Below are 139862 nucleotides of genomic sequence, written 5' to 3'. Positions count from 1 at the left end.
AACCTTGCCTGATCTTGTCTGTAGCCAACTCTCACTGCACAGAGTTGGTAGCTATCATTGTTTTGAGTTTCATTTTAAACTCTTTCCTTTTACTGCAGCCGCAGGGGTGGCTTTGCACCCTCTGCTGGTGTTCTGTATAACTACATTTGATACATTCTTTGGGGATTTTCTTGACGCATTATTTCACGTTAGACTGCAGAAATACTAAGGCAAAGATGCTACTCCGTGCCCCCATCCGCACTTCGCCATGACCGCATATATTTGGATAACATTTTGCAGGAAAATTTCCCATCTGGCAAGGAAAGATGTGAAACCCAATATGGATTCAATTTCTTTTCAATTCAAACACAGCCTTATAAAGATACATAAACACATTTTTTTTTTTTTATGTCTTCATTGGTTTTTCTAGGTTGAGTCGACAGCAGGGAGGAGAACAGGAGGAAATGGCTGGGTTTTCCATTGAATCTGCAGTGTAGTAATTAGGCCCTGTCAGTAATGATTTGAGTAGGGCCCCTTACTTTGTCCCACCTCCTTTTAGCTGCAGATTAGAAACACAGAGGCACGACCTGTCAGTTACACACATGTCTATACAATGGTCGGCTCGGTGTGAAGTAACATGACAGGATTCTCAGGTTGTCACTCAAGATCTTTATGGGTATCTTTAGAGTAACGATATTCTGGAATCAGCAATCATTTTTTCCATTTTGGTCAAATTTGGGTTAAAAATAATGTGGCTTCGGACCATTTTTTATGGATTTGAGAATTCACAAAAGGTTCTGGTCTACAGCCTCAGTGTATTTAATAGGTCCTGAAGTCACTCTATAATTTTTATTTTATTTATTGGCCAAACATTTCACGTCTCATGTCAGTAAGCTATTAGACGTTTGGAATGCAGCTTTACTTCCATCACTGTTATTACCTCTGCACAAAATAGTACAGTGCAGTGTTGTGACATTAACTGTTGTAAATCTGAAATGTAAATGGCACCTGTTAGAACTAAGGCACCTGCCAAAAGCCTGTCATTGTCTAATGGCAACGTTGGGTAAAGTCAAAATGTAGTCCTACCAGTTGATAAATAATTTGAAACTATGTTGAACTGTTAACTTGAGTTACAAGAAAACAAAACAACAAAAACAATCTATTTTTAATCATCATATTTCTCTCATCTTTGTTCCAGAGTCTCCTCAGCTGTCCGCGCCGCTCCCCCACACTGAGCAGGAGCAGCCCCGCGCGGACTCCGGCCCGGACTGCTACACCCGAATATGCATGGACCCCCTGGACGGAGAGAGCGAGCGGCCCGTGAGCCTGGTGTCCACCCTGTCCTCCGGCTCGTCCCGGGACAGCCAGAGCCTTTTCGGGAGCACGGCGGCCCTTCCGTCCTCCTCCACACCCCCCATACCCAGCGAGGACGACATCGACCTGGAGCTGAGTCCTGCCCAGTGCAACGGAGCCGCGGAGCCCGAGAGCAGGGGACACTGGAAAGATGTGATTAGTAACCAGAGGAATAACAATAACTGCAAAAGGAAAACCAACGGCAGCATCATGCGGCATCTCCAGCCTCCGCCGGTCATTACGGACGCCATGGCTCCAAACCCCAATTTGACGTACGTGGACAGGGTTGTGATGGAGATCATCGAGACGGAGCGCATGTATGTCAAAGACCTACGGAGTATTGTGGAGGTGAGAGAGAGAGAAAGCCAAGAATTTACAAGAGGCCAACTGTTGGAAATAAACGAGCGTGAATCAACAGTTTCCTGTATGCCTTAAAAGCTATGGTCCTCTTGAATTAATTCTCCTTCAAAGTATGACTTAATGTCTGTAGCGTGTTTTGCAGTTAATGTGCTGACGAAATGGTTGCCAAAGTAAGGGACTGGTTGTAACAGCAGCTCACAGCAAAGAATGGCTGCTCTGTTAGGCACCATAGTTGTGCATTGTGCTTCTCGTACTACTAACCCTTTATTGCAACACATAGTTTTGTCTCTGATCTAGACTTAACACTTGTAAACAAACCAGTTCCCCAATGTGCCTGCACCGTTTTGGAAAAAATATTGAATCAAGATTTTTCTGACGGTTTATGTTTTAAAATCAGGGGTGCAAGTTATGTTCTGCTTAATGTGTTGTGCATAAATCATCTTGCATATTTATAGCGCAAAGAAAACTTTCTGCCTGTACCATATCTGGAGCTCAAACATCCAAGTTGCTACAGACATTTTTTTCTCTTTCATCTTGGCCAGTTGACTCGCATTTATTCATAAAATTAGATAAGGAAGGCAGAAAGGTCCCTGGATGGTTGTGCTTTCTCCTGAAGCTCATCTGTTATCACACACTGCAGACTGCTTCCAGACGGCTATCCATTGTGACCTACACCATTCTTATTCTTTACAGCTGTCAAACATTTCCCTTCGGTGCTGACGGTAATGTCTTAAACACATGATGTGATGGAGTGACGGGCCAGTAAGCCCACTCGCACCTCTGCTGGATTTGACAGTGCTGGAATCTGGCTTGTGGGATGGAGAGAATATGGAGCCATTCAGTGTTTTTGACTGAAGAAGTTGGGGTCTGTGCAAGCAGCTTTTCAATCCAACACCAACATGTATGAAATCATAGTCGGTAGATTTTCTTTCAATGCCCAATTACTGCAAATATATCCGCCATCTTTTTTCCATTTAAAAGAATGCACTGATCAAATTGACGCGGCGCTGCATTATGTAGACTTTGCACCAAGGTCAGAATGCGGCGTGAATGTGTGAACACCTTCAATAGTCTGGCACTGTTTCCTCAGCAAACTAATCCACAGTTCCTACTTAATCCCAAGACGGCAAAGCAACTGCTGGTGTGTCAATATTTCCCTTCTGATGTGGTAGAGATTACTGAACAGCTGTTAAGCCCAGATAACCAAACGCTTCCCAGCACCTGGCCTGCACACACCCAAGGTTTGCATAGTCTGCATTGTTGTCACTAGAGTTGCTTCAGGTCTGGGATGGAGTTGTTCCAACAGATCACTCTCAAGACTCTTACACAGACATAGAGACGGCCTACTTGGTCCATGAACTTAACCTGGAACCGTCTTGCTTTGAGGAGAGAGTGCTCACTGTGCTGCCTGTGCGGCCACTGATTCCATCTTTGAAAATATAGTGACTACGGACTATAGGCGGGCATACATTTAATTTTTTTGATGAAACTGTGAACTATGAAAGGGGAAGCCACTAGATTAAAATGTTTGTTGTATCCAAACTCATTCCTAACATTCCTAACATATTTGATGCCTCTAAATTCTTCAAAGGGACAAGTTCAAAGGCACATTTAATATTTTTCAGGGTCACTGTCACAGAAATGCTAGAAAACTAGCCTGTAAGTTTATGAGATTGACACAAATACGTTATATTTAGATGCGCAGGTTTTTTTTTTAGAAAAAAAGTATAGTCCCTTAAGTAATTATTTGGGTCATCACTTTTTACTTCTTTTGCTTGAATCAATATATTGTCAAACTCCTCAACCACTGGCACTGACCAGAGATGCAATTGTTCTCGAACAAAATTCTCTCTTCATGAAAAAAACATATCCAGTAAAGTAACAATTACATTTGCTAAATGGTTCAGATGTCCTTACTTCCAGATATCTACATCAAAATAAATATTTTCCATGACTGACCTCATCTGACATTGTATGGCAGTAACACTAATTGGATAGTTTAATCAAAGCAGTCATGTGTTCCTCTTGACACATGACTGAATAATTGTCCAGATGAGCGGGCAGACATCCAGATGTTGGCATGCCTAGTTCATCCATTCGTTATTTTTATCAGCGTCGAATACCCCTGAGTTGTAGGGAGTAGACGGTTGCTGAGAGGAGGGGGCTCAGGCGCTGACGTTACAGTCTGGATCAGCATGCAGACAGTCTGACTACAGAACCGATCCTTAAAAGGAACCACTCAAAAAACTCTTTGTATGAACGATGAAATGTTTAAGGTACACCCAAAGCTATTCTGTCTTGATGTTGGCCAGAGCTGTAGATCACATGTCCAGGTTTGCTGCAGAAAAACTATGTCATGTGAAAACAGGCTGCACATCATAACTGGTTTAAGAGACGCACAATGAGCGAACTGTTTCTCTGCAAACCAGCACTCTAAATGCGAACTTCTCAAACATTAGCTTACATACACACAGTAATGAGATGAGATGAAATGTGCGTTTTCTCTTCCAGGATTATCTGGCTCACATTATCGATACAAACAACCTTCCTATTCGACCAGACCAGGTGTGTGCTCTGTTTGGAAACATTGAAGACATCTATGAATTTAACAGGTAAAGCCTTTTGTCAGAATACATTACACACAAAGACGAGAGCTGGTCAGGGTGATTTTTATGGTGAAAGGTACATGGTCAAAAACCCTGATTGTGACAGAAGTTAACACGGTATACTGCACTAGAGGGGTTATTGGGCGCTCTGACTTTAGTGTCAGACATTACTCTTTGTTGACCACTTGCCAAAACACACATTTCTTTTTTATTGAAGCCAAACCATTGAGATTCTCGCTGTGAAAGCAGAAATGGTAGAGAAAATGGGGTTGTAGTTTTTTTGCTCAGTTGAACTGTAGTGTATAGCGTGATAATTTACTGTTCCCTATATAGCGTTTCTATTCTCTCAGGACCTATAAAAGTCACCTTTGATTTATCTGACCTTACCACAGATGACTATTGTGTTACCCCGACCCCTCAATCTGAACTATTGTATTGGGCAGTCATGTGGTATGATCAAATATTGACATGGTCAAGATAAACCTTGAAGCAACTATACAGTACAGTATGTGTCTACAGTGTGTCTGAGTAGCTCTGGCCCGAGACCATACCAATATTCTCTGTAATCTGTGCATTGGAATGAGGACTCAGCAACATGGGTTTAAACTCATTTAGTTTACTCCCAATACTGAGTATTGCACCGGTCAAGTTTACTTAAAAACTAGTAGTTCTACTCTAAAGTGAAAAATAACCACTAAAACAATGTTAGAGATATACAATTTTAAACATAAAGGATGAACAAATATTTTGCTCAGTTTGGCTTACAAGCCAGTGCTAAGAAGTGTCTTTTTGCCAGTGAATTAAACTCTCCACAGATGAGGCAGCTCTGATTTTCAGAGGAAGTTCCAAAGTTCTGCGAGCTACAGGATTGTGGTTGTAATAATATTGATAGTAATTCCAAATCCAAATTTTAAAAGGCAATATGGAAAATTTGTAGCTCTATTATACTCGAGTTATTGCTTTTTCTGTCAATTTCAAATCAATAATGTATGTCAAACAAACACTGTCCTCTAGTGATGGTTGTAGGCTACTACAGACAGATCACTAAAAAATTCTGCATTGTAACCACTGTTTGGATTTAGGATACAACAAAATACCAACATATGGTGGTTCTTTTTCAGTGAACTTCTACAGTCATTGGACATGTGTCAGAGAGACCCTGTGGCCATTGCCCAGTGCTTCGTAGATAAGGTAAGTGGTCTGTTTGTTCCTAATTACTATTAGTAAAACATGATTGAACACGTAACTAACTCTTTTTTGTTCTTTTTAGAGTGAATCTTTTGAAATATACACTCAATATTGCAACAACTACCCCAAGTAAGTACTTTCACTTCAGACATTTGGCTGAATTATATTATTTAGTTGTACGTTTGTTGACATTAGTTTGTATGTTGTGGTTCAGCTCCGTGGCAGCACTTACAGATTGTATGAGATGCAAAAATTTGGCCAAGTTCTTCAGGGATCGACAAGCCACTCTGAAACGCTCTTTGCCGCTGGGCTCATACCTGCTCAAGCCAGTCCAGAGGATCCTCAAATATCACCTGCTCCTGCAGGTACACAAGGAATATATCTAATAGACAGAGCCATTTGTGACTGATACAGAACGGTGCAACCTCTGTATTAGGAACAAATTAGATAACTTGTATAATAAACATATACTTATATAATAACAGGAATGAATAGCGGTGTATGACTACCTTCTGAACCCACTGTAATATAAATGATGTTTTGATGCTTATTGTATTTATGTCTCTTTTTCTTATGTATTTCAGGAAATTGTAAAGCACTTTGACTCTGATGAGGAGGGTTATGAGGTGATTCAAGAGGCCATAGAAACCATGACCGGAGTGGCTTGGTACATTAATGATATGAAGAGGAAGCATGAGCATGCGGTTAGAGTGCAGGTTAGTTGTCAATAAAGACATACAGTTCAGAGTGCAAATATAACAGTATAGGCTCCATCTTTTGTCACTTGTCTTTTCAAAATGTGTGTCCTATAAACCCTTGCTCCACCGGGGGCCAGCTGACCTTCTTGCATTGATCATGTCCAGACAATTTCTTTAAATGGAAAGAATGGAGTGCTTCGATCTGAAACCTTTACAGCCCCTTACTGTCTCTGGTTTAATAACCAGTGGTACAACGATGAACCTGACACAAGCAGCTGCCAGAAAAGAGAGTGTCCCAGCATAAGAGCAGTAGTAATTTAGACTTCAGTTAGGATATATATGACAAAAGATTGCTTTCATATAAAGTATTAGCAATTTTATACCAAAGTACATTTTTGGTTGTGTCATTCGTGCATCTCACCCATGTAAACTTGAAATAATGATTTGCTGTGACTGACACTAGAAGAACCAGCAGCGCTTTAGTCGCTTTGATTGTAGAACTGCAACATTTTATTTATAATATATTTATGAATTATGATTCAAGTATCTACCACTGCTTTACATATGGTTCATAATGTGTAAGTATCGTCAAGCAATACAAAAAATACAAAAACGTTTTGAACAGATACTTCTGCAACATTGAGCAAGACTTCAGTGAGAGACTGTTAACAAAGATGAGCAAACATCCAAAGACTCTCCACAAGTCTCCACAAGAGCAGAATTCAAAGACTAAGCCATGGGCTTAGCCCATATCATCCATTTTCCTTCCAATTTATTTTATAGTTTGTACGTTTATGCTGAAGTTGTTGTGCTCTCCTGTCTGCAGGAGATCCAGTCTCTTCTGATCAACTGGAAGGGTGCTGATCTGACCACCTTTGGAGAGCTGGTGCTGGAGGGCACTTTTCATGTGCTCCGGGCCAAGAACACGCGGACACTGTTCTTGTTTGAAAAGATGCTCCTCATCACCAAGAGAAGAGGAGAAAATTATGTCTACAAGACCCACATCTCTGTACGCTTTAAAATATTTTCTATGAACAATGCCATGGTGTAATACAATGGGGACTGAACTACAGACGTACAGTACAACTTGCCTGACCGTAATGTAATCTTAGTTGTTTTTGCTTTTCTCTCCCCATTCCAGTGCTCCACGCTAATGCTACTTGATAGTGCCAAGGATCCCTTACTCTTCAGTGTCATCCATTTCAAGCATCCTAAGCAACCCCACACAGTGCAAGTAAGTGCCACTGTGCATCATGTGTTGGATTACAATATGTACCCTATGTAATGATGATTGGTTCTTACCTGTAGAAGGAACAGAGATGTGGTCTAGTTGCATTGAAATGGGGTTGCTGGATTTTTGGAAAAAATAAATGCCATGTTGCTATTTTTCTGACTAGTTTTTCAATTGGGATTTGATGTGTGATTTATGTTTATATTTGAGAGAAGACTGAAACTTAACAGTCTACAAAACTGCTGCAATTTTACCTTGTGATTGATGCTGCCTGACTGCCTGACGATTTTATACATCTGGTGTTTAGTTGGGTCAGTGCATATTTTTCATTTCTTGAACTGTTCTAATTCACAGGCTCGGTCTATTGAAGAAAAGTGTCTTTGGTCGCATAACATTAAGAGGCTCATACTGGAAAATCACAGCACCATTGTTCCACCAAAGGTAAACAACAAATCCATACAAGCAGTTAAGTTAATGTATAACTTTCTATACTGGAATCCTAATTAATCACGTGTTGTCTTTTGCTCTAGGCCAAAGAAGCCATGTTGGATAATAACTGTAAGTTTCCACAATGAGAAAGTACGGGGCAGGGGAAAGTATTGGTGTCAAAGAGAGGATGTTCAATTAACTGAGAGAGTGTCATTTTTCCTGTAATTGTAATGACCACTCATGTTACTGTCTAGATTCAGGCAAGTTCCACTACAGTCCTGAGAGAACTAAGAAATCAAGCAATCAGACTGAAGAACTCCACAGTTCCATAAGAAATGGACGGCGAAGATCTGGTAAATCACGGCAAAAAGCACCTGTTCAGTGTTGTAAAGAATTTAAAAATCTATAAAATTATAGATTGTTACATGTTGTTTCTTTTTTTTTTGTAGAACCAGTCAAACAGATCTTTCGGAGTGCAAAATGTGAGTGACAAAAGACAAGGATGTGAATTGTTTTAACTATACATTGTGCTTGTACCTCCAGTGTTATTTTCTTGGTTGAATGTTGCATGTCCTCATTTGAATTTAAGGCTTTGTTCTTCCTCAAAGACACCTGGAAAAACAGATCAAAAGACACACTCAATCCCACTCCCACTCAACAGCCTCTGTCATAATGAAGTAATATAACACTGGTTGGTCAGAGGCTCTTTTTTTTAATGAGATGGGTGCTCTGCCCCTCTTGTAATTTTATCAGAGCAAAATTGTGTTCTTCAGTCTGCTGTGCTCCCATACAAACCAATTGTTTGACCAATGCAATGAAGAAGCAATTATCATGTCGGCCTTCGCATCTCGGTGAGGGGAGCTCATCATATCCCAGCAAATTGCATCCTGGCCTGTTTGTGCCAGTGAGAGGGAGATATTTCTAGTATTTATCTAATCACGGCATCCCGTAAGTCTGGCCCAGACTAACTCCTCCTCTTCCTGTGTGGGGGGGGGCACAGAGGTTGTTCTCGCTATAATTGTACAGGATGATAATGTTTTCATATCAGATATAATGATCTAATTGTTTCTTCTTTTTTCTATGTCTGCCTTGCTATGCAGCTGTACTGAAGGTAAGAACTAAATTTAGTTCTCCTGTTAACTCTAGGCTGTTCTGTTGTGCCACAACGGTGTTTTAGCTCTGTGCAGAAGTGAGATATGCTTTACACAAACTAAAACATTTGCACTTTGCCAAAAGACTTCATCTCTAAATGAAAATGGCTAATCCTTAAAGTTATTGAGCTGTTGTGTTTTTTGAATTTCAAAATCATATCTCACTGGGCTAAAGCCGTTTTATGTGTCTATTCCATTTGCACTTTTGCTATTTTCATGTTGCTCCAACTCTGGCCTTGCAATAATTCGCCACATGTCTGTGATTTCCTGCTGCAGCACGCAGACAGTGAGGGTGCCCTGCTGGGAGACAGGCGTTCTCTTCAGCCAGCCTCCAGTGTTAGCACGCTGGCCTCCACTGTAGATGAGCCTCTTGCTCAAAGGCTGAGTGTGGACGATTATATTACCTCAAGAGACCTGCTCTGTGCTCCTGAATGTGAGGAGAGACTTGGCTCTCACACAGATGCCGTAAAGGAATCAGACAATGCCAAGGAGGCTGAGGAAGATGAGGATGAGGGAGAGGAGAATCTGATGGGGGATGACCAGGTAGCCGACTTTGCCAGCTCAGTGCTGGCGGCCATCTCCTGCTGGCAATCTAGAAGCAGGGCTTTGCTTTCCACTCACTTCACAACGGTGAGGGTTTCTCACATCTTTGGGTTTCTATTGGAGCTCTGCTGTGCTGTTCAGTCTCTGTCCTCTGCTCTGTGCTCTCAAACAGTGGGCCTCATCCCAATCCCTCTTCACTTTACAACATTACTAACACTTGACTTGCTTTCATTTGTGTTATTGTCTGATCTTTAGCAATGCTTTTTACTTTTGCATGCTGTTCCATTCCTGTCTTTTATTATGGTTTTTAGAATTGCATGTTTTGCATATATGAGATATAACGTTGTTTTGTTGTCAAATAAAGTATTATGTCAAATAAAGCTTTCTGTCTTTTTGTTTGTTTTTGCTAATATGCATTTATTATTTGCATTTGAGCTTTTTTTATTATCAGTTGGTGATGTTGATCATCTAATATCAGCTGGCAACAATAATATTCTGTTTTTCCTTATCAGGGTGCTGATAACACAGAAGTCCCCACGGTACAGGATACACCTTTGATGGAGACTCACAGCCCAGGGGGCAAACATGAAGATGTGGCTGGGACAGGCCCACACACGACACAGGTGATTAATGAAGCATTTACATAGAACCCTTGCCACAGACTGGAATCAAACATCCCACAGATTACAGGCTGGTCCTGCCTGATATTCTTGCTAATTTTAACTTTTGAGGCTTATCTCCAGTTTACAGCTTGTAGCTGGTCTCTTTTAAGCAGATGTTCTGAAAAGTAAGCTAGAGCCGTAAACAAATTCTGATAAACAACCAATCTATTGGTGACATAATTGCAGTGAGCAACAGTGATGGTGTGAAATTATCAAGTGTTAGGAGACGAAGTTACACACCTTTTTTTCTCTCTTTGACCTTCAAATGTACACTGCAAACTTAGTTCATTTTGTACCGTTTCAGGTGACTGTGGAGGACCTGTGCTCTTTCGACTGTGTCTCTCCCACAAACGTCAGCCATCATCCTGAGGTGCCATATTGCCACACACCTGAGTCCGTACCCACCAGCACACCAGAACCTCACAACACGTCCCAGGAGACTGCAGAGGAAGAGGAAGCAGGAAGTGACTCTTCTAGTTTTCAGGTGGAGGAGACAAGAGAGCTGACCAATGGAGAGATGTCGGAAGAGGAGCCGGAGATGGTAGCGCACAGTCAGCATCTGTTGGACCAGGCTAGTGTGGTGTCAGAGCGCTACATTCACAGCATTTCCAGACAGAGCAGTCTCATCTCGGAGGACTTAGGTTCAGTTGCATGTTCCTCACCTTTGACTGATAATGAGCCTCTTACATACTCCTCAGCCTGCTTAGATCTGGAAAAGGACATGCAAATGTTTAGTAGCTCTCCAGAGCCACTGTCGTCTTCCCATGAACCGGAGCTGACTGATTTTATTCCAGAAGAGCGTCGGTCCACTCTTTCTAAGCAGGACATACTCCTCATCCACAAAATCAGAAGATACTATGAACACGCTGAGCACCAAGATGTCAACTTCAGCATAAAGCGCAGGGAGAGTCTCTCCTATATTCCAGCTGGGCTGGTCAGACAGCTGAGTAAGCAGATCAATAGTACTCCACTGGAGCAGGCTACTCCACTTCACAAAAAAGAACTCTCCCGAAACCGACCCACTTCCTGGTCTGTGTTTGATCTTCCTGGTTTGGACAGTAGTGAAAATACTGAAACGCATCTGGAGACTGAACCAATGTCAACCAGTTACAATAATGAAGTGTTCAAACCTTCATCAGAGATGCTTAAGCTCTGGGAAGAAATGGACTTTAAAGAAGAACGTGATGAATCTCCACACACAACAGAGCAGCCTGACCATCGGTTACTGCAAGCACCACATACTGACTGTTTAGAGAGTTCAGAACAAAACAACACTGAGTGTCAAACTACAGAAGACCAAGTTAACCTATCTTCTCCAGCAGTTACTGTAGAAGAGACTGAACCTGACTCTACACCGGACAAGGGCCATTTCAGTCCAGAGTATTTACCTAGTACCATCAGTTTCCAGACAAGTATGGAAGAAGACCAAATCCTCCAAGATATGGGGAAGATGAAAAGCAAAGTTTTTCAGCTGGCACGTCAGTACAGTCAACGCATTAAAAATAACAGACCCACAAAGTGGCAAAAAGTCCAAGAAGCAGGAGCTCAGCCTGGCCTGAGGAGCATGCTAGCTGTCCAAGAAGAAAGGACACCGTTTAGAAAAAATGGTAAATAGTGTACCATTAATGTCAAAGAATAATTATAGTTGAAAATAGTATGAGCACGCTATTATGTTCTTATAGCCAGACCTCTGTTATTTTGAACCTGACAGTTTCGGCTACAACTGTGGCCTTCCTCAGAGGTGTCACGTGGTGTTGCTGCTGTGTCTGGTCAGCTGATTTAAACAGTTTTTGCCTCCGGGTTCCTGCTTGTAGTAGCAGGCTGAGAAAGTTGGTATGCCCCCTCGTCCTGGTTCACAGTCCGAGGGGCGCTCTTCCGGATCTCGGTGGCGAACAAATACCGCCGTTGGATCAGACACCATGTGACAACCTCTGAGGAAGGCCACAGTTGTAGCCGAAACTGTCATTTACAAAATAACATACAGGTGTGGCTATAAGAACATAATAGCATCATTAGTAGAAGACCTAATGAACCTAGTTGGACTATATGATGAGCATATTTATAATCTTTCTTTTTTTTGCAGGGAAACCTAACCTGAGGTTGGCTTTGAACATTACCACTCAAGCAGTGATCCCTGAAGTGAGTTCACCGAGCCCAGTGCAAACTCCCAGCTCAGGTGTAAGCTCTCACAGCACGCTCATCTCCCCACACACCCCACAGTCAGAGATCTTCCACTGGCCTGATGTACAGGAACTGCGCTCCAAGTATACACAAGATGCTGAGGCCAACTCTTCAAATGTGTCCCAGAACAGCACAGTGGTGCATACACCTGTGAGCAGCCCCCTGAGCAGTGGCACAGACAATTCACAGCAGTACAGCAGCTCCTCTGACCTCCACAAAGCTATTGCAGACTGTCCCAGGTCAAAGTCTGTGCCAGTACACCACGAAGGCAGGTGTGGGCTGGAGGACTGGGCCCCACCGAAGGGCCGCTCTGTGCTGTGTAGGTGGAGCTCTCTGGAACATATGCTCAGCTCTCATCCCCTGCACGAGGTTCAAAACCTTCAGCATCCTGTGAGAAGCCTTCACACAACCAGCCAGCTGTGTCTGGCCTCCAGGGACATGGACAGCTCTGAGAGCCACCTCTATGACCACCTGGAGTCTGACACAAAAGCTGCCATTGGTTCTGGAAAATTCCACGAAAGTAATATTGTGAAAAGTTTGCGGGAAAAGTTTCAGAGTTTAAGCTCAAGCTCCTAAAAACCTCAAATTGATGGACTCTTTGAAGAGCCGTTGAGTTGTTCATTTGGACTCTCAATAATGTAATGGCCTGGAGGGAAATTGTATATTTAAAGTATGTTTTGTACATATGGATATCTAACTGTGCTGTATAAAGTAATTATAAATCTGTAAATACTTGCTACAAGCTACAATGGCAGGATAAGATCCTGTTGGTTCCAAACCATTTTCAGCAGTGAGCTATAACCACTATAACAGCCTGACTCTAACCGTATGAAGTGTAAGACTTTCAGGGGGACACAAAGGGCCACATCAGATGGAAGGTTAGCTGTGAACTATGTCTGATGCCAAAGAGACTTTCTTTTAATGTCTGTGAACTAACAATAGGCTGCTTCCACACGCACTCTTAGCATCACTGGAGCTGTGTTTCCTTGATGTTGCCATTTTACTCTGTACTGCTTATTTATGACACTGTATCTGTGGAGCATGAGGTTCCATTTACTTATCTGTCACCTTTTTACTTTTCAGAAAATATATGATTTTTAAATAAAACATGTATGTTATTTATGTCCCTGCAATAAGTAACTTTAAGTGTTCACAAATGTATTTTCTTATGATTTAAGCTGTGTCTTGTATGTTTAGTATGAAATGATCACGTCAGAAACTCTTTCTTGAATAGTTTTATCTAAAAGTGTTTGATGCCCAATGTATTTATGTGCGCGAAGGGGGTTATAAGTAAAGCCAAACTCGATGATTCAGTCACAGCGTTTCCCTTCAGCAAAGCTACAGTGTGGCACAGTCTGCTCTTCAGCGGAAGCTCTGTATCGTCTGTGACGGTGGCGCTTTACCACAGGCTCAGTCACCAGGAGATCCAGACCGAGATGCGTCTGAGGAGCTGCGCGCTTCCACCAGATGCCACTCTGCGAATCTTCTACGTTATTACTTAAACTTGCACTTTGTTCCTCATCCAGACACGCCATCGTTTATAGTTTTCCATGAAGAATGGGTTGCGCTATATCAGGTCTGGCTGCGAAATCTGACTTTGGAGAGGGGGGTGAGGAAGATGCTCCTGCGCACCTCAGCGACGCACAGATCCAGATGATCAAGGACTCCTGGAAAGTTATCCGAGACGACATCGCCAAAGTTGGGATTATTATGTTTGTGAGGTAGGGGCATTTCAGGGTATTTGCAAGCTTTCTGTTATCTGAAAACAAACCTGCTTTTATCAACAGTACAACAGAAGACTTAAGGGGAGTGTTGACGTTGCCAGTAATGTGAGAAGGGATGATAATTGTTTAATGGCAAGACTTGTCAATAGCCACCAATCAACTGTGTTAGACTTTGCTCCACATGACGGCGCCCATCAGTCACGGCACGGCTATTTCGTCCACATGTCGTTATGGGATGGCTGATTCCCTGTAATCATGTTTATAAGACTATTAATTAGTTATAAACTGTGGAGAGCCAAAGGGGGAGGGGGCGCTCTGATGCCAGGTCATGCCATGCACACTTCATTTATCTTTTAAAGAGACCAATTAGTCTTCTCTTTGAACGGACAACCTGGGCAGAAAAAAAATCATTATTATCATAATTGCACACAGCTTGTTTGTGCGAACGATTCAGCCTATAAATAGCCTATGGGCGTTTAGATCTGCAAATTAGAGCAATTCTTCAGGCAATGTCAGTCATTTTTCTTTTCTAAACAGAAATGTTGTTTAAAATCGCTTCTTAGATAGCATAAGCCCTAATAACTGTAATTGTTTTCATTCCTTCTCAAAGCTCGGGGTGCGTCACTTCGGCCTAAGTGCCCATGGTTATAATTACCCAGGATGTGCGCAATGGGCAGCTCAACATCTTGCCATGAACCAAAAGCGCAAGCTGGCCTTAAAAGCTCTTTGTTTATGCGCATATTGTGTGGCACTGTACTGAGGGTCAGGCCTCAGGTCCGTGGAGCTGCCGTGACGGTAACGCATTCTGTGACCTTTTCAGGCAGCAAGTGCGCATCCAGCCCCCTCCCACCCTCCACACTGCCCCTCGCGCCTTTGAACCCGTGTGTTAGCTGGAAGGAGACACCCGCCTCCTCCCCCAAGATCACTTCATATCTCATCTCCACTATTTACATCATTATGGCTGCAGGTTAAAGGTCATGAGATGCACTTTAAATATCCACGCACTAATTTCCTCCTACTACTGGTCGGTTACTGGTGGTCATTTGCCATTTTACTTTTTGATTTTTTTTCTTTTTTTAAATTTAGATACAACTGTGTTGATATTTTAGAAGTACGTGTAGATATCATTTAGTAAAATTTAGATTTATACCCATGTTTTAATCATTTGATCTTTATAAAGGCTTGGTGCTTGTGGTATAATGACATTATTTTTAGATGGGCCTAGGTCATATTCAGGTGACTATATTCAGGCCAATTATTCAACCCCTAAATGATGGTTTTACAAATCTATGCCTATAGGTATACTGGTCACATATTCCAACCATTTTTTTATGGAGTTTGACCTTAGCGTGTTGGTTGGGAAACAAGCAAGCCTGTAGTAGGTCAGGGCCACCCATGGGTCCCCAGGCTCAAAGAACTGCCCCCTGTGTGATTGAATAATTACATCACTAACACCAGACCGGATTCACATGTTTGTGTATGCAGCAGTGAGTTGCTACCCATTAAACATAAATAAGAACTGGTGTGGGTCTGTGGAGAACTTATATAATTGAACGGAACAGAAACAAGTATGCTAAGAACACATATCTTAACATTAAAGACATGAATGTGTACAAAAATGTTGAAATGTGTAGTCGTACATACTTAAAATGAACACCCGTTATGTGCCCACTGTTCTTTTTAAAAAAAAGTTTTTTTTACACAATTTCCCACCACTTTCCGATGCATTACGTGGACATCAATGATTGACCAAAGTGTGAAAAGGCAGTAAAAGTGCACAGCTTTTAGGCAGATTTGAGGACAGAGGAAAAAAAAGAACATTCCTCAGCTGAGGCACTGGCACCTTAATGGTACCTGAACTCAAAGTGGAGACATTTCTTTGGTCTAATCTTCAAATGGCATCGTTAAATATAGTTACAGCTCCAGAGTGGAGAGTACATTATATCTGGACATTTCTTTTGATGTTTATTTTTGTCTGTGTAGCTTTACCTACTATAGTTTACTTGGTTAAAGTAAACTATAGTAGGTTAAAGCACTTAGGCCAACTGTGTGTTTTAATGTGTTTTTACCTGAGATGAGAACTCACACATATCTAAGATTTTGGGGCGACAGTGGCCTAGATGGTAGAGCGGGTCAGTTTATATTCTGAAGGTTGGCTGTTCAAATCCTTGCTTGTGGAGACTGTTGCTATATCTTTAAGCATTTCAGCCACTTTTCCAGTGTGAATGTGTTGTGTGAGTGGTCGATCGGTTGTGATAACACAAGGGCTGCAGTGGCTACAATAGTAGTTTCCACAACCAAGTATGAAGTGCATTTTTTTTTAGTACAGTGTATAAGATTATTATTTATTTGTTTGGGAACTTGTCAGTGAAAAGTAATGGAACTGTGAATGATGGGACAATTCTAAGGATACTTCTGTCAAACAGGTTATTTGAGACCCATCCTGAGTGCAAGGATGTCTTTTTCCTCTTTCGTGATGTGGAGGACCTAGAGAGACTCAGGACTAGCCGGGAACTCCGAGCACACGGGCTAAGGTAAGGCTCAACTCGCAAAGAATGTGGAAAAAATGAGATGAGGGGTGTCTTTTTTGTTTTGCTCAGCAAGACCCTCATCTCTCAGGTCTCGCTTTTTCAGAACATCCAGTGTGTTTTGTTTATTTGAGTCCCCATTAGCTGTTGCTGTGGAAACAATCTTCCCATCCCGGAGTCTGGTATGTTCAAGGAAAAGCGGTATTCAGCAGTTGAACGCTCTAGGGATCATCATGACTGTCACTTAAGAAATTAATAAAGCTAGAAAAATGACACACAAAATACATCCAATGACTCAAAGAAACTGCACAGTGCACAAGGCAGCAGCGCATTTGTTTTGATTATGGAGAATTAAAGCATATTGCGTTGTACATCATCGGCCGCTATCTAAGTGCGGGAGCACAATAACCCAGGATGTCAGTGTTATCCCATGCAGTGCATTATCCTCAAGCACACTCCAGTCTGCTGTTCTGCTGCACCCAGTGATCACAACATACCGTCAAAACATCCAATTACTGCCTCAGGACCTAAAGGTGCAACGGGCTAGACCGGCACAGCAGACACCAAAATGTGTCACTGAAGCCACCGTGAGCCTGCAGTGATAAGGCCAAATGTCTCTTCAGTGCCACCCCTGAGGACATGAGGACAAATGTCCACACAGAGCTGGTACAGGGAGGTCAGACGCACTCAGGCAACTCTGACGCCGTTTACTCCGGATGTATTTTCAAAAACAGTCACGATTCCATGCAAGAGTGATGACAGCAGCAGGGATATCACCTACTGCCACAGGAGAGGTTTAATATTGCATGAACAATAATCTGCATTGACATGACATTTAAGATAAGATAGCCTTTATTGATTTCGAATGGAGAAGTTCTCTTCATTTCTCATCCTGTTCGAAATATCTTTTACAAATTCAATTAACTTGAATAAATAAGCCCCGGCTGCTCATCCTCTATCATTTTTTCATACATTTTCATACAGAGTCATGTCTTTTATTGAGAAGAGTGTGGCTAGACTGGACCACCTGGAGCGGCTGGAGGCCCTGGCAATGGAACTGGGGAAAAGCCATTATCATTACAACGCGCCACCCAAATATTTCAATGTAAGTGTCCCACCAATACCAATGTCTTTTTTATGCTGCTCTCCATCAGATTAAACAGTATTACAGACACAGCAAGACCTCAATATTCAGTTATCAAATCGGAGAGCAGAAGTGTCAAAGAAGGACACCTACTCAGTGTCCTCATAACAAAGACTCATTATAAAAAGATCATGTTGTTTCCCTAGTACGTGGGAGCTGAATTCATCTGTGCAGTGCAGCCTATTCTCAAAGATAGGTGGACGTCAGAGTTGGAGGAAGCCTGGAAGGTTTGTAATTTGTAATAATAATTAATATTCTTGTGTAACATGTCAAAACGGCATCCAGGTTGGCTTGGGTTTGATAGATGTGAAAATGCACGTCACTGAACCATACATGAACATACCACAGCTTGTCACATCACATTATGTCACGACCAAGAGTCCAATATGAGATGACAAATGTGGGGAAGACCAGTGTCGCTGTAGTGCTAGTGGGGAGGGCAGAGGCTCTGTGACTAAAGTGAAGGTAGGGGGAGTTCGTCGTATACAGCACTTTCACAGTCACAAAGCTCATCTCAAGTCGATTAGAGAATGGCTTAGCTCCGGATACTAACCCTACAGTTGTTGTGTCCTTGGGCAAGGTACTTCACCAATACTGAAAACGTATAATGTTAGTGATTGGTGATGGTTTAAGAGGCTGCTGGTGCAGATTGGCAATACTACCGAGAAAGTAGAGGGAATGAAAAATGTACAAAACTATTCAAAATTGAGTGAATGAAAAAATGTTATAGAAGATTTAGGATATAATGGTCCGAATATCACAATCTATCTATATCCTATAAGTCATGATTATGTTTTTTTGAAGGTGTATTTACAATAGTGATTTTGTATGATTCAGACCATGTTCCAGTATGTCACGGGGCTCATGAAGCAAGGATATCAGGAAGAAAGTGACAGACAGCGCCAGCTTGCTGTCTCTCCAAAAGACAGGCCGGAAAAAAGGAGTACAGCACTATGAGATGTAATAGTGCTGTTCCTGTAATGTACAGGAATGTGTTCATATTGTACTTATTGTTTTATACATTACTGTTTATTGTATACTTATTGCCAAAATGGAGATAGAAACTGAAGACCTTTAACAGAGCACTTTATTTATGAACATGAATCTAGCTTCAGACTTTCCGTGTAATGATCAAACTCTGCCTTGTGCGGTCAAAAATGTACAATTTATTTACAATCTGTACTCATAAAGATGCCTTTTGGTAATCCAAAAATATTTTGTTTAAACATTTAAACTGAAAGAATTTACTAAAAGGTTAACGCAAATGTTTTATATTTTACTTTTTCAAACCTTCAAGAAGCATCTAAAAATACAAAATAAGAAATGTCTTTTGATGTATCTGTAATCGACCAAATAAAAATGTTCAGTAAAAATGTTTTGTGCCCTCATTCCTTCTTACACCATTGTTTCCATAAAAAAAAAAAAAAAAAAACTTTAGACATGTTTTTCAAGACAAATCATCTGTAAAGTTACATAAATAGAGGGTCACTATAGGCTATTAAATACCAAAGAAGGCATTTCATCTTCTGGAACTTTTGTTCAAAGCTGACTTGGTTGTGTCTGTCAGTTCTGTAAGACGAAAAATGCTTGAAGACAACTTGCTTCCTCAGACCTGCTCCAAAAACTGATGGCACTGTAGAGTTCATGACGACACATGAAACATGCAGCCATAGGGTGAAAAGAGTATTTCCAGTCCCGAACATCGGACCACTCCTCAGACAGAACAATCACACCAGCTCAGGAACCCCGAAAGGTTATCAAGAGTTCATTGCTCATTGAGTAGCTTTTGTCTTCTTGCTTTTACTTTTCTTATCTTTCTTCTTAAGTCCATCCATGTGAGCTCTAAGCAGGTTAGAATAGGCCTGGAAGGAGACAGTTATCACTTGGTCACAAATGACAAATCAAATAAAAAGAGACAACAACTTTTAGACAATCAGGAATCAGAGCTTATCTAGAGTAGACCAATGACTCCGTGCAGTGAAACCTACCATCTGAAACTTGATTACTTCTTTGGTGCTGACCTGAAAGCAGAGGTCAATCAGTATCACACAGCACACAGAAAGCTACAGTTTAGAGGAGGATGAAACTCACCACTGTGCTTATTTTCTTCTTTCCATCTGACGCTCTGAGGAGACATTTGTTATCCGCAGGTTCAAATGATTCTGAATGGCCTTTCCTGGGAAGAGGTTTTGTCCTACCATCATCTGGAACAAATAAATCACATTTAGTTCCAGGATACATGTTAGAATATTTTGAAGTTTGGTGAAATTACATCAAAAATGCTTGCAATGCTCAGCAACAGGGCTTTAACCGACTTGGCTGAAAGAGAGGGCCTGGTCATTGAATACTTACATTTCTTAAGTGTGATTACGACACTACCAGATGATCTACATTTCTGGAACAGGCGTGTGAGCTCTGTAAGAAACTGTACAAAACAGCAACTTTATTACCATTGTCGAAACTTTATGACAAACACAAAATGCGATCTGTGGAAAGATCTTGGGACGGTAACGATGACAATATGACAGGACACCATATGTGACACATAACTATCAATATCGGTTAATTTATACGACAGCCTTATTCAGAAACAGCTACTTCGATCTCTTTAGAAACAATATCAACAAATACTGTTATTAACAAAAAGAGAGTAATCTTCCCAGAATGATTTGAGCAATCATAAGTTAGCTTGCTAGTAACTAGCCCATGAAGAGCTCACACTAAAAAATACATCTAGTCTCAGCAAAATGTGTATTTTGGAATATATGTCGACAAATAATACAGTAAAAGTACAAATGTTCTTACCGAGTCATTTTCTAGTAGCACCATGATTTAAAGAGTGATGAAGCGTTAGCCCAAACGCCGCAAGCTAACACATATGAGCATGAAGCACACGTACTACAACTGGAGCTCCGCCCTGAGACCTGCGTGACTAAATACTGTTACAGCGCCACCTACTGTCGAGGAGGAGGCAGCGACCGATGAGATAAAGGTAATTATATCAGAAGAAACAGTTTGCTTTTCAAATATTCTTTAATTATTAGAGAATATGAGACGACACTAATGCATTTGGTTTACAACATTTATGTTCCGTTACCCTAAAATCAAGAAATTGCATTCAAACAATGAAATATTCACAAAAACTGCTAAACTGATTATTAACATCAATAAACAAAGTATATTGTTTAAAAAATAGAAACAACAAAACTACAGTTTTAAGTTGCTAGTGCACAGTTAGGATGATGACCAAGTTTATCGAGGGAAACTGCAAAATCTGAGTTCCAGTCTCTGTCAAATACAGCCTTAAGCTGGCTCTGAAGGGCCGTCTCCCACATCATGTGAGGTGCATGCTGGGAAATCACTAAACCCACTCCACCTGTGGTTGTAAAGTAATCACCAGACCAATTGGACGTGCCTACAGAAAAAAAACACAAGAGATTCCTTTAATTATTGACTTCTACACATGCAACATCTTTGAAAGACTCACCAATATAGGCCACTTTATCAGTCACCATGTATTTGTTGTGGTTGACTCTTGTATATGGTATGTCAGTCTGATTTCCAACAGGCACAATGAACAACTTCTGCAAATTAAGTTATGGATTTTAACCTGTATTGCTATTTTGCTTTATGATGTTTGCTTGACTATGGTTATATCTTACTATTTTAATGCTAATATGCACTGCCTGACTGTCGAGTGCAGCAAGAGACTGAAGGTACGGCAGCATTTCTGGAGGAGAGTCCCTCCCACAACTGATCAGCATCCGGACTTTGACCTTTCTTTCAAAAGCTGCAGCTTTAATCGCATCATCAAGGACTGGCCAGTATCTATTGGATTGTACAAACGTACACATGAGCAGCAAATTCAGTGGCAAACAATGTAATTAGAAAACAAGCAAAACAAACAATGAGTCTTACTTTCGGGGCCTTTGAAATCGAATCAATGGGATGTACTCCATTACGGCCACATCAACATAATGCTGAGCTTGAGAGATAATAGACACAATTGCATCTAGATCTCGAGTCCTGGATGGGGGACAGAATGCAGGCGGAGAACCCTTCACAAAAAGAGAACAGAAACTTAGGAACTGGTCACTTTCAATTCTGAGGAAATTGGAACTTGAGGGTCTACTTACTGCTATGTATATCTGACTGGACACATTATCTTCCTTCACCAGCAGAGGGCGTAATTTGGTAATATTTGTGTCATACTCTGAGGGCCACGGGTCAGGCAGGGTGCTGTTTGGTAGCCCCATTTCCCAGTAAGAGGTGAAAATCTTCTCTAAGTCTATAGCTAGAGTTGAGCAGTTGTAGATAGCCACCCCTAATTCTTTTACCTAAAGAAAGCAAATAATAAAAGGGTTCAGAAGTTTCTAAAAATTCAGATGGAGGAGCAGAGACCTATATACTCTATGGGTATGGGTATTTACTCACTGTGTTGGAGTAAAACAACCAAAAAGAAAACCCACGAACTATTGACAACGAACGATCTTCACTGCAATTCTTACTGTACCTTTGACAAATCTCAACCCTCCACGTGAACCAATTCAAACCCCATGAAGGGACACATTTTACCTTAAGGCCTCACTTTGGGCACCTCTGTTGTTAACTCAATACAAAAGAAAAGCACAATAACACATTGCCTATTTCACCTGTGTCAGAGCCCTCCAGTCCATGTTGGCACTCCCAATAAAGAAGTGTTTTCTGTCAACAATCCAGAACTTGGTGTGGAGGACACCATCTGTAAGACGTCCAAAGTCCACCTCCCTCACTTGGACCCCTGCAAAAAAAAGGAGAAACATTTAATTAGGACAAGAGAAAGACAACACAATATAAATAAGTTACAAGTCACACACAGACCTTTATGTTGGAGGTCCTTAAAATCGGAGGAGCTTGTTTGCACAGATGGTTTACTTGTCAATAACCGGACTGAAACGTTTCTTGCAGGTAAAGCTCCAAGTGCAGTCAGGATGTCTCTTCCCTACCAAGGCCAGACATCACATGATCAATATCATTAACTTGAAGTAATTACAGTGGGTTCGAGAGGTATTCTTGCTCCTCCATTCATTCTGTCAATTTCTGTTTTGTATTCATTATGTTTTAAACTTCTATTTCAAAAGTATTACAGCATGGAAATCAGTGTCTGTTTTGTTTTTCTTTTCTTTTTTTTTTACAGGCTAATGCTCAGTAAGAGGTAAGAAAGGTCTATTCTTTATTTTAATTTGATGAGGAGACTCACAGGGTTTGCTGAAGAAGAGTTCACACCGATATCCTCGCCAGTCAGAGTCCAGTAAAAGGACACCACATCCAGCTGCTGTGTTGCCATGGCGATGAGACCTTCCCACGTCTTCACCAATGGGACCCCGAAAGTGGCATTCCCATCATAGCCCATGTACAGAGGGATGCTCTCCACAAGGGCCATGCTAGTTAGAATTCAAAATAGTGACATTAAGTCTTTTTTTTGCATAAAGGGAAGATAGAACATCTCTTTACACTTGAAGAGGAAGTTCTTTCCGAATACATCGCCTACATGTAGGAGAAACTTTACATGAGCGTGACTTCTGATCCGAGGTTTGTGAGTTATCAATCACCTGCAGCTGTCAAAAGTTGAATTGTTTGCATCGGAGTCATTGTCTTTCGGAGGGATTGGTCTCTCCAAAACAGCAATGGCGAGTATGGTGCCCAGAATAGTAAGGCAAGCCAGGACTACAGCCAGAACCACATAGCTGGTCGGTTTCTTAACAAAACAAAACAAACTTAGTGATAAATCAGTAAATATCCTATACTACTACTTATTTCACCAACCTTTTCAGAGTCATTTTCATTCAGGCGTTCATGCTTTGAAACAGACATTTTCTCTTTATAATCTACAGCTAAAGAAAAAAAATACAGCTAAAGGTATTTAAACTTCAGATATTCAGAGTGATACAGCCAAAAGCAACTCACATACAGTAGAGAAGCAGCAGCAGCCGGACTCTTTGCTGATCACTGTCCCATCTGGGGGTGAGCTGTGTTGTGGCTTGCCAGTGCTCTGGAGTGGAGTTCCTGTTTTTACTTTCATTTCTGGTTTACACCGATATAAAAGTACTTTTGATTGTAAAGAACGAAAGTAACTGTGTGGACAATACATTTTATTATGAAAGGAAATACATTTAATGACAAATTACAGATAATTAAACATGAACACAAGCGATTTCTACATACAAAAAAAAAAAGAAAAAGGAAAAAAAAAGAGACATGTATTTGACACTTGATGGTGGAAAACAGAGGGCTGACACAAACCCATTGGAGATAAATAGCAGCAAATTATTTAAAAAAAAATGTCAAAAAGACTAACATTCAGTGTTTTGTCTGTAAACAGCTACTGGACCTGGCTGGTGAAGGAACAGTTCTCCCACAGCAGCTTTGGAGCACTTGCAGAAACTTCCCATTTCTAATAAACTTACATTCAGAAGTGGGAAGGGGAAAAAAACAAACATACTGATATACACAACTTGGCCACTAAGTGATGCTGAGGTGGTCCTGTGGTACACGAATAGTGCAAAAGAATAAATCAAGAGGTAACACATAAACAAGTAAAACAGTTGATGACAAACTAACTGAATAATTATACAGACTAATAAATTATTACATGTAGAATAAAGTCACTGGTAATGTCAGTGGAGATTCCTGTCATAGAATCCCCATAACCCTAGTGTCTTACAAAAGAGTTGACCAGTCAGTCATCAAGTTCTGATTGTCCTGGGCAAAACTAAATACAGCTGGTTGTGCTTTGTAAAAGACACGCGAGCGAGAATCTTTAGAATAATGTTGTAAATAAACCCTGTGAGACTAGTTTATAAATACATAAATTAAAAAAACTTAGGTCCGTTCACTGTCATTGGAGTTGCAAAGTGACTAAACTAAGCCCCGCCTTCTATGCAGCCCACACATTCCTGAGAGACTTTCAGCAAATTACTTGGTATTCATCGTCAGAACACTACCACTACACGGTTAATGCAGAGGAGAAAACAAAGTTGGAAAAAGCTAAAGTGTTTTGTCTGGCACTTATGTCTCCCAATGCTCCTCCCAAGTTACATTTGACTCTGCAGTTTTGTTGAAACTTCTCTGTCAGCTACAATCATAATAATGACTAACATATTGAATACATCTGTCCCACAAGACAATTTACATGAAACTGTTCTGGGTAAACAATCTGAAAAGTTAGCTTTGAATTACAGCAATGTGATTGTCATTGTCGGCCAAACTCAGCAGCTGATTAAGACCGTTGGGGGGGAGGGGGGCAGTGGAACAGATTTACTGTCCTGTCCCACTTAACCCTTCAAACTGGTGGTGACTGACTGGTGCACCACTGAGCACTCTGTAGTGTTTAAATGTGTAACCAGGTAAAAAGGAAGGCCGGCTGCACTTCTGTATCCTCTCACTTCCTCCCTAACAACAAAACGTACCATTGTTGAGTGTCTATGTTTGGCTTGTGTGTTTAGAGTCATATCTCAGACTAAGTAGCCCTCCCTGCTATCGTGAGGGGCCACGGCAGCTTTTCTGTCCCCTGGTCTGGGGCCCCCTCCTCGTCGGGACACAGGGGCCGCTGTTCTCCACTCCTGTGATGACACAATTCTGGACGGACGAACTCCAGAAGACGACAGGCTGGCTGTTCGGACCTCGAGCTGGTCACTGGGCTTGACCACCGTGTTCATGACTGGGACAAGAGAGTATTGGAAGGGAAATGACAGTAAATAATACTTTTACAGGAAAATAGTGGCTTACCTTCAAGTTGCCGTTGTACTCGTCTGAGCTCTAATAAAATTGATGCCATTTCCTGCAAACAGATGTGTAACATTAAGCAAACTGGCTGTAAATTAAGTTAAAAAAAAATAATGTCCCCAACCTTATTTGAGGTTTTGAAAGCTGGCGCATCATCATCAACATGAATCCTGGCTTCAATTTCCTCCCATATTTCCATTTTGTCTTGAAACAGAACCCTGTAAGAACATTCAATATTTGAACGACTTTCCTTGACACGTTATAAAAAGCTTATATAATTCAAAGTACTGACTTAATTTTTTCACTAAGTTCTTCTGTGTTTTCTCTGATGGAAACAATGATCTGAGACACGGGATCCAACTGGCTGTCTGTTTGGACCTAAGTGTGGAAAAAACAATTACTCAACATGTGTCTTTCTGAAAAACAATTACAAAAGGGAAGTCATGTCCTCACCTGATCTTTGTTCTGATGTCTGACGCTTTGTTGGTGGCCTAATTTATGGACTGGTTCAGTTACACCTGCAGACGCTGAGAGACCGCTTTGGTAGTTTAATTCACTCGCAGGAACCGACTGATTGAGCTATGACACAAAAAGCTGATTAATCGAATGCTCCAATAGTGACTAATAACAACAATGAGCATGACATGGTACAATAGTAACCTGTTCATGAGTGTTCAGAGTTGAAACTGCTGCACCGCTCGCTGCTCCGGGAGTATGGTCATCTCCATCCCCCGCCACGTCATGAATCTCTCGGGCCAGAATGGCAAGGTCTTTAGCCAAGTCTTCACTTAACCTGCCGGCATGGGAGGTAACAAATCAGACAGTTGTTGTAAAAGTAAAATGCTGCAATAATTGGCTTTGTTCTGTGTTTCTTTTTACCGGGCAATCTCTGCGCTGTGAGATGACCAGTTGTGGAAGGCCTCTCCCTCGTGGTTCTCGTCCTCCGAGTCTTTGCTCCGGGACACATGACGCAGTGCGACCACAGGCTGGGGTCGGGGCTGCCTGCGCGGGCTGTGGGAAGCTGAGGAAGGTTGGGAGCGTTTGGGTTTAGGAGTGCTCTGGTTGGAGTCATACTCCTCATCTGAGGTAGAAGTATAGTCTGAACCTTTCTGTCGCCTCCTGGAACCTTAGCATTGTGTTGAAGGAGAAGGAAGAGGAGAGAAAAAGCACCATGAAAGAATAAAGCCTTGAAGACCAGGCAATAGTTACAGCAATACTTTCAGCATTAATAGAGCACCTGCTGTGGAAGGCCACATTCTTATGCAAATACATATCTGAATATTTATTATATACACAAATGAGAATAGAATAAATGATCGTCTTCCACAGCACTGTGTAATCTCGAACCACATCCATATTTCCCATGAAAAATCATTTAAGCCACTTACAGCATAAGAACAGATACTGATGTAATGTTAGTGTGATTGTTAGGGAAAGTTAGCAAGGGGGTCCAGCAGCATTTCTTTGTGTACACTGTACACCACAGTGTACTGTATACAAGGGGTGAAATTCTCGCTTTTAGCTTTCCCTTTCCCCGTTAGTTTAGAAAACAGGCAGGCATCTAAAAGCATTTTGACTCATTTTATTTTGAATGAACTGAAAAATGGTGCGTAATTATCAAAGTAGTGATAGTAGTTCCAGTACTTACTTGCTGTACTGCTTGTATACTTGGCACTGCTGGCACGCACTCGAGTGACGGGTGCCTTGTTCAGGGGTGCTTTCTGAGGCCTCTCTACCGGCTTGTTTCCCGGGATAGACGATCTGCGACCAGCGCTGGCCCCTGTATCTGCATTACGGTTAGAACCTGTGCTCCGTCCTGTCCACTGAGGGCCAGATGATGCTTCATTGTCACTTGGAGTGTTAAAAGAACCGGTGCGCTTCCGGGGCATTGCCAGCATGTCCCATCTGGAAAGCTTTTTAGGTTCCTGTGGTTGCTTTACGGTGTCCTGGGACAACTTCTCAGTCTCCGCACTCTCATTATCAGACTCTCCCAGGCGAGCCCGTCTGAGCATGGATGCTCTGGTGGGTCTAGGAGCGCACAGGCTGTTTGCACGACTCAGAGCCTGGGACACTTTGGTGAGCTTGCTCTCCTCCTTCTGCAGGGGCACAGTGTATTTCCTGCTTGACTCCTGGTCAGAGTAGGTTCGACTAGAGCTCTGATGGTCATCACTAAACTCTGTGGAGCCATGTTTTCCAACACTGCGCCTCAGTCCAGCTGGCTTCCTGAAGGTGTCATTCTTCAGGTTTCTGTGCTTCCCTGACACAGAGGACTGGGCAGTAGAGTCCTGGCTGGTGATACTGGCAGAGGACCTCTCCCTGTGAAAAGGAGTGGAGGCTTTTTTATCAACCTGGTTTGGTTTAGTCTTGTTGCTTTGCTGGCTCACAGTACTGGACGTGTCCACATCGGACTCTGCGGAGTCCATCACTGGAGATGGTGCCGTTTGTGCCGCCTGGAGCTTGGCCTCTAGAGCTGCCAGAACGTCCTCAGTCTGTTTCAGATAAGAGTGAGTGTCTTGTGAGCCAGAGCCTAAGACTGACTCTGGACTGGAGATGTTGGGCAGCCTGGCGATGCTCGGCCTGTCCTTAGTGAAGCTCTCCTGTCTAACCAGAGTGGCCCCTGCACCGTCTGTGAGCTCATCCTGGGCATTAAGTCCTAAGACAGGTGCTGAAACACTGGGACGAACTTTCCCGGACTCTTGTCCAGCTCTTTGCTTTGTCAAAGTGGCGGTAGAGAAGGGTTTGCCACTGTGTTTCTTGTCCGTTGTGCTTTCTGGCTGCATCCCATTCTCCTCTGAGTCAATGTAAAATGACGTTGACTTGGGCTGAACTGTGGACGGATCTCTTTTCTTCTCCTCTGAGCCCAGCTGTGGTTTCCTCCTCTTCTCTATAATAGAACCCTCTCCTGAATTACTGGCATCACTTAAACTGTCAGGCTCGACATCATCGTGCACCGTTAATCTCAGAGGGCTGTCCTGAGATCTCGGAGGAACAAGGCCACTCTTCTCTATATCAAATGTTGCTTGCATTTCATAATGAACATGAATGCTCGGGGTTTGAATGTCAGTCTTATTTCCTGCTGAAGCCTGATATGTGGACGTCCTGGACACACTGGTGTCTGCACTCTCTAGGCTTTGGCTCAGTGTGGCTTTGTGTCTATTTGATCCGCGAGCTGAAGGGAGCAGATATTTTTATATCAATTCAAAATGGTCATAACATAACAATTTATAATTATATTTCGTAATATTGCTTACCCGAACCAGATAGCTCTCTTTGGGAAGAAATGTCCAAAATGTTGGACGAGGGATCACATTCTGCATAGCTGTCGGCCAAACTGGCCCAACGAGACATCCACTTTGGGGGCTGAATCTGGAGGAGAAAAGGACAATGAGACCAGGATACACAGAAAACCCATCATTGTTGTTAGATTTATTAGATGAATACCAAAATGACCAGTGTTATGCTTAAGGTTAGTGGGAGGGATGGCAATGAAATGTACATTGGGTTCAGAAAGTTTTCAGACCTTTGTTTAATTCGCTGATAATGTGGCAGTGCTACGTTCAGTATCAGACTATAAAATAATGAACATAGTAATACACAGAGGGGCATGAATGCTTTCTGAACACACTGTAGTAATTTAGTAAGTTAATCTAAAAAAACAACACAAGAAAATCCCAGTTTCATTAACCATACTTCCAGCCAGAACACTCCACTCATGTTAACCCCACTCATAATTGTATGCGTTGACCTTGCCCTGTGATTTGGTTAGTTTCCCTTCACCGCCCTAGGCCCCTGCGCCTCACCTGCCCACTGCTACTTTCCCTATGCTGCTCACTGTCATGAACAATAACCGGCCTATCTGTGGTTGACGACTCTACTTCGCTCTGGTTGGTTCGCACCCCAAACACCTGTCAGGAACAGAGCATCGTGAGTGAGCATGTGAGGGACCACCGGAGAAACTGGCACTGCAAAGATCTGTGCTGTGGGTTATGAGGAGGCTGATGAACACGGGGCACAAGTGCGTGGGCGACTCATGCACTTGCCTGGTCGATGTTGCTGCGGGCCTCTTCCAGCTCCTTGTCCTGGACGTCAGCCTCTATGGTATAAGTACCTGCGTCGCTCAGACTATCCTCCTCCTCGTGCCTGCTGCAGTGAGGGGTTTTGACTTCAGAGCCGTCGTGTTGCACTGATGCCACTGTGCTGTTGAGGGGCACAGGGTGGCGGATGGGAGAGGAAGTCTGTGGCTGGTTAGGAGCGCTGTGTGTGTTCTGAACGTGTAATGCGGCGTGAACAGTCGGGGGGCTGTGTGCTTGCGTCGTCCTCTCTGCTGAAACACTCGATGCTTTCAGAAACTCGGCGGTGAAGTCGCGGGCCAGTTTGGATTTGCGCCCCACGCTGCTGAAAGGCCGCGAGGACACAGAGGAGGTGGAGCGAGAGGAGAAGCTGGTGCTGATGCGCTCCACTGTCTTCTCCCTCCTCAGTGAGCCCGCCCTCTGAGGACCAGGAGACTCAGAGCCCTTCAAAGGCACAGTGTAGCGCTGAGTGGGAGGCGTCCTCTCCCTTGCAGGGCTGGGGCTTCTCCTGGACGTTTCCACTTCAGGCCTGAGTCCAGGGTCCTGAGGTGGCGTGGTGTTATTGGTAAAGGACTGGGAACGCTTCTTTCTCTGACCATCATCAAAAAATTCTATTACAAAGGCCTGTTTAGTCTCAGCTTTGATAGGACCGTGAAAAGAGTGCGGCTCAGGTGAAGTAGGCTCTTCTGCTTCAGGAGAGGCGTAGCGTTCAGGAGGCGAGTGGCTCTGACGAGAGACGTGCGATATAGAATGTACTTCCGATGTCAGAAAATCACTTCCATTGGTCCCAGGGACACCAGAATCACTTTGAGTGTCGTCTTCCCAGTTTGCTGATGAGAGAGAAAAGCGAAAAAGTTAAACAGATTTTCACATTTTAAGAGTCTTAACTGAATGGTGACTTACAGTTCCGAGTTTTCTGCGTTAAGGGATCACTGGTCGTGCTGTACAAGTCTTCTGCTTGCGACCTCCGTCTCACCATGCTGGCGTTGCTTTGAACCAGCCAGTCCGCTACCTTACTCTGCGCTGACATCACCTCAACCGGTGTGGAAGCGGCCTCTGCATGGGGCTGCTTTTTCTGCTGGCGGCACGAGAACTTGGTGACATGGTCCTTGATCTTCATTTTACCCGGTGTGCAGTCGTCAAATTCAATGGTGAAGGAAGCGTGGCTCTGCACCACAGGAGGGGTAGGAGTGGACAGGACGCCCTCGGGCAGATCGGGGACGTCCTTTGTGGGGATTTCGTGCACCTGAGACTCGGGTTTCTTGGCAGAACGCTGCAGGAGCTCTTTCGTTGGGATTTCAAAGTAGCTGGGCTCTCGGCGATAGGAGAAAATGGACGTGGCCTGACTGTCAGACAGGGAGCCATTGACCTCGTATCTGGAAGGATCTTTGACTGAGTCTGTGGAAACAACAATAACACTGCATCAGTTTTCATTCAATGCTCTTTTTTTAGCAATCATTTATTTGACAAAGATGATAAATACAGTTTGATTAATGACTTATGCGTAAGATTATTTTCGACACAAGCAAACAGCCTTGTAACGAGATTTACACTGCCAATTAAATGTTGCCAAATGTGAGTTAAGGATCAGCGTCCGAGGGAAGGTAGTTGATCAGGAGTAATCTGTTTCAGTCTGGGCAACATGAGGCCTCATGCCCTCCCCCGTCCTGCAGATTAACGGGTGCTAATCCATCACAAGGCACACATGCACTGCCCAATAGCCTGGCACGGTGTATTGGCGGACTGTCCTCGCCTGGCGGCCAGAGACCTGCCTCTGGATTAACACCGTCCAGCTTTTAGAGAGACAGACTGAATTCCCATGCCGTACAAATAACAAGTATTCCATTCATTTAAAAGAACTGAATCCAAAACCAAATAACAGAGTAAAGAATAACAAATAGGCGTGCATATACAGTACCTGGCGAGTCCACTCCCGGCTGTTTCCCCCCTCGGTTTGACTTTTTGTTCCCGGGGTCATCATCCTCCCCCCACCAGGACGGCTGACCGTACAGCGGCGTAGGCTTGGATATTGGCGATTCAGTGGCAGCTAATAAGAAAGCACACAAGCATAAACACAAAGTAATAAACACGGTTAAGTACGCTAAATACTGTACGCAGAGGAAATGCATAACCAAAGAGAAAGTGAAGTGAAGTGACAAAACCTTGTGTATTTATGAGGCATTCCATTTATGTAAGTAGATTGTGTGACTCCAAAGTAGTTGCAGTAACCGAATATTGCACAATGTCGTGATATAATGTTACAACAAAAGCTGCCGTCTAAATTCCCACATTCCCTTGAGAAAGACGGAAACGGGGTCAGACTGATACCAGAGAGACCATGAAAGCCACCCAAACATAATCTGTCTAGTGAGAGACAAGATGAAGCTAATCCTAATCTTTAAAGAAAAAGACTAAAGGATAATCACGATCTTTACCAAAATTCCACTCTACAATATACTGTACGCTAATCTATCAAATGCCATTGCTTAAGAGGTATTTTACGCCAAACTGAGCGCATAATCTGGATGCTAGATACCGTCTTATATCCCAAACATCTGCAGGACTTCTGTTGCCCTGGTCACGAATAAATAACCGCAACACTGACAGCATCCAAGTGCCATGTTACACTTCCTGTCGCATTGCCCAACCCTCCACTGAGAGCTGCATCCAAGCCACAGTCAGTACAAGTCTAGTGGCCTAAAGCTGGTTTTCTCTAACATTGCACAAGTTCAAGTGTCCTTCACAGTAGAGCAGACAGCTGTGAGAATGGACACGATCACATCCTGCTCGGTTTCATGGGAAAATAACCAGCAGCGGCGGCGCAAACAGAGGGAAAACTAAATCAATACGGACCAGAAAATACGCCAAGGCTAACAGCAAAACAATCCGCCATGCAAACACGATGTCAGATGTTTGGATTTCTATTCTCATTTCACTCATTTTGCGTGTTATGAGGGCGGTTATAATTAGCATGTGAAAAAACTCTCTTCCCCCTGAATTCAACCACCACAGTTTTACGCATGGTTTGGTGAAATACCGCTCTTATCAGTGAGTTGTGGCGGAGACGTTGTGAGACAGACATTTATTTATCACTTTGGCGCACTGCACGCTACACGAACTCAAGGCAAGTCTACCTCACGTGGCCTCTTTCAGCCCGAGTGAGCAAACAACAAAGAGGTTACAGTGACCAGTTGTGTCGCTGCAGGGAACGGGCTAAAGGTTTTAACGCTCTACACTAAAAGCTGTACGGGGAACACCATCCTCATTAGTTTAGGAGCATTTAGAAGTTTTCCACAGAAAAATTATGACATAGAAGGGGCATTCCTAAAACAACAACAGCTGGGATGCATTTTGCCAGCATGAATGACCTTCATTCACAAAATCCTTTCTCGAGTTTACAACTTCTATAGGCCAAACCTTACCATATATTGTACAGCAAACATAAACATGGGGAAATGGTAAACATGCAATGAACCAACTTCCCTCCCTCTCCTCAATACAGTGGTAAACAAACACACGCAATAAAACAGATTATCAAATGTACATGAAAAAGAGCCCAGTGACTTATTGCTTTGTTTGAAAGTAGCTCAACGGTCATCGATTGGACTGAGAGCACTCCGCCTTCCATGTCACCAGGCGTGGCCTTCGCAGATAAGACTCCATGACCTCGACTTCTATAGCCGCCCTGGGAAACCCTGACTCATGGAGGCACGCTCAAACTGCTGCTGCCAACCACATGGGCATGTCAAGATCAACTTCATTAGCTCTTTAACTCACATGTGCGGTCTAATCGCACACCAGGGGAGCTCCTAATAAAAGAAGAAGAGCAGTCTTGTCCAGGGATTGAAAAGAAAGTCAAGGTGCACACGTGGACACGAAACTTCCACTTCCTTGTCTAGCGGGGCACAGTATTCAAATCTATTCCAAGACACCGGTTTAACTCGCGCCTGTGCAAACAATGACTTCATCTGCTATCATAGAGACAACATAACACACCATATGGCTTCTGTACAGTCAGGCTAGCCCGGACAAGACATTTACCTGTGAGCGAGTGGGCCTTTCTCTCAGCCCTGTCCAGGTGCTTGGCTTTGGAGACAAAATCCTTGCCCTTTTCTGGGCTGTGCAGCTGTTTTTCCTTCGCCTTGGCCTCCAGAGCTTTGATACTCATCTGCAATTGGCTGGAGTATTTCTCGTGCTAAAGAAAGAAAGACAGACAGGAAGCAGGATGTGAGCGAACTCTGTGCTAACATGGAAACTTTGAGGATGCAGCTCCGAGTTGGCAGTTCAAAAATGGCATCCAATCACTAAAAGAGTGCATTCGACTTACTTTAAGAGCTTCCTCCGGCACCCTGTGTTGACTTCTCTCCAAGATGTATACATGAGCATGTGCAGGCTGAGTCAAAGAAGTTTAATATTTATGAATGTCTGTGACTTAATAAACAAGATAACTTATATTAGGTCATGAAAACCTTGCGCTGATGAGGAAGATGTGGTCAATACCTACTGTTGTTCGCTTTCAAAATATTAGCAACCTTTCCCCTGTTATGTCAACACAGAATCGACATAGACTGCTACGCTGGGGTCAAAGGGTGCAACAGCTTTTCAGTTTCAGTACATAATCTAAAACCCCTGACTGAAAACCCCACAGGGATTAACATACCAGAGCAGCCAAACACCACTCACTAAATGGGGAAAAAGGTGGAACTACTGTACCAATCAATTCCGAGTCTGACTGACCACACACATGCCTCTATGCAAAGGACAACCAACCACAGAAGAAAAGGATATCGTAACCAAAGCGTATCACGTCAGAGAGCTTGAGAGTGATGTAGGTTTGATCGGGAATCCTCAGGTCATTCACAAATGTCTGAAAGTAGAAGAAGTGTGAGACACAGAACACAGAAAGGAGAGTCTTTGTTGTCATTAGACATTACTGCACAGCTATTCCAGGTGACGGATTCAGTAATGCCTATTGGCAGTCACCCAAGCGGACCATTGAAAGTGGGAGGGGCTTTGCAGTGTGCTTTTTTCTAGTCTATAGTTAATCCATTTAATCCATTCAACAAGATTACGATGTTATGTAATATATAAATTCTAACCATTTGTTGAGTGATCATTTTTCCCAGTACATTTCTGTATTTTAGCGCCTAAAGAAGATAAAGTTGTTGCCACATGACTATAGGTAAACAGAAATACTTGCTGATTATTGCAGACTAAACAAAAGTCAGACTTCAGCGGAAAATCCATACTGTGCACTGATTAGACTGGCGGCAGTAACTACAGCACATGCAACCCAGTCGTTTCTGAAAACAAAGAGCAACTTCTCCTACTTCACAAGGTGCACTGAAGTGGTAACTACAGCTAAAAGGCAATGAATGGAAAACATAATACTCCGGAGTCTGGGGGTAAAATCTACTCATGTTTCTGACAGAGCGAGCTTTGAGAAATGCGGATCTCACAATTACAGGCTGCTTTGTCTCTTGCTTTGTTAGTTATGCCACCATGAAGGGAATGGACTAACCCCATTCAAGCTGCCAAGGTCCTTAACCATGTGTTCATCCGTGTTGGAGTCGTAGTTGATCACAGCATGCTGTTTGTCCACACTGCGAGACTGCAAAGAGACAGAAAAATCACAGCGTCAACACAGAAGATGCTGTATATTGTCTTCTCCTGCGAAGGCCACTTTGCAGTTGACCACTAACAAGGCATGTGATTCACTAGGAGCTTGCCCCGCTCCCAATTTCCTGCTCATTAGTTGCTCTGGGGCCTCTTCATCAGAAAGCATAACAAAGATTAAAGCGGACGGTCAACAGTGCGCACAACCGTTGCCTGGTCAGGACAGAGATGAAACTGGTCAGGGAGGGGGACAAAACAATGTGCAACAATTTGCGCTGCAGCACTACAAGAATTGTTCAGTATCGGCTCAACACTGTAGCCATAGAGAAAAACAAACAAAAAAAGTCTATGTAAGCCAAGTCTGCATCTATGATCATCCACACACCATTTTATCTTTACATAAATCATGACTCTTTTCTCACTAAAATGTTTGTGTTGTGTTAAAATGTATCTCAGAGAACTTACATAGGAACAAACTGCATAATTTGCGAGTGAGTCGAAGTCTGAGGTCTCTTGGAAAGCTATATTTGGATATGGGAAGCTCTCCAACTTACCCGCAGTGGTCGGGAGCATTTTTTTCTGCTCATAACTTCCTAAGACGTACAAACAACATCAGTCCCCTTCTTTTATTAAAGAGGATTTGCAAAAAAATGCTTTGGAATCTACAGCATGGAAGATTTCGCAGACAGAGGAATGCTTTAGTCGTGTTGAAGTCATTGTTTGAAAGAGTGTCCGGGCAACAGTGAATGGAGGAGCGTCGGACTGGTTACACAATTGCACACACAGAAAGCATGCCTGGCTCTGCTCCGCGTATTCACAATGTAACGAAGAGAGGTTAGGATTCACGTGTGGCACACTGCTGCTGTTTGCTGAGTAAACGCTACAGCGAGTTCCCTACCTGCAGCATCAGCTCACAGTCATCCCGGCCCACAAAGATCATCTCTCGGGGCAGCCGGTGGCGTGTGCCCGCGCTGCTCTTTAGGAACCATGAGGTCACACTCATCTTGGAGCCTCGGGTCAGGACCTTTTCATCGTTCTGCCAAAAGATAACAATAAATGCTTCAGTAACAATCAACCAGTCGTGTTCAAAAGTGCAAACTTTTGAACACGACTGAACACAGGGCAAGACCCAGACATGCTGTACATGAGGGGTAGGCAGTCAGGCCCGGGGGCCAAAACTGGCCCTCGATTACAGAAGCACTGGCCCTAAAGATAATTTTGAGGAATATTACCATACAAATCAGATCAAATGCCTGTTATCCCTAGACATGTGGAAAATACTGTCAATTCCTTTAACATTTCTTAACAGAACACCCACTTAGGCCATATCATGTACAACACTGGCATTTATGAAAAGTGATGATTAACTTCGGCCTACAATTGGCTCCTTGGTCTTTTGAAGATGAAGAAAACCGGGCCTCCACTAAGCAAACTTGCCTCCCCCTGAGGTACATGCAGAGCCAAAGCCAAAATGGCATTGAAGACAACACAGAAATTGTTAAGACATTTTAATTTTATGAAAGAAACAGTGTACAAAGTTTATATTATTTGTTTTCTAAAGCTGGTGTCCTCATACTCTGGGATTTGACAGGTACAAAACGTGGGAATAACACAAAGTATAAAATGAATTTCCCTATTATCAGAAGGAGACAGCAAAGATGTGCATAGGAATAAGTAACAACCAGTTGTTTTCAAAAGTGCAAACTGTCTTTTTAAGATTACTGATCAGGCAATGTTTGCTCTTTGTAAGCAGTGCAATCAAAGCACACCTTTGGGGCATTAGTAGTAATGAGTCATTCAACATTGAGACACAAAGATGAATACTGATGTAGTGCGTTCACAGGTGACAATGACAGGATTAGGTTTTTAGAAAGGGCCGGGGAAGAATACAAAGGGGAAATAATAATGAACATTCAGTGTAGGTTAGTGGAGCATGCTGGGAAACCTGCTGCACTGAGCTACACACCTTTACAACTCACGAACCTTGATACCAGGTCCACCTCGACCAAGGATTATTATTATTATTATTCTATGCCACACGAGCCGCGATATTCTAATGGATCAACGCTATGATATGTGACATAGTACAGAGAGAGGGGGCAGCTGACACCGCGGTGACAGGGGACGAGGCTGTTTGGCTAACAACTGTGCGCCTCTGTAGCAGCAGCACCAGCGGAACAAGCCTTTCCCTCGCGCAGGCTCCTGCCACCGGCACCGACAGCGACGTACCTTGAATGTCTCCTCCGTTTTGCTCCCGAGTAAAGCCAGCGTTGCCGTCCCGTAACAAGTGCAATTCGACGACCGACACGTAAGAGCAGCAGGTAGCAGCGCGCAGGTAAACGCTCATCACACCCTCTTCTTCTTCTTCCTGTGGGAATGTCAATCGGGCGAAACTCTCCTGCCCACGGCTGACGTACGCGGCCTGACGAGTCCCGTACACTCAGCGCGTGCACCGCAGTACGGGTTTGAGCAGAGAGGGGGAAGTGCGAAGAGGTCCCACTCTGTCTGGAGAACACGACGCCAAGGTACTGGCCTGACCTCTTCGACACGCCCCAATGTTTACCTATAAAATACATTTCAATAATGATGTGTTTGTGTATGTGGAGATTTTATTTCATGCTGTATTTTGCAGTGTCTACAAAGCAACACCGCCAACAATCATAACTTTTTTCTAAGCATTCTCCAGGAGATGGCGCTATTGGACTACTTTTAGCAAAAAATACCCTATGATAGATCCATGAAAATACCCATATTATAATGCTCCATGAAAATACTCCCATTTTGCACATAAAATAATATTAGCCAAATAATAGTACTTTGAATAATCTTATAATACACTTTTATATTGTGCTCCACAAACGCATCAAGTGCACCGTGTGCTGTAGGATATGTCTAAATAACTTTTGATTCTAGTTGACTTTGTAGGGTAGGCTATTTCATTTTTATCCCAGATTTTTTCAGCTGACAACGTAGGCCTGTATGGCAATGGCAAAGAACCTCGAGCGAGGGGCTTATGCATAACAGGTCAAACCGGTTTACTTACTGCAGGCCTTACTTCTGTCACAGAAAATCATTTCAAGAATGTTCATTTCATTTTTGGCTGATTTTACGTAGTCACAAATTAAAACAAAACAGCACAATTCCCTACTGTATATGAGTTTCATCCTAATGATTTAAGAACTGCTTTGTTTGAAAAAGTTGAATGTAATAATCCTGATTTATTTTGGTTGGCAGAAGGTGATATGTTGAGTTGGTTATTTAGAAATGACATTTTTTGCTTGGCCAGATATGTGGAGAAAGCATGGACAATGAGACTGAAAGCTTTGTATCCAGATTCCTGATTTTACAGGGAAATGTATATTGTATATCGAAGATATTGTTAAGACGGTCATCTTCTAAATTATGTTTATAGAGTCTTATAAGCCCATGTGGGCTGGGCACATACGTGCAGGACACTTTGATAAAAATATTCATTCATACAGGTGGAACTCGGAAAATTAGAATATCGTGAAAAAGTTCATTTATTTCTGTAATTCAACTTAAAATGTGAAACTAATATAATATATGATATAGCCTAGAAGAAGAAGAAGATTAGAACATTGTGGAAAGGGTCTATATTGTAGGTCAAAGTGTCACCCTTTCATCAGCTAATGAATCCAAAACACCTGCAAAGGGTCCCTGAGACTTTAAATGGTCTCAGTCTGGTTCAGTAGAATTCACCATCATGGGGAAGACTGCTGACCTGACAGTTGTGCAGAAAACCATCATTGACAAAAGCCTCAAAAGGTAACAGCAAAATAAGTTGGATGTTCTTAAAGTGCTGCATCAAAGCAGAAAGCTAAATGGAAGGGAAAAGTGTGGAAGAAAAAGGTGCACAAGCCGCAGTCTGGGAGGATTGTCAGGATAAGGCCATTGAAAAAGCCACCACACACAGGCGGATCCTGGACATGGGCTTCAAATGTCTTATTCCTCTTGTTAAGCCTCTCCTGTACTACAAATAACGTCAGAAGCGTCTTACGTAGGCTAAAGAAAGAAAGAACTGGTCTGTTGCTCAGTGGTCCAAAGATCTCTTTGTGATGAGAGCAAATTTTGCATCTCATTTGGATACCAAGGTCCCAGAGTCTGGAGGAAGAATGGAGAAGCACACAATTCAAGATGCTTGAAGGTCAGTGTGAAGTTTCCACAGTCTGTGATGATTTGGGGAGCCATGTCTACCGTCTACCGTCTACCAGGAGATTTCAGAGTACTTCAGTTCATGTTTCCTTCAGCAGACAAGCTTTATGGAGATGCTTTATTGAGATTTTCCAGCAGGACTTGGCACCTGCCCGCACTGCCTAAAGTACCAAAACCCGGTTAAAAGACCATCGGATTACTGTGCTTGATTGGCCAGCAAACTAGCCTGACCTGAACCCCCCAAAAAAGATGAGAGACATGAGACCGAACAATGCAGAAGAGCTGAAGGTCGCTATTGAAGCATCCTGGTCTTCCATAACAGCTCAGCAGTGCCACAGGCTGGCAACATCCATGCCACACTGCATTAAGGCAGTAATATATGCATGATTATAGTTTTCAGAGGGCCGACATTTCTTTGTTTAAAATAATGTTTTTATTGATTTCATGTGTGGAGTTTTTACAAGCTGAAGGCCAAACAATATCAAAATTATAACAATTAAAGGCATGACATATCTCATTTTGCATGCAATGTGTCTATATTTGCATCTGTTTCTGTGTGCGGCACTTTGGCCAACTGTACAGTTTTTAAATTGCTTTATAAATAAAGTTGGTATGGTATGGTATATCATATATTAGTTTCACATTTTAAGTTGTATTACAGAAATAAATACACTTTTCCACAATATTCTAATTTTCCAAGTTTCATCTGTGATCACTGATCAGTCATGTTTGTGATTCTACTTATGCTACAGCAGAACACTGCAGACCAGCGCGGGCCCAGGGCGGGCCGGTGACAGCCCAAAGCACTGTGCGTCAGGTGAGGGATAGTTGTTAGGTGAGTGTCACACAGGGCAAGGCTCGGTCTCACTGCAGGCCTGTGTGCTGCAGCTGGTCACAGACAGACTGAGCTCTGGCTGTCAACATCTGCTCCAGAGTGTACCATCTGCCCCCAGGCCCGAGGGAGCATCACCACGGTCTCCACCAGCTGTACGCCACACATAGACCTGATAAGCGCGACTGAACACAGGGCAAGACCCAGACATGCTGTACATGAGGGGTAGGCAGTCAGGCCCGGGGGCCAAAACCGGCCCTCGATTACAGAAGCACTGGCCCTAAAGATAATTTTGAGGAATATTACCATACAAATCAGAGATCAAATGCCTGTTATCCCTAGACATGTGGAAAATACTGTCAATTCCTTTAACATTTCTTAACAGAACACCCACTTAGGCCATATCATGTACAACACTGGCATTTATGAAAAGTGATGATTAACTTCGGCCTACAATTGGCTCCTTGGTCTTTTGAAGATGAAGAAAACCGGTCCTCCACCAAGCAAACTTGCCTCCCCCTGAGGTACATGCAGAGCCAAAGCCAAAATGGCATTGAAGACAACACAGAAATTGTTAAGACATTTTATTTTTATGAAAGAAACAGTGTACAAAGTTTATATTATTTGTTTTCTAAAGCTGGTGTCCTCATACTCTGGGATTTGACAGGTACAAAACGTGGGAATAACAAAAAGTATAAAATGAATTTCCCTATTATCAGAAGGAGACAGCAAAGATGTGCATAGGAATAAGTAACAACCAGAAATAAACAGCTCGCAACAAAAGTAAAACATCATAAAACCATTACATTCAATAATATGATGATGCACAATTTTGATTATCTTTCATCTTTAAAACACTGAGGGGTTTTGAACCTCTTAGAATGATACATAAAAATATCAGTTTTAGTTCCCAAGAGCCTTGGTATAGCCTTAGCTAGCCTAAAAAGGGGAATCATTTAAAAAAACAAACATTTTTTCTTCCTTTAATTAGATCCACAACATAAAATTTACACAAGAAAACAAACTAATTTAGTCTTTACCAACCGTGACGTAAAAAAAAAGTCCAAATACAATCATGGGGCAGTAAAGTGCATATCATTGGCACAGTAAACGTCATTTAGTTGATGCTGGTCTCATAAATAACACAAAAGCTGACAAGGGGACATGAAGTCCTTACAGAGCAAATCAAAGATGCGTCTTTGTTTCTCGTCGTGCTCAAAGACAGTTTGCAATGTGTTCCTCCAAGTGTGTTTAAAGTGACCTCACTGAGGCTGCAGTAAATGCACTGGGTGAAAACCCCCAATACTGTAGATGGAAGAACATCCCAGAGGACACAGAGGTTTGTGATACAGAAAACACTCAGCTGGGTTCTGTTCACAGGCAGCACTGAGGGGAGAAGGCATCAAGAAAGTAAGCACTTACTAAAGAAATATAGAACCATTTTTAGGGACCTTTCAGCCATGTAGGTAAAACAGCGGCCTTTATTGATAATTAATGACTAAGCATTCGCTGTTTGCTCTCATCGTCTCTGACTTTATTACACACCAGTTGGTTAGAAGTGTGCAAGAGACTGGTGGGAACTTCAAAACTTCTATAGAATAGTTTCTGTTTTTGGAGAATCAGCCATGTCTACAGCAGGGAAAGTATGCAGAATCAATTACTTTATTTTTGATATGGTACATTCACTTTAGACGTCATGAAGACTGAACGGAAATTGGTATCCACTTAACAAACACTTCTCATATTTTTATTTCACAATTAGCCCAATGTAGTCCTTCAATTTGAAATGCATGACTTTAGCAATTCCAGACTAGACTCCTTCCTCTTAAATTTCTATTGGACAATTTCCCATTTCGTAGACTGTAGGGTACCTGCTCAGTATACAGCATAACAAGCGGGAATGGAAGCTAGTGTTAAGCCTCTGTGCTCAGTCGTCAGAGCCATTTATCTTTGTTATGTCTCACATTTCCTCCTTCCTGTGAAATGCAACATGCACACTGGAACGTTCACATCCAGCGACGGGTTCTGCAGACAATGATGGCAGGACAGGCCCGTGGTCCCAATCTTTTGAGAGTGCAGTCAGATGGGAGAGGGGAGGCGGGACCAAAGGAATGTGAGCGGTGGTTCAGGCCGTCCCACTGGCGGAGTAGGAGAAATGAGGGAAATGTGGTCTTCGGTCGCTATCAAAGGGTTCCATACAGTCATCTGGAAACAAATTAATCTATTAATACTATGTTTTCTTTGCATAATCAAAAACATTCTATTAGCACAGGATTTATATTTTAAAATTTCCAATACTGCTACTGCTATCAACACAGTATGTTTTAGTGGCACTGGTTTTCCAGAAGAGGGCAGACTCTTCCAAAGAGAGCCTAAGTTTTGGTTCTTGTTTCAAGCATGTGGGTGAAAATAAGGTTATATGCTCAACAACATTTTAAATATCAAAGAATAAAACTTTAATCAATAGGTCCATTATATGTGCCTCTAAGAATAAGAATATTTTATTATCAATCTGCATTGTTAGAAAATACCTTGTCCTGGTGGGGTAATTGTGATGGTCTGCGCAGTAAACTCCTCGTCGAAATATCGCGTGTCTGTCTCCGAGGTAACTTGGGGCTTGAATGGTGGGACCAGCTGTTGGGGAGACACAAACTTATCAGCACATCAGGGCCATCACTCAGGATGAGAGCAGTTTGTCTGAAAAGTCTGTACATTCACAGTAACCTTAAGATTTTATCGTGATATACGCCTTGTGGTCTTTGGAAGGTCAAATATTTGATAAGATGGTACTTGGTGAGAAAAGTTTGATAATCAGAACTCTGTTATCAGGGCACATTTGCGGTGCTTTGGCCGCATCTGAAGCTGATCATAAACAATGAAGAAACTGACCTTTTTTTCATATACATCTTGCCATTCAATTCCAGCAAAGAATTTATGTTGCATAATTTCTTTCGCATCTTCAGGTCCCCCGCCTAACCTGGATAAACCACAAGAAGGACTAGCATTAGGAAACTGGTGGGCTTCATCACTTCACTGAAATATGATTATATTGACATGAAATAGTGTGTTAGAAGGTGGCGGACCTCTGCATGGGGTCTTTCTTGAGAAGCCCGGAAAGCAGGGATCGTGCCTCGGGGCCCAGAGTTCGAGGGAAGCGGATGTCCTCCATGAGAATGAGCTCAAACAGCTTCTCATGATCTTGGTTGTAGAAAGGCAGTCTTCCACACATCATCTCATACATTACAACTCCCAGGCCCCACCAGTCGACAGCCCGGCCATAATCATTGTCTTCCAGCACCTAGAGGAGATATTACAACAAGTTTGGAGGTTAGACTCAGACAGACAGATTTAATAACAAATATATTGCACAGGTTTGTCAAAGCTCACACTGACACAATTCATACCGGCACAGTGGGCAACTACATTGTCCTGCTCACAGGCACAATGGCAGCATATGACGCTATACATGTCTGTGAAAACAGCAGCTTCAACATCATTTACCACAGTCCTGCACCTGCACTTTCCTTTCCTAGTCTCAGCTTTGGAGGCAGCATTAGCCAACACTGACTCACAACTCACATTAGGAGCATGGATAGAGTTTCTCTTGGAGCCCTGCATATTTAATCATCTCACAGCCAAACAAACAAATGTATATGCACAAATCAACCATGGCTTGACAAGACAAATGTTTGGCCACACATTCTTGGATATTACCAACTATTGAACCACAAGTACAGAATCCTGAAAATCCATTTGCCTGTGTCGCCTCAGTTCCAAATTAGACTAACTCTGGATGTTGTGCTTGCTGAACAGTAGAACCTGTTGCATGACTAATGTGCTGCTGAGCAGAGTTGTTCTAGGCTCTCCCGGGACATGTACTGGATTCTACATTGCCAGGCGGATGTTGAAGGTGAAATCCAGACAAGAAGTACAGTTTGTTCTCTTAAACCTCACACAGAATCATAACAGGTAAATCAGAGCTCAGAATAAAGAACGAGTGGATTAATAACATTAGATATGGACAAAAGTTTACAGGCCAAGAGAGTGGGTCTTGTGTCCGTAAAAGGAACAAAACCTTTAGCGTGCGTAAGCGTGCACACGAGTTTGTGGGTACGCTGCCTGCTGTGGCGGTGAGTGGTAAGCATCAAGGAGGACTCAGAGGGCAGGGGGAGTAACGTGAAGCCCGTTTGGGGCTAGGATTACTGGGCCGTCTCTATTTCCAGCACTGCTGTCGTGTGATTCACACCGTGCGACAGCTGGGCCTGCAGCTGCCCCATATAAGTAGAAGAGCAGCACAGCTGTGAAGCTGCCAGGAGCACAGGAGCCAAGCTCATCCCTCATATACGTAACCAGGACTGCCTACTCGGGCCCCAGCCTCAAACTAATACTGTTACACTGCCCCTAAGGAGTGCACACAAGGGGAGGAGAGAGCACGAAGAGGCACAGGCACTTTCTGCAGCTCTATAGCTATCATCTATGCAGCTTGCAAACTTGATAAACATCCATTTATCACATGCAGTAAGGATCTCAGATCAGTTTCAAAAACCTATATATAACCTATATCCACCTGTGTCTCTAAAGGTATTTCCCAACAGCCAATTCCTCTTCCAATTTTTATTCTTGCAAATACTTAAGGTGACAACATGAGTCTGCCCCATTGCTCCACAGGGTAAATGGTGGGGTTTTACAAGTTCTGCCTCCCTCCCTCTCCTATTCCTGCACTGGGTGGAATATTCCCAGACGTTACAGCATTCCTGTGCAGCACACACAACAAGGTCATTGTTTACTGCAGAACAACCTGTAACACTGCCTGGGCTGCACTCCATAGAGGCACTTGCCAGCGACCCTGTTGCCATGGAAATGCCCCCTGATGTCTCCCTGCTCTCTGCTGCTGAGGCCAGGGCTGTCAGACTGAGCTGCTTTGAGGAGGAGAGAGGAACAGACAGGTAGACTCTCAAGAATTCTAAACATTGTTTAGAAAAACATAGTAAGTTTTAGTGATGTGTTCACAACAAATTAGCATTCCTGATGTTACAGAGATTTAAGATTTATGAAGGTTTAGGTTAAGCTTTATTACCCTCCTCTCCAAGGTTTGTGATTTTTACACCTGTTTCAGGGCACAAGGCGCGCACAGCCCCAGTAACGCACAGCTGCAACAAACATTTCTTTCCAGTGCCGGAAGCTCACGTTTCATAAAGTGTTATAAAGTAGTCACCCCCCCTTCTTCACTAAACAGAAAATTCCAAATGGAGGCTAAAAAAAACTGAACAACAACTGTGTCAACACGGACCCCATCTTCCGGAAAACATTTTTATGGTGACAGGCAAGGGGCAACAGCAAACACTCGTATCCACTCACACACTCTGGCCCACAATACAATCTCATGTTACACGGCTCCCCTCTGACACTTGTCATACCTGCACGCAACAGAGTCACCACACCCCTCCCTGAACAGCAAATATGAGCGCAGGCCGCCCTGCCCTGGTCAAACAGCAACCATTAAATCAGACTTCAGCTGGAGATTAGAAAAGCATCCTGAAACAGCTGCATTCTCCCTCACATACTTCTCATTCACAGAAGTCCAACAACCCACATGGAGCTTTTTATTTAGCTTGTCACACTCAAACACAAGTGAGATATGAACCTTTTCTGAGACATATTAGACAATGGAAAGTAAATAGGATCAAAATGGAAAAAAATAGCAACTTTTCATCAACATATATCTATTGTTAGACAGAGATGTTTACCTCAGGGGCTAGATATTCTGGCGTCCCACAGAACGTTTTCATCGTGGCACCATCCTTGATTCCCTCCTTGCACAAGCCGAAATCTGTGATCTTTATGTGGCCATCTTTGTCCAGCATAAGGTTTTCCAGCTGAGAGACCATGCAGAGAAAAACCTCAAGTCAAGCAAAACTGTCTGTTAAATAAACATAAATAAATAATGTCCTATTGTTGAGCAGTATAGTGTTGTCAAAGGACATGTTCAGGCCTCTCACTGACTCCTAACTTAAAGTCACCTGGCAGCTGTAGCTCACACGTGGCTAGCATTGCCTGGTCAGAGTCAGCACATCCTCCAATCCTGCTACCCTGGCATTTTCTGGAGAACCCTAGCAGGCAGAGAGCCTGCCTCATAAACCCAAGGGAAAGCAAGGTGAGGGGGGGTGGGGAAAATAAGGGAGCAAGCTGCGCTGACCTGGCTGCTATAGTTGTATAAAGTGAAAGTTACAGGACGACAGATGTGCACTGCAAAACTCCATATATAAAGATTATATAATGATGATATAAACATGCTCACAGCACCGGTCTTCAACATCACTGTTTTAAATATCAGACTAAAGCTTATATCATTAGGTTGTGTTCATTTGTGTCCAGCTGAGTCAGAGTCTTGTTTGCAGGGAGGTTTGAGGTGTGATCTGGGGAAACAGATCAATACGTCCTGGACACTGGCATGGCTCTGGATGGAGGATGACCTATTTATATCCACCCTAGTGAAGTTTGAAGAGGGGACTCTGAACAAAGCCCTTTACCTTGAGATCCCGATAGACAACGTTTCTTTCAGAATGGAGGTAGTCCAACGCCGACACTATTTCTGCACCATAGAACCGTGCTCGCTCCTCTGAGAATACTCTGTCCCTCGACAGATGAAAGAAAAGCTAAAAGCAATAGGGGAGATAGCTGCTTAAATCATAGGGTATGACATAATGGAAACTCATCACTGTAGGTATGATTTAGGGGTTCAAATAAGCTTACCTCACCACCATTTGCATACTCCATCACAAAGCACAACCGGTCATGTGTCTGAAACGAGTATTTCAACCCCTAGGGAACAAGAACAAGATATTCATGTAGGTTGTGACTGTTGCAGATATTTGAACTTTACCCAGTCCTTTAAATGTCCTTAAACTAGCAAAAGACAGTGGATTTACTGTATGCCCATTCACATTCAACTTGTCTTCTTTATTCAGTATGTGGCTTAAATAAGGTGTACAAGGAATCCTTACTGTCAAGAACGGATGTTTTGAATTCTGGAGGACTCTGTTCTCAGTGAGTGTATGTGCCACTTCATCCTTAAAAACACAGACACAATGAATCATTGTGCATTCTCACTGTGGCCAATCATTTAGGTGCTCACTGTCCCAAAGTATTTAGAGCTTGGCAAGTTGGCAACCACTCACTTTAGCTACGATCACCTCCTTTTTTAGGATCTTCATGGCGTAGTAGCGTCCTGTGGCCTTCTCCTTTACTAAGATAACTTTGCCAAAAGTGCCTTTTCCCAGGAGTTTGAGGTATTCAAAATCATGCATAGTCTGCCAAAAGAAAGAAAGTTGTATCTGGTTACAAACAAGAAACATTGGCAAATTAGTGCCCTAACTAAAAAGGAAACGCTATCCCACCGACAACAACACAAAAGAATTTCACCCACGGTGCAATTTCCACTCCTGTAATGGTTTGGCCTATATGTGGTTGTGTCTGGGTTAACCTTTGAACCCACTTCCAAACAGAACGTTGGAAATGGTTATGTGGAAGACATCCAATCCAGTGACCTCGGATCTTTAAGTCATGACACATGTGGGGGCTGTGAAATCTGAAAGACATGCTATCTGGTGCTAAGCCACCCACAGATGACTGTAAAAACTAAAAAGGCGGCTTTAAGGAAGTCCTGCCTTTAAAAAAAACCTCCACTTCCCAACATAAAAGCTAGTATGAAACATACAGTACACCACCAAAAATGTATATCGCAAAGGAGAAATGTTCAGGATAAAGCCATACCACTTTGAGTCTAGGTTTGGTGAGGTAGACCTCCATGTCCATGGGGTCTGGAGAAGAGTCCATCATCTCCTCCTCTTGCTTCTGCAGGCCAACAGCCACTGCCTGGATGGCTTTAGTCCATTCTTCCCTAAAAAGGGGGCACAGGCAGTAAAATGATTACATCAGCCATTTGCCACCATGCAAGCCCAGCAGTCCCATCACGTAATTGTCTGCTTATCAACAGGAAGGCAATTTCAAGTGTGCGTTCTGCCAATGGTCTGGACACGTTTGCAGCAGGTGCATAATGATGAGTAAATGTGTGTTTGTTACAGTGCTCAACAGCACTGAAAGAGCAGAGGCAGGGCCTGTGCAGGTAAATGCCCTGTGTTTTACTGCTCTCTGAGCTGTGATGGGTGTGTGTCTTGCCTCTCCTCCGGGGTCTCCACATGGAAGGTGCGTTCGATGACAGTGGTCCACTGCAGGCAGCGGATGATAAATGTGTTGGGCTTGGGTCGTTCCGTCTTCATCAGCTGGCATTCTGACCACAGCCAGGGAGACGGGGAGGAGCAGAGAAGGGCCAGCGTGTGGGGAAGCAGAGGAAAAAACAGACACAGTTATAGCCATTTATCTTTATCGCCAACCCAACACAGAATGTTGGCCAATTTAGGAAAGAACAGGTGCACGACTAAAAGTAAAGAGCTCTGAACTTCAACTTGTCAAGTTAATACAACAAAAAAACACGCACACATTCCAGTCATCTCAATCAGAGTGCTAGATCAAAAATGACAAAATAGTGAAAACAAAAGACAAATCTGCACAGGCTGTAAATGCTCACAGTATGTATTAGCATCACCAGTGTTTTGGGCCGAAACGCTTGCCTGGCCTGCCAAACTACTTGCTTTTTCATAGATATTTCAAAGACATAGTCTGGGAGCAAGCATGATCTCAACGATTTCCCGGTGGGCGTGATTGACAGACGACATCAACCAATTAGAGCAACGCTAGATACATCGCAGTAACAAGCGGCAAGGAATGCTTCGAACGCTGCTTATTTCTATGGTTTTAGGGATTTTATATTTTACAAATGATTTAAAACAGACAAAAGAGCAGAAGAAAACAGTGTATCGGTCGCGACGCAGCCATCTTTAATGTTTTGGAAGAGTGCGTGGTGGTGACAGGTGACGGCCTCTGTCTCGAGGTGCATGATTGGACCGATGTGGGTAAAATCGTGAAATGCCCAGACGGTTCCTCTTTTGAACAGAAAGGAGGAGTGTCTGGCAGGCCAAGCAACCGAAACGCCTGAAACGTTGCTGTGCTGCTAATAAACATTAAAAAGAATACCATACTGTATGACATTAGTTAATTCACAAGTGTCCATCAGACTCACGCTCGGTCCTCGAGTTCATCCTTTGGCACTTGTACAGACAATAATCGTCTTGTAAGCACTTTGATAACAATCACTCACATTAGCCTCGTAGAACTATAGAAAGCCTTGATTTCCATCTGCACTTTCTTCGTATTAACATCTGTTCGCAAATGAAACATGTCAGCAAATATGTCAAAAAGTGGCACAAAGTGCCCTCTGTCTGATAGATGGACGACAGGGGTGTAGACCACCACTGAGATCCAACATGGCTCCATCAGGGCGAGTGTGTAATCCAGCTGCAGTCGCCCCGTCAGCAGCGTGGCACCATGTGTCCCCTGAAGAGGGGTCACAATAACCATAGCCACCAGTGGGAAGATGGAGCCTCGGAGCAGAGCCCAGATAAATACTTGAAATCAGGCGACTAATAGCTTCAATAACTCAAGAGTGTCGGGGAGGAAACATTTTGTTAAACAAACAGTATGCTCTCTAATTGCTGTGTTCAGTCATCTGCACAGCTTATCACAGCAGCTTTCTCTGATGTGGAGATGAAGCGGGCAGGCTGCTCTGGGCATTTGTGTTATTTTGTCATCGTAGAGTTTAGGAAGCCAAATGCTGCGGGTTAGTGATGGCCAAACACATTTAGATTTATATACTATTATGTAGCCACAAGTTTGTGTTACTTCGATACTTATTCTGTATAACAATTTCTACATAATAAGCAAGAAAATGAAATATCATCAGAAAGAGGGCAGGACAATAGGCCAATAAATAAAATATTTGCTTTTACAGGGGAACCTAAAACATAAAATACCATTTATGACAGGTCTACTCAGGAGTGGAAAAAGAATATTGGGAGAGATGCTTATTTAACATTTTAGCCGTTTATCATTAATTAAAAATGAATTTGAATTAATTAAAAATGCTGATCCAATGTCAAAACTTGACATTGAGGTTTTTTTTGTTTTAGTTTTTTAACGGGTGAGTTTTAGTACTCCCCTCCTGGAACCGCCACCTTAACGTGGTGGAGGGGTTTGAGCACCCGAATGATCCTGGGAGCTCTGTTGTCGGGGGTTTCGTGCCCCTGGTAGGGTCTCCCATGGCAAACAGGTCTAAAGCGGCGGGTCAGACAAAGTGAGGCCGTCCTTCTGTGGAACCATCACCTGCAGGAGGAGCCATAGGGGCTCGTGGAAACAGAAAAGTGGAAGAAAATGGATGGATGGAGTTTTAATACTGACTCGGTTTTCAGAGAGTATTTTGTGCACACTCTTTATTGAAGTATAAGCTCGCAACATAAGACTGCAACATTTGATATAAAAGTGGTGAATGTGTTCCCAGAGGCAGATACTCACGTGCTACAGAGAAGTTATTTAAGGGGGTTTCCAGCTGGTCTACATCTTGTGGACGCTCTTTGTAGCCAATGAATGTACCATCGCTCTTTAGGAGAAAATATCTCGGCCTCCAAGTCTTGATATATTCCCCTGAAATGACAGATTGTTTGATTAAAAAAAAACAAGATGAACACAGTTTGATGGTTAAAATCTCTTTGTTATAATACAGCGTGTTCTGCCTAAAATGGGCATATTAGAAGTGCCTTTATTTTAATGGAAGTGAAGAGCAGGACAAATGGTAAAGTCAACACCTTCTTCAGTCCTGCTGTCTTAGAAAATGACTCCAGTAATTTAGTATAACTCTGGAATTGTTAAATCAAACACCAGTCAGTCAGTTCCCATCATCAATCTTAAAGGTTTCCCTTTTATTAACTTTTTGACACCAATAACTCAAACTCGAATCCCGTCACCTAAACATCACATGCTTCAAACAAAGGTTTCCGCCTTACTGTGGCTCACGTCAGCCGTGACCCCAAGCCATGCATGTCCATTCCATTCACTTGCATCACACACATTTATATCTCGTAGCGGAGAGCAAACTCAATTTATTCTGGAGATGCTTCAGGAAACGCAGCACCAGATGTAGTGCAGTTGGCGAGGAGGGTGGGGGGAAGAGTACAAACCATAACAAGACAGTGGCACACAATAGAGTGGCACTTGCATGTTTATACAGGGGGAAAGTGCAATTTATTTTTAATTACGGTGCCGCATATTAACCCCATGCGGAGCCGGAGCAAGCTGTCCTTAATTGCCCCATTTCCTCAAACACAGAAGTGCGGTGTGTGCGAGAGGCACGTGTGAAAAATGAAAGAACAAGTGTGTAGCAAAAAAAAAAAAAACCAACAAATGCCCTTTTTTCAGAATTTGTCACTTTACCAAGACGCGTGAGGAAGTTGATATTTCTGAGCAATGACATTGGCTGCTAATAGGAGACGTTCCATATGGGTTAAAGTTTTCGACAAGGCGGACGACATGAGGCGATGTGAATCCAGCCTCTTTCTCCGGTTTCTACTGAACTTGTAAAAACCTAGAGCAGTCAACGGTTTGAAACACCTGATTTGCGGCAACTGGCAAAGAGGTGGCACCAATTACCCCGCCGGAGCAAACATCTGCAGCCAATGGTATATGCTTCAGTCTTAATAAACAGCAGATGTCCAATCCGGTAATGCATTTGTCATTGTGGCATAGGAGACTTCCCATCTAACGTGCGCAGAGTAAGTGTTTCATGCATTGAATTTAGATCTACTTTCATATCAAACACATTACTCTTGTAGATGTGTAATTGAAATATATTCCCCTCACCCTTAATTACCCGAATGAGTCGTTTGTCTGTTTTAGGCACCAACTTTCAAATATTTTCCTTTTCACACTTCTCTCGTGGGTGGCAACATGTGCACAGCCATTTATCACAAGGACCACTCCTCTTTTGTTTCCTGCACTGGTGCTTAATCTCACTAAAGGTGCCACATAGTGTAGTTATCAAGCGGGAATCAAGTGCCGGAGTCAAAAAACCTCCACCAAGGTGTCTGTTATTGTCAGCTGTGCCACAGGTGGAGGCTCGCCCTGGTCAAGTTCTGTCTGACCCACGTATTCCAGTAATAAAGGCAGCCACAGGCGGTCCACACTGCAGGCAGTATGAGACCAGCGCAGGCACGAGATGATGAGCCTCCTACCCAGCAATGTCAAACTAGGGCTGTGCAATTAATCGAAATTCGATTACGATTTCGATTATTACACTAAACGATTACAAAATTAGCATAATCGGGAGGGAAAAATTCAAATTTTCAATTTTTCTTTTTTCTTGCATTATTTCATGGCACTGGGATTATTTTCCCTTCGCATTTCACATGCCATGGCTCATGTTTTTGCCTGACACAAAAACAAACAGCGCTGTGTGATGATGTCATCAGGCTGCGCTGCTCAGTTTACTTGTGCAGGTGTGAGGGCTGGCCAGCAGGGGGCAGGTGTGAAACAGAGACCTCTCCTTAATCGAGGCAAACTTGAAATCATTTGTACTTTTATGACTGTTCAGAAAACAGAAAATATTCAGCATAGTTTTTGTTTTTAATTAATAAATATATAAATAAAATACAGTCTTTTTTTAAAGGCAACAAATAATCGTTTGAATAATCGTGATTTCAATTATGACAAAAATAATCGTGATTATTGTTTTTTCAATAATCGAGCAGCCCTATGTCAAACCCAACCAAAGAAATCTGTTCTCAAGAACATGCTGTAAAAAAAGGAAGTAGTGAACAACACAAACACCATAACCAACAATGCACATTTATTGTTGCCAACCAGCAGAGGAAATGTTTCATTGTGTGTACCTTACTCTTGAATGAAACCATATAAATGAGCCTTTGTGACATTTTCTGCTTGATGACTCAGATTTAGCAAATTCTGTATCTTAATTTAGTATTAGTCAAGATTGAGTCCAATAATTTAGGCAACTTTTCCCCCCCAAAGCAGTCGACTAAATCTAAAATCCATGTAGTCAATTTTACATTCACATTCACATTATGATCATATTTCAAGTACAAAGCACAAACCTTTTTCATGGGCATTTAATTTAAACGATATGAGGCTCTTTCAAATGACGTTTTCTTTCTATGTTTTCGAGTTTTGTTGTTTATAAAAACACACACACACATACACACAACACAGAAACACACATTTTTGTAATAGTTTTAGTCATGATGAACTTGTCTTCTCATTTAGTTTTAGTCAAATTTTAGTTTATGTGAGCATGCCATTCTTCATTTGAAAGCGAAGAACCTCCACTGAGCTTCAGCTGCTGGAAGATATACTATATTAAATTTCTAACTAGCTTTAATTAGAACTTAATTGGAGACAGCTCCCTAAATGTTCATTTCCAAACTGGTTTTAACCATGCGATCTGGGGCACGTTCTGCTTTCTGCTTGGATAAGTGCAAGAACCAAAGCCTCATATCTGCTCAGACATCTGTAATATTTACACACAAAGTTACACAACCGACCTGTAATGAAACTAATCAACTCTCCGATCACTGGTACAAACTTAGGTGTAGGACTCTTGAGAGCAGGATCCTACAACTTCCTCCCCTGTGACCACAGGCAGGTCATGTGACTGCAGTGGAAGCAGCATATCCGCTTGTCTGTTACCCTCACAAACTGTCTGCTGAGGACGTAAACAACAATGATGACCCTTGTCAGCTTCCTATTTACACCCATTTCCTCATCTTTGGCTTTTATTCAGTTCTACTTTTTGCACAGGCCTTTACAGTGCAGCTAGAAAGTGAAATGGCACGCTTAAAGACCAGTATTGGGCAAGTTACTTTAAAATTGTAATATATTGTATATTACTAGTTACAGTTTAAAACATGTAATGTGTTTGTATTACATATTACGGTTTCAAAACTGTAGCTAAGTTACACTACTTTGAGTTACTTCTGAGGCAAAATATAACCCCCCAAAAAAATACTAATAATGTCACTGAGCAAAAGTGCAGTCAAAGATTTCTCTTTCTTGACTTTCCCCATTCTTGTGTTTTGTTTTGGTGAGGTCAGGTATTCGCAGCTGCAGATCTTATACACCAACTTTCAATTTGATTTGGCATGCTGCATTTTATTTGGGGTTACTTTGGCATTTTTTCATTCATACATTTAAATGCACTTGTAACTCATGTTACTTGAATTGCAATGCCTTATATTTCCGATATTTTGTGTAAGTAATATGATATATTCCTTAGTTACTGAAAAAAGTAATACATTTTAGTACTCACAAGCATACTGACCAAAAATATCTGATAAAGTAATTTCTCACGTACAATAGTAGTTCACACGTACAATAGTAATAAAAAAAACATTGTGATCCTGAGACTGCTGACAGAAGATGATTGTTCAAAGACAAACATTAGTCTTTTTTGATGTCAAGAAATTCACCAAAACAGGAAATTGGTCAACAGACAGACTGGCCGCAACCCAGATAACAAAAGATGCTTACAGTAAATGCTACTAGTACTACATATGGCGTCAAATGATGGTTCAAATCAGGCTGCTGAGGCCCAACTCACAGAACGGATCTGACGCCTCATGAGAAATGGACGAACCAGGGGGTGAGAAAGATACACAGTATGCAAAGAGTAGTGCTGAGTGGAGCGCGAGTGAGACAGATCACTACATATGTTGCTCACATATGTAGGAGTGCGACTCACGGGGAGTGGAGTGGAGTGTGCCTGAGCCATGCGTACAGTCTATGTGCATGGGAGGAGCTGTCAGGCCCTGATAGAGTGTCTTTACATGACAAGCAGCTGCTGAAGTCTGGGATGTGCGCTGGGCAAAGTGGAAAATAATGAACGGAGGACCGGAGCCAAACACAACAGAATTCATCTTTATTTGCCAACTGCTGCGTGGCCTCATATGTGGACAGCGCCGCCACACTGCTGCTACTCCCTTTCAACAGTTAACACACATATCAAGGTGCAAGGCAGAAAACTGGACCAGCCACAGATGTGCACTACTTCAATTCGAAGACTTCCCTGAAACTGAACTTTATATATAATATAATCTCATTCTAGGTTTACATTTGTGTGGGTCTAATGGAGAAACATAAAAAAGTAGATCCAATAGAAGTGGACTGATTAATATTGGAGTCAGTTTCCGATGGGTGTCCTGTTATTACGTGACAATAAAAAGAATGCTGAGGTCCCAGCTGTTGACGTGTGTTAGCCTTTAATAAGATGCTTTATGTAGCATTCATCCCAGAGCCCCCAAAATTACAAGCCACACTATACAAACAATATGTGAACACTAACAGCTATGTGCCGTTTTAGCTGAATGACACTTTCAGTATTTCTTAAGTTAGAGAGAATGCACTGAATGTAGTGCAGGGGATCTAAGAGACACACAGACTGAGCTTGTGCCCACACCCAGGGGCTGGACTTCCTGATGGGGCTGCTGTTGGGGTTGTCCATTCATAGCTTGGGAAGAGAGGAAAGCAGCCAGTGGTGAGTGCATGAACTGTGCGAGTGCGAGAATCGGATGAGGATGGAGGGGGGCTCGGCGGAGGTTGAGGATTAGGGAATTAGAACTCCAAAGCGAGGGAGAGGGTGGTGGGGGGCACTTCTTTTGTTAGTTTTTCCTCAGCCGCCCCCGCTATCCCCTCAGCTCTTTTTCTGCCTGCTTCTGCCTGTAGGCTGCAGCTGCGGCTGCCACCCTGTGCCCTGCATCCCGATGAGCTGTGGTGCTCCCTGCTTTAGAGGAAGTGAAGCTCCCTAATATTGGAACCCCAAAAGTGCAAAGATCATTCCTCAGTAATTCTGTGCTATTTCCAGCACTTTTAGGATTCATGGGATCAAGTGGATTCTTAATCATCTAGATATTGGAGAAGAAAACTTCAATAACCAAACCTTTATTAAGCGTTCCTCATTCCCTGCTCTATCAAACCTCTATACAGCTGGACTCAGGCTTCAGCTGCCAGCTCAGCAGCGGCACCAACAAAACTGTGGGGAACCCTGGCCTTCATCACTTCCCGTCATCCCTCTTTCTGTGTGCTGCTGTTGCCGTCCCAGCAGGAAGAAAAGCAGGAGAGCAGGGGGGCACGATAGAGTCTGCCCCCTTTCTCACGCTAGTAAGAAAGCCCTCACTTCTTCTCTGGGGTGAGTGACACCTGCTGATTACCATAGAGACACTGTGGGAAGTTCCCCCTGCCACAGGGGCAGAGATTTGCCCCTCTCTCTGGGCAAACAGGCAGCCTGTGGATTAGTTAACTGCATTAGTGTGTGGCAAACAAACAAACACACATTGTTTAGAGCACATTAGCCTTTTAATGAACAGGGTCAAACAATCACAAACCTCTGGAAAAAGAAAGTGCCAGAAACTAGCACAGTGCAGATGTTTTGAAACTCTTTTAAAAGTATGACAGACGTCTTCTGAAAACTATTTGAAATATGCCCATCACTGTCAGCAGCAGAGGATGTAATGCATCTGAGCATAGAGTCAGCTCTGAGAGCGGACAGCTGAGCATCCCTTTCATCTGTTTGTGTTCCCTAAACGGGACAGCGGTACCACTGTGATTGATGTCAGAGACTGGGAGCTTTTCGCCAGGCCACAGCCGCTTCCGCCACGGCCTGATTTGTCAGCAGTACCTTTATCCTAGCAACGGCCTGTTGGGTTTAAAGCAGGGAATAATTTCTAGAGTATGTTCTTTGACAAAAGCAAATGATAGGCAGAGAGACGCAAGACACATTGAAACAGAGAAAGGGATGAAGCAATCAGAGAGATGGAAGCGACCAGAGCCTCACAGTTGCAGTGAGCAGGCGGACTCTGCACAGCAAAGTAAGCACACAGCAGGCTAATGCTGGAGGTGCCACCTCCCGCAGCCTCCTGGTCCTGCCACCACACCAGCCGGCCCCGCTGCCGACAGCTGCGCTGCTCTCATTTACTTCTCTCCAGCACATTTAGCACGAGGATGGCCTCCTATTACTCAGAGCAGGGGGTCCTGGTTGAGGGCCAGACACCCAGCCGAACACAGCTATCCTGGGGAGACACCCTCTGCTGCTGGACCCTGCCTCCAGGGGCAAGACCACTATCAGAAGCTTTTCCACTTTCATTGGCAGGGTTCAGCTATTCAGTACTTAATCACAAAGCCTCTGGTTTACAGAACTTGATTTCATCAGAAATATTTACTCTCACAGTTGCATAGTGTGATGCCCTTTGTAGAGGCCGACCAATACGGGTTTTTCTAAGGCCGATGCCGATAATTTGGGATGTTAATTGGCTGATGCTGACATGCTAGGCTGATATTTTAGGATGCAGTGAATGAATACAGAGATGTAAAGTGTCTTCGAGTGTCCAGAAAGCGCTATATAAAAGCTAACCAATTTTCATTGTGATGTTTCTCACCTCCCCTGTGGCCTGGGGAGTTTTGGGAGGACTCGTTTTAAAGCCTACTCTTTCCAATGCAAAAACGTGTATCATTTTCGGTCCCGAAAATATCGGCTTTTTTCGGCGATAGAGCGGCCGATAGCTAATATTGTAAAATCCCCAAATATCGGCCGGCCACTAGCCCTTTGTACTTACTTTAGACTTGTGACAGACAATATGTTCCAGTATAGCAATAAGCGTACAACATCAAGCCAGAGAGCTCCAATTAATGCAGATTTATTTTGTTGAGTAAACGAATAAAGGCCATAAAAAGAAGGCATGGTTTATCCAACTTCTAATCAAATTAGACAGAAAACTGTCAAAAAAAAGTGAGGACAGTCAATATTGCATAATATTACACCAAAATGCGTAACAAATGAGAGGTTGGGTTTCTAAAAATAAGCTTTTTTTTCCATGGCGCAGTTTGAACAGCTGCATGTTACATCAGCTTACAAGCACTGTATTTGCAAATACCTGAATCAATGTCACTTTATCAATCACCTGCACTATGACTGTAAACTTAGCACTGTCAACATTCTTTATCATTTATGTTCTGTTTATTTGATTTCAATTTGATGTTTTAACTTGATTATCTGTATTTTTTGTATTCATTGTACATAAGATACCTTTATTTACTAGAGCTGGGACAATCCAATACGTATCACGATACTCAGGGGCTGATCCGATACGTATTGCGATACAGTAATTATGATTTATAGCATTTACCTTAAAATGTCTTAAAAGATGCAGTCAGTGTCCAAAGTTTATAAACCCAATGCCATTTGACAGTTTTTGAAGTATTAAGATCAAAAAGTGCATTAACATAACATGTAACAAAGAGCTGCTGTTACTGGAAAACAAAGGAGTGCAGGATAAAAATACCTCCAAACACAAGTATTGCGATACTTGAAAAAGTATTGATACTTGGTATTGCAGCGCAAAGTATTGCGATCCAAATCCGATCCGATATTTTGTCCCAGCCCTATTATTTACTACTTGTTTGTACATTATATTGTTCTTCTTTGATTGCACTTTTCCCTGACTCCCTTAAGTGTTCTTGAGAACTGTTGTAACAAGTGACTTTTTTCCATTGTGAGCTCAATAATGTCCTATCTGGTCTTAACACCACAGTATTAAAGAGAACGGGCACTGTGCAGATATCTTAGATCAAGACACTACATCTAAATCTGCAGTGTATTATGAATCAGAAACTAATGTGTGAATTTGTGGGACATACCCACTCTTGCTATGAATCTTTCTGTGAGTTAACAAATTAACAAAAAGTGGCCATATTACAATAACAAACTCCTCTTAGACCTTTATACTCTCACATGCACTTTCATGGACCACCAACACACTGGCTGCGGGTGTCCACATGATCGCTACAGGAGCCAATCAGCTGATGAGCAGCAAAGCCGACCACGAGAGGCTCTGTGGTGTGGCTGTGCTGAGGCCGACAAGGTCACTGAGCAATGTTCTGGGAACATCACAAAGACACTGCACACTTCTGTGTGTCTCTTTTCTCTTTCTTTGCCTGTCCCTCCGCATTTCCCTAGCTATCTGTACTGGTGTTCAGTCCATTCACCCTCCTCTCACGCGTTGGAGCCAGCTGAGCGTGCTTCCCAAACTCAACAGTTGTTGTGGCCTTCGTTAGCCTAACGAGAGGGCCAGCTCTTTATACTTGTCAGGGAGCAAATGAGTCAAACAAACAGGGGCTAGAGATGAGGGGGAGGACAAGCGAGCGCTGTTCTGTTGAGCTTCACTGAGTTCTTGGCTGCAGTGCTTCCCTAGAAACTAGGAACCCACAATCTGCCTCTTTGATGTCAGATGATGCGCTGACTTTGAAGGAAACTTTGGAAAAACACACTTGCGAAAGGCAATAACATGTTACATGGTCTGTGAGGCTACTAGAAGCCGAAGGTATATTCAGAATTGTATGGGTTTACAATGTCAAGAAGGTGCCATTTGGGGACACATAACAACTGGTTATGAGAGAAACAACAAAGCTACAGTGTTCTTGCAAGCTTGTACTGTGATGTAGTCTGCACATAAGGCACTGGGCAGTGTCCTGTTGACAGTCTTAGGTCTGCTCATTACACTTTTGCATATGCATGTCCAGCCGTACAAAGTAGACATGCATAATCCTACTTGACTGTGTTGAAGTGGATGTTTAAACGTTCCTTCCTAAACAGATAACATGTCACCCCAGGCAGTGATCACAATCCAGACACATCACGGCATGAGGCGTAAGTAGAAAGTATGAAGGTGTGTCCTTCAGAATGAGATCATCAAGTGCACACAGGCTGTCTGGGACACACGTACAGAGCACTTCAAGGATGAGAATCTGCAACTGTAATGACAGGGTACTACACAACTGTACTCTGTGCACTCTCACTTTCTTACTGACAGAAGATTAAAAACAAGTACATCATTATCACAGAGAGGATAAATAAATAGATACAAATGAATAGAAAAGTTGATGGACTAAAAAAGTAAATTCAACAGTGCACAAGAAAGAACATAGCAGTCTCCAAAGTCCTTTACAGTGCAAACAAATAATATTTAAAGAACTAAATCCATTCCAAATAAATTTTAAGATAATCTGTACAAATCTACATCTGAAACGTGTTGCAATCACAAATACATTGAGGCATATAAAAAAGGATGCTCCTCTTCACACAAAGAGATTCTAGTGGGTCTGGGGCACAGTGCAGAGTCTCGGTTTGATCTTATGAAGAAGAAGTGAGGGCATTGATGGATATTTTACGAAACAATTAAATTAGTATTTTGAGAGCACGCATGGGAGTAATGAGGATGCTGCACACTTGAAGCTGGTCATTACTATGCCCACTAAGTGATGTGAGTCACTTGGGTGGCGCCACCACATAAAACCCGAGTCAAGGTGCTCCCACAAGTCTGCTCTGTGGATGGACAGGACAGTCCGCTGTGGATGGAAAGGACCGTCCTCTGTGCTGGTCTGCTCAATGGATGGACAGGATGTTCTCTGTGCTGGTCTGTTATGTGGATGGACAGGACAGTTCTCTGTGCTGGACTACTCTGTGGATGGACAGGACAATCCTCCATGCTGGGCTGCTCTGTGGATGGACAGGACAATCTTCCATGCTGGGCTGCTCTGTGGATGGACAGGACAGTCCTCCATGCTGGGCTGCTCTGTGGATGGACAGGACAGTCCTCCATGCTGGGCTGCTCTGTGGATGGACAGGGACAGTCCTCTGTGGATGGACAGGGACAGTCCTCTGTGGATGGACAAGGACAGTCCTCTGTGGATGGACAGGGACAGTCCTCTGTGGATGGACAGGGACAGTCCTCTGTGGATGGACAGGGACAGTCCTCTGTGGATGGACAGGGACAGTCCTCTGTGGATGAACAAGGACAGTCTTCTGTGCAGGTCTGTTCGGTGGATGGACAGGACAGTCCTCTGTGCTGGTCTACTCTGCGGATGGACAGCACAGTCCTCTGTGCTGGTCTACTCTGCGGATGGACAGGACAGTCCTCTGTGCTGGTCTGCTCTGCGGATGGACAGGGACAGTTCTCTGTGCTGGTCTACTCTGTGGATGGACAGGACAGTCCTCTGTGCTGGTCTACTCTGTGGATGGACAGGACAGTCCTCTGTGCTGGTCTACTCTGTGGATGGACAGGACAGTCCTCTGTGCTGGTCTACTCTGTGGATGGACAGGACAGTCCTCTGTGCTGGTCTACTCTGTGGATGGACAGGACAGTCCTCTGTGCTGGTCTACTCTGTGGATGGACAGGACAGTCCTCTGTGCTGGTCTACTCTGTGGATGGACAGGACAGTCCTCTGTGCTGGTCTACTCTGTGGATGGACAGGACAGTCCTCTGTGCTGGTCTACTCTGTGGATGGACAGGGACAGTTCTCTGTGCTAGTCTACTCTGTGGATGGACAGGACAGTCCTCTGTGCTGGTCTGTTCTGTGGATGGACAGGACAGTCCTCTGTGCTGGTCTGCTCTGTGGATGGACAGGACAGTCCTCTGTGCTGGTCTGCTCTGTGGATGGACAGGATGTTCTCTGTGTTAGTCTGTTCTGTTGATGGACAGGATGTTCTCTGTGTTAGTCTGTTCTGTGGATGAACAGGACAGTTCTCTGTGCTGGTCTACTCTGTGGATGGACAGGACAGTCCTCTGTGCTGGTCTGTTCTGTGGATGGACAGGACAGTCCTCCGTGCTGGGCTGCTCTGTGGATGGACAGGGACAGTCCTCTGTGGATGGACAGGGACAGTCCTCTGTGGATGGACAAGGACAGTCTTCTGTGCAGGTCTGTTCGGTGGATGGACAAGGACAGTTCTCTGTGCAGGTCTGCTCTGTGGATGTACAGGGACAGTCTTCTGTGCTGGTCTGTTCTGTGGGTGGACAGGGACAGTCTTCTGTGCTGGTCTGTTCTGTGGATGGACAGGACAGTCCTCTGTGCTGGTCTGCACTGCGGATGGACAGGACAGTCCTTGGTGCTAGTCTACTCTGCGGATGGACACGGACAGTTCTCTGTGCTGGTCTGCTCTGTGGATGGACAGCAAGACAGAGCCCTTGCAGGGCTCCCTTCTGTGCAGTGGCGATAGGGCGCCATCTTAGTGACAGTGACGAGACACTAAACGCCTTCCTGTAAAGAGGCCGGCACATGCCCTCCCATCAAAGCACACACTCTGACACTTCAGAGGGCACAGCTGCTGGTTTCCAAGGCCTGCTTGTTTGATAAGATGTGTACAAAACTTGAAGGAAGTCAAGGATACAGAAATTGTGCGGGCACACGCGCACATACGCACACATTATTTTAGGCCATTTAACATTAGAAATGCATGTTCAAGAGTCGTACATTCTTCTGAATAAAAACTGTGCCTGTCTGAGATCCCTTTATCCCAAAGAGGCGGAACCTTCCCATTTTAGTATGGGAAGGTTATTTTTTTTGTGTGCTAATTAATGTGTTATTTTGCATGTTAATGAACATACAGTACATGGACACATGCATGTAAACACGACACGCTAGATTGTAACCATGGGCTGATTTGTATCCGTTTTGCCCCACATTTGCTCTCTTAAACACACTTTCATTCGTCCTGGTGTGTTGTTTTTAGTGGTAGGGGAAACCGGAATACCTGGAGGAAACCTACGCAGAAAGGCCCAGTCCAGGTGGGAAGCGAACCCGGTACCTTCCTGCTGTGAAGCACAAGCACTAACCACTGTGCTACCGTGTCTACAGATGCCATGCAGGAGCAACAAGCTCCCAGCACTCCCGAGTCAGAGGCTCCGTTTCAACTCTTTCAGAAAGGCCTGCTTCCCTGGCACATAGCCCAACAACAGTTTTGGCACCTGGTGGTACAACTGGAGGTGGCGAGCTTGTATGCGATGGGGGGGCTGCAGCAGTTTGAAGGCACATATATAAGCTGCTCAAAGCCAGCAGGTATGCAAGGAATGTCTTTTCGTCCAAACAACAGGCTCACGCCCGGCAGTCACACCGAGCCATATAACAGTAGAATCAGATGCAATGAGAACTCTGCATCTGGAGCCTTTGAGAGTATTTCATATGCTTACTGTATCGCTTTCATTAATGTTGCTGATTTTTACAGCATGGATTTATGGAATTTATGGAATATTTTCAAAATAATATAAGAGTGTGTTCAAAATGGTCGTTTTAATGGTCAGAGAGAAAGTAAAGCTTTTAATTAAAAGAAAAACCAAAAGCATACCCTTTTTCTTAACTGATCCTCGGCATTATTTATCAAAAATAAATATTCACCTCTTTTATGGAGCCACCCCTCTTTGACGATCACCACATTGGTCATGTTGGTGGGCAGAGCTGAGGATCCAGGGTTCTCGATGAGAGAGACACAGCTTTAAATTCCCAGGATTTCTTCTCTGGCCCTTTTGTTGGAGCCAGCTGTGCAGCTGCTGGAGCAATGGTGTATCCTGCAGAAAAAGAAGAGTTTGGATATGTTGGGTCTGGGTGAAGTAGTCGTCAATAAGTAATACAAATGTGACTCAAATTTCTGTATGATATTGACCAAGAAAACATCTACAAACGATACATTTTCAAATTTGTCGTATACAAGAGGAACTTTATCTTTATGGATTTCCTTTTTTAATAATTGTAATTACACTATCAAAATGGCTGAACACTTTTTTAGCACAGCACATAATGAAATAGTTCTCAGAATGTAGATAGAATGAAACAGGGAAGATGTATGGTTTTTGAGTGTAGTCATCTGATCTATACCAACAGCACTGTTTTTTCATAAAGAGCCTGTTATTCAGTAACAGTATGTATGTACCCAAAGCTGCAGGCGATCAAAACCAAAACACTTGACCTTTTCATTCACCTCTTCTTTAGGATATATTGTAAGACAGCTTTGAATGTTGGGTATAAGCAAAAGAATGATCAATGCAAGTCCTTGTTCACATAAATGTCACTTACAGCAGCAGGCAGTTCCTGCCTCTGGACTGAAATCAATTAGCCTGCTGCTGCCCAATCAGACGAAGGCCATCATGAAAAGCTCTGTCTGGGCCGCCTCGTCCAGCACACAGCTAAGACAACAACAGGAAGTGGATGTGACTATTGACAGCTCATATCAGTAGACTCCAGGCTTATTTTATGCATCAGAATAATAACAGCTATTTATTGCTCTGTGAATCACTTACTGAAATGAGCAACCTTTTGTTCAGGAGTCAGTTTCTGTTCACTGCAGTTGTGGTGCTTGTGTCACACTTAAGTGCTGGGTGAATCTCTGAGGAGGACTTCAGAAAAAACAGTAAGTGGTCTTAAAGATCACAAACTGCCAGAGGCCCCTGGCATTTACTGTGGATCCACGCTGGATTCATCGCAAACAAACTGAAGTGTACAGCGATGCACAACAGCGAAGCCACAACAGAGCACTGCTGTTTTAATGGACGAGACCTGTTGCCTCTGCGGCCTGTGTGGAAAAGCTGGGCAGCTGCCAGTGCTGCAGCCACTGAATGAACCCAGTACCCAGACAGCAGGTCACATGGTCCAGCCTGCCCGCCCACTGTCACTGCAGCTTCAATCATTCATCTTTTTGCTGCTGCTATGGGACCAAGCCATTCAATGCAAATCAGTGTCATGCACAAATGATGCCACACACTGAGCTTGTCATCGTGCCAAAGAGGCCAGAGTCATGTGTTTACAGCAGGAAGCACAGAATCAGACCAACATCATCAACCACTTCCTTGATCGCAGATCAATATAATTCAGCTAAATTTGCTGGTGTTAGATTAGTAAATAACCAAGTGCCAACTACTTGTATTAAGCTTAGTGTCATTGTAAAATAGTTCAAGCTAACTTCTGTTGACATGAACAGTCTCCGCATTTAAACCTGTTTTCTATTAAACATCACAATGGAAGTACAAAACTATGCCCAAGTTCCTCTTTCAAGTTTCCTGAAAACACTTCACTAATGATAAGAATAATGCTCGTCGCTGTAGCTAAATAGCAAACCACAGCTACCTTGAACAACAACATTGATTTGCATTTCATAACCTCATTTTTCACTTCATCTCATCCCAACAAAAACAACTTTCAACCAACAAACTGACTGTGACAGGGTGTATTTCTGAAGTTTTATGATGTGTGGAGTGCCACTGGATGCTGATCCTTTGAAGTACATCTCTCTCAGTGATAGTACAGTATACACATGGGCACAAAAACTCTTGTGTCAAACAACATTCCTTGGATTCTGCACGTAACTGGTGGCACATTTGCGTCAATGGTGCTGTGAGGGGATTGGGTAGGAGGTGGTATTTTCTAAATAGAACAAGGAGAGCAAGTCATTACGCCAGCCTGTTGAGTCTTCTCCGGGTCACATGCCAAGTCGTCCTGCATTGACACAGTAGACCAAACTAGTCTCATGACCAAAAAAACATTTTGACACTCAAGTGGTTTCATAGACAAAATGCCTGGAGACAATTTATTCTGTTGCACAACATGAATGCTTCCATGCAGCAAGGATGAAGCATTTATCAAAGAGAACCATCACTATCTAATTCTGTGGCGGCATTATTTACAAATGCACCATAAAACCTTATTTATTCTGCGTCTTGCAACATTTATAAAACAGTGAAGGCATTTTTCGGAAAACCATAATCAAGAAGGATAAATAAATGCTCTAAAGCCACATGGTAATAGAGGGGAGCATCATTACAACGCATAACTGCACCAAACAGGTAAACAAAGAGTGTTAGGCCCATAACAATGAATGAGGTGCTTGTTGAGCTCATTGTTTTCATTTGCCTCCCGGTCCCAAGAGCACAAAGATTTTCCCAGTACAGGAGAGAAAGGAGAGCCATTTGCGAATGTAGATATTTTGGTCAAAGGGCTGAGTCTCCAAACTGGTCATTGTCAGAAATGAATGGTTAACATGTTCAAGAGTCGAGCCACAGTTGTTTGTGAAGAATCTGCTGCTCGCCTGGCTTTGTTACAGACTTCAGTAAGCCCGTGCGCCCTGCGAACTAACTTTTTGTGTCAAGTTCGGAAAGTACCTCATGTCAGGTTTGCATTTAGCAGCAGAAAAGGATATGAGGCCTAGCAGGGCAGCTTGGGTGAGAATAACCGCATCCCATGTTAAGTACAATGGGGACCTACCCTTAGCTGTCGACCTCTTGTAGTTAAGCAATGCGAAGGAAACGTGGACATTTACCTGGGCAGGGCTTTCAATAACGTGTCCGTCTCATTATAGGGAGCTGTTTCGGTGGTATTTTACGTAGATAAGTCCTTCAACAATCTGGACAAAAGTGCTCTCATTTACTCCGTTTCTGTCTTGCCTTTCTTCCACTACACCTCCCAAACGCGCTGTCTGCAATGCCTCTGTGGCTGCGCGCCTCTCCTGGGCCCTAGCGCCGACTCTTTAGCAGCACCACAGCAACACGAGTCCCATTGAAGAAAGAAAGTTTCAAAACACATGCACACACACAAAAAAAATACCTTAACAGCAGTGCGGCTGCTGCAGGGACTAATCCTGCGTGGCCTCGCTGAACCCTGGGCTGTTTTATCTACACCGGTGGTTTCCAAAAGAGGAGAGGCCCTGTGAGCTGCGCATGAACATCTGGGCTAAAATGAAAGTCAAATGTTGTTAGCCCAACGTCTTGGACTAAACTATTGTTATAAAGCAAATACAAATAAACTTAGCATGCAAATGTAGAAACATGTTTTGACACACATTCTAACCAGAGAAAATAAATATGAACAATTCAAAGAAATCATCTCTTTTCACTGAATGTTTTCTCTTCCCAGGCCACAATTCAGATCAAATCAGGACTAAACCGGGTCTTAAGAGTCTGAATTGTATCTAAATTGGACCAAATTATGTCAAAACTGGATGTAAACAACCAGAAAAAAGACAAAAATCAATATCTAATCTTTCATGAATATAATCTAAAATTGCTGATTACCCTGTGTACCATGTGAAGAAGTACAAGTACCAAAGTACAATTACTGCAGTTTGAAAACTACAGGCCTATGCCCTAGGGGCTATACCCCACATTTCCTTCACTATGTGTTTATAGCTTTGCTTGTAGTTCATAAACTAAGTGTGTTTTATTAAGCAGCTGGTAATATACAAATGCTACATATTAAATTTTTGACTATGACAGAGGGATTGTCCTCTTTTGGATGCCACTTTGCATGTAACCCAAGGGAAATTATATTAAAAATCATATTTAACTATAATAGGTAAGTGGTGTTTGCAGAGTGCATGGGCACAATATTGTCCCTTTGTTCTTTGTCAGCAGTGGTTTTGATTTATGGAGATATATTTTACGGGGGCTTCTAATTGTAAAACGTTGCCAAGATGTGCTGAGGCAGGCTGTCCTTGTTGTGGACCAAGTGTGATGACATTTAAAGACACATTAGCTTAAAAGTAAAGTTCAGAATCAGACAAACCGTTTATGGATGCATGCGCAAATTCTCCTGCGGCACCAAGACATGCAAGTGGAAACATTAGCAGTGCTAAGTAAGGGAATCAATGAACTAATGAATGGAAAACAAGAGCTCCTCTGGGTATTATCTCAGAAATACAGTGTTTATAAGTGTATTCTTCCACTGATGATCCACACTCATCAGAAGGTGGAAAGGCAGGAGTTAAACCAGTTGTGAGGCAGGTATGGACAGGCCAAGACGCTTGTTAAATAGAGTCAGCCACCCTCAGTATGAAATGAAACAAAGCCTTTCTCATATCAATAAACACACTTAATAGACACTGGGATACAAACAGTAAGCATTTTATAGACTACCTGTAAACAATATTACATTGAAAATAATAACAATAATAATGGCTTACTATTTGTACTGTATGCACTTGCTATTCTATTCAAGCCTGTGTTACCAAGTTTCTCAAAGTGCCAGTCATTATTCATTCAGACAATACTCAGTGGTGGTAAGCTACTATTGTAGCCACAGCTGCCCGTTGGGACTGTCGAAAGCAAGGCTGCCAATCTGCGCCATCAGCCCCTCTGACCACCACCAACCACTCACTCAAACTCTCTTTCTTTCTGGCCTTTTGTACATATTTTTAGTGGTAGGGGAACCTAGAGGAAACCTACGCAGGCAAAACATGCAAACTCCACCCAGGGGATCAAACCCGGGACCTTCTAGCTGTGAAACAAAAGCACTCAAAATAACAATATATAACCCATATATTCCTCATTGCAGAAAAGACCTTATTCTAATATGTCTATTCTATTTATTTTGCCAATTTGATCCAGGTAGTTTGTGACTGTATCATAGGAAAATACTGTATAAAGGTTTCTAAAGAGCCCAAATATTATGGATGCGAAGCATTGAAGAAGTCCATCTATTTGCATCTACTTGCTTTTCATTGTTGACAAAAAAAAGGAAAGAGAAACTTATACGTTTAATATACTACATATTAAATATCAAAGAAACTGTTAGTTTATTTTATACTTAATATGAAGTATTAAATGTATAATCCATGATGACTATAATCCATGCCCCAACGGTTACAAATACAGTATATGGTTACATGATTTCTCTGTCAGTACAAATGAAGAAAGATAAAACTATGTTGTCAGAATATAGTGTTGCAATTGTGGTCAGATCAAAGGACTTTAAAGGTTACATCTGTGAAACCAATCACCAAGAAAACATGATCATCAGGGACGGCACTTATGCATTTCTTCTTCCATAAATGATGCCACACATTGGTCTTGCCATTCTTCTAGATTTTGACATCAAACTCTACACAGTGAATGCAACCCATTTAATTTAGTATCCATTAAATTACTGCACAATAATAGTTAAACACAGCTACATCTGTATCACACAACAATACTCCTGCTGTATTACCATGGCCAAAGTAGTATGTATAAGTAGTACGCATCAGGTGTCTCAGAGGGACAGACTGTCTAGGGCCTGGACCCCTTATACTTCACAGTCCAGCCTGACCAGCAGAAGAGTGATGTGCTGTGGCCTAGCAGTGGCTGGATGGCTGGTTGGTTGGCCGGTCAGGCTTCACTGGAATGCGAGCCCTTTTGTTTGTCGGTGAGAGGAGTGGGTCAGGGGGAGAATGCCATTGATGATTGCAGAGAGGAAGAATGAAGCTTCAGGAAGTGTTTTCTCTCGCTCTCTCTCTCCCTCTATCTTTTCTCTGTGTGAGAACCTTCACAGCGCTGAGCCTCGGAGGCCACGGTCCCCAGGCACAACCACTGCTTTGTCTTGCCCTGTGAACACAAACCCCTCGGCTACTGCAGGGCGCCTACCGCTGCCAGCACAGGAACACACAGGCACTGCTCCTATTCTGGTCCTCTTCTCTGCATCGGCATGGATCACGTGTAGCAGTGGGTTACTGGGAAAGCGTCTCTCATGGCAGAGACATTTCATTCACCGATACGTCATTTGAGTATCACAGTCCTATGAAAGAGTGCATAAAACCTCACTAATGAAGGCCAAACTAAAAATGGCAGTAACGAGTCAGTGGATAAGAATCTTAGCCAGTGGCCCCTTGAACCAGTGTCTGCGTCTCCTGTCACACTGCTCATTCCCCTCTGTGTCGGGGACTGTGTAGAGCTGCAAATGGCTCTTTCAAAACACACGACAGCTGGAACACAGGGCAAAGGTGACCCGGGGAGTTGGGAGGGGCGTGGGGGTGCAGAGGGGAGCAGCTGCAACCTCTAGTCCCCTGCCTCTCAACTATATGCCAATCCCAGCCAGCCACACCACTGCCTCTTCTCTCCGGCAGCAGCAACAACAGCAGCACAAATGAAGCAATCATTTCGACCATCAAATATTTTACATTGTAGCTTATGGGCCTCTCGCTATGTAGTATTTCCTCACAGATTTCAAACATTGATTATAAGTTTGAACAACCAACACAATGTATCAATCCATTGTTGGGTCCCACTCTAAACAGCCTGGTGTCTACAAATTCTTGCAAGATTGAAAACAAGTCTTTCTCATCTCTTACACACTATTATAACTATTATACACTATTATTATACACACTACTTTAAATAGCTTTACTCATTGGGCAGATGTGCCTATTGCTGAATTATTCCATGCAAAAAAACGCCCTAAAGCAAAACTGAATCGTCTCGAAGTAAGACATAGGTAGCGCCACTGTGCAGGTGTTATATTAACTAGCAGGGGACTCTTGCTACTTGCTGCCGCTGTGTGAATCCACAGAGTAGTACAAAGTTATTGTGGCCACTGGCAGAGGAGGAGAGGAGGAGAGGGGTGGGGGGGATATCGCGAGACTTGTGCCATTATGAACCTGCTTGACACACAGCAGCGCAGAGTGCAGCCTGCTCTCCCAGGGTCGGAACCGAAGCACAAGAAACGAGCAGGAGAAGCGAAAACATCTGGCCGCTCATCATGAAAGAACGACGGGGCTGAAAAATAAAGAGACAACTTGAAAAAGCTTTGAAGGAGCAAATGTAAGTACTACTTTTCCCTTTTCTCCTGTTATATCCGTAGTCTACATACAAAGTTAAGCGGTCTGTGCCGTCTCTTTCGCCGCTTCGCTCAATGAGTTCCTCCGCTGTTTAAAAGGCTCCGAGCACAACGGTCCCCGACGCGGACATTGTTTGCATTGACTGTGATCTGTATGTGGGGCACTTTTACAATCGAAACACAATTACTTATGTTTGGCGAAAGTTTATTTGCGCATTTAGCAACTTTGTCCCTTTTCTTTGTGAGACTTTTTAAATGTGGCCAATATTATGCACACTTCAGTTAGGATTTATAAAAGTCCAAGTGTCTTTTTGAAAGTTTTAAACGGTGTGAAATGTTGCCACAAACCTCTCCAATCTCTGTGTGTTTTTGAGCACTTATAGCACAGAGTTAACATATGGCATAAAGGGGAGCACAGCTGGAGGTAGCGTTTCCATTGCGGTGATGTCAGAGCAGCTGACTCCACAGCTTGCAGTGTAATTAGCAAACAGAGCGCCAGTTTACTCTCTCTGCCCTGCTCTTATTTTTTACACGTTAGCTTTCCTTCCCGATGGACCAGTCCTGGCGTTTCCAGTGCCGCTCTATGCTTGTTCTGTAAACAGGCTGTGAATGTGTGCGCAAAGAAACGCACCCGTGCGCGCCTTTCGTTTTCCTCAGTCAGAACGGACACTAGACAAACGCTACTCCTGTAGGGAGAGTGGATCCACTATTACAAGTGTTGGTGAGCACAGCTCTGCGTGGTCTCTGGAAAAGCTCTACTAATCAGTTTGTAGTATTTTGTACTTGTAGAACTAGCTGGAATTGTTACTTAATCTGATTGTATTTAATGTTTACTTAAAAGTTATGTCAATTATAGAGACGGAGATTTGTGTCTCCCACATGTTTACTGTGGAAGTGCCCTCTTGTATGTCTACCATGGCTTTATCCATATCCTGTTTTTCCTGTTTTTCCCAGGTTATGAAGGAAGAATGGAGTTCCCGGACCATAGCCGCCAGTTGCTGCAGTGCCTGAGTCAGCAGCGTCACCAAGGTTTCCTCTGTGACTGCACTGTTCTTGTCGGCGAGGCTCGATTCAAAGCGCACAGGGCAGTGCTGGCCTCCTGCAGCATGTACTTCCATCTTTTCTACAGGGACCAGCTAGACAAAAGGGACGTTGTGCATCTCAACAGTGACATTGTGACAGCCCCGGCTTTCAGTCTACTCCTTGAATTTATGTATGAGGGAAAGTTGGAGTTCAGCACTCTGCCTGTGGAGGATGTGCTGGCAGCGGCTAGTTACCTCCACATGTACGACATAGTCAAAGTGTGTAAAGGCAAGCTCAAAGATAAAGAACTGCTGTGTCTGGAGGAGAAAATGGGCGAGGGTTTGGGCCTGAGCTGTCTGGACAGAGAGAACTCCTCAGACAGTGAGCTGCACAGTAAGCAGCTCGTGCGGCGACAGATACACGCTCTGTCTCAGGGGGCTGTGAGGGCACCCGCAGCACAAGACTTTGACATGGACAACAGCGAAGTCAGGCTGCCTGTCACTGACTGTGACAGGTCTACACAGGGCAAGCAGAAGGCAAACGGTCACTCTGGCAGGTCCCCGGACCTTGTAGGTGTCAATTATGTGTCAGCAGAGGCCGAGCCCTGCCACCAAACAGCTGGAAAAACAAAAGCTGATGTCAGTAGTTCCACCGTATCACTGTCCCAGAGGTCCCGGGCTTCAGATGACATGGACTGTGCACTGGATTTGTCTTTCAAGCCTCTGTCTAGCAAAGATCCCTTACACCCCTCCTACGTCTCGGGACAGCTGGCCCTCGACAGCCAGCAGCAGGGCACTGAGCCACTTGTTAAAGACGAACACGACTTGCTGTCAGAGCAGGAGGACAGTGAGCCCATGAGCCCCGAGAGCCAGCGCTTTGGGAATAGTGCCAGGAGCTCAGTGGTGACAGGGTTCGCTGCCCTCTTCCCAGGCAACAACGGCTCCACGGCCGCGCTGCTCTCCCAGGAGGAGGACCTGATGGACGATGAGGGGGAGGTGTGTGTGGGGCGGGGGGCCCCAGGCCGTGAGCTGGAGGAGAGGAGGGGCCGGCTTCTGGGGGACAGTGAAGAGGAGGAAGAGGAGGACTTGGCCTCTTCAGACATCTCCACTTCTAGCGGGGTGCTCCTGCCCCCTGGCCAACAGGTGTGTGTGTGTCCCCTGTGCAGCAAAGTGTTCCCCAGTCCCCATGTGCTACAACTGCACCTTAGCTCCCACTTCCGTGAGAAGGACGGTGCTCGCTCCAAACTATCCCCCGACGGCTCTGTCCCCACCTGCATGCAGTGTAACAAGACCTTCTCCTGCATGTACACGCTGAAGCGGCACGAGCGCACTCACTCTGGCGAGAAGCCATACACCTGCGGCCAGTGTGGAAAGAGCTTTCAGTACTCACATAACTTAAGTCGGCACGCAGTGGTCCACACACGTGAAAAGCCCCATGCCTGTAAGTGGTGCGAGCGCCGCTTCACACAGTCCGGAGACCTATACCGCCACATCAGGAAGTTTCATTGTGGCCTTGTTAAGACTCTGGCCATTGGATAAATGCGTCTTTGTAGTGCCATGACAAAAGCCTCTTCATAAAGTCAATACTACTGAAAACTTCCCTTCACTATACTCTGAGTTCACTGGGGATATTTGGATTCTAGTCCATGTGCTGTCTCTCATGTTAAAGATGTAGCAACTCTAATGATTTCCTGCTGGACTGTGTCATAGGCACTACTGCTGTGGTCAGAGGGCGCACATTCATATTATTTTTTATTATGGGTGCTGTGAAATTCAGCTGGATTAATTAATGTCTTTGTTGAACAAATCATATGATGCACTTGATTTTTTTTTTTTGTCTCCATGTTAGTCTGCTGAACTTATCTGAAAATAATATTTGTGAAAAAGCATCTTTTATTAATTTAAGAGATAGATGGGTGTTATAAAAACACTGTATTTTAATGCAATTTTTAGAGTGAGACTCAATGCTTGTGGGAGATCCGAACCGTCCAAGTAGAAATATCATTATAACTCCAGAATTATTTAATTATATTAATATTTTTATTTATTTTCAATATTTTCTGAGAAAAAAATACTAACACATGGCAGCAAAACTATTGAAGTCTGATGACTGGAAATATTTGAAGGATTTTGTGCATTCAATTTGGGGACATGAAGGAAGGTGTAGATTTGGGTTTAATCATGTAAAATTTGCCTCATTTATGAGTCTCTCCAGTTGCTAATGCCAGAACACTTTTCTAAAATAGTTTTTTACTTGATCATTAAAAGCTATTTAATTGAAAGAAGGATGATGCCTGCGTACACTGGTGCCTACACATTCACCTCGAGTACTTACTTAAAATAAAACCTTTTCCACTAATCTGATCAGGAGGAGTTAGTGTCTCCCAGTGCCAACTGACCTCGAAATGGTTTTGAATTTGAACTTTAAGAATGTACAGTATGTGGATATATGAAAATCGAGTCCGAATTGCACTGCATGCTTCCGGGTTAAGTGCCCTTGTTCTGGTTTGGCACCAGTTTTACTAAGAACAAGCCCAAGTGAAATATTCAGAAGAATGGTGCACTCTATGCTCCGTGTGCCATTGATTCATTTATATCTACTTTTTTTCTTAGGATTAACCTTTAAATTCTGGCTGTGTGTGTGTGTTTGTCTACTGATAAAGTTGGAGCCTTTTAGTGCTGTCCTTGAGAGTTTTGTGCTAGCTGAGCTGAAGACTCCGATACAGATGTGTGGATTCTTCCAGGCGTGCAGCGCTAAATGTTTAAATGTGTCTAATCTTCCTGAGAAGACTTGATCAGATTTATTTATTAGTTTGACTTGGTTCAGGGTTTACTCTAAGTCTAATTCTTATTTCTGTAAGCTTGAAAGACAATGCGTCTTGCCTGCTAATTTGGTACTCATTAACTGGTATTTGGGGCTGTCTATTTTCTCTGTGGAAATCCAGTTACTGTATTTTAATATGCTGTGTAGAAAACTCTGGAGAGAATTGGAGCTTTTTCACACAGGAGATAGAGAAGCACTTGTTTTTAGCATGCATATAGTTTCAACACTATTGCCTAGGCTGCTATTTCATACTATTTGGATATTTAATGTAAATATATATTCTTTATTTATGGAGTTATTTGTTTTCCATGTTACAATAACATGTACGGCGTCTTCTTCTGAGACGGCGAGTTTTCTTAATGCGTCTTCCCTGAGGATTGTTTTGTTCCGTATCTAAAACTTGAGAGGACTTGGCGTCACTGCGAGTCAGACGAACTACCACTGTTCTGCCACAGGAAACAGTTGTTCACAAGAAGAGACACACCGATCGCCACTGGATACCTAAAGAACTGGGACAATACTGGCCATTGTTCCCGCCCCCCCTCAAAGTCCCAGGTAGCTCTCAAGGGATCATTGTGTATCTGCTGTAGCTGTAGGGGTAAAAAAAAGAAGAAAAAAGCTCTCTTGCTCTTTGCACTTTTCTGTATTGAATGGAGCCTTTGGAATGTGAGAAATGTATTTAAGAAAAGGGAGACCAAGGAGACTGTAAACAGGTGTATTGTTCGAAAGCATCAAAGAGCAACCCTACTTCTATTATTCAAGCACGACACAGATAAACCTGGGGCACTGTTACTCTGGAGATTACATAAATGTCTTTCTTTGCACATCCATGTAGAAAAAAAAAATGTCATTCACACAAATTTCATGTTTGATACTTTCATAAGCTCTCAACGCTCTGAAGATACGCCTAAAGCAACCATGCCGTCTCGCTCAAATCAATGTACTATACATTTCAATCACAAGGGGAATGTAGATTTTATAGAAGCGGTGAAAGATGTGTGTACATTTGTAAAGAGGTAGTTAACTAACAATACGTCTAAAAACAATTTGAAAAACGGTCCGCAGTTCTTATTTATACCTCCAGGATGGTCACCACACGTGCCTTGTAGACACATAAGCAGGTGTTGCATCTGGAGAAGCCTTTTTATTTCACTGTACATGTTGACTGCAACTATAAGTGACCCACTGAAGTTCAAACTATTGTATCATATCAATATGTGAATCCGGACATATGTAGAGTTTGAGGTTTCGCTGCTTTTGGTGAGATTACACCATGTTTTGAAATTGATATGACAATTTAGAAGAGAAAAAAAAAGAAGAAAAATCATTTTCCGTTTTATTTGTTTTCAAGTCTATACTACTGGGAGCGCTCAACGTTCCTCAGCTAATTTCTGTCGTTGAATGTGAACTCCGAGATTGCAGTCGGAGAGCTGTTCTGTTTTTTTGTTTTTTTTTGCCTGATCCATGCTGTATCGATCTTCTCACTTTATACTGGAATTATGTCCTCTGCAGGTCACAACTGTGAAAATGTGTATAATCATGAAATATTTATTACGTCATTGCTTCTTGTGCAACATTTGACAGACTGTTTAATTTGATAAGAGGTAAAGACAGACAAAAAAAAAAAAATCTTTGAAATGTCCAACAAAAATCTTTTAATAGAATTTGTAGAAGTGCCATTAGAATGTAATATAATTTTTTAAATAAGAAAAGTCTATTTTATAGTAATCAACATCTTCAGTGTTAGTGATGTAGAGATTTAGAGGACAATCTTCATATGCAGAACTGACATTGTTTAGAGGCCTTTTACTTTTAACTGTATGTGCATTTTCTTCTATTGCGCTTTTCTTTGGAGTGCGCTTGTGTGTGTGCCGTGGATATGTGACAATCTTGATTTAGATCTTCTTTATCATTAAGCTGCATAGAATTAAATGGAACAATTTATATATATTGTCTGTGTTCTTTTTTCCCCCCCATGATCCATAACTCTTTGTACAGAATGAGAACACTAAAGTTACTTGGAAGGGTTAGAAGTTTTGCTAAAATCTCACATTAAACAGCGCCACTGATCCAGACAGCAAGTTTGGGCGGCACTGCAATGTGTACACAGACAACACAATGTGATAATACTTCAGGTTTTACAGGCCGTATCTAACCCCACTGAAAACATCAACTCAAGGACAGAGCAATTCTGTGGAGAGGCTGCCCATTGTTCCCAGCCTGTTGCCAATACTCAACATTTAAGATAAAACCTTTTACCTATCTAACTTTATCTCGCTACCATCAAGTGTTTGTATTTCTTTCACTCTCCATTGTTTGCTGGTAAACAACAACCCCAAATATGTGTATCTAATTGTGGGGGTGTTAATGCCAATTCACTGGGCATTTACAATGGAGAGAAGTTTTAATTATTTCCCCGCTTGCACCATGAAAGCAATCCAGCTGCTCCGCGCCGCGAGCCCAATGGGGATGTTCTCGGGTTCCCACCACCCTCCCCCCTCCAATACCCCAGCTCACCCCATCTTCTGGGAACACCATAGAGAGGGCCACACATCCCTGACTGCACCCCCCCCCCCCACCACCACCACCGCTAGGAAAAGGAAAAAAAAAAACTAACCCCCTTTAAAAAGTATGGCCCCCAGAACTTCAGCCTCATCCCTGCCTCTCCATTGTGTGTGTGGGTAGTAGCTCAAGCCAGTCTATTGTCTGGCCCCCAGCTCCCCGGCACGTACTTTTGTGCACAAACAGACGACACGGCGGCGCTGGTCGGTCAGACTGCTGCAACATAAAGAAAACAATGTCCTCCCAAGATCATTCAGTCTAATAAGGGCCCATCCGCATAAGCAACAGCAGTTAGCAGCACACAATGGCAGCCACATTTCACATCTGCCCCAATGGGATCCCAAGCTTAGACTGCATTTCTTACATGGGGAGGGAAAAAAAAAAAGAAAAGAAAAGGCAAGGCCATGTGATAGGGCTTAGCTGCAGGGTGACGAGTAGGGATGTGTGCAGTGTAACTCGATGGTGTAATAAAACATTCCACTGTGAGCCACTCTTATCTGGCTTTCAGAGTTGCTGTGGATTAAGAAAGTTTCTAGGTCCCGTCGAAATTATTTTCATTATATTATGTTGGTAAAATTCTACACAGATTACACTACAATGACACATTAAAGATGGTAAAAGTTTTGTAGGAAAATTTTATAAAACACACAAACCAACGACTAATATTTTAGAAACGCATACTGAGAGCGGATATTTTAAACATTTCGAGTATCAGGGTTACAATAGGAATAAACAGGAGTATTCAATACTTCCTGAAGCCATTGTAGAAGTACTTTAAAAGAAGTTAAGAGGCGAGGACAGGAAAAGTTGTGGATGTCCAAGCTCCTCAAGAACAAGGCCAGCGGTGGGAGCCCTTGACCTCCGTGGGGGGCTGGCTGGGTGGGGTGGACTGCCATGGACAGCTGGTGTGTGGCCCGTGTTTATTTATTTATTTCTTAACAAAAGACAGGTGGTCACACTTGAAAAGGGCAGAGGAAACACATGCGCGCACTTGTGTACAGACAACACACATGCACGGGTTGTTTTCGCCCTCTTCATAGGAACGGGCGTGCATACACTTAACATCCACTTACTCCATTTGACTTTCACGAAAGACTATTGGGTTAAGCTATTGACATCCGCGGATGCAATCGCAGTCCGGCAGAAAGTTGACATTGCCAGTGTGCCCAGTGTCTGCGTACATGGGGGTATGAATGAGAGGATGAATGGGTGAGTGGATCCTTGCTGTAAAGTGTTTGAGTGCCTAATGTAGGTGGAAAAGTGCTATATAAGTTGAGACCATTTACCATTTGCGTGTAAAAATGGGATAAAACTAGAAGTAAGAACTGTGTGATGGAAAACTCTCATAAATTCCTATAAACATGTGCAAACGCTCATTTTGAACTGTTGCTATTTGTTGCAAAATGTTTCAGTCTTTTGTTGCCCTTTTCCCAACTTGTTTGAGATGTGTTTCTGCCATGAATGATAAGCCAACTATGGTGCTATAAATCTCAAAAATGTAATTATTTCATTTTCATTTATTCCATAATCTTGTGTCCAAGCTGTGGGTTCAGAAAGTATTGATGCCACTTAATTTATCCCAATGTTAATATCTATCCACATTCATACTTTCTACCATATTTTTTGGAAACTTATTAGTGTAGAATAACCAATAGAAAATAATAATATATGATTTTACAATAGGACTGCAGCAACATGCTAGAGGAGAGAAGTCTTGAAACCATAGAAAATCTTAAAGGGTGAGGCTGGTTTGATTAAGATTGCACAGTGTATTATCTATATTGACTGCTGTGAGTGCATAAATGCATATCAACTAGTGGTCCCTCTCTCTAACACACACACATAGACACACACTTGAGCTGGCCTTTTTTGGAGCGACTCGCCCTGACAGTGCCAAGACAGCGTGTCCTTGGTCCACTGTACAGCTGTCACTTACTCACACTCGTTGACGCATATTTATAGCAGCAGCATCATTGGGCCCGACGTTCACTCTGCGCACTCAGACCACAGCTGGTCCCCAAAAGAATGGGCGAAAGACAAAGCCACGTGCTCCCGCTGGCCCACTGCAGTTGGTGCTGTCTGGGGCTCAGTGGGTGACGGTGAAGCCCCTGCTATTCTTCTTTTCCTCCTTTCTTATTAAACACACACACACATACACATACACATCCAGACGTGTACATGTTACAGGGGAGAGAACTCCGTGGAAAAGGGCGTAGCCTGACCCCTCGGTCTCTCCTCTGGGTGTCTCGAATGGAGATGTGCGGAAAACAACAGCTGCAGCCTCCCATTTTAAAGATACAGATAAACACATCTTTTTAAGTGAGCTGAGGAGGAAGCTGGCTGTGAATAGCTGTCCTGAAATTTTAACTTATCATCACCAATTAGTTTTCGCTTTTCTGGGATGAATACAAAAAAGATGGGAGAAGGAAAAGGTACACCTGTAAATTAGATGCCTAAAGTAGTACTGTAACTTTTTAACAGTTTTAAAGTATATGATCTTTGTGTTGCCTTTATGAGGGATATTCAACTATTACTAGAATCTTAAAAATGGAGAAAATAAAGTAAAAACATATGTGACAAATGCCCCGGTAAATAATCTGCCTGTTACACATATGACCACCACACATCAACCTGGTCTTGGGACTGGCACAAAGATGTATGGCACAATATATATATCCCCAAATTATCATCACAAAATTCACATTGCACAAAGCCACAGTGAAATGCAAAAATCACTGAGGTGTTCCATCTGACTGAGATTGACACATTTTTTGCTAACAAAGCCTTCAGCAAAAATGCATATGGTAATTTACTGATGTGTAAAAGTTCAGTTACTGCCACGATTTCCTTAAGTTGCATTTTAGCCTGAAATACTATTCAAGTCTTGTTTTGACACAATGACAGATTTTATAAGAATGCTGTTTAAATGTAATAGAAGGTTCTGTGTTGAAACGTTATAGCAAAACATCACAATGATATTGAGACGCTCAAGACAGTTAATGAATATTTTTTCCACATTGTGCATCCCGATCATGGCAATTCATGTTTGGCATGATGTTCACACCAGTTTCCCCACAGGTGCAAACAACTTTGAAAATGTAAACCTTTTTTGTAATCATGACAAACTTTCTATAGGTCTTCCTCTGCAGTACATCACCTCCAAGTTGAAATTTTGCAGACAACTTGACGCCTCACTTACCAGCAGCTGTCTGTTCACTCAGCCAGAAATCAAGCAGTGCCCTCGGACACCAACTGCAGCCTCCCTAAAGACTGGCCCGCACCATCACTGGTCCTCTGAGGAAGAAAAGACAGACCATACAGACTGGAGGAAGTGGTTTCATCTGATATAATATCTAAGGTTCTGTCAGATGGGAGATATACACTATAATGCAGAGGCCTACTTGCGCTGTATACGCACACAATGCCTGACCCTGAAGCTCTATAGTGATGAGCTACAGCCAGCTGAAAGTGATGACTCTGCGTCAAGGTTACCCCCTTACTGTAGGGGCATTTGTAGCCAAATTGCCTACTGTCTAGGTCCAATCGTGTGAACTCTCTCGGGGCTGTTTTAATAAACTCAATAGCAGCATCCCAAGGTTAAAGAATAGATTGGAATTTCATTATCACAGCAAATACCAGATCTTTCTTACATACTGATAGAAACGGTTCAAAATTTATTTTGTGCAAGGCAGAACTACTAGGTGGCATAAGTGCAGTTTGTACAACACCTCAACGTCATCCCACTCTGGTGGATTCACCATCTTTGAGGGCTTGAAATATGCTGCCCTCTGCTGACCAAGACTAGACACAACAAAACAAGCTCTGCAAAGCTTGACCTTACACTACATTTTATAGTCGAAAAAAACATTAAAATTATCCTCAAGTAAGAAACGGACACAGAGGTCAATCTTAGACTATAGGTCTTCAGGAACTGCAGACATTTTTTCTGGTGTAAATCGGACATGATTTTAACACTAATGTTTTGCCCCTTCCATTTTCTGTGAAGAATGCAAAATTAATACCAGTTTAAGACAAAACAAATGCATTTTATTTGATCAGAATTCAGGGTTAAAATGTACAACATTATATACACAATGACATTTGTATCATACACATGAGGCAGAAATATAAAAAACAGTCATAATTATATCTCCTTAGGCACCAATTGTTCAAATATTACTATCTTTGTTGCTTGTTTTGCTTCACGTCGAGCAGCCGCAGCAAATTACTTCATCGTATCTTCCACTGTAACTGAAGAGAGAGTGCGTTTTAAAACTTTGTACAGTTTAGTATTTGGTAATTCGATTGAGTGTATTAATATAATATTGAGTTTGTCTGTAAAATACCCAAAAAATACAACAGCAATCAGTTGCCTCAATGTATTACAGCAGAAATATCCGGAAGACTTACTCTATAGTAGTGCAAACAGAGCAGCAAGAGCTGGAGCAGCTGGAGCACTGCCGGGTGCAGGAGGAGCAGGCCTGTCGGTCACACTGGGAACATTGAGTCCGTCTGCCCTGGCCCTTAAGACACACAGAGCAGCAGTCTGTGGATCCACTGGAAGGACCTAGTCACACAACAAACGGAGTCAATAGAACAATCCATCTTCAATGCAAAAAGGTAGTTCAATTTATGACACTTTGCTGCCATCTGGTGGGTTTGAAAAGTCTGTAAAAACCTGTTTATTTTCCCATTGCACTCTGAAAACATAACCATTTCAGATTTTAGAGTTGCTTTTATTGCTTTAATAGAATTAAATATTTAGAGTACATATGCTTATGCAACTTCACCCACCTTGTTAGCTACCTGTTAAAATAAGCTTTTTCTGGTGGTCAGAGAGGCCGTTTCAGCTACGTCTTGACAGGCAGACCAAGGGTCCCTGTAGTGCTTTGAGAAAGTCGTAGTACACGAGTCTATAGTTAAGTGTGAAAGCAGTCTGCTGCAGTGATTCTCAAACTTTTCACACCAAGTACCACCTCAAAAAGAAAAACTTTAACGCCAAGATTAGATCAAGACCATAATAGGACTAATCCTATACAAATATTTACTATGAAAAATATCTACCATGGATGCATTACTATGGCATGAATTCAATTATCTGTAATTAACCTCTGTGTCCCTGGTAAAGTCTGTTCCAGGGCACTGTAGAAAAGAATCCGCCCTATAGCTGGACTCAGATTAAGGAGGAGCAGTGCGTTTTTTGTCCCTGTGATGAAACACTGGGTTAAGTGTTATGGTCTACTTTATTGTCCCCATGGGAAAATGTGTCCTCTGCATTTGACCCATCCTTTGACGCTGCTGCAGCCACACATAAGGTGAACCAGATGTGGAGCCAGGCTGATTGTCAGAATCACCTGGCTGAAGGATTCACCAATTGTGCATGTTTTTAGTGATCACCTCCATTGGGGGCTTGAGAGTTCGTGGAAATCTGTATTCAGCCGTGTCCCTCATGCTGTCCCTGGACTGTCCAGGACTATGGGGCCCTTTAAGCCGTATCGCACAGTGTACTTTATACTTTCAGTGCTATACGCATGTACAAATTGTGAGCTACCATTTTTACTTATTGTCATTTAATATCTCACCAGTCAGTAAAAGTCTTAGACTGACTATAAGAGTGAAGCTTCTGAAGATATAAGCGAAACGTCCTCAACTAAATTAACGCAGTCCAGTTGACGATACTTTAAAAGGAATAGGCAACCGTTTTTACATACTGAGATCTGTTATTACCCTAGACGGGTTGATGCGCCACTGTCTGGTCTTTTGTGCATTGTAAGGCATAATATTAGCAGCACTTTGACTTTACTGTGTGGACGTCAATGTACTCCTAAGGTATTATTACGCCTTACAATATAGTACCCCTTTTATCCGTTTAGAATATCGACATTATTCATTTTGTGTAACTATACTTGGACCATGTAACTTTTCACGCAACTGTATTGAAATAGGGAAAACGTGGAACAGCTTAGTAGCTTCTAACTTCACCCCACATTGGAGCCATACCTACACTGAGAGAGAGCTAAATGCTAACAACATTTGCGTGACTGAGCACACACATAAAACCAGGCAATTACACATCAACTCGTCTCAGCTAAGGTAAGGACATCTCTCAGTACGTAAAAACGGTGGCCTATTCCTTTAAATTCTTAACCATGTTGGATAATTCCTGGGCAACTTGGAGCCCACACCAAACATACAACCCATGGATCAAGTCACAATAAATGACAACGTGGTAGTACCATCACTGACAAAATCACCAGTGTAAAAAAAAGTGGAGAAAACAGATATAAACATTAGTGTGATGTGGCATAATGTGGACTAGATAAAGCAATGTCCCAACAGGGGAAGGGAATTCTGAAATAGGCTATTGTGTCAACTTCTTTCCATGTAAACGTCCCCCCTGCCCTCACCTTTTGCCGAGTTTCCTCTTTTTAATCTCCCGTCTTGTCCTATGAGAGTTTGTCCCCTCAATAAGGGCTGGCTGCTGCAACACATCTCTGGTTCAGGGAGCTTCTGGGTTGTGCACTTATCCTCTCCAGTCCATATTTTACCCATCACAGCCTTGGCCCCGTTAAAGAGTAGATTCTTGGTTTTCCCTGAGGGTCAGAGAAGAGAATTACTCGCATTTGCATGTGGCTTGGGCGTTCACGACGGCCCTGGGGGTACTGTGGTCAAGGGGGTTGTTTACTTGCTGTACAAGCGATAAAACAGAAAAGTAGCCCACGCAACTGAGAAAATCCATACATTTACGCGTAGAAAACGATTTGATGATGACAATTGCAGCGAATAGGGATACACAAAACACCAAAGTGGAATTTGAGAAAAGCTACAAACAAACGGTGTGCTAAGCTAACGGTGGGCTAGTGCAGCTACATGCGCGCTTACCGTAGATTTCTTGTCTGTATTTGTTCCCAAAGACACCGTTTTGACAGAGTTCATTTGGCCCGACGTGGATTTTGTACTGCGAGGAAAAGCTTTCAGGAAAAGGATAGGCTCTTTTCGGCATTTTGATCGCAAACAACCCAGCGCTCCTAATGCGTAGCTGCGCACACACTTGTTTGACGCAGGTTTGGGTGCGGGAAAAGTACGAGCAAAGCAAAGACCAATCAGATCCGTGTTTTATAACCACGTGGATCTACTGAGCCAATCCGCGAGCCGTGCTACAACCACCTGACTTTTTACGCGGGTATTTGTCGCCTTCAAGAGAGAGGCTGTATCCGAATGTCCACACTATTCCCTAACCCCTCATTCACTACATAGGCCCGCACTATATAGTCGACTATGATTTAAAAAATGAATATAAATAAACACGCACACGCACACGCACACGCACACACACACACAATAAAACATGTAATTGTATTTGATAAAGATCCAATTCAAATGTGTGAAAGCAACTTTTGTTTAGGCATTATACATACAAAAAAAAGAAAATTATAAAAAAGAGATTATTTTAATGTTCATGGTGAAGTGGGACCACATGAGTGGGTCCTAGGCTTACGCGTAAAGAAATATAAACCAAATAAACAATATCATTTTGTGAACCCAGCTCCTTGGATTACATTCTATGCCCTCCATAGTGATCACAACCTGGTTGGCTACATAAAGGCCCCCGATGTTCCGTTTTGGAGACTTTAAAACTCTATGTAAACAAGTGCATTCAATACGGTAGTTATTAGCTTAGACATTGGCATATATTAAATGTATATAGGCATGCACAACATGTTGCAACATATTAAAAGAATAGGCTTTGGAGACTTTTTCCCAGGCCAGGTTTTATTGTCTGGAGAGGTAGCCTATTTCTATTGTCTTCTAGAACATCTGGATCATGCACTCCCTGGACTTCCCAACACCAACCCATTTGACTGTAAAGAGAAAGAAAAGTTGGTGAAAGTGCGGTAGATGTCACAGATTTGTCTATTGGTTGGCTGCTATATTCATATACACACTTGGAACTCCAATATGATTCTCAATAAAGCGGATGTAGTTCTGTGCTTTGGCTGGGAGGTCGCTCCACTTTCTGGCTGCAGATGTGTCAGCCTTCCATCCAGGGAAAGTTTCATATTCAACCTCCACTTTTTGTAAAACATCCATATTGGCTGCAAAAGAGGTAGCCTAATAGTATTAAAGCATCATTTGAAATCATATGTCAAATATTAAATTATTATTATATTACCCGGGAAGTGGGGAATTCTTTTTCCATTGAGTTTATACGCAACACCCACTTTGATTTCATCCAGCACATCTAAAATGTCAAGTTTTGTCAAGGCAATGCTGTGAAGACAAAGATAAATCTGGTGACTACTATGTACATGCTGTGGTGTTGTTGGGAGAGCACAAACAATAATCATTTATGCCTCATTTCTTCAATACAGTAATTCATGATCTTTTTTTTTTTTTACTTACGCAGTGAAGCCATTAATCATGTGAGCATATCGGACAATAACAAGGTCCAACCAGCCACAGCGACGCTTTCTTCCTGTGGTCACGCCTACTTCATGGCCCCGGGACTGCAGAAGATCACCGGTAGCCTGCAAAACGAAAATCAGGCACAATTACCTCTCACTGAAATGGTGTGTCACATAAGCCTACTGCAGATTTAATATTTAAAATGTCACAAAAAGCAAAATATGTAGAAAGAATTCCTAAAGGTCAAAGTTCATTTGACCTTTGTCTATTTGGTAAGTTCTGGTGACAGGAAACACAAGCCCGACCAACACAGTAAATATAACCTGAACCCTAAATTTACCCTGAAACATGTGACGTGCATGAGAGGTAAAGAGTCACAGTCTCTCACAAAATCTGACAGCTGCACTGGCCAGCAAACACAGCCCCCCTGTCTCTGTCTGCCTGTCGGTCCCATGTGTCCAGGCAGCAACACGATCAGAAAACAACCTTTGGGCCCAACATCGGACACTTACAAAACCTGTCACCATTCGCTTTTAAACACCGGGTTGCACGAGTAACATATAGCACACCATGAGCGTTTTACAAATGCAATATGACCCTCTCACGTTAAGTTGCTCTGTTGGGAAGGCTCCAATTCCCACTCTGGTCGTGTAAGCCTTTGAAACGCCAAACACATCCCCAACATTCAAAGGAGGGATGCCCAGGCCGGTGCAAGCCCCGCCCACAGTACAGTTGGACGACGTCACAAAAGGATATGTGCCTAAAAACAAAATGGATTAAAAGCTTTTAATATACAGTTTTTATATGCAGTAGTTGTTGAACATGTTACCAAAGTCAATGTCCAGGAGAGCAGCGTTGGCTCCTTCGACTAAAATTTTCTTTGGAGCTCCGTGAAGTGCTTCATACATGTAATACACCCCATCTCTAACCATTGGCCGCAGTCTTTCAGCGTATTCCTGCAAGATCCAAAAGCACGCATTACAGGTGGGTAAACAAATATTAGAAATGTGCAATTAGTGCCACTACCTTGAGTTTTTTTAGTTGGCCTTCCACGTCAACCACCAAGGAGGGATACATGGTCTGATATTGGTGGACGAGATTCTTGAACCTGGAGAGTGGAAAAGAAAAAATGAATCAGGTGTGGACATTTGTCTTTAAGTTTACGTCAAAATCCATACTTGGTGGAGAAGTCCTTGAAGTCACCCAGAAGGTCGCAAACGCGCAGTCCAGTTCGAGACGCTTTGCTGGAGTATGCAGGTCCAATGCCCTTCTTGGTTGTTCCAATACTGTTATATTACAGACAAATAAGAACAAAAATACATGGATCCTATCTTTGCAAATATTATTTTCATCACTGTGAAAAACTCAACCCACTTCTTTCCTTCTTGTGCTTGTCGTTCAGTTTCCTGTAGGCCATCTACAACTTGGTGAAAGTCAAACACTGTGCAAACACATGCAACAAAAACATAGAAATTAGAAAGCAGATTGAGCCTTTATAGTGAAACTGTCGTCGGAGTGCACATACCAATATGTGCTCTGTCTGAGACTATGAGCCTCTTCTCCCAACCTTTTAGTCCTAGATAGAATTTATAGAGACAACATTACAGTTGTTGAGTCAACACAGTGCTACGTTTTGCTCTACACATAATACTCTACCTTTCTTCTCATTTTTTTCACACTCCTCGAACAGCCCAGGAAGATGTATAACAACCCCATTACCTGTGGAGAACAGGTAAGTAAGATTATTGAGCATTTCCGTGTTCGGCACAGTCATACAAAAGACTGAAGCAGTTTTCACCAATGAGGGATATGCTTTTGGGGTTGATGATTCCACTGGGGAGCAGGTGGAAGTCGTACTCTTTCCCATCCACCACCACTGTGTGTCCTGCATTGTTTCCACCCTGAAAAAATCAAAATAGTTTTTAGAACATACAGCTGGTTTCAGTTGGATGCACTCTCTGGTATATTCTGCTCCTATTTGATCAGACTTGGCTGGGACATTAGTGTATCCTCCACTCTGTTCCCCCTGGCTAAGACCTGGCCTTCTCACATAACACGCCCCCCTGAGAATGTGACCTCGGTCTACAGCCCTCGAGGGTGGGGTTCTCTCTTCTGCAGAACACTGGGTGCCCTCCTGTCAGCGGGGAAAGTGTAACATGAAAACTGCAGTAACCAACTGGGCCCTAGCTACAAACATCTTCTATTTAACCATATGTCTATATCTATAAACTAAGCCGATGATTTATTTCTTGAATTGATACAGACTACTATAAATTGTTTTCAACTTATCACAACACAGCCATAGCCCAGCCGGTTGGGTTGCTGACAGTTTTAAGTAAATAAACTGTTAGAGCTAAGCGAAAGATTAATGTGAAAGAAATATCCACAGTAAACGTACAAAGTGAACAATCAAAGCAGCCTCGCACTTGATTACATTCTTGCTGTGTACATTGGCAGCGATTCTGTAGCCGCTCTCGTGTTCTGCAGCTGACCACCTGTTGCGTTCTAGTGGGCTTCCAGTGAACACCACACAACACAAATATTACTTAAAAGCACATATAGGCCTTATCGCCTGTACACCAAGTACTACCACATCATGCCCAAACACTTACCTGACACCTGCAGACATAATCGGCCTCGGTCGCCAAAAGGTCAACCACTTTTCCTTTCCCCTCGTCGCCCCATTGCGCACCGAGAACCACCGTTACTTTATTCCCCCCGTCGTTGCGCGGTCGCTTCTGTCCCGCGGCGGTGGGAGCGTTGGAGTTTTTGTGATCTTTGGTCGACCAGCTGTGGGACATGTTGATGGTGCCTTGAGTCCGTCTCAAGACGAAGTAAGTGCAGCAGAGTCCGGCAGTGCCATATCAGTAACTTCAGAGGCGATGATGTCAGAGCCAGGCGCACGCCAGAGCGCGCCTGCAGCCAGATGTCCCCCGTTACTGCTCGCGTTAAAGATCAATCTACACACTTGTATTTACATGTATTCATTTAAATACTATTAGGAAATATAAATTGTATCACTATCTTTAAAGTGGTCCATTAGCACCACCTGTATGAACCAAGCAGAATATAACCCAATAATTTATTAAAATACATCCAACATTAAAAGTTACATTTCAGAATAAAGCCATCTATATTAATTCATAACAAATGACATATAGCACTTATCTAATAAGTAAAATTAGATAGCTGACACTCTATTAGCTCCAAATGTAAAGCTTTTTAGCAAATATATTGACATTTACTGCATATTACAATACAAAAACAAAGCATATTTTGTCTAACAGTGCTTAACCACTCATACATAATGAGGAATGTACATAAAGTGACTTTTCTTCAGAGTGTTGTGGTGATCCCAGTTGTAAAGGAAGGTTCCCCATATTGTCTTCAAGTAACTTTACATTCATCTTTAAATATTGTCCTTTCAAGTTTTTTTAACATTTCCTTTTACCTCTGGCCTTCCTTTTTCGGGAGTCACCTGAGGGAAACAAAGACTCAAATCAATAGTTGGAAATGTGTGGTGAACTTCAATACACGACGACACTTAAAAGATTAGAAAGTTGCTGAGCACAGACCGCACAGACAAAAATCACCACGTCAGGTTTAATAGGTTTAAGTTTTTGTTAAATAATAGCCACTTTAATGGAACCACATCACAACCATGTTGAACAAAAGCACATTTTACAGACAGCACACAAGGTTAGTTGATTCAATAGCTTCGGTTTCTGATTCCAGAATGGACAAAGAAATATGGACAAAGAAAGACAAAAAAACAGTTAAAAAGGTTTCATGACTGCAGTGATTTCACAAACTGCCCGTCAGCTTTGAGACAGGAGAATTGGTGTTAGAATACACACACACGATTAGATTTCCACTGAGTGTTAAAAAGCCGAACGAGACAAATGAGATCGAAACCCCAGTTAAGACCATATACAGATGATTATGCTGCCATTAGTGATTTTATTAGAATGATTTCCCTGCCGTTTCCATTCACTTTGACCTACCTCACATCAAAACACAGGCTTTTTTATGTTTAGCGTGTCCTTTCCCTCGGTTTCCTTGTTTTTAGAAAATCAAAATACAAAAGCAGAACATTCAAACACACTGTTTAAAATCATATACTAAAAATAAACACTCATGCGGCAATGTATTGTAAAAAATTTAAACCAAATGCTAAACAAAGGGTATAAAATGTTAAATGCAATAAAAACAAATGGGAACTCCCTTTTAGAAACATGGACGCGTCAGTCATGCAAAGTTTATTTTTATTCAAGTGAATGGTTAGATTACCTTGGTTACTCTTTTTGCTGCGTTTAAAGAAGCTCTTTCTCTTTGGTTCAGGCTGATAAGAGTCGGACGCAGCGGGCATATCTTCAGCTATCTCCACTCCATCGGGGACATCACAGGACCGAGTAACCTCAGTCTTAATACTTCTGGGTGCACTTGTGGGAGCATCCAGACCAGAAGGTTTACCAGAAACCTCCTTAACTTCCTGTTCTCTTGGAGTCTCTTGTGAATGGCTGGCTGCGCTGTCACAAGTCTCACCATTGCGGTTGATATTGCTATGACTGGTTTGAGCAACTTCTCCAGTTGGAATTTCCATTATTTTAGCTTCTTCCGGTACGGATTTCTCCAGTGCCAAGTCTGACCCTCCATCTAACGCAGCCTCTAACAGATCAGCGTCAGACAGAGAGGATGGGCTAAGGACGCCTGAGTCACTCGAGTCCAATGTGAACCCATTCGTCATCTGGAGAGACAGGCTGTGGTCGGCCTGCGTCACATCTTGGGGTGACAATTCGCCTGGGGGTCCCTCCCGATTGGCCAATAGCGTTGATTGGTCGGGGAGTGCTGGAATTGTTGCGTCTTTGGGGTTTTCTGGTGGTGGCTCGGTTGGTATGGCCGTTTCTCGAGGAGGCGTGGGCACTGCACTCTGCGCGGCTGGTGTTGGCGGAGTCTCTTCCGACGGGCTGCTGAGACCGTTCACTTCGCCTGCGCTGGCCAGTGGTGATGGTGTGGAGGGAGTGGGGATGGTGGCTTGATCTGCGGCTTCTTCGCCTGCAGGCTTCGCATTTGATTCTAGAGGAGGATAAAATGGACATCATCATTGAGAATGACAAAGCAGATTGGACAACAAAAGCAGCCAAGCAATGGACGAATTGCCTGGGCAGCCATAATAGGAAAAGCATGTATTCTGGCTGACCAGGCTAAAGGACGACTGAAATGAGGTGATCTTAAAGGCACACTACAAAAATGCATGTTCAGCCAACTAACCCTCTAGTCCATCTTCATCCCCCACTGGTAAAACATTTATTCCAAATCACAGTCCCGTTAGTATGATTTAATTACCAACATTTAAAGATACCTTATTCAAAATAAATTATCGTTCACACTCAATACAATATGCTGTACAGCTCAGGTAGTGTCCCTTTAAGTCATAGTGAAGCCTGGATATACTGTATAGTAGCAGATGTGTAGTGGCTGGCAGTAAAAAGGACGGGCAGTGGTGGACTTCAGAGGATGCCACAGTCTCTTGTCCTTACCAGTCGAGCAGGTATCCCTACGCTTTTCATTAGAAGGGAGGGTTTCCGAATCGCACCTGGGCCTGGTCTTTCTAAGGCTGAAACCTTTCCTTATATCAGCCAGCAGCTGGTCAATGATGCAGCCGTCGTTCTGAGGCACAACGCCCTTCTTGACTAAAAACAAAATACATGTTCGTAAACGTATGTCCTCGAGTAGATCTTCAGTGAAAATGTGGAAACGCTGCAGTGTCACTCACTTATTTTCCCATTCTCGCCCTTCTGCCTCTTTGATTCTTCCTCCGCCAGCTGCTTCTTTCTCTTCTCCGCTTTGGCTGCTTGCTCCTTTCTAGATTTGTTTTCCTGATGAACAACAGGACTGACAGTAATTGTCAAGTACATAATGTGCAAATAGATTTGTCACTGTGTGATATGCAAGAGATATTTTAACAGTTTTCTACAGTATAAATGACACCCTTCGTTTGCACAGCAGATGCACGACTGTCACACCACACAAACATTTGGACTTGTGCCAAATGCTGCACCAGAATATGTGCGTTTTCATGGATAATGCCAACCTTCAATGCTCTGATGAAAAGTTCTCGGAAAGTCCTTATGGTTCCAAAGAGTTCTTCTAGCGACAGCTTATTGGCATCTTCACACAAATACACTGCCAGCTCACTTCTCTTCGCATCGATCTCTGAGAACCTTATACTCAGAGCTTGACAAACCTCAAGATTCTCCTAAAGCACAAATACATTTGACAAAAATCTATAAAAATGATTATCACCTGAAAGAAGAGACTTCCTTACTTGAAGTATGCTTGTATATTGCTCTTTCACTTCATCTGCAGAGTTGGACACTTTCTTGGCAGTATCATTCAGTCGTTTCAATAAGCCATTTGCTTCATTTTGCGCCGACTCGAGGTTGACTCTGAGAAAAACGGATATTTGCAATTCCACCTACTCAGCACGCAATCAATCAAATCCAAACAATACAAAGTGTGATAGATGTCAAGCGTTTTACCCTGCTGCTTTTTCACAGATCTCGATGTCATCAGGCATTGCCAAGAGCTCTGGGTGGTTTGCCTCCGCTTCCTTTGCAAAAACATGCCACAGTGCAATGATTACAAGAGCTTCATGACAAGAAAAACGCGCATACATGTAGCATCTTGGAGTGAGTACCTCAAGGATGTGGTGGAGCAGCGTTATGCGGCTCTTGTTGGCCTTCGTCTCTGCCAGCTTCAGCAGCGAGCTGATCTTAAAGCCCTCTGCGTTCCCTGTGTGACTTCCCTGAAAATAGACACATTATAATTAAAAATGCAACTACTTCAAATTCAACCCAAATAAAATATAGAGGAGGAGAAAGTGTCTTACATAGTTTAGAAAATTGCCCACATCGAGAATGAGCCTGCAGAAGCTTGGCAGGAGCTCGCTCTTTCGAAGAGCTGAAAGAAAGGATTATACAGTGATTAGCATGAACCATAAGTCAAATGAGGACATTGCATTCTCAAAGTGTACATTAGGTTATCTGTTGTATCTTCAACTATATCAAATTCAAAGTTTGTGTAAAGAAAAAAAGAAAAACACTTCTTGTGGACTGTTGGTCAATGTAAAGTATTTAACTAATGTGACCAAGCAGTTCTTTGTTATATTCTTTGTTAAATATTTTTGCTATTGATATTGCCAACGTTACAACAAAAATGGCGGATTTTGCTGGCATCATTTGATTTCTGAAATTTGAAGCCAACCTCTCTTGGAAAGGGGCATCCATACAACCATGTGGTCATCAACACTAAACGGAAATGCAAAGGGAAATTATAACCGTTTGTCAGTACGATTCATACACACAGAACAATGTGCAGTCTTACCATGACAAGCCTCCTCAACCAGCTTCACTTTGGGCCGGAGTATGTCCAACACTGAGGCGGTCTCCTCACACAACAGCATGCACTCAATCCTCAGCTGATAACTGCCAAAACAAAGCGACAGAAGATGAGCTACTCCCCAGCAGTGTCAAACGGATTGAGAGAAATCAAACACCAAGTCCTAGACGCCGCTAAGTTTACAAGTGATGCTGAGAGGAAGTTACCACGACACTGTCAGGAGGGAGGTGTAGAAGCGGTCCACATTGGCCAGCTTGTCCTTCTCCCCTTGGAAGGACTTCAAATTCTCAATCTTTGTTAAGAGCATGAAACAGATTAAGCTTTTTCTTTTTACATTCTTAACTTGTAAGTGCAGCTTGTAAGTGCAGCTGAACTCTTGTACGAACCTCGTGCTTTTCTGGCAGCAGTTTCATTAGCTGTTTTAGCACCTCGACATCAAATTTGGTGCGGTCGCCATTTTGAATCATGGCTACGAAGTCCTCATTTGAGCTGCAATGAAAAGTGAAGAGCTCGTTTGAACGATACTCGAGATTATAGTGTAGATCATGCTCAGAAATGTAAAAAGTTGTAGAGCTGCAGATGGGAGATCCCTGTTGTAAAGCAAATAAAACATCCATATTTTCTCACCATTTGAACTGCTTCAAGAATATGTTTAAGTTCAAGTTTTTCTTTGCATCAATAAATGTAATCTGGAAAACAGAGGGATATATTGGTCTCAGGTAAACTTCCACCATTTTGACAACAAGTGCTGTCCAAGCACACCTCTTTAGGCTCCTTCTTGACAGGAGCAGCTGCCCCCTTGTCTTTGGGCTCGGTCACCGGGAGACAGAACAGCTGCTCGATACTGCTGTAGTCAGGCTCCGGAGGAGGAGGGTCCTTCTGAACCGACGCCCACATTGAGGGACCGTCTGTGTAAGAAGAGAGGAGCAAACTCAAGTGAGATCCACCTTAAGTCAATATTAGAAGAGAACAGGGAGTGAAAGTTTTATCGAAGATGCCGCACCTTTCATAAATGTGTTGAACATGCAGGACAACATATAGTGTTTATTTTGCAAGTCATTTTTATATTCCATAGATGCAAACTTTGTTTTTAGTTTTTGACTGCATAGAAACAATGAAATGAACATCTTTAATTGCAAATGTTATAATGAATATGGAGACAGGACCAATCGATCACATCAAACACCACAAAACATTCGGGATGCAAGACGACGTGCTGTGATTAAGGATTTGAGAAACATTGAAGAAACACATTTAGTGGAATGTAATGCTTAATGTGGGATGAGGGCAAAATCATTGTAGCATCTATGAAAAAATGTTTTTATCTGCCCTTCAAAACTAGTTTCATTTTGAGTCACAGAAGATTTAAAAAGAGAATCACCTGTAACAGTCCGTAGTTTCTGCCAGTTGAGCTTCTTCATCCTCAGTGTGGGGCAGCGGTACGTCCTGAGAGAGGCACTGCGGCCGAGGCTTTGGGCGCTTTGGGCCATTATGATGTCCATGCCCGGGGGCGGGGGCGGAGGTGGGGGGCCCATACCTGGTAACGGAGGGGGCAGCGGGGGGCCCATACCTGGTAACGGAGGGGGCGGCGGGGGGCCCATTCCCGGTAAAGGTGGAGGCGGCGGGGGGCCCATTCCCGGGAAAGGTGGAGGCAGCCCCATGCCCGGCAGAGGCGGCGGCGGCGGGGGTGGTGGTGGAATCCCTGGACCACACGGAGGCAGAGGGGGCGGTGGTGGAGCGCCTGTCAGTCCCGGGCCTGGCAGTGGTGGTGGGGGCGGGGGTGGGGGGCAACCGCTCGGTAAACAAGGGGCTGGAGGAAGAGGAGGTGGTGGAGGAGGAGGAGGTGGGGGCGGTGGAGGGGGAGAGGCACATAGCGGTTTCTGAGGGGACATTTGTATTTTGTGTCTCGTTTCACCGACATCCTGGTCGCCCGTTTGCACGGCTTTGTCAGCTTTGTCCACACGTCCGTCCAACTCGTGCTGTTCCTGGTCGCCCTTCCCTTTGGACGACATCAGCCGCTGCATGATCTTCTCACAGGAGCCCATCTGAGCTACAGGCAAAAAGACACTTGTTAAAGCCATGTTCATTTGGATTGTTTTACACTCCTGCTGACAAATGAAGTTTATAGCATTATCGATAAACTAAAAAAGGTTTTGTGATGCAGTGGAGTGGCCTTTTGTTTTCATTCATTATTGTCATTTTAAATTCTGTTCATGCAGTCTCAGAAACTTCCAACCTGCAACTTTGTAAAATGGCCTTGAAAGCAAATTCTTGATGGAATTTTTCGTCTAGACATCACAATCCGACCTCAGCATAATGAGTTTTATCTCTTATTTTCCCACACAGCACCACAGCTGTTCAAAAATGTCTCAAATAATACATTTGACAGAAAATGACTAAAGCAGAAAACGCCCCCTCATAACTTTACTGTATGTTCTTTCTGAACGTCTTCCCAATGAAACATGTTCATACAAATTCTTGTGATGTACATTTGTGTTCCAAGCGAATATAATGAATCTAGTACATTGGGAAGTTTCACTACGGGACCAAAGAGTTTCTCATACCAGTGGTATATAATTATGGTGACAGTAACTTGCTGCTTGAATTGGAGCCATGTATCTATGTAACTGCCTTTATTTAACCATGCCAAAGCAACAACACAAAGCCTTTTCGGTACAGAAGCCTGCCATTGTAATAATGTTTGCCAAAATGATTATGACAATTATTATGTTCATAGTGATCAGCTATAGGCAACCTTAGTTTCATGTCTTTACTGAATGGTGACAGTATGTCTGAGTGGATTATGAGCTGGCCTTTAGACCTGGTAAATTAAATGAGTGCTATCTCACAGTCTTGGGCCACCAGGATGGCTCGGTTGACAATGGCTTCTACAGCCACCCATATATCGGTGCGGTCCGGTCCAAGCAGCAACAAGGCTTGAAGTACTGAGAGAAGCTGGAGGGAGGCTGGAGAGCTGCTTACCTGTGTGGGCAAATATAACAGAATTATTTTGAACTAGAACATTGCTCCACTCAACTTGGCTCATGCTTTGTTGCTCTTACTTTGCTGAAGAGTGTGGTGAAAACCTCCAGGTGATTGCTCATGTCAATACCCCCATACACTCTCAGCAGCTCCTCCTCATCTTCAGCCATAGCCTCTTCGAAAGCTTCACACTGAATAATCAAGTCTTCATCCTCCTGCTCCCTGCGCAATGCGACATAGACACAGCTAAACTTTTCTAAATGTCATCTGCAACCGCTAACAAGCTAACCTTTTGCTTTAAAAATGGCACTTAATGGAAGCAGCCAGGATAAACAACTTGAAATAATTACAGTTTGAAAAGTTTACTCATCAAACAGAAATGCTAAAGCATAAAAAGAAGGAAACACTCACCTTAATTTGGGGAGAATATCAAGTAGTTGAAGGCCTGTTAAGAGCAATAAAGTTTAATAAATCAGCACTCACATTGTGTCAGCAACGCAATCACTATTATCTTAGATTTGGGGTAGATTCATTCACAGAGGCAAACAGACAAGAACTATGAAGCAGGTGGGCAATCACAAAAGAGGTGTGGTCAATCAGACAGGTAAACCAATGGAGAAGCAGTTCACAAAGTCATTTCTTCCACCACACAGACGGTACAGTGCTGGCTAATCTGTCAAAGATAATATCCTACTATTGACTTTGTATTGATGGCTTAATCCTCTTAAAACATAACTCAAGGGCATTTACATAACAACTAAAGTTGTCATTATTTACAAGTATATTGTAAATAATGTATTTGTACCATTCCATTGGGCTGTATGTAGAAGTTTATAATTGAGCATTTAATTAAAGTAAAAATTAGGCCATTAGTCCTATACATAGACAGCCTCTGTGGTAGAGATATTTGTATAACGGGGGTAGTTAATAGTCTGCTTCCAATTTGCCCTCGCATTTATATCACAATTAAAAAGAAAAACAATATTGTAGCTTCTGAAGCAACTCACCGATAAATTCCTTTCGCATGCGGTCCCTCTGTCGGAGGTCATCGGTGCCGAAGATGATCGCATTGATGACGCTGAGCAGTGTTACCATGTAGGGGACATTATCCGTGGCTTGCAATTCATTCATGATCACACTGAACCTGTACTGTTGCACCTTTACACCCTATAAAATAAAAACAATTTAAAAATATATATACAATGTTGGGTGCATACAGTTGACCACTAGATGGCATTATGGAAACATAATGAAATTCATGAACAAGTTCTTAATAACCTTAATTTACCTTGTAGTGTTCAAGAGCATCCAACGCGAGCCGGTGTCCATCTGAAGAGAACATGCTGAGTGCAGCCAGTAACTCAAACACTTGCTTCTTCACCATCATGTTCGAAGTATCCAAAGCTACAGAACATCATAGTGACACGAGTTAAGTCGAGTTCAACTGTGGTTCAAATGAAGAGAAACACTTTCTCCCCTAAGTCTTGACCCAAACAGTGTTTTTGCCATTTAATCACCTCGAGTTGAACATTGAACCTATGGGAGTATTGATGTAGACCAGCCGTGCAGATAAAAGCAACTTTCCAATGGCCACAAACAAACTGTGATGTTTTGGAGGGAGATTACGATGGCCTACATAACAGAACTGGCTACAAGATAATGTTAACATAATTCTGAAACAAGCTGCAATAATATTCTTGTGGGACAAAATCCAATATCTTAGAGTTGGTGGCGTTTATAAGTTTGAATAAGAATATCATGTTTAATCAGTGCCAAAAAGTAAACAACTATTGATGTGCGAAATGTTGACTGAAAACTAAATAAGAAATTGTGTCCCATTTTTGATTCATGTGTGCACCAGTTTCTTTTTTGCGAGATTCACCTTGGGAGAGCTTCCGAATGTACCCCTCATTTTCGATAATGAAGTGTATCCCCGCAGAGGAGTTCATGACTGCCCGGACACAGCTGACACAGGTGAGCTGCAGGAGGGCATCTGCGATCCGGGAGCAGCCTCGTCCCGACAGCCGGTCCAGGGCCTCGAGCAGGAGATCCAGCCCGCTCAGCTCCAAGAACTGCACCATCCATGTCTGGTCGCTGCCCTCCAGGCGCCTCTTCAGCCCGGAGTAGTTGACCACCGTGGGCACCTGCAGCAGCCTGATGCACAGCTCCGCATCCGCGCTCTCCAGGTTGGCCTCCTGCTGGGTGTCCGAGTCCTGAGACGACCCCAGGCGACCTCGCACGGCCGCCCATTTGTTTTTGCGATCTGATTTGCCCGACATTAAGGCTGGGAAATCTGCACGGGAAGTACAAAATTATGTCAGGTTTAGTGTAAGCAAATTACTGAGATGATTTTCAGGAAATAGAATTAGGGAATATAAATGGTGCCTGGTTTGATTGATTATTTGCAATGTGTAATCCATATGTGACTGGTGATTTTTATTTGTATAATTTCATTCAAAACAATTCTTGCAGTAAGAAGTCCAGGCTACTTCCACATTAATGATAAACAGAGCAATTATTTGACCTCAACTATGTAACACTGTGGACTTGGATATAAATACAGTGTTATCAAGCGCAAAAGGAAGCAGGCCAAAACAAGCCACTATCAGAGAGGAAAAAGAGAATAGGAAATGACAAGTCGGCACATTGTGGATGAGTCAGGCAAGTTGGCCAGAGATCCTGTGCTGTCCCATACATTCCATGTTAATCCTGTTTGAAAAACAAGAGGCTTTCTGTCTGTCAGCCCACCAAAGGTCCAAAACGCCAGGCTTTCACAAACTACTAAAACCACTTACAATGATGCGGACATTACTGTGTGCTCCAGAAAAACTTGATAATAGTGGCATACCAGATACCCATACCAAAGGTGAAAAGGTATAAGGTACTTTCTTCAATCAAGCAATGCACAGAAGTACAATTCTTGTGGTTAACATCTGAAGATCCTAACCCTTCAACTATAATCTTGGCCAATACCTGGATCCGCTGAAGATTGGAAATAGCCAAAGATGTCTATAGACATAAAGGAACAGGCTTTTCCATACTGAGATATGTTCTTACCTGAGCTTAGACGAGTTGATGTGTAGTGTCTGGTCTCTGTGCGTGCCCTCAGTCACACAAAACGACCAAAGATATTGTTAGCATTTGGCCTCTCCCAATGTATTCCTATAGCTCCAAACGTGGGTGAAGTTGGAAGCTACCACGCTCTTCCACGGGCACACACAAAGACCAGACAGGTACGCATCAACTCGTCTAAGCTCAGGTAAGAACATATCTCAGTGTGTAAAAACAGTGGCCTGTTCCTTTAAGAGCACTGTCTAAAGATTGGATTTTCATGGAACTGTATCAATCTACCTTTGGGGAGAAAAATGCCTCTACAATTAAAATTATACAAGACACATCAGATTTGGAACCCGTTTATTATTTATTCTGTGGGGGCTGCATTGGCAGGTTGATGGAACAAATGAGACAGATTAAAAAGTGAAATGTTAATCAGTGTCTGTCTGTATTGTGATGACTAATCTCCAGTTTGTAATTCATTTTATGGTTTCAGTTTGCTTGTTGTGCTAAGTGTTTCAAGTTGTTTTTTGTTCAATTTTCATACATATAATGTATTTAAATAAAGATATGCTAGCTTTACTATTCTGAGAAGTGTTGACATCGCTAAGATAAAAGTAAATTTGACACTGACCTGAAAGCACACGCTGGTCCCTCGAGAGCACCTTTTGCTGTAGTAGTCCCAGAGTACAGTTTCCTCTTTTACTAATAAGACACACCCTCCCGCTTGTCAAACAGATTCAGCACAGCACTTTTAGCCAGTATGAACACATTCCCACCCGCTACTAAATCAACATGCAGGAAGAAGACTGCCTTTGAGAATGTTATTAAGTTGACAGTTTTTTTTCTCATCTCTAGTGTTCTGTTGATTTTAGCCTTGGCAAGGACAAGATACACAGATGAGGTACTGAGAGAAGGTGTTAGAAAAGTCACAAAAATGTGTCTATTTTACAAAGAAGCAGTGAATAAAAAAGAGCTGCTTTGTAAGTGCTCTATCTTCTACCTGCATGCAGCATGACTCAGATTTCACAGGAAAGAGAAAAAAGAACAACACCTTGTGTCCCGCATCTTGCCAATTGGGTTTTGAAATCAAGTCTTTTCTAGGGAGACATTTGTCACATCTGACTGCAGCATTAGTTCTGCTGCCACAGTGTTACCGTGGCAGCAGCAGCCACACAATGGAGTTTCACAAAAGGCCTCCTCAAAGAGCTGCGTTCAGACAAATGCTCCCGTAACCCTCTCTGTTTGGAAAGAATGAACAAAACAAGCAAGTTTTTTTCCTTCCAACCCTACACTGTAAGTTCCTCAGCCTCCATCCCTGACTGGCAGGAGATTCTGTCTGAGTCATGAAAACCTGTAAAGGCACTTACTTGTTTGAAATGCACAGAGGATTGTGGAAAATTGATTCTTTCTCAGTAAAGTTATGAGTCAGATTACATGAGAAGGGGCACTCCAGGCTGCACCACGAACTTTTTCAGGAGGAAGGAAAAGACTGAATTCCTGACTCAGGAAGCACAGCATGAGATAGGCATGCTGTATATGACGGACCCTGTTCCTCTTTCAGAAGCTCCTTTTGTGTTCATTTCTTTTCCTTGGGAATACACACACTTCCCTAATAGATGTGTTGCGTAACCTAAGAAATACATCTGGATTCTTGGAACACTTTCACAGCGATAGGTTCCATTTAATTTGCTGACCTTGTCTGCCACGCTCCCACATGCCCAACACTAAAAGCAAGCTGATTCACAGCAAGTCAAACCTCCTCATGTGTCCTCTGGTTTGGCCGCCCACACATCAGCCCACTGCTCCTGTACTGCATCAACACGTAGGTATGAGCCAGGACATCATCTGCCACTTACAAGCACTAGAACATCTGCACCTTTACATGGCGATGACAGTTATTGGAGATGAGATTTGTGATCATTTATTTGACATTAGTCTAGTGTACAGGTATAATTATCTTATAAAACCAGATCTGCCTGATGACAAATGACTGTGTACACATACCATGAGATCATTATGCAAGCCATCAATTTCAAGCATATGCCTACTGATTAAAAATAAATATAATTATAATTATAGTGCACGTTTGCCATCAGGAATTCTTGAAGCCAAACTCCCAGCCCTAACTAAGAACTCCTCCCCACATTCCCTTTTCTTTTTAAGGGAAAAAACCGACTCCCTGCATATTTTTGGAGTTTGCTTAATTTGTTTCTGAGATTTTGCCAGACGAGCATCCACTGCTCATCTGCTGCTCTGTGTCCGTAAGAGGAGTGCCAACAAGAGGCTGCTTTGATATCACACACTATCTTCAGCTGATCTGTAGGAACTGTGTTTGTGCCAAAGCGTCCACTCCATTCTGTCCACGACAGGGGACGTCGATACGGGATGGAGGACCACGGCACCAACGCGCAATTAGGCAACCATTACGCACTGTACATCCGTTATAACATAATGACTTGAAAAGCACTAAAAGCAAGAGTCTGTCTATTTGCTACTTTGGGATGTTTTATCTTCTTGCCCGTGGCTATAACGGGACCCATCGCCCCATTGGCCAATAAACAGCATTGGCAGTAAATGCAACGGGAGGCAAAGGTGACACTGCGATCCTCAAAGCCCAATGCACCGTCACATGTGCATGAATCATGTGTGTGTTGATGAGGATGACTTACCTGGCTTTATTCCATAGATATGCACATGGGGAAAATGCGTCCTTTCGCGGTTTTTCTTTTTTCCAGATGTGATTGTCCTCTAAACAGACATCTCTCTTGGTGCAAAAACATCAGACATTGAGCTGGTGAAAGTGTAGGCACAGTGCGGTAGGTCGGTCCGTGTGTTATGGGATGGTATGGCAGCTCCTTCAAAGCATTGCAGCCAAAACAGCTTTCAGTCACTTGGGGGGAGAGATTGATCAAGTCAAGCGCACACAGGGCCAATGGCGGCAGTCCTGTTACTGCTTTCAAAATAAAAGCAAATACGCGACAGTTTGTGCAGTGATTCAACCCCCAAACTGAAAACTATTTTGGCTGAAAAGTAAAACATTGATATGTTTTCTCAATAATTCTAGGCTATAGGTCCTGTGCGTCAGAGCAGTGCGCACCGTTCGATTAATTGAAAGGTGAAAATGGGCATGTTGCCTCGCCTGAACTCAAACACGACTTTCTAAAGAAGAAAAAAAACAGCAATTGTAAATATTCTACTTTCTGATGATAAAGAAATAGGCCTGTTAATTGTCAATGTCCAATATAAATGTTGTGATAAAATAAGGGTACCAATTTCCTGTTAAGTTCGATTCGTCGCTATCAAGCTTGACTTGCAATTGAGAAAAGTGGAGCCTGGGGTTAGACCTCCTTCCATCAGTTATTGACCTTTCAGGCTATGGGGTCTGACCCCAGCCATAGGGTCAGCAAGAAAAGAGACACTTTTGTGCTTAAATCTGTCGTAATATGTGGATTCAGCATTTTTTAAAGCCACGCCAAGTAACCCAATAGATAGAATAAAATACACACATTTATTTGATTACAGATGTTTTTATTGTTGAAAAAGACCTCATAGATGAAGAAACAAACGTGTGTGTTTGCTGTGAGTGGCTCACCTCTTTTAGGACCTGACTGTAACTTTACTGTGAGTGGGGACATCTCCAGCTCATCTCCATGGAGATGCTGACAAGCATCCAAATATGAGATTTGAATAGGTTAGGTCCACATCCAAATCCATTCATTTATACCCACTGCAAAAATAGCATTTTCTGTGTCTTGCTGGTCATAAATCTTTTGCATTGCTGGCAGCAGTATAGTCCAAAATGTTACGCAGTGTGTGTTTAAATGAATATCCACAATATTCAGTGAAATCTAAACATCACCAAACAGATGGATATTTCGAAACTCTAAACGTGATTATTACCTTGCATGAATGATGTCTGGTTTTCCAGGTGTAAGTTTCTCTGAGCTCACAATGTCAACGACCTGAACAAGTTAAACAGGATCTAGTTTCTGGATCTATATACAGTAGTTATAACACAAAGGGTGGCAAGTAAGTAAAAAGCTAAACGCACATTCCGGGAACTACATTTTATTATGTGCTTGTTTTTAAATAGTCATTTTCATGTGCCAGCAAATACAACCTTGTGCCCCAAAGGCACGGTTTGTTGCATGCAGGCACTGGGGCGTGTCCCAAATGATATCACTCATCATCCCTCAAATGACAGCAAATCAGCAAATTAGTCTGATACTCTCTGATACCCTCTGATACTCTCTGATACTCTCTCCATCACAGAGTCTGAACTTGACAACTTAACTATTGACAAAAGTGGGTGAACAAAGCCATTTCCAAGATGAGACCAAACTGTACAGAATGCAACACTAAAGCAAAAACAAAACAAAAAATTTAATTAAACATATTAAATCAAAATTTGCAGAGGACCCTAAATACCCAACAATATGCCCAAGAACACACACCACAGTTTAACACTGACCGACATTGTGAAAGTAAAATGAGAACTATCTGATAGTACAGGGGTTTTGAACCTTTTTGCTCCTGGAGTCACATGATTAACTAGATTAAAATGAAAAGGTGCATTATGGAACTTTTAAGTGAAGTATAAGTGACCCAGTGGTTGTATGAGTGGTTGACTTAGTGCCTTTCTTTCCCTCACAGTAGCTTCTAGGACGCTCCAGGATCGATTGTTTGTAGAGTTTTCCCGACTGAAAGACCCTCTCACCAGAACATCTACAAAACAATTGATCCTGGAGCATTATAGAGGCCACTGAAAAATATAAAGTGCCATGTTAACCAGCCATACAGGGTTACAAAAAGGCATAATGCGACTTTAAGAAATAAATGAAACTGAATTAAAGGCAAAACATAAGAAACAAGGTAATACTGTATTTTACAATTATGGATGCTACTGTATGGACTGTGTAGGTGGAAGTCTTTGGTGTACACTGCCCTATTAGGTCTGTGGGAGGTTTCTGTTGTTCTGAAGATCAGCAGCAGCTAAAGAAAACAAACATAGATATGTTTATGTAGTGGGAGAGAGTGGGTATGCAGAGTGGCCCACACTCTGATCATATGGCAGGATGGTAGGTTCCCTATTACAAGATTTTACTGCTAGAATACTATACAAAATATGAAGCGCTGTGATTAGAAATTTGAATCAAAGCCAAAATGTGCTATTCACACTGCCAAATATTTTACAGGGTGTTCTTTATATACAATGGGTTGCATAAGTATCCACCCCCTTGAACTTTTTGACTTTTTCCAACGCTCTGGACCACAAACATGAATATATTTCATTGAAATTTTATGTAAAAGACACACACTAGCTGACACACAATCGTGAAGTGAAATGAAATATATATTAGCTGATATTTAGATAAGGAACTTGTGTCCGTTTGACTTGATCAGTCAGACTGAAACCAATGTCCACACGGTGGTCATGGGCAAGTCCCGTTCTCATAGTAACATAAGTAAGAAGAGATAAACAGGTGTACCTGTCACTCTTCCAGTGCTGGTTAGTTCCATATAAGGCATGAGCCAGATTCTAAGATGCCTTTAACAGTCTAACACAGGCTAATACAATTCACAAGATTATAATACGTTCAGTCTCAGTGTATAGGAATAAATTATTATATAATGAATACAAGCTAAATAGCCCTTTTTGGGTCTCATTAAATGCCCTCAAGGCTTACAGTTATCATGCTAAGCTTATAAGTACAAAATGAAAATAATAAATGGTGATTTTGTTACAAATAAAAGAGAGGCCTGTGTTTATTTTGTTTACAGGTCCATAGCGTGCCAAAATGTTGAAAAGTTAAAGGGGGGCGGATACTGATGCAACCCACAGTATATGATTTAAATTTGCACGAATATAATGATTTCTTTGCTAATAATTAATTACTTTGACATTATTAAGTAATTCATTCATTAATTGCAAAATTATCTTTTTGACTTCATGTGGTGACTAAGGGTCACAGCATAGAACTATCTGCTTGTGCCCAATAAATCCATGCCCGACTGTTACTGTGCCTGGCAAAAAAACTAAAAAATCGAGAACCCTTGTTAGAGCCATTAAAACTACATTTCCCAGAGTGCAATGCGATACAAAGTTCAAAGGTAAAATACGTCATATACATGCGCGAATATCCATGATTGAAACCACCATAAACAAACCTTTGCTAGGAGCCGTTCACCCTGCGTTTTGTGAAACATTCATCTTTAGCACTTGTTTTTTCTGTGAAAGCAGACATGTCCGGGAAAACGAAAGAACTTTTACAAATGGACCTGTACGGGCTGCTGGGCGCAGAGAGCACAGCAACAGCCAAAGAGGTTTGTGGACTATGTAGCCTTTGGAGCTAGCAAGGCATGCTGCAAAATCTCTACAACTCTAAATAGGCTGAAATAATAAGTCGTTGAACATATGGTTTACCTGAGGCTTAAGTTATACTCACACACAAAAAGGACTGTTAATGCACTCAGTAATGTATCTGTAAACAAATGAAATGCGTGTGTTTTGTTAGCTTGATTTGCAGTTTCCCACATGGTCCGCATAGTTTAGATGAACTTACTGACATAAATGCATGGGGCTTGTGAGTTTCCTGGCCAAAGGCATTTATCTTATGAATGTGATCTGTTGTTAAAGCAGAACTAAAAGCAGAACGTTTTGAAAGATTGTCCATTCTTGTAATACAGCTGAATGGCCACTAGATGGAGTCATTGATGCGGCTTCATGAACTAGAGTCCCAATACATGATGGTTTTGTGAAAGAATCAAATAATAAATGGGTCTTTTCAATGGGTTTCTCTATTTTATTGTATTTCCATCAACACTCATTTCAAATAATAGAAAAAAATTATTAATAAGTGAATTATTTTCTCTTAAAAGTTAGAAGATAATGCAAAATACTAGTTGTGAGATGTTTGTGGAGTTGTCATTTTGTCATTTTTATTCAATTTAATCATGAATTGAAAAACGAAGTAAAGCCTCCTCGACGATATCCGATGTGCAACAGTTGTTTTCAGTAATGCAACAGTATGCGGTGTGTGTCGCCACATTACAGGCACGTAGGGGAAGTTTCTCTTGTTCCAGGCTGTTTATGAAGGCTTAGCCACAGCTTGTAAACATGGTGTGTTGGCCCAAGGGATTTTCACCATGCATCCTCCTGGTTCAGTGTAGTGTCTGGCCTTTCGCAGCGCTGTTGTCTTCCCCTTCGGCTTGGACCATAATTGTTAGGGGGAAATGGCGTGAGGCTATGTTTTATAATGATACTGGATTTTTTGGGGGCTTTGCTGAAGGCTACCTCATTTAGTGGTGCACATGCATAATAGCTTGTGTAATAACTCCTCTACCTACCACAGACTGCTTTGTGTGAGGTTGCTTTGGCGTCCACATTTACACAGAGCTTTTTCACTCGTAGAGATTAATGGTGAGTGTGTGCTGACTTTAAGAGGGAAGCAACAACAGCTGATCTGCTCCCACTGTTTTCAGTCAGGGCCCGGTTCTTTGAATCAGTTTCAGAACAGGCAGGTTGTTGTGAGTGACCCCCGCTGCTCTGCTGGTGGGACTTGTCAGCTTCAGTATGTTACTACGACTTCCACCATCCTTCCAGAAGTAACTGCTGTTTTGCTTTCATAAAAAACGCCTGTCAAAGTTAGTGTTGAAGCCGTCATAGTCTACATGCAAGGCTTAAATGTTCTATTACAATGATTAACTTTAATTAAAAGTCTATTTTGTCTAGCGCAGTTAAGATTGCGGAAGACTGTGACCGTTTTAAACATTGCACATAATTACAGATAAACGGGCAGCCCTGACTTTGAACTCCTGCTGTCATGGCCCTTGCCCTGCTCCCTCACAGATGTCCTGCTTTTGTTCCCATGCCGCTGATAAACGGCTATAACCGGCACGGCGCAGTGATTAAGGAGGATGGGCCCGTGGCAGATCAGGCAGCTCTTCAGCCTCACAGAGCCGCCTCGTCCTCTGGCTGCTCCACGACCAGTTTGTCAGCTCGAACTGGCAGCGAAGACCCACTCTAATCAGTACAAGACGTGGGCACGTTGTTACATTCAGGGTCGCTACAAAAGATGTGATTTCTGTCTTTTACACAGCATTAATCATTAGGCTACTGTATTTGCATTCCAGTTCGCTGATTGTTGAAGTCTAAAAAATGTGCAAAGGAAGACCAGTAAGACCATATTGTTCTATACCAGTGGTTCTAATAGATTTTATTCTTTGAAATTGGAGATTATTCAATTTCCACCCTAAGCAATGCATTTAAAAGTGTATTACGCAACTTTTTATGTGAAAAAAGTTTGTACTAGTGCGTATTTGACCTTTCAGGGATCCAGCGGCTATATTTGTGGTCAGCTTCGCGCCTCTGGGTTCCATCCGTGTGGCCTCTACGACGCTCCAGGATCAATTTTATTTCAGTTTTTTTTTTTTAGGGTTTCTGGTAGGTTTTCTGGATGGTCCTTGTAGTAACCCAGTGGTTGTATGAGTGGTCAGCATGGCGCCTTTACTTTCAATCACAGTGGTCTCTAGGATGCTCCAGGATCAATTGTTTGGACGGTTTTCACTGCTGACAGACCCTCTCTCTAGAAAACCTCCAAAACAATTGATCCTGGAATGTTGTTGAGGCCACTGTGATTGAAAATAATCATTCATACAGCCGCTACAATGTCAAATACGCAAAAATAGCAACTTTTTTTTCCCACGTAAAAAGTTGTACAAAGCACCTTTGATATAAACTGTTGTCTGTTCGCATTAAAAGTTCCATGCACCTTTAAGTTAGGTGTCTGTCCGGTTTAGACTTGGATTACACACATCTTGATCTAGGCCTGGTGGTACTTCAAATGTCAAATTCACTTGTCCAAAGTTTGATAACTGTTCAATGCTATTCCTTAAGTTGGGTAGGCAGTTTTTTTCCTGTAGTTATAATTTATAGATTCATGTATTTTGCTCTTTTCTGGCCCTAACGGAGGTCTTTCCTTTTGCACCATATAAGAGCACTTGCTTAAAAGTCAGTTTCCACTTTGTAAGATCAAATGGCATTAATTAAAGCTTGCGTGTTACAGCGTTGATGGCTGTAATCATGTATTATTTAACAGGCCAGCGTGAGAGTGGAGGAGACAGACGAGACTAGGAGGAGGAGGAGGAGGAGGAAGGAAAGGGACTGAAATTAGTGATGAGGACCAAGGTGTTTACAGTGAGACAAAACACCATTGCTGTGCTCGGCAGACAGCGACCGCTTTACTGCAGGTTTTCACACAGGTTAATCATTTCGGGGTGACTGCATGTGTGCTATGTGAGGATGCGGAGTAGAGTCTGTTACTGACTCTGACTCAAATCTGCAGGATGCCTGTGTAATTATTGCATCCAGCTAGAATAATGACATCACTGATCACATAATGAAACGCAGACGCTTCAAACAAATCAGCATTCAAGGAGCATTACAGAGATCAAATGCAATAATATCACCCGTGCTTGAGATCGCAAACTCGGAACAACAGCTACAATTATGTTTTCGAAAAAGCAATGACTTTGGACTTATTGTTAAATATGAGACGGATAAAAAATACCAAAATCAATTAATATCAAATAAAAGCTCCCTACGAATCACTGGGAATACTTGAAAAAGCTACACGCGCTGAAAAGGAAAGTCTGTTGTGGATGTGGTTTCTGGGGAGTCAGCCGTCCACAGTCCATTCTGGCGCACGTCCACGGCGCTGCGTGTCAGTCTCGGGTCCGTAAGACGGCTTTGCGTGCCAAGCAACAAGACTAAATATCCCTTAATGATGTCTAGTCTGTGGAAGCCCTCTCCGTGAACCACACACTCATTTACTGTTGGAGCGAGAAGGAGACGAGGCGATGCTGACCTCGGGGGTAGAACAAAGCCCGAGCGTGTGACACTTAGGAGTGAAGGTGCATTAAAAGGTTTGACTTGTAAGTAAATAAACAAAGGTCTTGCTGCCTCGTTTGTTGACTGTCATAGAGCCTCCATGGAGCTGCTGTAAAAAGGTTCGGACACTGATGGATTATATTGTTCTGCTCAATTGCCTCACAGTTTTGTTCCCCCCCCCGTAAAGCCAGATTTGTGTGTTTTGGCAGAACGACAAGGAATAAAAAAGTGTAAAAGATTGCACAGTGAAAAAAAAAAAAAAAAGTGCTGCGCATGCCGTTGTGACAGGACGGCAAACGTTTCCCAGAGCCGAGGATTCTGCGGCCGGCCCGGCTGAGGCTGAGAGGCGGCAGATTGATTTGTGCTCAGGGGGGGCATGTGCACATGTGCAGAACGCTGGCACGGATGATTAGGGCTGGTGAGAAAGTGTATATCTGCGTGTTTCTCAGTGGCGTGGATGATGATTTATGAGCCCGAGCCTTAGCATGCGATGCACATGAGCGCGGGTTTTTTTTCAGGGGGTTTATGTGATGGTCTTCACGGCTGATTTGACCAATTCCCTTCCTTTGGCCAGTGGAGATCTGATGAGAAACACCATTAACCACCTTGCCATTAACGATACCAACAGTAATGTTAAAATACTCACACGATGCACTGTGTTTAGACGTGTTGGATCATTTGTAACTTCTTTGAACAACAGTAATATCACTCCACACTGGCCCCGCGCCTCGGAATACTTGGAGATTGCCGTAAGAGTAATTTACCGTGCACTGAAATAACACGTCCGAAAGACATAAAGCAGAGGATCTAGTTAAAGTGTTGGTTTGGTCCAAACATTACAAACCCTAGTTTAATCACAATTACGTCCACATGTCACCTCTGTGCCTTTGTGTCAGACTTTATTTCATTTATTATAAGTAGCAAATAAAAATGTATGAGATGAAAATGTTTTGTTTTTGTGCCTGTTTTTGACTTTTGAATCTGTCTTGTCTTTGCTTTCAGCTCAAAAAAGCCTACCGACAGAGAGCCCTGACATGCCATCCAGACAAAAACCCAGACAACCCAAAAGCAGGTACGATTTTTCTCACTCAACTTTCAACATAAACGGCATTGTCACATAGTTTATTCCTATCGCGTGACTACTGTAAAAGTTAAAAACAAAGGTTCAAGCCCTGCTACGATCCCTTTAGCAGACTGAATTGAAGACTACCCACTAACCAGTCCTGGTGTTTATACTGGCTTTCAGATGCGACTAAACAGACGGCCTCATCACCTGCAGCTATCCCATATTGTGTCCTGTCTTGGCTTTATGAATGCTGTGGTCTGTCACCAACAGGAACTGTTTTTTTTTATGTGCTTAGTTGTTATGCAAGAACAAAGCACCTTAAACTAGACTGGTTGTGATAAAAGATGCTTTCTAGTGAGGTTTGTGTGGTTCCTGGTTGCTCCAGAGTATGCCTGATGATTTAAGAAAACGGAAATTGGTTGGTCTGAGGGGTTCAGAGGATTATACAAAAGCAGGGGGTCGATTTCCCAGAAATGGAAAAGAAGCGGTTTGGAGGGCCTCAACACTTGAACCAGCTCTTGGACAAACGTGGTCTGCATCGCACGAGAGCAACAGGAACAGGAACACATGGGGCTGGAGGTCTTTAAGGGAAGCCTGTGTGTCATCTGTGGGTCATCACACTATTACTGCCGTCACCCCTCAGACGCTCTCATTGTGTTGTGACATATCCAGGTGCCTCCTGGCCCTAGCGAGGCCTCTTCACTTGGGTTAGATTCAAGGCGTTTATATGCAGGTAGACTGTAACTTGAGTGTGTACTCTACACAGAGCTCTGTGTGCATTGCCAGTCCCTATGGGCAGAAACAGTATCTCTCCTCGGCCCCCCATAAGTGAATGATTAGGTTGAGCTGGAGCGCAGTGTGGTGGTTCCGTGATGGAGAGTGCTATTGCGGTCTCTTTGCACGTACGAGTGCGTGTGTGTTTAATGACAACTGGGGGGCTGGGGGCTCGCTGCAAAGGCCTCTCTGTTCTAATAGAAGATACATGAGAGGAGCAGAGGGAAAACGCAGTCATCAGACACAGTTTGAACAATGAAAAATGCATTTTGGCCTCTTTACCTGTTGTTAGTCCACTCCTAAATGACGAGCTTGTGTTCACGTCTGTTTCTTTACAGCGGAGCTCTTCCACCAGCTGTCCCAGGCACTTGAGGTTCTAACAGATGCTGCTGCCAGAGTAAGCTCTTACATCGTTCAAAGAGTACTTGCACTAGGTATTGTTTTAACTTGCGTCTACTTCTGTTTTTCAGGCGGCGTATGATAAAATCTGCGCAGCAAAAAAACAAGCAGAAGAAAGAAACAAGAAACTCGATTCTAAGAGGAAGAAGATTAAGCTTGGTACATTTTCATGACAGTGTTAAAATATATTACTACTTGAACAGGATTAATTTGGCTGTACTTGCTCTGACAGATTTGGAGACGAGAGAGCAACAAGCTGAAGCCCATAAACAAGATGAAGTGCAGATGACCAGGACGCTTGAAGAAGAGGTAAAAGCATAGCATGACGTTTGTACAAATCCCAGGGCATCAGTAAAATATTTTTCTCATTTTGTCACATCTTATATAAATAAACACTGACTTGGCCTTGAACAAAAATGCAAGAAGTTCTCTCTTATTGTTATCAGCACGCGGCAGTCAGAAGCAGCATCTCCTCCTAATAAAGACGGAGTAAACCAGCAGGTGGCACTAGTCCAGGGGCCCTTGCTTCAAATGGCACAATGCACTTGCCTAAACGCTTGCATGTGGACACTGTTGTATTGGGAAAGTTTGTTTGCAATCACGTCTGCATCTGCGCTTTATTTCGCGTGCTCGTATTTCCCCAGATCGCCCGTTTGCGAGAGGAGGGATCCAGACAGCTTGAGGAGGAGCAGAGGCTCATTAGAGAGCAAATACAAAAGGAAAGAGATGCTCTCAGTCAACAGTCAGGTGAGTAGCTGTTCACGCCCAAGATTCATACTGCAATCACTTCAAAAGGAGCTTAATGTATTGTTCATAATGTAATTAAGGAAGATTGATGATTTGCAACTGATTTGACTTTTTATTGCTTACATATACAGCATTTTTCATCTTTTTTAAATTTGATTTTATCTAGGGGGAGACAGATGGTCTAGCGCCACTCCAAAACTGAAGGTAGGATGACAGGCAGGCCTGGTGTACTTTTTGCAAAAACTTTTATTCAAGAGCACCTTTTACAATAACTGATTACACAGATTAAAATAAGGTTAAACAATAACAACGTTTTGTGGTGCTGCTGCTCCCTGACGGTGTTCCTGCTCCTGTCCCATCACTTTTGAGTAGCTGAACAAGAAGAGCACTAATGGGATGTTTCGGGGGTCTCATCTCCCCCTGGTGTCTCTGGCCAGAAAACCACAATTGCAACTTCGTTGCCTACGAGTCACAGTCACCAATACACATTAATAGAATCACGAAGAAGAAGCTAACAGGCTAACGGGCAAATCTATCTGCGGGCTAGCGCCACTTAAGCAGCTCTCTCAGTGGCAGACTGAGACACCCTCAGTGCAGGACGGAGCGCTACCGCAAAGCCTTCATCCCCACTGCTGTCAGACTGTACAATAAGACTGTGAAGTAACGCCAACTGTAACAAGTGAATTTCTCCTTTGTGAGATCAATAAAGGTTTATCTTATCTTATCTTATTTACAGTACTCTCCCTTTGTCTTTTCTGTCAGTGTAGTATTTACTCTCACGGACATTTCATGAGTAAAAAAAGACAACATGCTATGACACCTGCAGTGGCGCGTATGGCCTCTAGGGGCATGAGTTACTTAGTACTACTTTAATTCCTGAACCGTTTTTTCAGATTGGGATGTGAACGGCCTCAAATTAAAGCTGAGGTCTACACTTTAAACCTATACCAAATATTTAACAGTAGCAGGAAGAAGAAAACAGATTAAAAAAGAAAAAAAAAAATCAGTCACTGTCACGTTTTTATGGATCTAACTGTTCTTGGAGCCCAAAAGAACTGCACAAAAAGACATTGTTTCTCCTCTTTTCTCCAGCTTAAGTGGAAGTGCAAAAAGGACGATGAGACGAATGGGGGCTATTCACATGACAACCTTATGAGGCTTCTCCAAAAGGTACTTCAGCTCATGCTTGTAGTCATGTTTTATTGCATTGTTCTGTTTCTCTCCAAATTTTAATCTCCTTGAAGCATTTATGCAAACTGAATTCTCCGCATTTCGTCCATCCATTGTCTATAATATTGTGTTCTTCGTGACCTTAGATTGTTTTATTCATTCTAATAAACAAGGTCCATTAAAAGTGCTTTGTGCTGTTGGCAAATGTGTAATGCCCTTTAAAAAGCCATGCACACGCCTTTTACCAGGTGATTAAAAACTGCTACGGGAGAATTTCAGAAACTCACGCTTCTCATGCAACCCAGAAGCACCCATAGCCATGAGGAGAGTTTGTGGTGGAGCGTGAGGATGGGGCTGTTGTTACTGACAACAAGCCTCCGTTAAGTCTTTTTGGGGCTAAAATTGCGAATACGTGAGCTGTGTAAGGCCCATGATTAGACACAGTAATTCCCAACTCTTGAACGGGACAGGGGAGAATTTGAGACCGAAGTTGTTTTACATGGCAAGCAACATTGAGTGACATTTAATGGTTTGGACAAGTCGAAATAGCCACCATTGTGTGGGAAATCGAACTGTGGTATGTGACACATCCACATTTAAGGGAAAAGATCTTGTCAAGATATTTATACTTTTTGAAACCCAGTCCTTTTGGGAGTCCCCTTTGTCACTGTTGGCTTGCTCCACACTGTTCCAGCATGGATTTCGCATTCCCGGACTTTCCTGTTCCCTGAAAGCTGCATTTCTTTTCCCCCCCGGACAAATGCTTTCACAAATCTCATCTGTTTGCTGCATTTTACCTTTCCTGGTGTAAAATAAGTGGTCAATAATTAAATTTGTGAACAATGTAATGTAAAACTATTGAATGTGTTTCTAGTATGGCGATGTCTTGAATCTCATCGTATCGAGCAAGAAGAGGGGAAGTGCTGTGGTTGAATTTGCGACGGTGAGAGCAGCGGTAAGTGCCTTTCCTTTTGTACTTTTGTACTCTTTTTCCAATACTGTACATTTGCAAAGCCACACTTACTGAAATGAACTACTGACAAATGCTTTGAATTTGTAACACGCAACTGGCCAGATCAGGCCCTTCTGAGTTCATGGAAGCCGCCTCATTGTTCCGTGCTGTCTGGGTCCTAAGGCGTTATGTCGGGACGAACTGCTTTTTGTTGTTGTGGTTTGTCAACATGCTGTGTGGGTTTCATACCTTTTGAGTCAACTGGGCATCCTCCGTCTGCCTGTATCTCCACAGGCATCTCTCCCGTCTGCCCAAACTGTCAAGAGTGGTTAATAGTGAAATATTAACCCGTTTGCGTTTCAGGAGCTGGCGGTTACAAACGAGAGCGGCCTGAGTGGAAATCCATTGAAGATTTCGTGGCTTGAAGGAGAACCAATCATTGCCCCTCAGACGGACCAGTTCATGATGTCGGCACAGGTTCTGACACTGCTTTTCATAACGCCTCATCCGGCATCTCACATTACATAATCATTTCATATTCAAACATACTCCAACCAATCTCCTATAACCATGACATGAAAATAAATCGAATATATGATATGGATATACGGCAGTTTGTACCTCTGATTGGTTACCCCCCCTGGCAATCTTCCACCCACCAAACCCCAGGACAGATATGGCAGGATACCAGACTAACTGAGGAGTTGGTCATGGCTGTCCAAGATGGAGTGTAGTGTGTCAGCCAGGCTAATTTTTCCCCCTGTCCACTCACTCTTCTTCGCTGCCCAGAAACAATCTGTTTGGTGTGACGGACTCTAGTTTATTTCTGTCAAGCTCTTAACCCCCACCTGAACCGAGCACTTTTTCTCCAGTTTGGCTTCACGCAAATCTAAAAGCTTAAAAAATAAAGCATCAAAATAGTGTTGAAAACGAGGATGAAAACGTGACAGAAAAGCAACAAAAAAAAGCTATGAAAAAGCCACAAAAAGTGACGAAAATATGGCGAACAAAAACAAAAACGGGAAAAAAATGTAGCGGAAACATGGCCCAAACACAACCAAAAATGCAATGAAAAAGTAACAAAAACATGACAAAAAAAGAGAACAAATCATGACAAAAATGCTTTAAAAAAACTTGACAAACATGCAGCAGGAATGTGACAACAAAGCTACGATCACTTGTGAAGATCTTGGCTTTCAAATGAGGCGTTGCTCTCAAGTCCACAAGCTTTTAGATTTGGGCAAAGCTGAACTGGAGATAATCTGCCCCACTTCTCATTCATAGCACAGCATGAGGGAAAAGTCCCCTGAAGAAAACTCCCTGTCTGCTTTGTGTTTGTTTTGAAACCACAGTAGTCTACATTTTGCAAACTAAAATCTTTTAATGGAGTTGACATGCTGTATATGTGCTCTGTCATTGAAACGAAAGCACACCTGCAGATAGCGACATGGATTACCTCTCCTCCTTGTCCGACCATAATCTGATTTGAGCCTAATCCAGGGGGAATACAGCAGGCTCTGATTTCTTGTAGCCGTATTAGCAGTATGTTTTTGTGTTCTTCTGAGTCTCCCGAGCTGTGGCTTTATCTGGACAATGAAACCTTGGGTGGGAACGGGATTGCTGGTTATATAAATTCCCTCCTGACTTCTTGTATTTGTTTCGTGAACTGTGTTTTACCTCGCAGCTCAATTTCGCAGCCCCTGTGTCAGCCTAAGAGACCGCACACTGGGACTTGTCACTCTAATCTCTTTTAATGTTATTATGGTAACCCCCTTTACCAAAGTTGATTGCTTCAGTGTTTTTTTCCCCCTGCACCTGAGATGGACAGAGCAGTGAATGTTCTTCTAGCTTAAATGGACCCACATGACAACAGTGAAATATCAGTGTCTCTCTGGCCTCGAGGGGCTTTTGAGATGGAGATAAAGTGACTCAAAACAGTTGTGGTGGTCTTCGCAATCTTGTTGGAGCTTCACATTTTGACTGACACCATCTTTAGCTGATTCAAGTGAAGACGTCATCAGTCCAAACAGAGATGCACATACACTATTTTCAACCTCTGTCCGGATTATTACATGACCAAAGGTGTTTAGGAAGTGCTCCCTTTGAGACTTAAAACGTCATCAGGCGTTGAAACTCCTCCTACACTTATATAAAATAAGGTTAAGGTTCTATAAAGCATCATTACTACCTACTGTAACCTTCTTTCTTTTTTGTTGAAGCATGGGATTACATTGATACTTGGACCATAAGTAACATTCATTGTGCCATATTACGGTATTGCTTTTACAGCATCAAGCATGATGACCTAATGGTTCATATGTCACATTTGTCACGGACATAACCAATATTTATGCATCTGTAAGGTTCAGCTCTTCATCATCCATCACTGAGTCAGGATTTTTTCTGTTCATTGTGTAGCTTAGCATACAGCCAGTGCTGTATAACATAAAGGATTTAGGGCCGTGCTTTCAACGCCTGCTTCTCCCATTTATATGTGGAGAATCACAGGAGGCTTGTCACGACAAAAACCAGATGCAACTATTCTTGGATTGTTTTTCCAGCTTGCGGGTTCGCTATAGTGCTTGAAAAGTGCACTCTCACCTAAAGTAGCCCCTCAGTCTGGAAGAGATATGTATTGAATGTGGTCATGCAGTTGGCAGTTGGCACATTAAACCCCAACCTGACCCGTCGGTGCGTAGTGTGATACAGATGTGTGAGGAAAGCAGCATGACCAGAGCTAAGGCCACTCTGCCACATTTGTTAATAGAGTGTCTTCATACTGTGTGATGGTATACTCAGTGATACAGTATTTCTGGAAGATCTAATGGAAGCATCAAGACCTGATGATGTGTTCCTCTACAAAAACAATCATGGTTGTTTTTGACAAATGAATCTCATAACTGCTACTTTTTTGGTCTAGATGACTAGATATCACTAAAATCTGTATGACAGCGTTTATATTTTAGGCCGGAGTCAAATGGTCCCAGATGTGATGGTAATACTTCACTGCTTGGCCACTTTATGCAGCGTAGACAAGATAATTTGTCCTCAATTACAGACTTTGTTCTTGCATCAGTGATTTGGCCGAAGACTCATCAAATGTACATGCTGCCAGTTTTCACACCCACTTATGTAGCCAGAAGTCATACAGCCAAGGACGTAATGTTCTTCAGGGCCGTCTCTATCATTACAATGTTGTATTTTTTGTATCTGTTACAGACATTGGCCTTAGCGTCTGATGTGCGTTGTGTCACTTGTGTCAAACTAGCATTTATTTAACATCATGTGATCAATTTTCTGGAAACCCATAGGTATCACATCAGTGTTTTTATTGTTTCCTCAGTAGCTTCTGATCGCAATGAATTCTAAACACACAAAACCAACATACTTTCAAGATACATTTCAGTTTTTATACAGTGGAAACTGGCCATGTTTAATATAAATATTTCACATTTCATTAAATATTGGGAAACATTCTACTGTAGTGGATCACTGGTGCAATCATGGGAATTTGCCTCTATCCTTACCTCTGCTCTGATTAAAGACAAAACAAAAAAAACTCTTGCACTCATCTTGCGCACTAAGGAAAGGTCTGATAGTGGACAATTGGCAGACATGCTCTGGTATTGTGTGCTGTGGATTTAAATCTGATCACTTTTTTGATGTAGGTCTGTACTTTTCACAAGCTGCTATGGGTTTTGGCAGAAGGTAAAGTTTAAAAATTCAAATGCTATAGAAATGGATGTCTGTTTCTGCAGCTATGACACCCCCTACATATGTGTACTGTATGTATATGTATGGAAGTATCACATTACTCTTTACCACTTTGCTTCTCATGCTCCACTCACCAGAACATTGGACTCTGATTTGCAGCTAAGAAAACAGCCTGCTTTAGCTTTTTCTGTTTTGAGGTCTTGGACTTGTGGCCTGGCTTTGTCTGCTGCCCAATCTGCCACTATAGCCTGGCTTTTATTAGAAGCAGAGCTAAGTGTTTGTTTTTACTGCATTGTTGGGAATAGGAGATGGGGGGTACCTTGGTCTACCTAAGAGCAGGGCCTCTGGGATGCGTGCAGAGTTTAAATTGCCCCGTGCACACAATAGATTGGCAAGCACGCCAAGAGCCAAGACATCACAGCTAGAAGACCTTGGATTTTAGCCGCAGCTTTCCTTTCTTTAAACACGCAGCTCTCTTAAGTCTTAACAGCCGTCCTTGCTGCTGTATATGTGTGTTTGCATATTACTAAAGCAAAATAATATGAGGTAAAGAGATGACGCAGTAGAATGCTACAGAATAGGTACATTTTAGTAAAAAGATTATTACTGCATGCATTTAGATGTGAAGTTTCATATCATAAAATCAGCCTGTTTTTTTTTTAATAGAATTTAAACTTTGTTCATCAAAAGATATTTCAATGCATGCTAGTCGTCCTGCGAAGTTTGTCCTTAGTTATGAACTTTGTCCATCACTTGTAGAACATCATCCAAAATGGAGGGGCCCAGGTCAAGGCTGAATGAAAATCCACTGTCCTCATCCTTGGTTGCACTGTTGTCCGTATGTTCCTCCTCAGTTTCCGTACCTGGATCGTTCTGTTTAGGATTGAAATTCTGACTGAAAACATCTTTTCCTCTTTGGTAAACTTGCTCGGTTTCAATTTCTCCGTCATCACTATCTAATAGTGGCAGTGAGCTGCACTTTTTCCTCTTCTGTGATCCCCATTCGGGGCTTTCTGAACCGTCTGCCTCATCCATGTTAAGCCGCGGTGGCTTTGGTGGTGGAGAACAGGCCATGAACAGGTTCTGCTCACTCTGGGAACTTTGCAGTAGAAGCCTATGTCCCATCTTTAGGAAGGACAGGTCTCCGAAGCTGTCCGTGTGAGCATCGTTGCCGATGTGTGTAACATGACGGAAATCTGCTAGAGGTAGGCTGATCATGTTGACTGACAACACATCCTTACGCTTCCTGCTGGACCAGCGGCTGGAAGATGGCTTTCTATACATGGACGTTTTCAGGGGCATATTGGCATATCCCGGTTAAATGAACTGAAAGACTTTGTCTCTCCAGAGAACAGCCTCAGAATGTGTTCAAGTAGTGGAGCGTTGCCATCTGCAAAGTAAAGCCAAAACGTTATATGCAGGTTGGTTGTAAAATGCTATATATTTTCTGTTAGCTCGGGCTTGTTATGCGTGACAGGTCTGAGCATGTGCACCAGCTCAGATCCAGATGGGGAAAAAACTCTAGGCAGCATCTTTTAACCTGATGATCATTAGCAATCATTGTTTAGTTAGCGACTGCACCTGTTCAACTCAAGTGCTCTTTAATTGGGCACAGCACTTTGGCACAAGACCACTATTCTTCAAAGATGTTATTTCCAAATGTTTATTCCTGAAAGTCCAGCTCTTCCCATAAATGCAGGTGTGGCCATAGCATTTTTTGTTTGTCTATATTCCATTCATGCCAAAAGCATTAGTACATTCCCAATAGTTATTCTTCATGCAAATAAATCATATTAATGAACTTTTTGAAAGAATAAAAGAATTTTACTGCAAGCTGTCAATAATCAATTTAATGCATATTTGGTAAGCAATGCATAATTGAATATGTAAAAGGAAAAGCTAAGACGTCATTATTTCTTAGTTGCTGTGACTATAATATGGAAGGAAATGAAAAGCTTCCGCCCCTGTGACAGGCTTTATGTTTGAGAGTGAGCGCTCCACATTAGGCTACATAGTTTTGTGTCTTGTTCATTTCCATCCACATGCGCACATTGTACAGACTGGTACTGGTCAATTATAAAACCTGCTGTGCTTTTCGTGACCTGTAATCATTTGATTGAGGGAGAAAAAACTCATGCCGCTTAGATAATTCTCGCAATGTCTAGATTTTATAGCCTCGCGAACAGCTTTGCCCACATTAGATCTGTTTTCGTGACATGAAACACTCACTCTGTAAATTTGTAAGCCACTACAGCAAACAGGTTTTGTTGGCCTGTAAAGGTTTTATCGGTACTTTAGCAGCAGCAGGAGACCGCAGAGCATGGACACAATGCATTCCTTTCTAAACATGTCAGTTTGACCAAGGAGGAGTCTTGGCATTTGCCAGTAGTATAGCGTTAACCAGGCACTTCATGACCAAGTAACATTATTGAAGTATGTTAAAATGGTTAAAACAGGATTATGAACTACTTTTTTAGCCAAGTTAAAGAGTGATTGAATTTGAAAAAACATAGATAAAGTTTACAATCAATCAATATTTTTTACTCTGGTACATGAAATGTCTTTTCTTACCTGCAATGATGATGAGCAAATGGAGGGTTTCTGATTCCTACAAATGCACACACCGCACTGTGAGGCAAACAGACTGTGTCTAATACCTGCACACTGACAAATGCTTCCCTGACATGATCGGGCTTGTTCAAGCGTTTGCAGGTAATGCAACACTGAATAACTTGGTCAAAAGACACAATAGAACAGAAGAGACAGCACAATGTCTGCCGATACAGTTAGACCAAATTTAACCTGTGATCTTCAAGTCACCAGATTTGAAAAGATGGTTTCTTACCTTTGTTTTATTGATATTATGAGGCTCCTCATAAAACCTTTGAAAAGGAACTCTCATAAGTGTGAAGAAACATTCCCAACTGCTTTGTTGCTAAAGTCTTGAGTCCAGCAGACCGAGCAATGGTTAAAGTCCACTCAGGATGGAGCACTAAGGTGCAGTCTGGTAATGATCAAACCAAGGAGTGACTAGTGTTCAGTCTGTCTGATGGTTGGAGATTGTTTGAGAGAAACTAAGGGTGCGAGCGTTTCAGTGGGTCACTGCATGCATGAGGTTTCAATGTGTATCTAAAAGGCAGTTTAGTCAGCTGCCCTGAGACGGGGGGTTGCAATTTCTAAACACCATGTCATTGTCCCTCTTCTCTCCTGATATCCTGATTTCCGGCGGCACGCTGACTCTCCTCTAGCCTAAGTCCACAGGCCCTTCTGCCTGATTGGAGGCCTATAGCCTCCCTGTGTAATCTCTGCATACTATCTCTCACAGACATGTATGCACTAGAAAACGGAATTGCACAAGAGCAATCATTTGTTGGATTTCTCACGCCTCCAGCTTGTGTCTTCAGTGGAATGACAATATCGAAAGCTTAAAGTTCAGCCTGTATGTAACCAAGAAAAAAAACACTGAATACAAATAACTGCTTTTACTAATGACAGTCTCGGATTAGAGAAATTAGTTTTCTCTGACCTTACTTAATCTTTTCTGTAACCGCTGACTGGTTCAACTGTATCTGGATTTTGTTCCTAAGGCCTGACCATCGTGGCCAGTGTGGTCTGTGCTGCTATGCCGACATTGAAAGCTGGGATGCTATGTTTCTGTTGTTGTAGGATCAAAAGTGTTTCCAGATATTGCTTTGACTGGCATGAGAAACCCAAACTGAGACTCGTGTGGAGCTTCTTTCACTGGCCTCTTGCATAATCACAGAATCTTCTGGATTTATGCAATGCTCACATAGACCAGGGACCAAATTTGATATTGCTAACTGTGTAACACAAGCAACAGGTGAATTGACCACACTGTTGGTGAATGTGGTGCGTTCTCCCAAATCATTCATAACACGGTCATTTGATTGTAGTGATTGAAAAGTGTCTCAGTAATTATGGTCATTGTCTCTTGTGACTCAGTGATGAGCTGAGGCGGGACCAACCGTCAATAAATTTTGTAGACTTTTCAGACGTGTCACATGACAAGGGTATGAGTAGATTTAAGCAGAGACGTATCAAGTCAAATTTCTCAATGGCCTCTAATCATCACGCTGATATCAGAATGATTAATCGTCCTGTGCTGACTATTAGTACTTACTCATAATCCTCTGGCTTAGCCAAAGCAAAGCGTTGCTCCCCATATGAGGGAAACTTGATTGCCTTACAGTTCCATCTTCAGATTATGTTATATAAATTGGATATTTGTTCTGTGAAAACTACAATATTCCTTGACATACAAATACAATACTAAAGCAAATGCTGTTCAATGTATTTCTCTTTATTCAAATATTTGCCACTCCACTGCAGACTACAGTATATTGTAATACAATATTGCTTTGTGTCATAGAACTGAAATACTAGTTGGTATTTTTAAAAATGAACTGGATTTATCTGGAAGACTTTGATTCCTTGTTTGTAATATAGATAGTATATAAAGTTGAAAAAAGTGTTCCTGTGTTTTGTACACTGAGTGTGAAAGAACAGACAGCCGACATGCTATGTTTTGGAGAAAGTTTATGACGTTGTGCTCATAATTTCACTTTTATATTATTCCCCCACAGCCCCGTTTGACCTCGTCAGGGATCCACTTGTTCTGAGCCCAGTTTGTTTTAACTGGAAATCTTTTGCAATCAGGCCGCTCTTCCAGGAAGGTTGAAATGTTCAGGGCATAAAACGGCATTTACTCAACTCTCCAACAATGTATTGTTGCACAGCAGAGGCCAAACCACGGCACTTCCCCATCCTAGACTCACTGTGCTCATCGATCATGAAGAGAAATGCCAGGGCAGCACAAGTTCAGCCCCACGTTTCTATTTTGGCTGTTTATTTCCTTTAGCTTTAACACTCTCCAAAGCTACTCTCCATCTCTTTACACGCAGCAAACACTGACCACTTACACCAGTGGAATTCACATGCAAATATTTCTGTCATTTTTCTCCAGTCACTCAGCACTTTCTTCTTCTCAAACCTTACAAAGTGTAAACATGTCCTGCTTTAATGCCATTTATTGAAATGTGTTTAAAAAAACTGTGCAGAGAAAGACTTTAGAAAGTAAATCCATGATAAAGATACACTGGTTTTCTTGTTTTGTTCTGCAAATGTTCTAATAGCATACTGTATACCCTGAGTTCAACATTGTTACAATGAATGATGAATAATCCACCAAGTCTTGGTTTTTTGGGAATTTCTCCTTGGCCTCATTCTTGCATGTGCAGCGGCCTGACATACAACCCGTTTGTTTAACTTAGCCTTCAGACACACACACACTCCTATACTACTGCCTAAATGATCTCCAAATAGGTCTTCGCCTCCCATAAATCACCAACTTCAGAGCTACTTGACACGCGCAGAGAGACCACCACACACTACAGATAAATAACTCCATGATTAACCGGAAACCAGAGTCAGAAATGGTCCTGGACGTAAAAAGAAATCCCCGAATCACCATTTATTTTAAAATATTAATACCAGCAGGATATATCATATTGATGGAGTCTGACCAACCAAATACACATATAATTTAACTTACATTAAAGTTCTAAATAATACTCATCATACTAAAGGTTTCAGTTTACCATGCTGGGTAATTAATTTGTAATTTCATCGCAATACTTACTCTGGCCAATCTCAGTAATGGTCTTTGACAGAAACGGCATCTAGTTTTGGAGTTTGCATGAGACGGTGGAAGCTTTTTGTGTGTTAAATGAAACTGCATGTGTTTGCTCAGGTAATTGTGATACATTTTTTGGCCATATCATCAAGCCCTGCTGCTGCCTATAGGCCTCTTTATTTACCACACCTGTGACCCAAATCACAAACTGAGAAATGAGACAAATGAACAAACTCCAGGCCTTTCCACAGGTGGTCCTGGATCACATGCAGGCTAATGCTAGTGACGTCATATGTAAACAACAAATACAAACCATAGAAACTAGACACACCAAGGTCCTGGACATTCTGTTACGGGTTGAGGTAGGTGTTTCTCTCATATGAACATTAAAAAAGAGGTGTTTCCTGAGAAGATGCTGTGCGCTGATTATGGGTGCATGTTGCGTGACTGGGCTTTCCTTTTTATATGCTTTTATGGTTGTTTGTTTCATCCACAAAAAGAATATTGCATTCCTTGGATTCTTGACATTTTGCCACTCACCTTGAATCAAAATAGATTGGATCATCTGCACACAAGTTTTCCAAGAATTCCATGAATTATTTTAGACCGCTCAGAGTTGTGGTCATCGAATTCCTCAAAATTAAACTGAGTGGACATGTTTTCCCCTCTTTGCCAGTTCTCACACACAAAGTAGTAGCGTAATACACAGCTGATGTGACCGCTTTGTGCCGAGGGAGCGCACAGTGGCCACCTGCACTGTGAAGAGCTGCCTGACTCAGTGCACTGGTGGTATTCATGATGTCATCACTGGCCTGGGGTAGGACCGGTAGTGTGTTTTAGAAGCTCAGCCATTTGCTGATGTCACGCCACTAATACTCATCATGTCTGTGTATGCGTGCATGTTTTACTGCTTTTCCTCTGCGGTGGCCCCCCCCCCAGCCCGCTCTTTCTCTGCTTCATTGGGGGTCCATTGATTTTGTTCTGTGGTTTCCTGCTCACCCCGGGCCGCAAGTTTCTACAACATACATACACGCAAATCCACCCATTCTCAAAAGCTTAAAATGTTTGGTAACAGCGTGATAAAGTTGGCTTCACATTGTAAGTTTGCACCTTGGGCAAGGAAAAATGTAGCACCATCCAGAAAAGCAGTGCGTCACCATCTGAAAAGCACCTGTTAATGGTCAGAATTCCCCTTTGTCCGGCACCTAGGCCTGTCTGCCTGAAGTTATGCTCTTTTTGAACTTGCAGTCCTCGGGTGTAACCAGTAGAGGGTAGAAAAGAGTCTGCTAGATAATAATACTGTATATTGTCTTGCGTTATGTTAAGATGCAAGACTTGTTTATTTCCGTTATGGTGTTTGCGTGATATGTCACTGTTGCGTGTTAGACAAGAAGCTTGAGCTCACATTACTGGAATGATAATAGCAGCTTTCCTCTGTCCCGGGGTGGATGGAGCTGTGGGGGGATTGAAGGAGGTGGGCTCATGTCTCCTCATGGCTTCTTCACACCACTCTGCTCGGCGGATGCTCCAGTCCCCTGTGATGTTTTCCAGATGCACATTGGCTCAGCGATCGCATTGACAAAGCACACCTTTCCTGTCTTTAGACCTCTTTAACTCCACATTCCTCATGCCAAGTACTTTCACAGCTCACTGCCTTGTTGCTTTCCAAGAACATGTATGATTGAAATAGTAATATGTAATTTATATCTGATTATATCTGTACAACAGTAACATGCTATATTATAATTTTACCAATATTATTGTTGTAGATGTCGGAGCTTATCTGTAAAGCACATGCTGTTCTTTTTTTGTTTTTGTTTTCTTTCACAAAATTGTTAATGATTTGACTGATTAAAAAAAAAAAAGAAGTCAAACCTGATATGTTTTCTCCCTGTGTGTGGCCATTGATTGGTAATCGGCCATTAGCCAGTGGCTGCGGAGGAGGACCTTAAACCCCAACATTCAAAATCCCCGTCCATTCTTTGCAAACACACAGACACACATAGTGCGAGGTCGGGCGACTGCCAGGCCTAATCCTAACCCATATTTTGGGCTATGGAATTACCCTGTCAGTATTACACTGCAGTCCACTGATCCATGCTTGTTCTCCAGGCTGTCATGGTGACTGTAAACAAGATGAGAGCACAATGTCACTGGATGACCCAGACTTCCATAGTCTGGTTGTGAAAGCAAACAAGCTGTGATTTGCTCCTTAAACGCCATTATAACGCAGCTTTCCACAATTCTGTGTCTATATTTGTTCATTTTCCATAGATACTGCATGTGGAAATACAATCTTGTAATGCTCTTTTCTTTTCTTGCAGAGCTCCTTGACAAAAGAGCGCGACTACGAAAGCATTGTGATGATGAAAATGAGGCAAGCTGCAGAACGACAGAAAATCATAGAACAAATGCAAAGAGAAGATGAAGATGAAGGATGACCATAGTGATTACGACATTACTTTCACTAAAACCTTAAAAGAATTATCTCTGAGGTGACTGTTTTATGTACTTTACTGTATTTATATGTAAAATAAATGTGTTGTGTTTTTTTTTTAACTGTGTCTTTCTATATTGAAAAGAAGGAAGGAAGTTGCAGGAAAGTACAACATAATGAGAAGCTAAGGCAGGACACATATGAGGCTCATTTCCCAGAGGTAGGAATATTGCAGAGATGCAACAGGTTCAGAGCGGTTTATCATCAACCAAATAATGTAAAAAATAAAATAATTGGCACATGGAAATTATTATCCCAAAAACAAGAGGAGGAAACAGGATGTGTATTTTTTAGTAACTATATTTTAGGGAAAACTGGAGCTTCTGAAAAGTCAGGATTTTGTGCTATAACAAAGATAATGGACACTAAATTCAAATGACACTCCCACTTTATCTACGGATATCACTATCATCTGTGGGCGCTGGTAAAACTCCCTTTTTTCTTAAACACGGGTGTTGCTTCAATCCAAGACACAGACTTTGCCAATACATGGAAATAATTTCACCCCAATGTTACACCAGTAATCAAATTGCCTTGAAGAGACTAGTTGGGTATGGGAATTCTTGTGGGCTTGTGTGATGAAAACTGATCACACTCTCGAGGCCCTCTATGAACCAGTGGTTTGGGTGATTGTTCCCTGAGTTCATACACAGTGTATCTATATCTCTCCCATTTCAGACTCAAAAGTACTTGCACGCCCTCTCTGAGCTACTATGTAAAAGACGCATTGTATTCCAGGATAAAGAGTTTCTAAATGTATTATACAACAAACTGCCATATTATTGGGACTTTTTCTGATAAAGTGCAACAACTGTATTGTAGTATTGTAGCTAATAAGCCCAAAAGCGTATTGACTTCTAAAATATCCTGTTACTTCCAGCTAAATGACCTTGGGTTATAGTATAATTTGTGTCTCTGTCTCTGAGTGAGCCTACATTGTCTTAGTACTTAAGTGTTTAGAGAGAACACAGCATCTTTGCACCATCCCTCTCTCTGCCGGGGCTTTGCTTCATGACTGTGGCTGTTACACAATGTCCAGCTGTGGACTGATATGGTGTGGTGGGAGACATCTGCTCCTCTCCTCCTGCAAAATCCCCACATCACATGGTTTTGTTTACCCATGCTCCTTTTTCATATTTCTACAATGGTAAAAAAAAAAAAAAGTCCAGAAACACATAAACTCCATCCAAATGACAACAAAGGAAATGCAATTACAGGAAACGTATTCACCAACTTTCTCACTGAGCCTACACTAGCTAAGGATACTTTGGAGGCTGAACCTGTTCAGTCACAATTTTTTTTAGAAATGGGCAACCTGACCTGGTTGGCGGCATTGTCCAGGTAGAGAACAAAAGGCAGCATTTTGACTCAGTAGTTTGGTTAGGAGTGGTTTAACTTTAAAACAGGCTCTCTGAATTCATTTTAAGCTTTCGAAAGACATGTTTCATTTAAATGTGCCTATTGATCACAGAGAAATGACCTGGTGCCGACAGTGATTGTGTTAAGTAAAGTCAAATTAATGCTCACCGTCTTCAAATTGTCCTTTTGCATTGCAAATGTGTGTCAAAGAGATTTTAAAAATGCCCATAGCAAGTATAACTTGGTAAAGTGCGCTCATTTCTCGAGTTTGACCACAGGTGCATGTGGGCTCCTGTGTGGGCAGCAGGCCTGGTTGTGCCTGGTTGTGCCTGGTAGAGTCTTTTCATTTGTAGGCATGCGATCCCGGCTGGCCCAGACATGAAGTGGCAAACCTGGGGCTAGAATGAAGCCACCCAGAGTTTTTGGCTCTGATTGACCTCTGGACTTCAGTCGCAACCCAGTTATCCAGTGCAAAGGCATGCAACATGTTTATGAAGTTGCTTATTGGATTAACGGAAGGATATATAGAGTTTCTGATAAATAAAACGACTGCAAATTGTTTATTATTATTTATATAAATTGTAATAAGCACACAAACATTTTTTGCCATTACATCATGTAATCACAAGCATATGATACACTTGAAACCACGCTTACACAATAAAGCAAGTAAATCTCAAAGTTAAACATCAACATGGTCTAATAAGCATTACAGAACTTGTTTGGCTAACTGTTTCAACAGGCTGTAAAAATACATAGATGCAGTATAAAAGTGATATATTAGTTTAGTTTTCATTTACACAGACTAGTTCAAAATGTGTGCATAATGTGTTGCTTTGATAGCACTCCCACACTGTAGCTGCAGGTGATGTTTTTCCCCTTTTATCGTGCTAACGAGGTGTCTGACTTGTGTCTGAGTGTGATTAATTTGTCCAAAGGCACATATATTATTGCAGAAAATGAGTCACTCCCTGTGTAGGCACCACACAAGTGTCTGTCCCACTCCAGTCATCGTTTGCAGACGAAAGCCAATCTTCTCCAGCTTGTCCAGCACCAGACGAGGGGGGTCATCCACTTGGTACTCGGAACTAAAAAGGGACAAAAACATGGAGTAGTTCTCCTTTCAACACAGTTTCTGTCTTTCAGTAACGTTGTTTGGACCATACAATGCTGTTAATTGTTCTGGTGCTTGTTCACTTCCTCTACACCTTGGTTCATTTCCCAGAAGCATTTGAATCGCATTGCCAATGACAACACTTCCACAATCTGTCTCCCATCAGCTTTACTAGTTTACTCTGAATCTGCGAAGCGGCATCCTTCCTCACGTCTTGCTGGCCTATCTCAATTTATCGACCATGTAGAAGGTTCACACACTTTTTCTTAGTACTTACAAATTATTTCCCAGATATGTTTTTTTTCTGGCACCCAGGTAATTCATAATTTCTGGATCAGAGAATTCATCTCCCACATTTGTTGGGCCAGTCTCCTGCAAGAAATATACAGGCCTTTATTACAGTCTTCATACTTTAATATATTCCTGCAGCCTTGTGGCAGGTGAAGGGCTAATCTCTAATATAATAACTCAATAACAAAATTAGGTAGATCATCATATGGCCCAGAGCTGTAGAATGAAGTTGTTGGGACTAGAGTTGCAAATTCTCAATTAACATGCACATAGCAGCATAACACATGGTTTTCATTGAGAACACTGAGCTTCAGACGGAGTGTTGCTTTGCTCTTTGTTTAAGAACTGAAAGAATTACCAGAGCTTTCAAACTATTACAAAATCAATCATGATTTAGCTAGTGTATAGTTACATTGCAAGTGCAATATAGGCTAATCCTTACAATAACCAATTCCAAAGCTCCTTTTGAAGCAGCATTGTGAGCCTAGCCTAGCTGTTCACTTCCCTGCCCGTGAACGATACGCACCAGTCGGATCTGCGTGCTGATGAGCATGTAGGGCATCGCTTCCTCGTCCAGGTGTTGTTCGTTGGTATTGAATGAACTGGGGAAACACGTTCCCTCCTGCTACGTGTGCCTCTGTCTGCTGTCAGCTGTTTTGGCGATGCCGAAACACCCACCTCCGCAGACCAATCAGCGCGCAAAGCTCTGCTCGCTTCCCAATGTGTGCCACTGCAGGTCGCGCGCATTGGGAAAGTAAACACGGGAAATGCAGCCAACACTCCGCTGAGAGCATTGTGAAACGCTTCCTAGGAGAACTACAAAGGGGAGCAGTAGTTCTTGGAGCGATATTCATTCATGTTTCCGTCTCCGAGCTTTTTAAGGTCGGACAAAAGCGGGAAACGACCATGAAGGGAGGGCGACAGCCTGTCACTGAGGCAGACCAGTCATGTCGTGCGCTGCGGGAAGAATCATTTGAAGCATGATCACAGCCTGCTATTGTGATGGGAGGCAGATTCTAACGAGCCACAGCTTATTTCAACATGCCATCATCAATTTTACACATTCAAATCTCTGTAAACTGGCTTACAATTTTAACGCGGTTATAGCGAAGTTGTGACTAGTTTGTATCATAGAGTAGAATCTGCAAACAGGCCCTCAGGATCCAGGGACACAGAATTCTTATTAACAAATATTGTCACTGACTGGCTTCAATGGCTCAAAGCGCTTTTCATCAAGGAACTACATACACACCATGTCTATGCAAACACTAGAGGCAAGGTGGGTTGCAAAGTGTCTTGCCGATGGACACAACAACATCCTGCACCATGGATTGGAACCATCAATTTAAAATAAGACAGCCTGCTCTTTAAAGTGATAGTCTGTAAGTTTGCAAACTGAGGAGAGATAGTGATATTTGAAGACCTTGGCTCAATCCGAAACCATCAAATTGTAGCCTCTAAGCACTAACACTAGCAACTAACTCCTTAACCTTTCATGGGGTCGACTGTAAGACCTCTTTGCAGGTAGTGAACTAGACCTTCAGCAGAATTTGCACAATCCGTCCGTCCTTAAACAGGGGAAAGGGAAGTGACATCACCAACAGCTGTTTTTCTTCTTCTTTAAAGTTATTGGTGGAGTGAGGCCAAACAAAAGTGCATGTCGCCCCCTAGTGTACAGTGTCCAACAACAACATAGTGTCCAAACAAAGTCATTTAAGGAGAAATATAAATCCAAATGATCCAAACATTTCCCTTTAGTGTTATTTTATTTCAACAGCTGTTTCATAAAGCTACATTATGCAAATGATCCATGTGGCTTAAGTTTCTACTAAATGAAAACAAAAGCATTTAATCTGTTTCCTGAGTTTACTCTTTAACACTGACATGTGACTGAGCTGTGGGGACGACAATATGGATTTTGTCACTTTTATAAAGTTTGGCTTGTGCAGAATCTTAATTTTTAATTATTATTATTTTTATTATTAAATGTGCTCCTGTCAATCAACAGTGGTTGCGCATGAATCACTCGAGGGTGGGGGCGAGGGGGGTGGGGGGATTTGGCGCAGTGGCTTGTGGGATGGCACATAGCTCCTAATCACTGGTTAGTTAGCATCAGAGGTCCCTATGCTAAAGTGGCCATGATAGTTAGCATCAAGGCTCCTTTTCCTAACTACTTCCTAACTGACTTACCAATTCGGAAGCAACTTGCCATGGCGGACGCTGACGCACATCCGGTTTGGCGTAAGAGCTCTTAGCAATCTGATGGTTTCGGAAGGAGCACTTGTTTGTTTGCAAACTGAAGAGAGAAGGAACATAATTTTCATATGTAAACGGTCAAGCTCCTCCCCCTCCCTCCTGATTGGACCTGACAGGCTGGTTCACTGGAAAAGCTCGTCTCATTGGTCAACGCGGGAGGATGCTACGACTCTGATTTGTTGTTGAGGAAGGAAGGACTTTACAAAAAAATAAAACATACAGGTATATATTATTACTTACTTTACATCAAAATGCAAGGCTAGGTGGTCAATTTTGTACATTTTATAACATTTGTAAAACATTTAGACTTCCAGACTTTCACTTTAAGCAATTAAAATCATCTGCTCAAAGTCAAAGGTAGCATTGCATTAAAATAATATAACTCAAGTACCGTGTGATAAAACTACTCCCAACAAGTTAAAAGGTTGCAAGCACATGCACTTGAGTAAATGTAAATCCTGATGTCTGAATGGCATGCCCTCTCTCATGTTTCGTCCGTCCGGGTAACTTGAAATCTACTCCTGGAAAGAAAATAGGGAAAACAGCGGGACTGTCACTAAGGTCCAAGAAACAAAACAGAAGATACCGATCTCTGTGTGGAGACAAGCTTGTCCTCGAGCCCTTCCTGCGCTCCTGCTGAGTCTCCCCCTGCCCCAGCCCATCTACATGTGGTCAAAGGTGTCTGGGGTCAGCTCCTCCAGGGCCCTCAGTGACAGTGGGTCACGGCTCTGCTGCGCACACCGGAAGCAGTTTGATAGTTTTCACAAGCTTCAAGTGTCACCATCCCAACCTGGGTGTCTACAGTATATACGATTAGAATATTTGTTTCATCATCAGTCATAAACATTTGACACACTCATGGCCACATATAATCCTGTCTTTGTCCAAGTAATGTGTTTCCTGTACATGTGTCTGCAGTGCTTGAATAGTAGAGATGTTATCGTACTTGCTTTTTATCACAGCGCTGGGACACACAACACATGTTCATAATAATTTACTGTGGGCCCATGACATAGTGATATTTCAGATAAGAAGAGGGAGCTGGATAAGACGGTGTGTCACAGAGACAACAGGCTGATAGATTAGCTGTTAGGGTCACCCTTCATATGAGTTTGTAAGACTTTAAATGTAATAGATGAGAGCTATACTGAACCATGGTTTATTTATCCTTAAAGCCCAAATGAGCTGCTCAGATCCTCTTTCTGCCGGAGGGATAAGTCTACGCCATCATTTACAAAGTGTTTTCTTATGCAAATCAAGTAGGATTTGCAAACGTGGATCATGATTCAGCATTTGCGCATTATTTGCCTATGATTTGTGCAGTACTTACTCATGCAGCATGCTCTCATTACACATGTTATCAGATTTTGGGCCCCATACTGTAAAACACACAATTGGTAAATTATGTGCAACATGCCCACAAATATCTACTGTATATGCTTTTTACCAGCCTGCCCTCGCTCTGTGGAGCCTTGATAATCTAAGATAATCTTGATAAACTAAGGGCTATCGCCAGGTTAGCACTCAGAAGCACCAGGATGTGGTTGTAGCTGCTTGTGCTGCGCTTTATAAGAGTTTGTTTGGGATAATTTCGTTCAGTGATTGAGACTAATGTGATCAGAAATTTGGAACGACACGTCCTCCCAGACTGTGTCCTTTCTTTCATCACCCTGGTTCATTTCTTGATTTGTGTGTGAGGCATTTCTCAATGTGGTTTACCACAAATGGACGCAATTCAGCTATGATTAACAGGAAACGGCAGAATACATAATAAACATGGAGGACAAATTCAAGACCACGCAGATGCTCTGCACTGTTTTTAGTCTAGGCCACAGTAAGACTGCACGTTCAGTGGACCTTTCATCACAATGTGAATTAATTTAGGAACTTGCTTAATGTTTCAGTAATTGACAAGTAAGCCATTTACAATAGAAAATAATATGGTGAAACAAAAAGAAAAACATATGTTTGGATCATGGAAAATGGCTATAAACACCCAGTTTAACCACCATTGAACAACGAATTGTTGAGTTTTATTTGTTCTCATATCACCTCACAAAAGTTATTTATTTTAACCTCATTAAATCATTCTTATTGGATTTAAAAGTTACAGCCTATTTTATACTGCATCTGGAACATTCTTAAAAATCAGAGCTGATCCCAAGTGTGATATATCTCACAACATATGAAGCGATAAGAAAGCATTTAGCCACCGCCGCCGCTGTCTGGGTGAGTATGGTTTTGGCGTAGAATAAGAAAAAAATAACCAGATTTTTGAATAGGTTGTAGGTTGTACAAACGTTTACGTTGTCGGCCAATTTCTAAAATAAGTTATGGTGGAGGTCACTCATCATCATGATCCAGCTGGGCCTTTCATTCAGATGTCTCTACACTTACACACAATACCTGGAATCTTTGAAAAGACTGACGCTTGTTTATGGAGTCATGCGTTGTAAATATATTATGTGCAATGTTTGGCACTTGAGGATAAGAAGCTTGAGGGCCAATTGAAATGACATTTACAACCACATTTGGTCCCCAAGCCCTTGTTTGGACGTCCCAGGAAAATACGAATGCATATGTTATGCACTGAATAGTGGCTGTACGGCCTGTGTGGTTAGTCACTATGTTTTATTAGTCTTGGTACATGGTTACAGCAGTTCATGTGAGAAACACTGGTTTGAATATACCATAGGTTAAAAAAAACTAAAAAAAAAAACTGTATTGTCAATGGTCAACACAGCCTTCACCTCATCCGTTGCCTCTACATCTTCCAAAAATAACTTCCTACTGGCTTTATTATGGTAATGAAATACTAAAAAGTAGGCTGTACTTGTCAGTTTCAAAGCACAACATGATTTTCCATTAATAAACTGGCTCAATATGAAGAGTACAACTGTCTGTGAAATATCCGGCCTGTATGAAGCCAATAGACGCATGGTAGTCTGTAATATCTTACACTGCAGCCAAAGCTATAATCAAATACAGTAAAAAAATATATAAAAAATCTCTTCAATAGCTGTGAGCTGTGGCGGCCCTGACAGCGGACAAGGAAAGAGAGCGATGGAGTACCAGAGTGGATTATGTGACAATGATGTCATGGGACTATTGGTGCTGATGAGGGCCATATGTTGGTGGAGTTCCCTGGGTGTTCTCTGAGCCTTATGTTTACATCCGGATCTGGGATTTTTGACTGATTGGCTCTCTACGTGACATTTTACAAACGATAAAGTTGTTTTACTGATGTTATTGTAAAGATTTCTGCTGAAATTGTGTTCTGTTTGAATAGTCTATACATTTTACATCGGTCAGTGTCCTCTTGTGACAAACAAGAAGTAGATTACCATCTTAGGTCTAGATTCATAAAGGGAATATAGCCACATATTGGTATTGAGGTACGCTAGCATAGGCCTTGCAAATTCTCATAAGCTTGTGTGTTCTTGTGTGTGCGTGCGTTTTTAATCTGTAAAGCACTTTATACTGTTATTTTATATGAAAAGAGCTCTATAAATAAAGTTTTGATTGATACATGTCCTGTAAGCTTGAGGTGATAGTGGCTCACTGTTTAGAGAGTTTGTCTTCAGGTTCAATAGGTCAGCGGTGTTGAATTTGACTCTCAGCCGGTGCATGCTGTTGTTGTTTGAATGGATGCCTATATTTGAATGGATGTGGTTGGAGATTGGCAGCCACAATTCACTAGTCTTCCTCAGGGCTGCTGTAACTATATCCATTGCTTACCGCCATTGAGTGTGAGGAATGAATGAATAATTCAATTGTCCAAAAAAAAGCACCATATAAAACCAATGCATGATCAGTATTGAACCTATACAGCCTACATGTGTGCAGACAGTGGTGGTTTCCCAGATCCTATAACCAACGATCCTGAATATATTTATCTTAAGTAAACTGCCATGGAATGTGTTTTCCAAGTGTGGTAGGTCTTGGACAAAGGAGTTGACAGAGATGTGTTCAAGATGACCCCTGACAGTCATCACATTATTGTCTTTGGGCTGAAAGCTTTCGGAGTGTTCCCGGAAAGATGAGCCTGTCTGGGAGCTCTTGTACTTTTGACTCTGAGCCATGGTTGAGCCACAGAGGCACCCCTCTCCTATTCCTCCCATTCGGATCCCTTCCTCTCCATCACGGCCTTCATGAGTCTCAGAGCACTCTTCCAGTGAAGCTTCTTCTTATTCCATGTCAGAATGATCCAAACTGGGCCACAGTGTAATGAATCATTTCCTCTTAGACACGGTGAGAAAACCACTCTCCAAATTTGGAACGAGCTCAGGATGCAGTGCGGAGCTGTACATATGCTCTCCTCTGGTATAGGCCGACTGTGGCTGAGGCACTTTGTATACACTTGTGCATGTTGCCCAAAAGTACAGACAGAGGGTCTCAATGCTGTGCTGTATTCCTTTGTTTTATATGTGGCTACTTAGGCTCCCAAAGCCACAAACTTGATTAAATTGGTTCAAACCAAATGTGCATATGGATATCAGATGTTGTGCCCTCAGTCTCATTGTGTTGTCTTCTCTGTTCCACGCAATCTTCTAAACACTGCCGCTCATGATCTAAATGTATACGCGCGGCTTTCTCCACTCCCTGCCCGTGGACCTGACATCCGCGCTCATAGGCAGCCTGCTCTCTGTCACGTACCATCTCCCTGTGGGTTTTTCGGGACCTCCCTGCTGCTCAGACTGTGTGACTTGGCAGTACAGAGCACAGAGCACAGAGCGCGGCGCTGCACCCAGGAGGTCAGCAAGTGTGCGTTACGGAGATAGGGACAAATGAGCGCAGTGTACAGTATATGATGAGGGTGAGTGCGTTCATGTGTGCAGCCTGTTTGTGTACTTTGTGCAGCATGTTAAGCATCATTAAACAGGTGGCTCCACTTGAGGGCCGCCTCCAGACCTTGATCTGTGGGGAAATGCTCCCTACAGCCTCCCAGTTCCTCTCAGAGTTCGGTGCTTGCATGTGTCCTGCCTTGGCACATTTACCCCTGCAGCATGTCTCCTTTTTATATGGTGATGGTGTGGGCCTGCTGGCTGTCCTATTACTAAATTGAGCATAGTCTTATTTTAGCAAAAGCTTACATTTCTGAAGATAAAAGTCGTCCAACAATAGCTGCATAGTGGTTACTGATTACACAGCCAACAATATTTGAATGTAATATAAACGTTAATGTTTAAAAGAGATCTTATCCAGAAACAGGGCTCATGTTTCTCTTCTTTTGGCTGTGTTTTGTCATGCTCAGATTACCCTAAGTTCATATCAGATACACAACATTTTCATTTTGAGCTATTAACCACTGTAGATGGCATGCAGCGGTTAATGCGGGGAATTCAAGGGATTTCAAGCCCAAAACAGAAATGGTCAGTCGAAGCCGTTGTGGTTTTTCGCTCCAAATTCTTGAAAAGCACACATCATATTTCTGCTCTCTGTCTTGTGTTACCGAGGTGGTGGGGTGCCACGAAGAAATGTAAATGGTCCTCTAAAGAATTGTTTCCTCGTCATATCCCACAAGTTCAGACTTTAGTTGGCGCTTGTGTTTACATATTCCTTCATTGCACCAAAAAAAAAAAAAAATGTCCCTGGCAGTGGAATTCCATCAATCTTTTCCATTTCCTCTATTCAATTTTTGACTGTTTCCCGTGTGTGTGTTTAGTAGGCACTGTAGGTGTACGGCCTGTATCTAAATAATAATCTGATAGAATTAACACTCCTCCTGCTCCACAAATGCTCTAGCATGAAGAGTTCCTGGAACCAGCATGGGAACTCTTCTGGCTTTTCTTAATTTGTTTTATTAGTTCACTCTGGGCTTTTTCATCTCTTAAACCAGTTGAGACGCTAAATGATTTGTGCAGAGTTAGGTTTGGATTGTGAATGGCAGTCATGATTGCTCTTATCTAATCGAAAACAATTTGTCCAAATGACAGCTCCCAGGTCTGGACACTCTGAAGTCAATTTCAAATTGATCTGAATTTAATTTAATTAGTCATCTGCTGATTTCCAGATTTGCAAACTGCACGAGAATTGCTTCATGTCCACAACTTACAAAAATGACGTCTTAGTGGACTCTCATGAGCTTCAAAGAGAGTGAGAAATGTAACTGCGAGGACATAATCGAGCTAGGTGTGCATTTCAACGCATGGGTTTTGAAAACCAAGTCACACTCGGCTTTTCTCTGTAATCGAAACATTTCTTACGCCACTTCACACACACTTCTGCAAAGTAATTATCTGGTTGTAATGTGCGTCTTTGGCGCCTGATGGAGTGTTTCATAAAGGCACAGATCACGGACTACAGCCGGCTTGCTCTAATAAGGGATAATGGTTACCACCACTCTCATGCTATTACAACCACTGGGTGACCACACAAACTTTATGAGTGGGAGATGGTCATCACAGAGTCACCACAGCCATTAGGAAAAGAGATGCATTATGGGAAACAGGTTTTTTTTGCTTGTGACTCTGTAGCATGCCTGTTATAGCTGTGTTTGGGGCATCTTTATTTCCAATTGAGCCTGTATCGATTTATAGATATTTGTCATCAGTGGCATTTTGACCATGCTACTGTGGCACAAAAGATTAAATCTAGGTTTGCCCTAGATTTGCTGTTCTTCAAAGCTATTAAAGCCACAAGAGAAACTGAAACCCCAAGGGGAATCTTGTCACAGTCTAAGCCATACCCAAGATAACTGAGCAGTAAACTTGGACTTGTCTCTTGTCCGTTATCAGATCATGCTCTTCACTTAAGCTAACACGCTGGACCCCGGTCGCTTCTCACATTTACAACGGGTCATAAATCAGCCCCCTGATGTACTGCATGCTAAATTCTTCCTTTCACAGAACATTATGAAACTAGGAGTAGGTGTGATGTCAGCTCTGGGCCACATGGAATCGGTGCCGAGGGACGCCATGATGGAATTCTGTTTTTCTTGCCTTTTTTTTGTGCTTAATGTTGCAAAGTCTGTACTGAGTTGTGTTTTTTCAGCTGGTTGACCAGGGAAGGACAGGGGGGAAAATGTCAATGGCCTGTGACTTGAAAAAAGAACCAAGGATTTGGATGCATTGTGGTGTGAATCTGAGGGAGTTTCTATTTGAATAGAAGTCCCATCAAGAAGAGCCGAAAAACATGAAGGAAGTCTGAGAAAGTTGACTTTTTGGCGGTGATGCAGGGGGTTGAGCGATGGAGGAGAAAGTGGCTGACCAGGATATAAGGATGGACCAGATGAAGGTGGAGGAAACCCAGAGATCCACAGCATTGGAGGAGGTGCTCTTAAAGGGATGCGGTGAAGACAAGTAGAAGGAAATGCAGCTGAAGGAGATGAGAGTTGACGGACCACAGCAGGGCAGGAGGATGTAAGGACTGAAGGACGAGCTGAGCGGAGTACAGAAGGAGAACATGCTGCTGGTAGAGAAGGTCTGAAGCAGAGGCTGTTCTTCTGCTCAACATAAACCCTCATCCTTTATTTGTGTTAAAGAATTGAAGTAAAACATTTTTTGATTTTTGATACAGACCATTCAGTTGGTCTCTTGAGCTGTAGGTAATTACTTATGCTTTTGTCCGAAGAACAACAGAAAGAAAGTCTTTATTTTAACTCCAGCAAGGTACACAAATTATAATACTATAATACTACACTATACATTTCCCAGTCCCACTGACTTGTATTGTAGTACATGCACTTTTTTGAAAGAAGTTGCAAAGGACTTAAAATATACATGAATTGACTGGACTGCTATGGGATTAGAGGTTTGAAAGTGGTGGTTTCTGACAAGCGTTTGATTGTTGTGTTACAATTTGTGGTTGCTTCTTATGGTCATGACTCAGTGAAATGTCCCCACAAACTGGCTCAAATTTAATGCCTTTGCCAGTGTTTTTGACCTTGAATTTTTATGTACTGTCATAGCAAGTTCAGATTCCATCTGATTTTCCCTCCATTAAAAAAGTACTCTAAACCTGTGCCAATGTACATAGTCAGAGAAAGAACATTGCTCAAATAGCATTCTTCTAAGTATAAGTTTCTAGGATATAATGGATTTTTCTCTGAAGAAAGAAGGAGTGTAGCTGTTGGCTGCCGTGTCTGGCAGCCCCCAGACCGCTGTGATTCACCAGGACTAGTGTTGCTGAGACGGGCTGAAGAGCCAGGAGGGAGCACAATGTCTTATTTTTGCTGGCAATGAAGAAAAACGCTACCTTGGAGGCAGTTCTCTGCAGAGGCCTATACATCTTGGCAGGCAGATTCGACTGGGGCTGGAGGAGTACAAATATTGGGGGAAGCTCAATTGGAATTGTGATGGGGAGAAGGGGTTTTGCATGATGAGGCGCCTAGGCTGCTATGGAGTCAGCCAAAGTCCAGGAGTGGCTTAATGGGTTCTCCTCTGCTAAGTGATCCCAGTCTGAACGATTGGAGCAGACACGCTGACTCCTGTCTCCCTTGACTATATGTACAGCCGAGCACCATGCAAGGGGTACTAAAGAAGAATAAAGCTCACTTCCTGTGGGCAGCTGTCTCTGAGCAGACCAAGTCATTAGCTGTCACTTATCCATCCTGACCTCACTGTACCGGAGTCTCTAAATAGCAGTTTCCACATTGTTTCACACCTCCTCAAATGCCACTTGTCTCTGGATTCAAAGCCTCAAAGCCCTGGATCATGTCAGGTGCTTGTTTCTGGGTTGGATTACAGAGTCATGAGGCAGCACATACTGGTACACCTCAGAAAATTCAAATATTGTGTAAAACTAAACACAAGTATTTGTATTTTGAATACACAGGGGGGGAAACAAGCCCCAGCAGAGTTTTGTCTTAATTTACCCAAAACCAGTTTCTTTAGAATATTGTAGGAAAATAGTGAATGATGTGAGCGTTTTGTGATAAGTCTTGATAAGTTCAGTGTGCCATACTGTCATAGGTCGCTGTCAGTCATTACTCATTAAAGTCAATGGGAAAGATGGCTGTGCATAAAAAACACTTCATTGGAACTTATGCACAAAGACATTTTTACTTGTGAAAATGTATTTATTTACACAATATTCACATTTTTCTGTGTACCTGTACTTATCTAGAATCACTCTTTCTGGAAAATGACCAAATGTTGACTGTAAATGCAAATGTGTGCAGTGGTTCTACACATGAGGAAA

General features: G+C 42.6%; 13 protein-coding genes across 15 annotated transcripts in view; 4 read left to right on the top strand and 9 right to left on the bottom strand.

Moving 5' to 3' along the window:
• The window catches only part of LOC306975572 (pleckstrin homology domain-containing family G member 3), a 25003-nt gene extending 11515 nt beyond the window's left edge, over window positions 1-13488 (top strand). The window contains exons 3-19 of the mRNA XM_079573160.1: window positions 1178-1680; window positions 4204-4304; window positions 5420-5489; window positions 5569-5615; window positions 5701-5851; window positions 6071-6202; window positions 7011-7193; window positions 7326-7418; window positions 7770-7856; window positions 7946-7973; window positions 8099-8197; window positions 8294-8326; window positions 8945-8955; window positions 9272-9625; window positions 10051-10161; window positions 10505-11807; window positions 12284-13488. Coding sequence (XP_079429286.1) covers window positions 1178-1680; window positions 4204-4304; window positions 5420-5489; window positions 5569-5615; window positions 5701-5851; window positions 6071-6202; window positions 7011-7193; window positions 7326-7418; window positions 7770-7856; window positions 7946-7973; window positions 8099-8197; window positions 8294-8326; window positions 8945-8955; window positions 9272-9625; window positions 10051-10161; window positions 10505-11807; window positions 12284-12957 — 3980 coding nt within the window. The 3' untranslated portion in view covers window positions 12958-13488. The remainder of the gene's footprint in view (window positions 1-1177; window positions 1681-4203; window positions 4305-5419; window positions 5490-5568; window positions 5616-5700; window positions 5852-6070; window positions 6203-7010; window positions 7194-7325; window positions 7419-7769; window positions 7857-7945; window positions 7974-8098; window positions 8198-8293; window positions 8327-8944; window positions 8956-9271; window positions 9626-10050; window positions 10162-10504; window positions 11808-12283) is intronic.
• A 303-nt stretch (window positions 13489-13791) lies between these two features.
• Window positions 13792-19165, top strand: xgb (x globin). Its single transcript, XM_079573173.1, has 5 exons — window positions 13792-14102; window positions 16532-16639; window positions 17618-17738; window positions 17924-18004; window positions 18615-19165. The coding sequence occupies exons 1-5, from the start codon at window positions 13939-13941 to the stop codon at window positions 18732-18734; spliced, it is 594 nt and encodes a 197-aa protein (XP_079429299.1). The 5' UTR covers window positions 13792-13938; the 3' UTR covers window positions 18735-19165.
• Window positions 19166-19196: 31 nt separating this feature from the next.
• On the bottom strand, window positions 19197-20704 carry srp14 (signal recognition particle 14). Its single transcript, XM_079573172.1, has 5 exons — window positions 20583-20704; window positions 20130-20202; window positions 19869-19981; window positions 19766-19798; window positions 19197-19639 (listed from the first exon to the last, which is right to left on the bottom strand). The coding sequence occupies exons 1-5, from the start codon at window positions 20604-20606 to the stop codon at window positions 19550-19552; spliced, it is 333 nt and encodes a 110-aa protein (XP_079429298.1). The 5' UTR covers window positions 20607-20704; the 3' UTR covers window positions 19197-19549.
• Window positions 20705-20980: 276 nt separating this feature from the next.
• Window positions 20981-23644, bottom strand: pld4 (phospholipase D family member 4). The gene is made up of 10 exons (XM_079574128.1): window positions 23583-23644; window positions 23369-23514; window positions 23017-23200; window positions 22638-22758; window positions 22430-22557; window positions 21914-22114; window positions 21696-21835; window positions 21440-21605; window positions 21265-21361; window positions 20981-21192 (listed from the first exon to the last, which is right to left on the bottom strand). Exons 1-10 carry the CDS (start codon window positions 23628-23630, stop codon window positions 20993-20995), a joined length of 1431 nt encoding a protein of 476 aa, XP_079430254.1. The 5' UTR covers window positions 23631-23644; the 3' UTR covers window positions 20981-20992.
• A 450-nt stretch (window positions 23645-24094) lies between these two features.
• Window positions 24095-37662, bottom strand: cep170ba (centrosomal protein 170Ba). The gene is made up of 18 exons (XM_079573251.1): window positions 37457-37662; window positions 36126-36263; window positions 35133-35222; window positions 34398-34478; window positions 33939-33995; window positions 33653-33806; window positions 31530-31658; window positions 30515-31009; window positions 29582-30441; window positions 28793-28907; window positions 27190-28710; window positions 26421-26667; window positions 26202-26334; window positions 25995-26111; window positions 25834-25919; window positions 25666-25759; window positions 25545-25596; window positions 24095-25476 (listed from the first exon to the last, which is right to left on the bottom strand). Exons 2-18 carry the CDS (start codon window positions 36228-36230, stop codon window positions 25271-25273), a joined length of 4542 nt encoding a protein of 1513 aa, XP_079429377.1. The 5' UTR covers window positions 36231-36263; window positions 37457-37662; the 3' UTR covers window positions 24095-25270.
• Window positions 37663-40826: 3164 nt separating this feature from the next.
• akt1 (v-akt murine thymoma viral oncogene homolog 1) lies at window positions 40827-66483 on the bottom strand. The gene is made up of 14 exons (XM_079572915.1): window positions 66322-66483; window positions 63411-63580; window positions 50700-50828; window positions 48411-48522; window positions 48006-48132; window positions 47411-47542; window positions 47237-47302; window positions 46986-47054; window positions 46763-46888; window positions 45980-46108; window positions 43316-43530; window positions 43122-43209; window positions 42764-42866; window positions 40827-42437 (listed from the first exon to the last, which is right to left on the bottom strand). Exons 2-14 carry the CDS (start codon window positions 63454-63456, stop codon window positions 42358-42360), a joined length of 1422 nt encoding a protein of 473 aa, XP_079429041.1. The 5' UTR covers window positions 63457-63580; window positions 66322-66483; the 3' UTR covers window positions 40827-42357.
• A 2863-nt stretch (window positions 66484-69346) lies between these two features.
• Window positions 69347-84083, bottom strand: siva1 (SIVA1, apoptosis-inducing factor). 2 transcript variants are annotated; one of them, XM_079573171.1, is made up of 5 exons: window positions 83877-84083; window positions 83402-83587; window positions 81405-81561; window positions 81197-81245; window positions 69347-69358 (listed from the first exon to the last, which is right to left on the bottom strand). In XM_079573171.1, the coding sequence occupies exons 1-4, from the start codon at window positions 83995-83997 to the stop codon at window positions 81197-81199; spliced, it is 513 nt and encodes a 170-aa protein (XP_079429297.1). In that variant the 5' UTR covers window positions 83998-84083; the 3' UTR covers window positions 69347-69358. The 2 variants fall into 2 exon arrangements, with proteins under 2 accessions (XP_079429297.1, XP_079429296.1); XM_079573170.1 differs by lacking the exon at window positions 69347-69358 and having other exon boundaries at window positions 81056-81245.
• Window positions 70415-76364, top strand: zbtb42 (zinc finger and BTB domain containing 42). The gene is made up of 2 exons (XM_079573771.1): window positions 70415-70570; window positions 71541-76364. Exon 2 carries the CDS (start codon window positions 71555-71557, stop codon window positions 73145-73147), a length of 1593 nt encoding a protein of 530 aa, XP_079429897.1. The 5' UTR covers window positions 70415-70570; window positions 71541-71554; the 3' UTR covers window positions 73148-76364.
• A 499-nt stretch (window positions 84084-84582) lies between the features above and the next one.
• adss1 (adenylosuccinate synthase 1) lies at window positions 84583-88377 on the bottom strand. Its single transcript, XM_079573742.1, has 13 exons — window positions 88013-88377; window positions 87199-87301; window positions 87057-87119; window positions 86926-86976; window positions 86775-86841; window positions 86579-86686; window positions 86427-86508; window positions 86230-86356; window positions 86006-86160; window positions 85398-85522; window positions 85168-85265; window positions 84941-85090; window positions 84583-84856 (listed from the first exon to the last, which is right to left on the bottom strand). The coding sequence occupies exons 1-13, from the start codon at window positions 88199-88201 to the stop codon at window positions 84804-84806; spliced, it is 1371 nt and encodes a 456-aa protein (XP_079429868.1). The 5' UTR covers window positions 88202-88377; the 3' UTR covers window positions 84583-84803.
• Window positions 88378-88597: 220 nt separating this feature from the next.
• On the bottom strand, window positions 88598-101732 carry LOC306975927 (inverted formin-2). 2 transcript variants are annotated; one of them, XM_079573740.1, is made up of 23 exons: window positions 101510-101732; window positions 97666-98076; window positions 97072-97187; window positions 96791-96950; window positions 96195-96228; window positions 95864-96005; window positions 95651-95783; window positions 94183-94851; window positions 93564-93709; window positions 93429-93490; window positions 93188-93290; window positions 93008-93093; window positions 92787-92887; window positions 92293-92363; window positions 92101-92208; window positions 91943-92013; window positions 91729-91849; window positions 91495-91659; window positions 91177-91279; window positions 90941-91093; window positions 89691-90476; window positions 89405-89458; window positions 88598-88878 (listed from the first exon to the last, which is right to left on the bottom strand). In XM_079573740.1, exons 2-22 carry the CDS (start codon window positions 98060-98062, stop codon window positions 89406-89408), a joined length of 3780 nt encoding a protein of 1259 aa, XP_079429866.1. In that variant the 5' UTR covers window positions 98063-98076; window positions 101510-101732; the 3' UTR covers window positions 88598-88878; window position 89405. The 2 variants fall into 2 exon arrangements, with proteins under 2 accessions (XP_079429866.1, XP_079429867.1); XM_079573741.1 differs by lacking the exons at window positions 88598-88878; window positions 89405-89458 and having other exon boundaries at window positions 89978-90476; window positions 90997-91093.
• Window positions 101733-104989: 3257 nt separating this feature from the next.
• On the top strand, window positions 104990-125759 carry dnajc17 (DnaJ (Hsp40) homolog, subfamily C, member 17). The gene is made up of 11 exons (XM_079572993.1): window positions 104990-105164; window positions 109732-109801; window positions 110908-110966; window positions 111040-111127; window positions 111201-111277; window positions 111613-111715; window positions 111882-111919; window positions 112808-112885; window positions 113760-113840; window positions 114201-114314; window positions 125529-125759. The coding sequence occupies exons 1-11, from the start codon at window positions 105084-105086 to the stop codon at window positions 125643-125645; spliced, it is 906 nt and encodes a 301-aa protein (XP_079429119.1). The 5' UTR covers window positions 104990-105083; the 3' UTR covers window positions 125646-125759.
• LOC306975461 (cdc42 effector protein 3) lies at window positions 118237-121005 on the bottom strand. The gene is made up of 2 exons (XM_079572994.1): window positions 120123-121005; window positions 118237-118941 (listed from the first exon to the last, which is right to left on the bottom strand). The coding sequence occupies exon 2, from the start codon at window positions 118851-118853 to the stop codon at window positions 118281-118283; it is 573 nt and encodes a 190-aa protein (XP_079429120.1). The 5' UTR covers window positions 118854-118941; window positions 120123-121005; the 3' UTR covers window positions 118237-118280.
• Window positions 125760-127978: 2219 nt separating the features above from the next.
• Window positions 127979-129180, bottom strand: gchfr (GTP cyclohydrolase I feedback regulator). The gene is made up of 3 exons (XM_079573821.1): window positions 128992-129180; window positions 128452-128546; window positions 127979-128148 (listed from the first exon to the last, which is right to left on the bottom strand). The coding sequence occupies exons 1-3, from the start codon at window positions 129025-129027 to the stop codon at window positions 128025-128027; spliced, it is 255 nt and encodes an 84-aa protein (XP_079429947.1). The 5' UTR covers window positions 129028-129180; the 3' UTR covers window positions 127979-128024.
• Between the last annotated feature and the right edge of the window lie 10682 nt (window positions 129181-139862).

Source organism: Gobius niger (assembly GCF_951799975.1).
Source record: "Gobius niger genome assembly, chromosome: 16".
NCBI classification, from domain to species: domain Eukaryota; kingdom Metazoa; phylum Chordata; class Actinopteri; order Gobiiformes; family Gobiidae; genus Gobius; species Gobius niger.
The sequence above is the reverse complement of the archived record's forward strand: the minus strand, read 5'-3'. Positions and strand labels throughout refer to the sequence as shown.

Excerpts from the sequence above, each read along its gene's own strand:
- xgb (XM_079573173.1), top strand. The coding sequence starts at position 13,939 with ATGGGTTGCGCTATATCAGGTCTGGCTGCGAAATCTGACTTTGGAGAG. Across the intron at positions 14,103-16,531 it reads GGGATTATTATGTTTGTGAG|GTTATTTGAGACCCATCCTG; the intron begins GTAGGGGCATTT and ends TCTGTCAAACAG. Across the intron at positions 18,005-18,614 it reads AGTTGGAGGAAGCCTGGAAG|ACCATGTTCCAGTATGTCAC; the intron begins GTTTGTAATTTG and ends TGTATGATTCAG.
- srp14 (XM_079573172.1), bottom strand. The coding sequence starts at position 20,606 with ATGGTGCTACTAGAAAATGACTCG. Across the intron at positions 20,203-20,582 it reads TGCTACTAGAAAATGACTCG|TTTCTTACAGAGCTCACACG; the intron begins GTAAGAACATTT and ends TGTTTTGTACAG. Across the intron at positions 19,640-19,765 it reads AAGTAATCAAGTTTCAGATG|GCCTATTCTAACCTGCTTAG; the intron begins GTAGGTTTCACT and ends GTCTCCTTCCAG.
- pld4 (XM_079574128.1), bottom strand. The coding sequence starts at position 23,630 with ATGTCTGTTTCAAAGCATGAACGCCTGAATGAAAATGACTCTGAAAAG. Across the intron at positions 23,515-23,582 it reads ATGAAAATGACTCTGAAAAG|AAACCGACCAGCTATGTGGT; the intron begins GTTGGTGAAATA and ends TGTTTTGTTAAG. Across the intron at positions 21,836-21,913 it reads CCAGTCAGATATACATAGCA|GGTTCTCCGCCTGCATTCTG; the intron begins GTAAGTAGACCC and ends CTTTTTGTGAAG.
- cep170ba (XM_079573251.1), bottom strand. The coding sequence starts at position 36,230 with ATGAGTGTGACCTCATGGTTCCTAAAGAGCAGCGCGGGCACACGCCAC. Across the intron at positions 35,223-36,125 it reads ACTGTGAGCTGATGCTGCAG|TCTCGCAGTGTGGACAAACA; the intron begins GTAGGGAACTCG and ends GTCTCTTTGCAG. Across the intron at positions 26,335-26,420 it reads CACAGCGCAGAGATTGCCCG|GTTAAGTGAAGACTTGGCTA; the intron begins GTAAAAAGAAAC and ends CCATGCCGGCAG.
- akt1 (XM_079572915.1), bottom strand. The coding sequence starts at position 63,456 with ATGACCAATGTGGTGATCGTCAAAGAGGGGTGGCTCCATAAAAGAG. Across the intron at positions 48,523-50,699 it reads AAATAACTTCTCTGTAGCAC|AATGCCAGCTGATGAAGACG; the intron begins GTGAGTATCTGC and ends GGCTGTGGTCAG. Across the intron at positions 47,055-47,236 it reads CAAAACATCCGTTCTTGACA|GGGTTGAAATACTCGTTTCA; the intron begins GTAAGGATTCCT and ends CTTGTTCCCTAG.
- zbtb42 (XM_079573771.1), top strand. The coding sequence starts at position 71,555 with ATGGAGTTCCCGGACCATAGCCGCCAGTTGCTGCAGTGCCTGAGTCAG.
- siva1 (XM_079573171.1), bottom strand. The coding sequence starts at position 83,997 with ATGCCGAAAAGAGCCTATCCTTTTCCTGAAAGCTTTTCCTCGCAGTAC. Across the intron at positions 83,588-83,876 it reads ATACAGACAAGAAATCTACG|GGAAAACCAAGAATCTACTC; the intron begins GTAAGCGCGCAT and ends TCTGACCCTCAG. Across the intron at positions 81,246-81,404 it reads TCTGTTTGCACTACTATAGA|TTACAGTGGAAGATACGATG; the intron begins GTAAGTCTTCCG and ends CTCTCTCTTCAG.
- adss1 (XM_079573742.1), bottom strand. The coding sequence starts at position 88,201 with ATGTCCCACAGCTGGTCGACCAAAGATCACAAAAACTCCAACGCTCCC. Across the intron at positions 86,842-86,925 it reads CTCAGACAGAGCACATATTG|TGTTTGACTTTCACCAAGTT; the intron begins GTATGTGCACTC and ends GTGTTTGCACAG. Across the intron at positions 84,857-84,940 it reads GAATCATATTGGAGTTCCAA|TCAAATGGGTTGGTGTTGGG; the intron begins GTGTGTATATGA and ends TTCTCTTTACAG.
- LOC306975927 (XM_079573740.1), bottom strand. The coding sequence starts at position 98,062 with ATGTCGGGCAAATCAGATCGCAAAAACAAATGGGCGGCCGTGCGAGGT. Across the intron at positions 96,229-96,790 it reads CATGCGAAAGGAATTTATCG|GCCTTCAACTACTTGATATT; the intron begins GTGAGTTGCTTC and ends TGCTCTTAACAG. Across the intron at positions 93,491-93,563 it reads TCAAGAAGGAGCCTAAAGAG|ATTACATTTATTGATGCAAA; the intron begins GTGTGCTTGGAC and ends TCTGTTTTCCAG.
- dnajc17 (XM_079572993.1), top strand. The coding sequence starts at position 105,084 with ATGTCCGGGAAAACGAAAGAACTTTTACAAATGGACCTGTACGGGCTG. Across the intron at positions 112,886-113,759 it reads TTATGAGGCTTCTCCAAAAG|TATGGCGATGTCTTGAATCT; the intron begins GTACTTCAGCTC and ends ATGTGTTTCTAG. Across the intron at positions 113,841-114,200 it reads TTGCGACGGTGAGAGCAGCG|GAGCTGGCGGTTACAAACGA; the intron begins GTAAGTGCCTTT and ends TTTGCGTTTCAG.
- LOC306975461 (XM_079572994.1), bottom strand. The coding sequence starts at position 118,853 with ATGCCCCTGAAAACGTCCATGTATAGAAAGCCATCTTCCAGCCGCTGG.
- gchfr (XM_079573821.1), bottom strand. The coding sequence starts at position 129,027 with ATGCCCTACATGCTCATCAGCACGCAGATCCGACTG. Across the intron at positions 128,547-128,991 it reads TCAGCACGCAGATCCGACTG|GAGACTGGCCCAACAAATGT; the intron begins GTGCGTATCGTT and ends TATTTCTTGCAG. Across the intron at positions 128,149-128,451 it reads ACATATCTGGGAAATAATTT|TTCCGAGTACCAAGTGGATG; the intron begins GTAAGTACTAAG and ends GTCCCTTTTTAG.